General features: G+C 48.3%; 1 long non-coding RNA gene across 2 annotated transcripts; it reads left to right on the plus strand.

The window, feature by feature from the left end:
- The first annotated feature begins 22,317 nt into the window (after positions 1-22,317).
- LOC116529296 lies at positions 22,318-84,738 on the plus strand. Of its 2 annotated transcripts, XR_004259450.1 has the most exons (4): positions 22,318-22,383; positions 23,056-23,125; positions 81,261-81,371; positions 83,557-84,738. It is a non-coding gene; the product is annotated as an uncharacterized LOC116529296 (long non-coding RNA). The 2 variants fall into 2 exon arrangements; XR_004259449.1 differs by lacking the exon at positions 22,318-22,383 and having other exon boundaries at positions 22,969-23,125.
- The last annotated feature ends 59,441 nt before the right edge of the window (positions 84,739-144,179 follow it).

Consider the following 144,179-nt stretch of genomic DNA (forward strand, 5'->3'; position numbering starts at 1 on the left):
GAAAGGAGAGAAGATTATGTGACTCAAACACACACACACACCCCGGAGCCTTGGGCCTTTGTCTCCCAAGGATCGATCTCCAAGCCCAGTCCACATGATTCTGAATTGCACCAGCTGCATGGATTCAGAGACTGCTGGCGTTTTGAACGCAGCATCGGTGCACTGTGGAGCCACATTCTCCCTAACCATAAATGGGAAAATCACTCACTGAATGTCTCTTCTCTTAGAGGAGTTGGAAGGAGTGAGGATGAATGATTGAAGATAGGCAAGTACAGTAGGGAGTGTGTGTGGGAGAAGGAGTTTCTGCAGCAGCTTGGGTGGCCCAAGGACCTAGTCCACAGGAGAGGGAGGCAGAGACGGGGCAGGCGCAGGGGTTTCTTACCATGAACCAAAGCTAAGAGATACAGAAGCGCAGAGACCTATAGACAAAGGACAGAGAGAAATGGAGAAACACAGAGATGGAGAAGCAGATGGAAGATGCGGGGAGAGAAACAACCAGAAATAGGTCAGAACAGAGTGACACACACTGTATGTGCGCATACAGTGAAATGCACAGGAAGACACAGGGACACACGACTGACAGGGGACAGACTCACTCACAGAGAGAATCTGCAGAGACACAGGCCCGGGTCCACACTGACACAGAAGCCAATTCACACAAGGATACACAGACATGGGAACCCAGACTCAGAGGCAGCGCAGTGAGAAATGCAAGCAGACACACAGAGAGGCACATCCACGCAGAGAAACAAACGTGTGTGTGTGTGAACACACGTAGAGACACACACACACCCACTAGGGAGGGGAGCATGTGCAGAGACAAGGCCAAGCGGCGGTGCACCATCCCTGGGCACCGGGCTGGCTGAGCTGGGCTGGCCCATCCCAGTAAGCGGCTGCTCTTTCACACCCCCTCCAGATGGGGCTGCGTGGCGAGGGGATGGGAGCATTTCTGGGTGACGAATAGGGGCTCAGAGACCTGCTTCTATTCCTGGGCCAGCTGGCCCACACCCTGCTGTGGAAGGTTCCTGGTGCTATTGGTGGAGTTTTGTTGGGGAGAGGCTCGAAGGAGGGGAGGGTGAGGTGCAGGGTCAGTTTGGGCCTATCCATGGCTGCCAGGGGCTGCCCCCACAGCCGCATTCTTCCTCTGCCCTGTGCAAGGGCCTGACACGAATCTTGAATCTCAGTATCCGCGCCCACCCCTCTGCATTCCCGGCATAGACTCCAAGAGGCCTTCTCTCAGGCACCGCCTCCTGAGGCTCTTCAGAGGCTGCTGTACCCAGAAATGAGGCTCCCAGGTGACCCCAGGACAAGCCTCAGTGCCCATGCTTAGCAACAGTACATTGGGGGGCTGGTTTCAGGCTTAGGGTGACTCTGTAAATCAGAGCATTTTGATGCATAAAATCTGGAAACATGAGTCTATGAATTGTAATCGAGCATGACGAAATCTCATCAACAGAAGTAAATACGAAATGCGGGATGACGGGGAGAGGCACAGATGCGGTTCCTGCATCCTGACCCCACACCCCCGCTCTGGCTCACAGCTCCACCCCCAGGCTTATTCTCTGTACACATGAAATTAACTCTAAGTATTTCTGTTGGTTCGGCTCAGCTGCTGCACTCTCCCCTTCATCTGTCTGTCCCTGGAGAAGCTGAAACATTCTCCTGCTCCCCACCTTCATGGCAGGAGGCATCTTACCTTTGCTGTTTATTGAGGCGTAGACTTTTGGCTGGAAAACGGTCTGGAGATGCCAACTTCTCCACAACTGCAGACCTGGAGCTAGTAAGAGTGGGCATCTGTTTAATATGTGTGTCTGTGCTGAATGTTATTCCTGCCCCGCTTTCTTGCAGGCCTTCTCAGAGCCTTTGCTCTGCTAATCTGTGATGCAGAATTCCAAGGCGGTGGGGAGGCTGCAGCAGGCAAGGCTTCATGACTTATTTGGCCACAGGCAACTTTCTAGCTACAGTTCATCTTGGCCTCGGCATCTCCTGGGCTAATATTCCATTTGGATAATGTCGGTATGAGGCCTGTGAGCTCATTACCTGACTGCAAGGCCATCTGGGTCCCAAACAGGACCTCAGCCCGACTGGGGGGGCAGAGGTATCTCAGCCTTCTGACTTCCTTTTGGAGAGAGCAGTGACTTTGTAATCCCATGGCAGGTTGGGGTGGGGAGATGCCAGGGGGTGGCTTCTTTCAAAGAGCAGGAGTGAGATCTGTCCCTAGTCAGGCTGATCTTGCCTTGGAGTGAGTCATGCCAGTGTGTGTGTGTGTTCACATGTGTGAACACGCACATATGTGTGCATGTGAGCCAGGTACAATGATAACTGAGCACCTCTGAGATGCAGACCAGACACTGCATGTGGCACGTGACAGAGAGTACAGGACTCCATCTTGGGAAACTCCCCATCAGCAGGAGAGCTGAAATCCTGACATTAAACAGTCCTTGGTCTGATGGAGCTCTGGACTTCAGGAGCCCCAATCTTTATTTAAGGAATCTGCAATCCCATTGGGAAGAAAATAGCCCACAGAAAAGCACACTCATGGACATACACACACGCAAATATGCACCCCAATATACAACCACATATACGCATAGAGCCAGGCATACGTGTGTGTGTGTATGTCCATGACACACACACACACACACACACACACACACACACAAGCACCTCAATATACAATCACACGTATGTATACACCTGGACATATGTATGTGTGTGTGTCTCATGGACAGCGTATATCATATTGGAGTGCATATATGCACTCATGGACGCACACACACATATGCATCCCAATCTACAACCACATGTATGTATAGACCCAGACATATGTCTGTGTGTGTATAACATATAAATATATATATAATCTACACTGTGGAGGGCCGAATTCTAAGATGGTCCCCAAGTGCCCTACCTCCTTGCGCACGTGCCCTGTATAATTTCCTCCACTTAAGTGTGGGTGGCACCTGTGAAAATGATGGGATATTACTCTTGTGACTAGCTTATGCTTTGTGGCAAAGGTGAAAGAATTTTTCAGATATAATTAAAGTTTCTAATCATTTGATTTTGAGTGAATCAAGAGGGATGTTCTCCTGGGTGGGCCTTGCCTAATCAGATAAACCCTTAAAAGAGGCTCCTTAGGTCAGGGGGTGTCTTCTGCTGCCCTTGAAAAAGCTTCCATGAGGGTTATAGCTATAAAGAAACACAATCTGCCAACAACCACGAGAGCTTGGAAGAGGACCCCGGGCCTCAAATTTGATTGCAATCCTGGCCAACACCTTAACTGCAGCCTATGAGACCCTAAGCAGAAGACGGGCGAGGCTGTGTCTGGACTCTCAACCCACAGAAATTGTAAGATAATAATTGGGTGTTGCTTTAAGTTAAGTCTGTAGTGATTTGCTGTGCAGCAGTAGAAAATGAATGCATAGGCATTCTATTCAGGAAAAGTCACAGATATACCCAAAGACATCCACATATACATAGATGTATATACATGCAGACATTCACATGTACATAGGTGTATATACATGCAGATGTCCACGTGTACGTAGACGTATGTACACGCAGACTTCCATGTGTACGTAGACATATGTACATGCAGATGTCTGTACATGCAGACGTCCACATGTATGTAGACGTATATACATGCAGACGTCTATACATGCAGACGTCCACGTGTACGTAGACGTATGTACATGCAGACGTCTGTACATGCAGACGTCTATACATGCAGACATCCATGTGTACGTAGACGTATGTACATGCAGACGTCCACGTGTATGTAGACGTATGTACATGCAGACGTCTATACATGCAGACGTCCACGTGTACGTAGGCATATGTACATGCAGACGTCTATACATGCAGACATCCATGTGTACGTAGACGTATGTACATGCAGATGTCCACGTGTATGTAGACGTATATACATGCAGACATCCACGTATACATAGATGTATATACATACAGACATTCACGTATTTCCATTTACATGTCCACCACACTCACCATACTCATATTTACATACATAAACATGTACACAGACATAAGGACATATGCATGCTTAGGTACACAAGCACACACACACACACACACACACACACACACACACACACATATACGTGCATGCACCCATAAACACAGAGGCATGTAAACAATCTATACATCCACATTTACATGAATACTCAGGCACAGGTATATGCACATTTATACACAGAATCATAATGAGGACAAACATTTATTGAATGCTTTCTATGTGCCAGTCACTGGCCTAAGTTCTTCATACATATGAACTCACTTAATTGGTACTCCTATAGACATACACATGTGTGATATATGCAGCTGACCTGCATACCACTGAACTTCTGCAAAATACTACACCACCATATATACTGCAGGGGCACGAAGTGAAGAGCTCTCAACTGAGTGGGTTTCTCAGGGAGGTTTCTGGTGGAGTGTTTTTCTTTTTCCCTTCCTCTAGTGCCTGACTGGTGGGTAAGTCCAAGAAATTTCTTCCCTCTGCAAGGGGTCTGGAAGTCACCCACATGCGGACTGCAGTCTTTCCACTAGGTGGTGCTAGACTAGCATCTGTGGCTTGATGGGTGGAGTCCTGGCCGACTGGGGAGCAGAGCTTACATAGTGGGTGAAGAATAGATAAATGAAAGAAAAAATGTCTGGCCATAACATCCCCATTCCCCATCTGTTCCTTCCTGTCTAGCACGATTCAATATAGCCTTGGAGCCCTAGGACCATCGGTGTCCACCTCAACCAGGAGCCAAGCCTCAGGTGACAGGGCTGACCAGGTGCTGGCCTTGCTTGACACCCTGCTGAGGAGATCCAGACTCTATTAATTTATTTAACAAACCCTTATGCACCATACTGTGTGGCCAGCCACTGTTGTAAGTTCTTTACATATATTAATTTATGTAATCTTCATAACAACCCTATGACACAGTTGCTATTATAATTACCATTTTACAGATGAGGAAACTGAGGCACAGAAAGGTTAGGTAATTTTCCTAAGCTCACACAGCTAGGAATTGATGAGAAGGAAGGAGAGAGGGCAAGGATTCTTCATCCCATTTTAGAGATGGGGAAACTGTGTAGCCCAGTACCAATCCCAGAGCGTCAGTGGAGGAGACTGACCTCAAACTCAGAACTCAAATTTAGTGCAAGGCATTTCTCCCTGGGCCCTGAGTTGTATGGGGATAAAGGCTGAGGCTGCTGCTGAGTTGGGGGTTGTGACTGGAGCGGCAGACACCCTTCTCGGCATGCTCCAGTGACCCCTCACTAGGGTTTGGAGCTCAGGAAGCCACTTTCTGGTCAGTAGGGCTCCCTTTGGGTTTTTCACCTGGATTCTACATAAAGGCATAAAAGGTAGGGCCAGCTCCCAGCTGATGTCCAGCCACGGGTGAGTCTATAGACCCAGGTGCTGGAACGGGCATTTTACAAGATACACAACCCATTCTACACTCAATTGCGTCCTATAAATCAGGTTAACCTTTTCAATGCAGCTCGGAGAAAATTAATTACTCATATCAGAGCACATGACCTTTTTCCCGGGCAGGAGGAAACGAGTTGCTCTGAAGCACTGGTCTCCTTATTCTCCACACTGCGGCATCCTAGCCTTTAGGTACCCACCTGATGACCTACAGAATCAACCAAGGACAGCAGTTACCTGTGTGCTTCCCAGGGGCAGCCATGCCGGGCTATTCAGTGCCCCTCCCAGGGACTGGGTCCTCCTCATTGGGGCTGACGTTGGGAAAGGAGCACCTCCTTGGTCCTCAAAAGCTCTGGCTTGGCTGGGCAGAGGGAAGGAAGAAGGAAAGGGAGAAGCATTTGAAGGTGTCTTTATTCCCTGGGAGAGTTTTTTAGAAACCAAAGAGAACCCCCACTGGGTTTTACATGGTAGATTTCCCACTCAGGGAACCCCCCTAACCTCACCCCACACTCTGACAGCATCCAACTAGCTAACCGACATTTGACTAATTGGCCATCCAACCATCTAAGCAATCAATTCATCATTCATCTAACCCACCAGTAGAAAACCATGCAGAAAGTCTGTATTGAATTCTTTGTGCAGGCTTGGGGAGTGTGGGTGAAAAAGTCCACACAGGTCCTGACCTCCAGGGGATTATAGTTCAGCTGGAAACAGAAAACGTAAAGCAGGGAAGAAGATTGCGTGGAATTGTTGACTAGGTAAGGGTAGGCTCTGGATTACTCTTGGAACTTGTTTGTTCTTGTAGGGATTGGGTAGCTTTTGTCTGGTCAGTACCTATAGTTGTCAGCTGTTGGCAACAGAGGGTGGGTCATTCAGTATGCACAGTTGTCCCTAACTATTGTCTCAGCCACATATGCAGGTCCTAGTCCAGGGTTTTGCCTTTGAATTTGGACAGATTTTCTATTTGAGTCCTGGCAGGTCCTTAGACAAGTTACCTAACCTTTGATTTTGTTTTCTTATCCAAAAACGGGTTTAATAAAACCTACCCACAGGACAGCTGTGAGCATTCAATAAGACAATGCTTGCAGAGTGCTTAGCACAGTGCCTGGTACCTAGTAAGTGCTCATTAAATGTCAGCTATAATAATTATTATTATCAGTTGCCAGAATGATCCTTGGCAAACCAGTGAACCCAGTTCTTAACCCAATGTTGGAGACAGCATGTACTTTAAAGTAAGTGTTCTCAGGGATACATTGAGAGTTTTCTGTCAATCAGCTTGCTTTTAGGGATTCTGAGGCTGAGAGCTCTTCATCTGTTTTGAAGCATATATGGTGGAGGGGCCTGAACCAATGTACTTGTGCTCCTTGAGCAGGACCCTGAGTCTCTCACTGTTTTGTTTCATCTAAGGGAGGAACATTCAGTGACTGGACCTCTGAATGCGAGAAGCCTTTCTTCCCATTCTCGCCATGGTTTGGGGCTCTAGGTCCCACTAACAGGATCACCTGCCTGGGAGGGCACGTGTGCCTGTTTCAACCCAGTTATCTGTGGTCCCCGACCTGGGAGATTTCTTAGTTGGTGATATGTAGGAGGGTAGGGCTGGGGAAGGTGGCAATGAGGGGCTGAATGAAGCCAGAAGACTCTGTGGACAGCAGGTCTTCAATGGGGAAGAGATGCTGTTTCGGGCAGGCTATGGGAGTGTGGGAGCCGTATGCTAGGACAGAGGCCGCCAGGTGAGAATGGGGCTGTGTAGGCAGCATCCAAAGCTGTTCTAAGCTGTTGGGGGGACGAGTCTAATCAGAAACTAAGGGTGCTCCTGGGGATGGGGGTCATACGGTGCGGCCCCCCAGGTCCCATCCTTAGCCCTGGTGATCCCACGGTTCCTGTAGCTTTGGCATCATCTACCTTAGGATGATTCTGACACAGACTGACCCACCATCAGCTGCATTCTTGAGTTCTAGGCCTGCTTGTCTGAGTCCAGCAGGACACCACACCTGGCTGATTTGGGGTGCCTCACTCGCCAGCCCGACACTGACCTTTGTCTTTTAGACTCATTTGTCTGAGAACTGTCAGCATACCCGAAGGTGTGTTTTTGCATGACTCCAACCCCCACAGCCATTCACTGGTGATTGGATCAGGTTGGACAACTGACTCAAATGTGGTCACTCAGATTTCTCTCCCAGTCTTGGAGCTGATTGATACTGGTCAGTCTGGGGCGCTGTTTGAACGGAGACACTCTAGGCTCAGGAGTGGAGGCAGCCATCTTTGGTTAGACTGTGCATGGAGAAGCTGAAAGAGAAGGAAGGGGAGATAGAAGACAGAGGGAGAAGGTCAGGGCTCCCATCAGCTTTGCAGTCCTTTTGAGGCTGGGCTCTGGTCCTGTCCTGGGGTTTCATAAAACACCCCTACATCTGATAACACTCCGCTTTTAAAACATCCTGTGCATGCCCTTCAGGTTCTGTTTCTAGCAATCCAAAACCCTTTCATGCCGCTGTTAGGAGAGGCTCCTGCCCTTGCCAGCGCTGGGAGGGGAAGGAGGATGAAGGGGCCACGGACAGAAAGAGACAGCAACGGAGGTCCAATCAAATGTGTGTGACAGAGTATTTTATAAGGAGTGTGAGTAGGACAAAGAGATCAATAGTCTGTGGATCGTGTTTGTGTGTGAGACATGGACACACACACTGACAGAGAAAGAGCGAGTGAGAGAGATGTAAAGTTGATCAATGACACGCACCTACGTGCAGAGGCAGAGAGAACACGGGAAAGTCAAGAGAGGCGCCCCCAGCAGAGGGAGCAGCGAGGAGACCCACAGAGGACACTGCGGGGCACACAGAGAACAAAAGTACGAGGTTTTCCCCGTTGCCCACCGGCCCCAGAGGCTGCCCACCTGCTACCTGTGAGGGTCGAAGGGTCTGCAGATGGCCAGGCTACAGCAGGCGACTCAGATAGACCCAGCCCCTGTGCCTTTCTGCCTCTGTGGCCACAGGGCCCAGCTGGGCAGAGGTCCTCTTCCAGTCTGGGGAGGCTTCCTTCTCTCTGGCTGCCTCCTTCCCACCCACCTGGCTGGATGGCGTCCACTGGATGGAGCTGGATCAGGAGAAAAACCAGTGCTCAAGCCTGGACACTGATGTGCCTGCTGCTGTCAGGAGGGACATGGATGTCTGACCCCAGACATCCACACAGACGAACACACTGTCATACGCACAGACACACTCACGCAGACACAGACACACATCAGTATCCACACACGCGGACACACTGATACATACAGTGATATCGGCAGAGGTGAACACACTGACATACGCACAGACTCACCACACAGACACAGGCACACACCAACACAGACACCCGGACATACTGATACACACAGTGGCATCCACACAGGTACACTGACGCACACACAGACACACTGAGAAACACACAGACACACTCACACAGGCACAGATCCATCCCAACACACACACATACTGATACAGTGACACACACACACAGGTACATTGACACACACACATAGACATGCTGACATATGCACAGACATACACATATGCATCAACATGTGGGCAGACACACTGAGATACACACACACACTCAGGCACAGACCCACCCCAACACACACACAGACATACTGATACACAGTGACACACACACAGGTACACTGACACATACACACATACACCCAGCCATACACATGTGCATCAACACACAGGCGGACACACTGACGTACACACACACTCACACAGACACAGATGCACCCCAACACACACACACACGGACATACTGATACACACAGTGACATACACACAGGTACAGTGACATACAGACACACTGACATACACATAGCCCCATACACTGACACACTCAGATACACTGACATACACATAGCCCCATACACTGACACACACTCAGATACACTGACATACACACATATACACACTACACACTGACATACACAGCCATGCTCATACACACACACAGTGACATAGATGCAGCTGTGGTTACACACACACACACAGTGCAGATACCCAGGTGCAGACACATTAACATATGTATAAAAGCATAGAGACACACATATGCAGACATGCTCCAACATACATGGCTATGTAGATTCACACAAATGTATAAGAACACCCACAGATATGATGATCCAGAAACACACAAACACAGACACGGAAATGCACAGACACCCAAATGCAGTTAACAGATATGAATAGAGAGTCACAAATACCCAGACATTCATAGATGCATGCGGATAGGTGTGCAGACCTTCACTGAATGCCAAGGCAGACATGGGCAGCACAGATACATGAACACACACACACAGGTGCAGATGCACCTGGGCACACACACATGTACAGACACACAGCTACATTCAGACACTGCCCTGGGCCCTGACATGAGCTGAGCTTGAGGGCAGAGGGGTCCTGCTGGTGGCCCCCAGGTGTTGTTGTCTAGTGATCCTCTCATTTTATAATTGAGGAAAGAATTATGGAGGAGGAGGGAGGTGACCAGTCTCCAGCATGGTCTGTGGCGAGCAGGCTCCAGGACAGAGAGGGGCCATGGCAAGGCTCCTGGCAGGCCGGGAGCAGGAGAAACTGTGGAAGCTGGGCGCCTGCTGCAGGCTGTCAGTCAAGCCTAGCTGTCACTGGCCTGAATCTGGCACAGAGAATCTGGGCTTGCAGGAGCCTCCTTGGGGCTGTGGCCTTCCCAAGCTCCTACCCAGAACCAGGAGTCCTTCACCTGGTCCTGGTGAGGTGGCCATGTTAGTGTATGTGTGTGCAAGTGTGAGTGTCTATGTGTGTTTGTGAGTTTGTGTGTGTATATGCATGTAGGTGTGCCCCCTAGCGTACGGGCTTACATGTGTGTGAAGGTATGTGTACAAACACACGTTTATATGCATGCAGACACATATGTTTATAGGGTTGGTGTGTTTGTAGATTGCAGGAGCATCTATGTATGCATATGTATGTGCATGTGCAGATGTGCATGTGTGTGCAAAGTGTGCGTATGTTTCTGGATGTGGGTGTGCACACCAGAGGAGTGCTGTATTCTGAGCTGTCATCGCTGCCACTGTGCTCTGCGTCCCTCAGCCTGGGGCAGCTCCAGATGTTGTTCCAACATCCCTCATTTGCTGCAGAAAATCAAACAAACAAATGAAAAATTAACGCCATTGTTAGCCAGGGATGCTTCCGAGTTGAGGAAGCTGCCTCTAGCCAGCCCAGCTGCAGCAGATGGTGGAGGCTTTCTGGGCTCACCTTGGCTCTTGGCGCTGGTGTAGACAGGATCACCAGGAGGCTGGCAGAGCAGGTTGCCGCGGGTTGGGTCCTGATGTGACTGCAGAAGGCTGTCAGCGCCTCAAGGGAGTGTCTGTCTTTCCTACACATCCACATCCTAAGGGCCTCCTAAGGTGCGGCCCCAGGGCAGGAGGGCAGGGGAAAACAAGAGGAGATGCACATGTATTGGGCACCTAGCATATATTAGGTGCTCATTAAATTCTGTTGATGACTGAACTTTATGTATAACTCTATGTATACAAGTGGTATACATAAAGTTTAGTATAGACTTTATGAATAATGAACTTTATGTATACAATGCTCACAACAGCATTTGACAGATCAGGAAACTGAGGCTCAGAGAAGTTATTTAGGTTGTCCAAAGTCACATAGCTTGGGAATGGAAGCACTGGGATTCAATCTCATCTCTAACACCCTCTCAAGTCCAGGGTTTTCCCACTATACTGTCAGTGTGATACACATGATGGTAGATTAAAGATGGCTGCAAAATTTCCACCACTCTTCCTGTTGACAGGTGGAGTCCAATTCCCCTCTCCATGAATCTGGGATGCGCTTGGAGACTCCTGAGGCTGGCCGTAAGAAGCCTCGTAGCTTCCAGTCCATGAGGAAATTGTCTCTCTGAGCCACCGTGCAAAAAGTTTTCAGACTGTCCTGCTGGAGAGGCCATGCCTAGGTGTTCTAGCTGAAAGTTCTGGCTGAGTCCAGCTCTCCTCATCTCTGCCAAGGCACTGGATGAGTGAGCAAAGCCCGCTTGGACCCTCTAGACTACGCAGTTCTCCAACTGAATATTGCCACTTCTGTTGACACTCCATGGAACACAGGAGAATTTTCCAGCCGAGCCCATCTTGGAGCTCTGATCCGCAAAACCACAAGCTATGATTAAGTGATTAATGCTTTAGCGGCTTAATTTTGGAGTGGTTATGCAGCCACAGAGAACTGGAGCAGACACATACATCAGCACACACACACCACAAACACCTATGCTTAGATACACACACACCACAAACACACATGCTTAGATACACACACCACAAACACACATGCTTAGAGACACACACACGCCACAAATGCTGGTGCTTACACACACCACAAACACATGTGCTTAGTTACACACACACCACAAACACGTGTGCTTAGATACATGCACCACAAACACACATGCTTAGATACACACACCACAAACATATGCTTAGATACACACACACCACAAACACACATGCTTACATACACATACCACAAACACGCATGCTTAGAGACACACACACGCCACAAACGCTGGTGCTTACACACACCACAAACACATGTGCTTAGTTACACACACACCACAAACACGTGTGCTTAGATACACACACCACAAACACACATGCTTAGATACACATGCCACAAACACATGCTGAGGTACACACTCAGAGCAAGACCATCTCTCCCTCTCAGAGGCACTTGGGTCCCTTTCTGATTTCAGTTCTCCTTGCGCCCCCACCCCCACATCAGGCTCTGGATGTAATTACATCCATGTTTTCTGGGGTGAGAAGTGCTCACATCCAGAGAAATGACAATGGGTCCTCATTATCCATCCAGTTTAATTGTTTGTGGGGTTTTCTGATTTGAATTCATCCCGAGAATCAGAATGAGTAATTTCACATGGAAATGTATAAAAAAACAATAATTACCAGTGGGTGTGGAGTAGTAAACAGTTCTGCTGAGCGGGTCCTATCCATGCTTAGCTATGCCTTCCACGTCCTCCTGCTCCGGCCTCGAACCTAAAACCGGGAGCTGGGTGAACTGGGCTGCTGGGCAGACAGGCAAGGGAAGGGGCAGAATGTGCTGGAAGGAGGCAGAGGCTCCTGAAAGTCCCTGCAAAAAGACCCACATTTAAGAGTGGATAAAGAAAATGACCAAACACAAAAAGGGCTGAGAAGGGTTGTCTTCATCCTCAGATTTCTAGAAACTACCTCCTAGACATCGCTCGAAAGCAGCTGTCCCGGCTGTGTGCGTACAAGTGCACACGAGGATCTAGGAGAGTGACTGGGTGAGGCGTGCCGTCCTGTAAGCACATGCTGTGTCTACGGGTGTGAGATGGTGTGAGTGGCGCTGTGTGTTACAGGTGGGGCACGTGTACCAGTGTCTGCATGCGAGTGTGTGACTATGGCTGTGGGTGCATGAGCACCCTTGTAACAATATATGACTGTCGTGGGCGGCTCTCTGTGGGTGATTTCATATGTTCATGCACACGCATGCCTAGGAGTGTGAGTGTGTGGGTCTGGGAAGAACCACATGGCTCTATGTGCTGTGTATGGTCAAGTGGCTCCATAGGCCTGTGTATGGCTGTGTGTGACAGCATGTCTTGTGTGCCTGTGCAGGTATGTGTGCGCGTGTATCTGTGTGCATGTCACCAAAGTGTGCATGTCACCAGGCACCTGTGTGGGCCTGATGCTATGTATTTTGGTGAGAAGCCACACTCCTGTTGAGGCAGAGTGGCGGTGGTGGAATTGACTCCTTGTTGAAGGTCATTTCTGATGTCAGGCACTTGAGTGTTCAAGAACAGTCATTCAAACATAATTTTTTGAGCATTGATGTTGCAGATACAGCAAGGAACAAAACAGGCAAAGAATCTGCATTCCTGGAGCTGATAGTCATGTGGAAAAGACAGGGAGAAATAATAATTATAGGATAGTCTAATAATTACATTATTATAATTTGTGATAGTTTCTGTGAAGGCAAAGAAGTCAGGGTTGTATGAGACCTATGGGTTCTCATTTAGCTTGAGGGCGGGGGAAGGTTAAGAAGGGGTTCTTTGAGGAAGTGACATTTAGGCTGAGGCCTAAAGAATGAGTAGGAATCGGCTAGGCGAAGGGGTAGAGAAGATGGGTGGGGGTAGGAAGAGTGTTCAGGCAGAGGGAACGGTATGTGCAAAGACTCTGACGTGTAACAGAGCAGGTTTCTTGGAGAAAGTGCAAGAGGGCCAGGGAGGAGGCTGGAAAAGTGGCAGGCACAGATCTTTGGGGCCTCCTAGGTCATGACAAAGGCTTGGGATCCCTACAGGCAGCAGAAGGCAGGGAGAGTTCCCATGTGATCATGGCTGCTGTGCTGAGAGCTGGTTGTCAGGCTACAAAGGGTGAATGCAAAAAAATCAGAGGGGCGGCCAATGCAGTGGTCCACGCAAGGGTGGCGTTGGCTTGGCCCAGCGGTGGGAAGTGGAGAAGGTGGAGAGAAGTAAAGAGAATTCAAGGACTAATTTGAGGTTAGAATTGACGAGCACTGGTGGTGGGCAGTACCTGTGCGGGCAGGAGATGGAGGTGTCCAGGGTGACTCCAGGGTTTTGGTTCTGGCTTCAGGCTTGTTGGAAGTGCCAGTGTCTGACGCTGCAAAGCAAGAGGAGAAGCACATGCTCAGACAGAGAGAGGAGTGAAAAATTCTAATTTGGGCATGTCAAGTTTGAGATGCATTCGAGATATGGGGGTGAAAATTTCCAGGAGGCAGTTGTAGACCAAAACCTGGAGTTAGGAAGGAAGGTTTAAGCTGGAGACAGGGATCTATGAAGAGTGGAAACCAGAATTGGGAGGGAAACCAGCTCCGGTGAGTTGATCGGGGACAGAGGGGTACCTTTCTTTCACCTGATTGCAATGTACACTGTTTAGGGGCGGGTCAACATGGTAAGACTCTGAACTCTGCTTCTGGGTACATGTCTTTTGATTTGAAAGCCGGAACTGGAATAGATATTTGTGTACCCATGTTCCTGGTAGCATTATTCGCAACAGCCAGAAGTTAGAAGCAAATGTCCATTAACAAATGAATGGAAAAACAAAATGTGGTGTATACATACAATATAATGTTATGTAGCTTCAAAAAGGGAGGAAATTCTGACACATGTGGCAGCACAGATGAACCTTGAGGACATTATGCTGAGTGAAATAAGCCAGATGTAAAAGGACAAGTACTGTATGGCTCCACTTCAATGAAGTACCTAAAGTAGTCAAATTCATAGAGATGGAAAGTGGAATGGAGGTTACCAGGGGCTGAGGGGAGGGAGGAGAGGCATGTCATTGTTTAGTGAATACATGTTTGGGAGGATGGGAAAGTGCTGGAGATAAATGGTGGTGACAGCTGGACAACGTGAATCTATTTAATGCCACTGTATCAAATACCTAAAATGATAAATTTTATGTTATGTACATTTTACCACCATTAAAAAAATAAGATCCTAGACTTGGAGCAACCAGACTACTGTATTTGAATCTCAGCTGTCTCACAAACAAGCTGTGTGACGTTGGGCAAGTTGCTGAACCTCTCTGCAATGTGGTTATCTCATCTGTCAAACGGATACCTTCATAATGCCTATCTTGAGGGCTGCCGAGGGGATAAAATGAGCTCATATCCATGCCGTGTTAAGAATGTGTCACATGCTTTGTGGTTGGCTATCCTTATTAGCAGCAGGCCAGAACCTGGAGGCCTGTGAAGCAGGACCAGTGCTCTGGAGTCATCGGATGGGCTGTCCACATCCCTGGGACAGCACGGGTCGCACGTGCCTCTGCTGCTTGTGCCTTGCCCCTGTTGTTTACCATCACTAAACAGTGAATGGTGGGGAACTGCAGGAGGGCCAGGCTTGCAGGTGGAGCCCTTTGGGGCTTGTGTGGTGAAGCGGAGGGAACCCAAGAGCGAGGTTAGGAAGTGAAGGGGAACCTCATGGAAGGGCTGGACTGCTTGGTCCAACCACCCTGTGCTGCTGCCTGAGAGCTTCCAGATGAGAGTTTGAGTGAGCCTCTGTTACTGTAGTCTGTAATCCCAGCGCTTTGAGAGGCCAAGGTAGGTGGATCGCTTAAGCCCAGGAAGTCAAGACCCGCCCGGGCAACAAGAAAATACCCTGTCTCTACAAAAAATTAGCTGGCTAATAATACAGTAGCCTGGCTGGCTCCAGAGTGTAGGATATTTTTAAATTGTGGTAAAATATACATGACATAAAATTATAATTTTTAAGTGTTTAATAGAGTGGCATTAAATATATTAACATTGTTGTGCAACTCCTGCTGCTGATTCCCTCCAGACCTTGACTGGGACATGCAGAAGTGCTCAGGTCTCCTTGCATCCCCCCGGCCACTTTCTGATTTATTCCCTGCAAACAGCCACTGCAACCTCTGGAATCTGATTGTGCGACTCCTAGCTACAGGGATAGAGAGCCTGTGCTTCTCATTGCCTAGAAGGTCCTACTTGCTTCCGACCTATCCTTTCCAGCCATGTTGATCTCAAGTCTGTTCTCTGTTCCTTCTCCCCATGTGGCCTTTGAAGATGCTGGTTCTGACTTCTTAGAAGGATCTTCCACCTCTTACTCAGATCTCTTGATCCACATCCCCTGAAATCTGCCCTCACTGTCTATTCTCCATCAGGCCAGGCCCTGGGCTGGACACTGAGGACATGCAGATGGGTGAGACATGGACCTGGATAAGGAGAAGGGACACAGTGAGAGAGGAATGAACAAGGCGCAGTGGAGCAGAGAACCATGGGGGGGAGAACCGTTGGGGGAGAACATGTCTGATCCCCAACATGGCTTCCCTAAAAGGCATGCTGACTCGGTTAGACTCACACATTGTGTCCTGCTTACTGGAGGGCAGGGTTCCTGTGAATGGGAGGCCAGGCGCATGGTACAAACTCTCTTCTGGTCCTCACAGTGGAATTAAAAGCTGATCCAAGCAGTGTCAGCGTTATGGGGTGGCTGTGGGGGAATTTCAGCACCCCCCCATCAGCATTTTCCCTCTGAAGTGGCATGGAATAAAATTTGAAATCAAAACAATGTGCTTGTTATTCAAACGTGCCTTCAAAATAAGTCCTCTGGCTGCCTCTTCTGACTGAGATGTCAACCGTAAGCCCATGCAGAAATCCTGGAACCAAGACTGGGGCCAGGCATCAAGCCTCACTTTGTTTTCAAGCAATTCTCTGCAGAGTCTCCGTTGCTTTGGGCTTGACCACTGTGTTAGTTCTCTACTGCTGCATCACAAATGACCCCAAAATTGGTGGCCTTAAAACAGCAAACATGTTTTATCTTACAGTCTTCTGGGGTTCATACATTTGGGAATAGCTTAGCTCAGTTGTCCCCAACCTTTTTGGAAGCAGGGACTGGTTTTGTGGAGACAATTTTTCCATAGACGGGTTGGGGAGATGGTTTTGGGATGATTCAAGTGCATTCCATTTATTATTGTGTACTTTATTTCTGTTGTTACATTGTAATGTATAATGAAATAATGACACAACTCACCATAATGTTGGATCAGTGGGAGACCTGGGCTTGTTTTCCTGCAATAGATGGTCCCATCTGGGGGTGATGGGAGACAGTGACAGGTCATCAGGCATTAGATTCTCATAAGGAGCATACAACCTAGTTCCCTCACAAGCTCAGTTCCCAGTAGGGTTTGTGTTTCTAGCCACTGATCTGACGGGAGGCGGAGCTCAGGCAGTAATGTGAATGATGGAGAGTGGCTGTGAATACAGATGAAGCTTGGTTCACTTGCCCGCTGCTCACCTCCTGCTGTGTGGCCCAGTTCCTAACAGGCCGGGGGTATGGGGACCCCTGGCTTAGCTAGTATGGCCCTGGGCCCAGGCCCATCACGTGGTTGCAGTCAGGACATCAGCTGGGGCTGGAGGATCTATTTCTAAGACAGCACACTCACATGGCTGCAGGCAGGAGACCACAGTCCTCACTGGTTACTGAGAGGAGGCCTTAGTTCCTTGTTACACAAGCCTCTTTATACTTAAATATCCTTATGACATGTCAGTTAACTTCTCCCAGAGCAAGCCATCCAGAAGGAATGAGTGAGGAGGAAGCCACAGTGCCTTTTGTGACCTAGTGTCTGAAGTTGCTCACTGGCAATGTCACTTCATTGTATTCATTAGAAGCAAGTCACCAAATCCAGCCTACTCTCAAGGGGAAGGAAATTTGGCTCTCTCTCTCTCTTTTTCTGAGACAAGGTCTTGCTCTGTTGCCCAGGCTGGAGTCAGTGGCCCGATCACGGCTGACTGCAGCCTTGACCTCCCAGGCTCAAGCAATCCTCCCACCGCAGCCCCAAAGTACCTGAGACTATAGGTGTGTGCCACCGTGCCCAGCTTTTTTGTAGAGATGTTGTCATGTTGTCCAGGCTGGCCTCAAACTCCTGGGCTCAAGTGATCCACCCACCTCAGCCTCCCAAAGTGCTGGGATTAGAGGTGTGAGCCACTGCACCTGGCTGGCTCTGTCTCTTGAAGAAAGGAATAGCAAGGATTTCTTGGACATTTTTAAAAACCACTACAGCCACTAATGTGGTAAAGGTTTAGACTTAGGGTTGGGACATTGGATACTGACCCAGCTAAGAATGAGTGGACATTTTGCTGTTTTTCCTTGGGTATGTAGTTTAAGGAGGGATAATTAGCAGAACAAAATCCATGAATTCCTGGGCCCTCCAGTCAAAGGCCACCTACTAAATCAAAACTTCAGTTAGAATACTAGTACGAATGACTAACTCTGCCTGGGTGAGGGGGAGAGAGAGAAAACCAGGAGGGCTTTGCGTGGAAGTAACACTGTATGAAAGAGGAATAGAAGTTCTTTTTTTTTTTTTTTTTTGGTGACGGAGTCTTTCTCTGTTGCCCAGGCTGGAGTGCAGTGGTGCAATCTCTGCTCACTGCAACCTCCGCCTCCCAGGCTCAAGCAATTTCCCTGTCTCAGCCTCCCAAGTAGCTGGGACTACAGTTGTGTGCCACCATGCCTGGCTAGTTTTTTGTATGTTAGTAGAGATGGGGTTTCACCATCTTGGCCAGGCTGGTCTTGAACTCCCGACCTTGTGGTCCACCCGCCTTGGCCTCCCAAAGTGCTGGGATTCCAGGCGTGAGCCACCGCACCCAGCTACAATGGAAGTTCTTGAGGAAGACAATTCATGAGGAAAGTGTGGCAAAGTATAAAAACACAAGCTTTGAAGTAAAAAATGACATAGGTTCAAATTCTGGCTCCGTTACTAGCTGTATGAACTTTTGCAAGTCACTTCTCCTCTTTGGGGCTATTTCCTTACCTGTAAATTAGGAATTACAAAACCACTTATGCCACAGGGTTACTGTAAAGATTGGTGGCGATTATTCATGTGAGGTGCTTGGCAGGTTGTGGGTATTCAACACACAGTAAGCAAAAATCCTCGTTTGTGGGCACCATGTTCAGAAGTCTGGCACCAAAAAGGTCTGATGTGTGGGGAGCGTGGACGGCAATTCTGTAGGCTCAGTCATGTTCATGGAGCTCAAGTTCTTTCCTATCTCCTGCCTCAGCCCAGCCAAGTTCACTGCACTCATTGACTTGACCAGCCGATAATGATTAACTTATACATCAAGGAACCTGGGTTCCCACCAGGCTCAGCCTGGAGGCACGGCTGAGGGAGCAGGTGAGGAGGGGGAAGTTTGGTCTCCCTTCTCTGCCGTTCCCAGGTCAGTTCCGTGGGCAACTGACATTCATCCGAATGAATCTCAGAACCACAGAGATGGGTCTTGTCTGAGTACCCTCCTGTCAGCCCCATCGCTGCCCTGTTGGCCTCCTCTGCTGCTCCTGGTGACAGCCGCATTCTGCAGGCAGGTGTTAGGGTGGGAGAGATCAATGCATCACACGTGGTGGGCAGGGCGGGTGGTTGGAGGGTGAGTTAGGCAGTTGGAGGAGAAATTGCCTGGGTTTGCTGGGCAGGTTCTGTGCTGACTCTATCAGCCTCCCTCCCTGGCGTATGTGTGCAGCGTAACTCCACGGCCCGGCTGCAGGTTGTGGGGAGTTGGGTTTTTCCTCTGCAGTTCATCTGGGTCTTGGAGGGACAAAGTGGGAAGAGCTGGGAGCTGTGTTCCTTGGGCTTCATGCTACTCATGCCATGTTTTTTGGGGGGATGGGGCGTATTTCATCATTATACTCTTTGAACCCTCCAGAGGAATCCATTGTATGTGGTGTCTTCCTGTGAGACAGAGCAGGGAGCTCATTGGAAAGGAGAGCTAAAGAGCCCAGTGAAGATCCCAGCTCCCCTTGGGTGACCTTAGGCACATATTTTACCTCCCTCAGCCTTAGTTTCCTTATTGGTTGAAGGGGTGCCAGAGCTGTGTAGGTTCAGATGAGCTAATGGCTGTGGATGCGCTTCAGCTGCTGTGGGGATGGGCGAGAGCTGGGGGCCCTCTATACTCATTGGTCTCCTGGAAGGGTTGGAATCCTCTTTGATGGGAAGGGCCTTTTCTTATCAAGGGTAGGGTCTGCAGAGTCTTTGGTGCCAACCCCTTGTTCACGCAAACCCTGTGAACACAAGTCCCAGGTAGGCGTGTTCTTAGAGTAGGGGCTGCATTTAGAAGCCTTGAAGGCAGATGTTCTCAGAGAGGAGGACCTGGGCCAGCAGCAGCCACTGGGAGCCCTTCAGAAATGCAGAGTCTCAGGCTGCATCCCAGACCTGGTGAATCAAACTCAGGCATTAGGGCCAGCCCTCCGCTCCAGGTGATACTGATGCTGAAATTTGAGAAGTGCTATGCCTTCCACATGGTTCCCCCTCCTTCCCAGCTGGGGGGTCCTCTGAGGGAGGGGGCTGCAAGGCCCCCGGCTGCAAGGCCTACACTGAATCTCCCGGCTGCAGAGAACCCTGGGCAGGATGGGGACCTCTTCCCTCTGACTGACTTAAGACATCCCCGAACCTCGCCAGCAGGGTTGATGCCAGGATATTTGCATAGCTCATTAGCTCTACTCCATGCTTCCTCTTAATGAGTTTTGCAAAAAAAAAAAAAAAAATCATTTAAAAAACCCAAACTAATCACAGACCAAACACAGGTCCTTGCTAAGTTTGTGGTTGTGTGTGCCATGAGGGCAACTGTGTTGTGGGAGCGCAGGTGAATGCGAGGGGCTGTACTGTGCCTGTGTGTGAGTGTTGTGTTGTGTCTGTGCTCACACAGCCTCTTCATCTCCAGGGGCTCCTCTCGAGGCCGGTTACTCCTCCCTGTCTCACAAGTCACTATTTCTAATGGAGCCAACTTGCAGGGAAACATCAGCCTTCCTCTGCCTGGCATTTTGCTTGTCTGGTGCCCATTGCTCAGCCCCAGCTTGCCTAGTGTCCCCAGCTCTGGATCTTGTGGCAAGGACAGTACCCCAGCCAGCCGAGAAGCCAGGGGATAGCAGTGCCCCCACTACCCGGCCATCCTTTGGGTCCAGTCTGAGGATTTAAAGAACCTGTCAGTTGTCGCCTTACCTGTGTGCCACCTCCTCATGCTGGGAGCCTCCACCCCTCCTTGTTCCACCTGGGGCCCCTCTGCTCCACTGACTGGGCTGCAGATCCTCAGGCTGTGCCCCCACCCCTACCCCCATCCTCACTCCTACCTCCACCCTTGGGAGAATCAGCCAGCAGTAAGTCTGCCCGTGGGATTAGGGAGAAGTAGGGTTTTGCGGTGAAGGGGTTGGGGTGTCTATAGATGCTTAGGCATAGAATCTGGGAGGACTCCCCTATCACCCACTCCCCTCTCCCCTACTGCAGTCTCTGCTGGGAACAACCCTATTTGTAGCCCAGTAAATTTATGGCATAATCCCGCATGGAAATGCATGGAAATGCTGCCAATTACCATCAAGCCAAGAGAGGAGGCTGCATCCCCTGGCATGCCCTCCCCAGTTGGCTGTCTGCAGGCTCCCAGCCTTCCAGAAACCACAGGGACTAAGGAGCTCACTGGGACGGCCTAGATTGGTGGAGTGGGACCATTTGAGTAAAACTCTTTATTCATCTCACCTGGCCTTGAAGATTTGCGGCAGGAACGGCTCCTTTGCATTAAACCTGAGCAAACCAGGGAAATGTCATTCCCTGAGTCTCAGCAAAGCCGACAGCTGATGCAATTTATCTAGCTGAGATCAGTTCATCAAATTTGGGAAGAGCTGAGCCGCTGGAAAGACGGGGGAAATCTGATACAACTGCGTCTGCTTAAAATGCAAAGGCTCATGGAGATTTTGGAACACTGTAAGGGAGTCTCAGTAAAGCTGCGAGGAACGTTTAGCGGGCACTGAGATGGAGGTGGGGGGAGTGCTGAGGGCGGGGGAATTTCCTGCTCCATTGGGGAGGGCAGAGGACGTGTGCACCTGCAGTCTCTGCAGTGTGCTGACCTCTGTTGGCCTAGGTCAGATCCAGTCCAACAAAGAAGGAATGACGCCTGTGATGTGAAGATTCAAACTGGCCTCTGGGGCTATATGGGTGATGTGAAACATGGTCCCGTTCTTGAACAACTCATGTCTAATGGGGGAGGCAGACAGACATGACAGCCTGTAACATAATGAAGTCTAGGTCCAGCGTTTATAACAGAGGCTAAAGGTGCTGATAAGAGACCAAGGGCAGGAGAAGGTCGTGGTGAGGCACTCAGACGGGCCTGGCTCAAAGCCTGGTCTTTTCACCTGTGTACCAGCTGTGTGTCCTTGCCTGAGTCACTTAACCTGTCTGAGCTTCAGTTTCTCATCTGTGGAATGGGTGTAACACTTCCTGCTTCTTAGGGAGTTGGAAGGGTGGATGAGATACTGTTATATAACATGGTTAGCATCAGGCTTGGCGCACAGCAAATGCTCAGCAGTGGAGCTAGCATCCCATTGGAGGATGTGGGAAGGCCTCTGGGAGGAGGTGGGGATGCCAGCTAGGCCATGAAGGAGGCGAAGGACTTTAGTGCGTGGAGAGGGTAAGGGAATGCTCATAATTATAAAAAGAGGCATAGGAGCTGGCTGGCTGCTTGTCACTGTCCCCACCACAGTCCTGGTAGAGGAAAAGGGGGAGGCTCTGAGGACTGGGGTGATGGGGGCGCTATGTTAGTAGAGCAGGGCCTCTCCGCTCCCCATCAGCCCCATAATTGCCTGGCCCTGGGAAGAGGGTGTTGTGCCCCTCCCCGCATAAGCCCTCCCCTCGCTCCATCTTGCTCCCCTCCCCCAGTCTTGCTCCCCTCCCCATGAGGATTTATCAGTCCTACTGCGTTGACGGGCTTAGCGGGGACCAATTTCCTGCTATCAGTCAGAAGGGGTGGCATTTGTAGGGCAGTGCCGAGGCCTGGGAGGGGAAGGAGGGACCCACCGTGCCTTTCCTCTGTGGCTGCGTGTTCTGGGCTGCCCACTGTCCTTCAGATCTGTCTGCTCTTCCCTCTGGTTGGGGCTCTGCAGCCAGGAGGATGAGGAGAGATGAGTGGCTGAGGGGAGGCGGGGCTGGGCTAAATGGAGGGGTTGAGCCGGGAGCAGGGGTGGCAGGGCAGTGGGGCCATCATTCAGAAGGGCACTGAGCTTTGTGTGAGCAGGTGCTCCTGAAACGGGTCCTTAATATTCTGGATTCCTTCAACTCTGTGGCTCTGCGTCATTCACAGCAGGAACATGGGGGCTTGTGACAGACTCCAGACCAAATGGGAAACTGAGGCAGCAGCTCGGGTCCAGGAGCAGGTAAGCAGAGGCTGTGACTCAGGCCTCCTGGGATCATGGATCTCAGGGGTCCAGGCTGCGGCAGTCCAGCCCTGTCTGCCTTAACAAGGACATTATTGATGTAGAGGTCTGGGTTGGCCTCAGGATTGCAGCTGGCCATTGCCAACAGCCTCCTACAGGAAGCTGGCCTGGGTGCAACCAGGCCACAAGGCCTCCCTTTGGGCTAGGGCCTGCAGGGCCTCCACGAGTCCCTCTCTTCTTAACTAGACACGGAGCTACAGTCTGTGGAGCACTCGTTATGCGTCAGGCCCTGGGCCAGCACTTACGCTTCAGCCTTGACAGAGGTAGTCAGCGTTGCCGCAGGGAACACAGCGGCTTGTCAGGGGTTTTGTTTGTTTGTTTTTGTTTTCTGAGACAGAGTCTCGCTATGTCGCCCAGGCTGGAGTGCAGGGGGGTGATCTCAGCTCACTGCAACCTCTCCCTCCCAGGTTCAAACGATTCTCCTGCCTCGGCCTCCCGAGTAGCTGGGACTACACCCATGCGCCACCATGCCCGGCTAATTTTTGTATTTTTAGTAGGATTAAAATATTAACACACTTAATTCTCCATCAACCTGGAAAGATACACGTGATTAAAATTACCCCAGCTTTTAGGGTAGGTAGGTGACCGCTCAAGGTCTTTCAAATGTCATCTTCTCAGAGACTCCTTCCCTGACTGCCTATTTCTCTTAAGCCCTCTTCCAGTCCACCCCCTCCTTCCCCATCTCACCATTTTCTGTTTTCTCCTTGTTTATCTTCTGCCTCCCCTGCTAAAGTGTAAGCTTCATGAGGACAGCGATCTTGTCTGTCCTGTACCCTTGTGTGTCTCTGACGACAAATATTTGTTGAATGAATGAATGCCACGTAGCTAATATGGACAGAGCAAGGATTCCAACTGGGTTGTTTGGTTCAAAAAATATGACCTAGGCTGAGGCAGCTGGATCACCTGAGGTCAGGAGTTCGAGACCAGCCTGGCCATCATGGTGAAACCCCATCTCTACTAAAAGTACAAAAATTAGGCAGGCATGGTGGCGTGTGAGTGTAGTCCCAGCTACTCAGGAGGCCGAGGCAGGAGAATCGCTTGAACCCGGGAGGCTGAGGTTGCAGTGAGCCGAGATTGTGCCACTGCACTCCAGCCTGGGTGACAGAGAGAGACTGTCTCAAAAAAACAAAAACAAACAAAAAGCCCTATGACCTACTTGTGGCCCGTGCAGCAACGCTGACTGTCTCTGTGAAGGCTAAAGCCGTGTCCAGAGGAGGGGTCATCCCATGTAGAGGAAGCCTCAGGTCTGGGGTCCTAGTGAATCTGTCTCAGCCTGATTGCAGCTATGGAAAGAACAGCATTAAATCTGAGCTGCTAACAGTCCCACCCCAGCCCTCTTGTGGTCTGTGGATAGAGACAGAGAATAGTTTTGAGCAGCTGGGGTGGAGGTAGGGGGCTGGGAGAGGAATGATGACTTGCTTTGCATTCAGGTGGGCTCCTTACCTGATCCAGCCCTGCTCTGGATTTGCTATCTAGACTCAGCACAGCTGGGGTGGCTGGGGGCTCTGCACAGCTGGTGCCACTCCTTGAGCTCAGACGTTTATTAGGATTGGGGGTGGAGGGAGGGATTCTATTTGTCTGAGAATGATGGGGACGGGGGGAAGGGCTTTCCGGAGATGAGTGGCAGGAGAGATAAGCCTGATGTGTGACTTTCTGACGCTTGGTTGGTTTGAAAATGAGTCCTGGGCCCAGAAATGGGATTGACAGGGGAATCAGAGAGGGCTGGGAGTCAGGAGGCCGGGTCCCAGTGCCAGGGGAGGCGGTGGCTGGGCCCTGGGTCACCTTGGCTGGTCTGCTGGGGAAGGATGGGTTGCCAGGCTGACGTGTTTTGGAATCAGCCTCAGTGTCTCTGAGTGTTGCTTTGCTCCTGTTCTCAAAAGAAGCCTGAGTGCCTGGAGCTCACAGACCATGGGCCAGAAATTGCACCGGAGAGGGGTGGCCAGGCCTGCACATCCCCCTTGTGCCTCTCCATAAAAACAAAAAGTGCTCCCATGGGTATTCTCAAACTGGCAATCGGCATAGAGATTATGAAAACAGGTATGTTGCCCAGATTGCCAAAGGCTGCTTTCCTGCCTAGGCAGGTTGGCCCAACCTCAGGGCAAAGGGAGAGCCTCACTAACAGGGGTTAGGAGACGGAGGTGGCAGGTCCTTGGCCTTTCCCTTCTCTCTTTTCAGGATCTGTTTTCTCATCTACAAAATGGGGGTAATTAAGTGTGGTGACCACTAGGTGCCTGTGTATGCATGATCCTATTTGTCTTCCTGGAAGTCCTGTGAGATGGTTTCTCTTCACATCCCTAGCTGATGGGCAGGAAATTGAGGCTCAGAGAGGTGAATTGCCTGGCTCAAGTTCACACGGTCTGAAAGTGGTAGACTGGAATTCAAACCCACGTCTCTCTGTGCCCTACATCCCTTGGCCTTCTCTGCTCATCTTTTTGAGGCATTTGAGACAGAGGGAGGGGTCACTCCTCATTCTTTCTGATGGCTACCTATATCTCATTGGCTGCATACCCCACTATTTAAGCAATCACTTATGGATGGACATTAAGGATTTTCCCATTCAAACAATTCTTTCAGGTAATGATACTAGGAATAATTTTGCACACTCACCAATTCACACATGTTCATGCATATCTTTTTGTGTAATTCCTAGAAGTGTAATTGCTATGGCAAAGGGTATATGCATTTGTACTTTTGATAGACATTACCAAATTGCCTATCTTTCCATAGAGATTGCACAGGCAGCATTGTGAGATGCCAGCTTCCGCTCATCTTCACCAACACAGTATGTTGGCAAGCTTTTTGATCTTTGCCAGTCTGGTTGGTAAAAGGTGTACAAGGTGATTTTATTTCACGTTTTTCCTAGGGGTGAGGTTGAGTATCTTTTCAAATGTTCAAGACCTATCTATTTCCTTTGCTGAGAAGTATTTTCATATCCTTTGTTCATTTTTCTTTTGTGTTACTGGTCTTTTTCTCAATAGAATTGTAAGACTTTCTTACCCGAGTGGGAAATGAACCCTTTGCCTGTGATAAGCACCAGATATTTCTTTTGGTTTGCGGTTTGTCGTTTGACTTTGCTAATGGTGATTTCTGCCATGAGGAAATTTTCTATTTTTATATCTCTAACCTTAGCGGTGCTTTTCTTTTTTGGCTTCTGGGTGTCTTATCAAGGCCTTCTCACATGAAGATTATTTTTAAAAGCTTCCCCATGGTTTCTTCTAGGCTCCTTATTACTTCATTTAAACATACTTAAGTCCTTGAATTTTAACAAATTCATCTGGCATTTATTTTGGTATAAGGGGTGAGGAATGGACCTAATTTTAATTTTTTTCTCAATGGCTGCCCTGTTGTCCTAACGACATGATTGAATAGGTCATCTTCTCCTCCATGACCCCCCCCACAGCTGTATTGAGGTATAATTGACAAAGAAAAATTGTATTTATGGTGTATAACTTGTTTTGATATGTTTCAAAATGACTAAATCAAGCTGATAAACATATCCATCACCTCACTGGTTTTTTTTTTTTTTTTTTTTTGTGGTGAGAATTCTTAAGCTCCTAGTCTCTGAGCAATTTTTAAGTAAACAGTAGTACACAATACATTATTAAATATGTAGTTACCACGCTATACAATCTATCTCCAGAACTTATCCTATCTCACTGAAACTTTGTACTCTTTAATCAACATCTCTCCGTTCCTCCCTCTCCCTACCCAGACCCTGGCCACCAGCATTCCACAATCTGCTTCTATGAGTTAAACTTTTTTAGATTTCACATCTAGATGAGGTCATGCAGTATTGGTCTTTTGTGTTTGACTCATTTCACTTTAGCAGAATGTCCTTCAGGTATAACCACATTGCCAAAAATGTCAAGCTCCCCTTCTTTTTTTATGGCTGACTAGTATTCTATTGCATACACTTACCACATTTTCTTATTTTTTTATTTACATTTTGAGATGGAGTTTCACTCTGTTGCCCAGGCTGGAGTGCAGTGGCATGATCTCAGCTTACTGCAACCTCCGCCTGCTGGGTTCAAGTGAGTCTCCTGTCTGTTTCCCGAGGAGCTGGAATTACAGGTGTGCACCACCACACCTGGCTTATTTTTTGTATTTTTAGTTGAGAAGGGGATTCCTCATGTTGGCCAGGCTGGTCTCAAACTCCTGACCTTAAATGATCTGCCCGTCTTGACCTCTCAAAGTGCTGGGATTATAGGCATGAGCCACCACACCTGGCCCAGATACCACATTTTCTTTATTCATTTGTCTGTCGATGAACACTTAGGTGGATTCTATATCTTGGCTGTTGTAATGATGCTGTAATGAACATGTTGCTTCAAGATTCTGAGTTCAATTCCTTTGGAATTGATCCAAATTTCTTTGAAATTGCTGGATCCTATGTAATTCTATTTTTAACTTTTTGAGGAACCTCCATACTGTTTTCCATAATGAATGGCTATGCCGATTTACATTCTCACCAGTAGTGTACAGGGGTTACCTTTGCTCCACATCCTTGCCAACACTTGTTATTTTTGTCTTTTTGATAACAGTCATCCTAACAGATGTAAAGTGATATCTCATGGTTTTAATTTGCATTTCCCTGATGATTAGTGATGTTGAGAATTTTTTCATATCCCCATTGACCATTTGTATATCTTCTTTTGATCCTGAATGATTTTGAATGCTCACATTTTAAAATGTTTTGCTCCATTGACATGTTTGTCTACTCACAACTTACTACCATACTATTCAAATTAGTGCAGATCTATAATACATTTAAGTATCTGGGCTGGGTGCAGTGGCTCACACTTGTAATCCCAGCACTTTGGGAGGCTGAGGCAGGCAAATCATGAGGTCAGGAGGTTGAGACCATTCTGGCCAGCATGGTGAAACCCTGTCTGTACTAAAATGCAGAAAGTTAGCTGGGCATGGTGGCACGTGCCTGTAGTCCCAAGCTACTCAGGAGGCTGAGGCAGGTGAATCGCTTGAACCCGGGAGGTGGAGGTTGCAGTGAGCCGAGCTCACACCACTGTACTCCGGCTTGGCAACACAGTAAGATCCATCTCAAAAAAAAAAAAAAATTCTGATCAGGCAGTTAGTCTCCTGTCTCATTACTTTCCAGAATTTTCCTGGCTATTTTTGCATGCTCTTTTTAAAAATATGAACTTCAAAGTTACGTGATTACACACAACATTCTTATTGGAGACAAGCTCAGTGGCTCACATCCATAATCGCAGCACTTTATGAGCCTGAGGTGGGAGGATCACTTGAACCTAGGAATTCGAGACCAGGCTGGGCAACATAGTAAGATCCCATCTCTACAAAATAAATTAGCCAGGCATAGTGGTACAAGACTGTGGTCCCAGCTACCCAGGAGGCTGAAGTGGGAGGATTGCTTGAACCCAGAATTTTGAGGCCGAAGTGAGCCATGATCATCACTACACTCCAGCCCGGCTGACAGAGCAAGACCTTGTCTCAAAAAAAAAAAAAAAAAAAAAAAAAAAAAAAAAAAAAAAAAAAAAAAGATACCTGTCGATATTTTTATTGGAAAATGTGTCATAGATTAAGAGAATACTGATACAACTTCGTGTTGTTGATTAGTCCTATCCAAGAACATGATATGCCATTCCATTTGTTCAAGTCATCTTTTGGGTCTCTCAGCAGCTTTTTTGGGTTTTCTTTATATTTTGCACACTCCTAGGCATTTTATCTTTTTCATCATCTGTTCTTCCAACATATGCCCTAACTGGCTGCCATTGTAAAATGTGAAGGCCATTGATTTTTGCATATTAATTTTGTAGCTGGTCACATCATTGAATTACCTTATTTTTGGTAACAGTGTTTTAGTTGATTCTCTTTGGTGTACAAAGCATACAGTCCTATCTTCCGCAAATACTAATTTTACCTTCCTTTCTCAATTTTTATGTAGTTATTTTTCTTACTTTATTGCAGCAGCTGGTACCTACAGAGCAAAGCAAGGCAATAATGAAGATATTGGATGTCCCAGTCTTGCTCCTGACTTTACTGGGAATGCTTTTAATATTTCCTCATTGGGAGTTAAGATGGATGTATTTTATCATGTTAAGAAGTAGCTGTTTGTTCTTATTTCACAAGAGTTTAAAGAAATTAAGAATGATTGCTGATTTATGCAGATAATCAATGCTTAAATCCTCTAATATGGTAAATTAATAGATTTTCTGACACTAACCTCCTAGCATTTCTGTAACTGCACTTGACATGATATATTCTTCTTTTTTTCTGTGCTGCCAGATTATGCTACTCTTTGACTTGGAGTTTTTGCAGTGAAATTTATAAGTGAGATTATTATTTTTTCCCTTTCTGTGTGTGCTCTTTCAATTGGGTATTGGTATTAGTATTAACGTTACACCAGCTTCATAAAAAAATCCAGAAACTTCCCTTTTTCTATGTCCTGTAACAGTTTAAATAGCACTAGAGAGATCCATTCCTTAAAGATTTGGTTGAAGTCCAGGGTGCCATCCACCACCTGCTGCTGGTACCTGGGAAGAGGGTCTGGATGACTCGGATGATTCTGTGACCTCTGCAGTTCATCTAGCAGGACAATTTCCGGGGTGCAGACCAACCTCAGAGGTGTGGACTCCCGGGCCCTCTCTCCCACCGTCCTGGATCTCCATGCTGGGTGGGCCTACAAACATTCCAAAAGAAAAGGTCACAGTGAAGCTGGGTGTGCAGACACAACCCAGGGCAAACTGGGCTGGATTTGGAGGAGAACATTTCCTCGGGCTGGGCTTAGGTGTATGGTAGGCTGCAGGGGTTGGGCTGGGCTCCGAGCACCCTTTGCCTATCTTCCTCCTCTGGGCAGTTGAGTCTGCCCACCATGTACAATGGTAGCCTGTTGTTCTCTCTGTCTCTGGGTCTCCAGGAGGCCATGAAGCTTCTGCCTTTTCGTGGTCATTTTACCATCCGCTGTGGCACTTTGTGACCAGTGACCAGCCTCCAATCGTTTCTGTGTCTTGGCCAAGGACCCTTCTTGCCGACACCCCTTTAACACTGCGTTATAAGCTGCAGGTACTTCTCCCCACCCCCTTCCCGCCCTCCCTCCTGCTTCCACCCTCCCTCCTGCTTCCACCCCTTCAGGCCTGCTGGCATAGTTTAATTTCCAGCCCTGGTATTTCTTCCTAGCCCGTGACAACCTCAGGTGGAAGCAATTTCACCGTCTTGTAACTCACCAGGTCATTATAATTAGTATCCGGGCACCCGGGGCGAGGTGGAAGGAAGGAAAGGAAGAGTTGATCCAGCCAGGCGGAGAGCAGCCTCTCTAGGGCTGGGGGCTGGGCACCCCTTCCTCCAGCTCCAGCCTGTAACTCAGGTTTTCTCAGGGCTCTGATTCTTCCAGCATCCCCCACCCCTCTGTGTGTGTCGGGTGGGAATGGATAAGGAATCGGGACTCTCTGGCCTGAGTGAGGGACCCAAGAGCCCACACCTGAGGCTGGGGTGGGATGAGGGGCCTTGAAAGGAGAAGGCACAGTACCACCCCCTCCCCCAGCCCTAAAGGACCCAGTATTCCACCATGCCACCCCTTGCTGTCTCCGGGCCCCTCAGAACCAGAGCCTATCAGAACTGGCAATGGTGGCAGTGGGTAGACCTGGGTGCAGCTCAAGGCACAGCCAAGAGTCTGTATGACTCCTGGAGAAGCTCACAGGGTAGGGAAATGTGACTTCTCAGGCAGCAAAATTTCTCATGTTGGCGAAGGTTTTTTGGTTGCAACAGAAATGGACATAAGAAAGAAGGCTTATGATCAGGATGTTGGGCTGTTTGTCTCAAAGTTAAGGGGAGATCAACCAGCTTGGGAAGAGTCAGGACTGAGGTAGCCCCAAGGAACCCAGAAGTAGAAAGGGGAGGGTCTTCAGCTTATGCAGCTAGTGGGAGTCCGTTCCCACAGTCCCCAGTCTCTGTTTCCAAGTGAAAATTTCCAAATTCCTCACGGAGACCCGTTGATTCATTCATTTGTTCATTAATTATTCATTGAGCCCCCCTACTGCGTGGTAGTCAGAATTCTGGGCACTAAGGATACAGTAGCCATCCAAGGAGACAAAAATCCTTCTTTTGCATCCTACATTGTAGTGGGGGCGGAACCTGATTGGCTCAGTTTGGGTTAATGTGTCCACCTCTAAGTCAGTTGGCTGTGGCCAGGTGGGGTTTGTGAGCTGGCAGTGGGTTCTACTACAATGATCGAATCGCTTTTTAAGACACACCTCAGCTCTGGATTGACATTGCAGAAAGCAGGCAGTGGGCTTCCAAGAAATAAGGCGTGGTTGAATCCATTTAGTCACCGAGACAGAAAGCATTTGCTCTGGGCAGCCGGGGTGTTTCCCAGGCTGTCTGGATCCTCCGCTTCTGAGCAGGAGGAGGGGGCTGGGGATGGTTTTCCCAACCCATCAGTTTTCTCCCTACACCAGACCTGCCTCTCTAGGGCCTGGGGGAGAGGGTTGGACTTCTCCCCTCTCTGGCATCTTCTGTACCTGCCCTGGCTGGAAGCTTCCACAGGCAGGGACCAGGCTTGTTCTTTCTGCTGTCTGCCATAGCAAGAGCCAGCCCAGGGGCAGTCATGGTGAGGGCTGTGACGCATCTGTTCCCCACACTCCATCTCTGACCACCCCATGCCCCTAGGGACCCAGTCTGTTTGGTTCACTGGCCCTCCCCTGATTCTGTAGCTCAGAAAAGAGGCCTACTAGCCTCCCTCACTTCCGTTCCTCTTCTAGACCCTGGGTTTTCCTGCCTCAGCCTTGGGAGTCCCGGCTTAGCTGTGCCTGGTTTCAGCAGAAAGTGCCTAGGACGGCTGTGAGGACTCTCCAGGAAATTCCCCAATCAATCACTGGGGGCTTCCCACTTCAGACCCAATCTGTAAGGTCCAGGGCCACCACCCCTCCTGGGCTGGAGCCTTGTACGGGGGACCGCTGATAACAATACTGTTATTCTCCTTAGCCGGGTGCAGGCTGAACCCTCACAGAAGCGGGCTTGCCGTTAGAACCCTGCGGAAACAAAGTAATAGCCTGCACAGAAAGCCATTTGTAATGTTGCTGTAATTCCCATGATTCATTAAACAGGAATGGAAAATGATAACATTTCCCCTGGAAAAAAACTCCTCCTGGAGTCGCATGCTGGGTTCACTTGGCTCAACTATTTTATTGACTAAGCATCTTGTTGTGCTGATGTGAAGAACACATAGGCCCGGCGCCATTTAGTTTTACATTCCCTGAAATGAAAGCAGCAGAGGGGGTCCTGCCAGGGCCAGAAATTGACCTTGGAAATGGAACCTTTGCACCGTGTGGGTGGCCCAGTTGGGTATCCCCTGCAGGCCTGGACGTTCTGGGACTGAGGATGCATTTGACCAAGGCACCTTCAGCATCCTCTCCTCCAGGTAGGAGGGGTGGGTCTGCCTGTGTCAGAGCCCCAAGCTGGCATTGCTCAGCCCCGTGGGATGCCCGCCTTGGGAAACGTCACATGGTTTCCCAGCCAGCCTACACACGTGACCTGTGATCCCCAGTGGCTGGCTCATCTCCTCCTTTTCCTTTAAGTGATCTCAGACCACCAGGCCCTTCAGAGTCCCTGACAGAGAGGCCTCTGACACCGAGCTTGCTTCTGGCGCCTCTTCTCCCTCCACTACTGCTGCCCTAGTGGAGGCCTTACCATCTCCTGCCCACCCAGCCATGCTATGCCCGGCAGTTGCTACTCAGCTGCTGTCCCCAGCCTCCCCAGTGAGGCCTCTGTACAGTAGCCAGAGCTATGGCTCTAAAAAGCAAACATTCCCATGTTTACCATCTTGCTTAGAACCTTGGCAGGCTCCCCACTCTCCAATGGGCTCTATCCAAAATGCATTGTGTGGCATTCAGGTTCGTTTCCAAATTGGCCTCAGTTGACCTTTCCAGTGTTATCTCCAGCCACTTCCCACCCCCCCCCACCATGCTCTCCGGGCTTTAGCAAACCCTCACAGTTACACGGGGCCCCCAGCCCACATCATACGTGTTTGGGCCTTTCTATGCTCTCGCCTTTCTTCGTTTCTTGGGAAATCCTGGCTTCCTCCTGGAACGAGCTGTTCCTGCAGTCTTCCCATCACGGTTAATGGCGCTGCTCCTTCTGGTTGTTCGGCTCCAAATCTTGCTGTCGTCCTTTTCTCCTCTCTTCTCTCAGCCCCTGGATCCCTGTATGTGCCCTGTCACCAAATCCTGCTGGCTCTGACTTCTAAAAACAGCAAGACTGTGAGCGTTTCCCAGCACACCCACATCCTGGGGCATGGCTGGATTCTCGTGGCGAATACAGAGTGCCGTGCAAGCACATTGCTGCTGTGGGCACTTGGAGCTTCATTCTGCTGGACACAATGTGGAACATGTCTTGAAGTTATTCCAATCAGGGGGCGAAGAAACTGACGTTTGTATCCGTCCTTGGCTGTCAATCACTCTGAGCACTTCTACCTGGCCCTGCGTGTGGTTGGAGCATGCTTCTTCCACCAGCCAGCCAGTCACTGGGGTTGGCAGTGAGCTGGGGGAGCACAGACCGGGCCCTGGCCACAGCTGCCGTATGGCAGGGTGGGCCCCTTCTGCCTCTGGCATTTCTTCTCTGGGCACTCATGCCCTGATGTGTGCATCTCCCAGCCTCTCTGTCACCCCCATCACATCGGCCCCACTCCTGCAGCTCTGTTCCCTTCTCTCTGGACTGTTCCCCCACAGCCCGTGTTGCAGTCCCTGCTCTCTCCCATCCAGCTCCCCAGCAGTTTTCCAGCTCCTGTCTCTGCTCACTCCAGGCCATCTCTTTCTACTCACGGCTGCCAGCACGATCTTTCAAAACTCCCCTGTTGCAGCGCTTCTCACACTGCACACGTGTTGTCATGTTGACATGACCTGCCCGCCAGCTGATGTCATCTGTAGACTGAGCTCAGGAGGGTGAGATCTGAGGATCCTGCCCCAGACACTTAGTAGGTGCTCATTAAATGTGGATTGCACTGAACTGGCAATGCAAATTCAATCACGTCTCTACTCTGCTTAACAGCCTTCACTGGCTCTCCAGTGTCTTGAGTTGGGGACTCCTTAGTCTGACGTACAAGGTCCAGCATGGCCTGTCCCTGCTGACCACTCCAGATTTGGGTTCTGAAATGTTTTCTCCCAGGCCTCCATCTGCCCATGCAGGAGCCTTGAGCATTCCTTCCTCTCCTTGCCTCTAGCAGGGTAACAGACTCAGGGTCTGCAGAGTGAAGTGGGCCGGGTGGATGGCAGCAGGGAGTGATGGTGACCACAGCAAACTACTGAGAGCGCACGTCCCACCTACCAACGTTTATGTTCCAATGCTTAGAAGCCATGGTGCCTGTCAGCCTCAGCCAGGCTCTGCCCGTGCAGCCTGCTTTGTTGGCAGTACCCTCCTCCTGCCTCCCTCTTGTGAAATCTAGCTCCTCCGGCAGAGTTCAATTCTGATGTCACCACCTCCATGAAGTCTGCAAGGATTTTCCCAGCAGGAAGGACTTTGTCTTCTCTGTGTCGTCACAACCTTTGGAACATCTAGTAGACTATGTGTGTTTCTTTTTTAAAAATTGAGCACTTATTCTGTATGAAGCCTTATCCAGGGACTTCTACATACATTCTCTCATTTAATATGTAATTTTTATTTAATATTTCTGTGACTGAGAAATTTAACCCATACACAAAAAGTACCTGATATGTAAATGTACAATATAACAAATAATGATGATGCAACTCTCCATGTAAACACCACCCAGGTCAAGAAATAGAACTTGACCTGGTGTGGTGGCTCATACCTGTAATCCCAGCACTTTGGGAGGCCTAAGTGGGAGGATCGGTTGAGGTCAGGAGTTGGAGAACAGCCTGGCCAACATGGTGAAACACCACCTCTCAGAAAATAAGAAGTTAGCTGGCTGTGGTGGCGCATGCCTGTAGTCCCAGTACTTGGGAGGCTGAGGCAGGAGGATTGCTTGAATTTCAGGAGGTGGAGGTTGCAGTGAGCTGAGATCGCACTACTGCACTCCAGCCTGGGTGATAGAGTGAGACTTTCAAAATAAAATATGAAAAATAAAGAACCTATTTGACTGATGAGGAAACATTGGCCCAGACAGGTTAAGTGATTGTCCCCTGGTTACACAGACAATTAGAGGGAGAACTGGGATTTGAACTTGAGAATGTCTGACCCACGTGCATGATTTCGTCACATCACATCTATCTCACTCATGACTAGAATGCCAGATTTGGCAAATAAAAATATAGGATGCTCAGTTTAATGTGAAGCTTAGATACATAATGAATCACTTTTTTAGCATAATTATATCCCAAATACTGCACGGGGCATACTTATACCAGAAAGTTATTTGTTGTTTGTCTGAAATTCAAATTTAGCTGAGTGCCCTGTATTTTAGCTGTCAACCTTGTGGCCCGCATTGCTTGATCTTTCTTGTGTACTGGTCATTTGAGTCTGTGCCTCTCCTTTCTCTCCTAAGGCTATTACAGGGGAGACCTGTCTTGTTCATGTCTGAGTTCCGCGTGTACACCACTGGACAGGCTCAGGCCATGCTCAGTAAACGCTGCTTGTATGGATTTGACACAAATTCTTATCTCTAAGCAAGACTCTGGGGCAGTTTCTGTTGAACATGGCCCTGCCTTCTTCCTTCATGGATCTTGGATGTTTTCAAGAAAGGAGATGAGGCTGGGTGCAGTGGCTCACGCCTTTAATCTCAGCACTTTGGGAGGCTGAGGTGGGCAGATGCCTTGAGCCCAGGAGTTTGAGACCAGCCTGGACAACATGGCAAGACCTGGTCTCTACAAAAAATGTGAAAAACTAGCCGGGTGTGGTGGTGCATACCTGTAATCTCTCAGGAGGCTGAGGTGTAAGGATCGCTTGAGCTGGGGAGGTTGGGTCTGCAGTGAACTGTGATTATGCCACTGCACTCCAGCCTGAGAGACAGAGCAAGATCTTGTCTCAAAATCAAATTAAAAAAGAGAAAGGAGATGAAAAGCAGTTAGTTCCCCTGTCTCCTCCGCTTTGACCCCCGTTCTAGCCTTGGCTGTCTGCTCCTGAGGCTCAAGCTCACTCTGTTACCTGCCACGATCTTTTCCAGTCACCTCCGCAATGCAATCTCAAGAATTTTATGATAACCCTGAGAGATCCGGAGTAGGATTATTCCAACTGAATAGATGAGGGAACTGAGGCTCAAGAAGGGTCACATGACTGTCCAAGGTGTCATAGAGCCCTTATTGGAATCCAGATGGGTCAGACCCCTAACACTATGCTTTTAATACCTCACAGTCTCTTGAAAATGGGAATAAGGACCAGCTGGGGTGGTGGGATCTGGGGTTCCTGATCTGAATGTGGCCCTCCACCCCAGGAGCATGGAGGGTCTGAGAGGTGAGGAGTATTTTTCCCGTTACGTAGATGAGAAAACTGAGGCTCAGCAGGGCTAAGTGATTTGCTAGAGGTCACATGGCTGGTTTGTTTGTGTTTATTTATATTCTAATGGGACTTCCACAGCTCGGTGGAAGTGGGGTTTAGATCCAGGTCTTTCTGACTCTTGTTCTGTCTAGTTCCCTCTCCTGTCCCAGGACTGTGGATTCCCAGCCTACGGGGCTCTTCCTGGAGAGAGAAATGAGTCTTGGGCTGGTGGTTCTTGGGATAGGGAGAGCTGGAGGCTGTTCCCACAGATGTCAGTGGGAGGGTCAAGGGACACGGGGCTGCTCTCAGTCACAGATACTCCTGGGTAGGCACTGCAGGCGCCTAACTGCCCCAACCACGTGCTTTGGGGTAGGCAAGGGGGTGGGCTGGCTAGGGGTTGTCTTCTTTGCTGTTGATGTTTCAGGGCAGACCCCAGGCTCAGGGTGTCATTGCTTCAGTCTCATTTCACCTCATTAGCCAAAAAAATCAAGTCATTGATCAGCTTCCACTTCCTGTGTAGCTGGGCCGATTGCAACCAAGTGCTTGCTGTTTGGCTCTGCAGCTCTGCTGGAGCCGGCAGCCTCAGGGCCCTCTGTCTGCTCCCTAAGATACGCTCAGGGCCCTCTGTCTGCTCCCTAGGACACGCTCAGGGCCCTCTGTCTGCTCCCTAGGACACGCTCAGGGCCCTCTGTCTGCTCCCTAGGACACGCTCAGGGCCCTCTGTCTGCTCCCTAGGACACACTCAGGGCCTTGCACACACACCAGCTCCAGCCCTGACATCAATCTCAGTCCCAGCTCCAAAGTCAGCTCAACCCAGTTCCATTCCCATCTGCAGGCCCAGTCCATCTCTAGCCTGCAGGAGTCTGATGGCTCTAGGATCTCTGGCCACAGTAGCCTGAGAACCCTGGGCTCACTTTCTCTGGGTTCATCTGAGGACTCACTCTGCCTCCTCAGTCCCACCACACAGCAGCCAAGTATGCAAACAGGAGACTGCCGACTCCTGTGCCATCCCTGCGGGGGTCCGTCTGTGCACCTTGAGACCACTTCCAGGCTGCTCTGCCAGGGTGCTTTCAGATTCCTAGCCTTCTCTGCGGGCTGAGGGGCTGGAGCTGGTCTGGGCATCCTCCTGGTGTGAAGGTCACCTCTGATCGGCAGCAGCCTGCCTTCTGATATTGCCTGAGGCCCAGGGCAGCGCAGGTGCCTCGGTGTGTCGGTGTGTATGTGAAGATCTGAATGCGTCCACATCTGTGTCGTGTCTGCACATACGTCTGCACCTGCACTGCTCAGAGGACACCTGGGTTCTGGACCACTCCTGAGTCCCAGTCATAGGAGGGACACACACAGTCTCCAGTGGAGACGATCCCTTCCACCCCAAGTCACCTCTTCTCTGGTGACTTGGGGTAGGAGGGACTCATGATGGAGGGAGCAGAGAGGGAAGATTTGGGGTACTATGGAGGGCAGGCTTGGTGGTCACCAGCTCTGGGCACAGAGGGCAGTTTTCTCTACCCAGCTCAGGGGTATGGGTAGAGATGAGGTGTGTCCTGGGCTAAGACCATGGCAGCCTCCCATCTTGAGCTGTCCCCTGGCAACCAGAAGCCGTGAAATGAGGTGTTTCAGTTCCCTGAGCCAGAAATGTGCAAGCTACAGGGAGGGCGATTTGATTTTCAGATACAGCTGTTCCGGCCACAGGCTACACACCTGAGCAGCCACTGCTCCCCGCCCTACCCAAAATGCTGGCTGGCCTGACCCAGGAAGGCCTGGGCAGGCTTGGGGCACACAGCCCCCTGCTCATCCCTAAGCCCTGGGAAAAGAGAGGACAGCCACACCATCCCCTCCCCCGGCTCCCACAGACCTGAGGACCCCGTGGCCTCCCGCAGCTGGCCCGGGCAGCCCCCACCTCAGAGCATCGGCACGCCACTTCCACTCACTCAGACAATGGGTATTTATTAAGTACTTCCTTTGATTTAGGTCTTTTTCTGGGTGCTGGGGAACATAGCATATAAAAACCCTTGTACTTCTAGAGCCATCATTCTAGGAGGCAGGGGAGATGGACTACAAACATTAATAAGTAAAATAGAGAATATGTGAGATGTGACAAGTTTCATGAAGAAAAATGAAGCTGGGATGCCAGGTAGGGAGGGCTAAGGGTTGCAACTTTAATTAGCATGGCCCAGGGAAGAGATGTGAGCCAGGACTCAAAGGAAGGGCAGGAGGGAGTCGTGTAGGTTCCTAGGGGAGGAGAGGGCCAGGCAGGTGCTGGTAGACTCCCCTGGCTTGAGGGCACATGGTGAGATGAGACTCCTCTGTGGGGGCTTAGAGCTGGGGGGTTAGTGATAAAATCAAAGACCGACAGATTCATCATCCCACCACCATGTACTGAGCGCTGTTACCCACCATGATCTTTTCCTGGCATCTCCACAATGACATCTCAAGAATTTCATGATAACCCTGGGAGGTCTGGAGTAAAATTATTCCAATTGCATAGGTGAGGGAACTGAGGCTCGCTGAAGTCATTTGACTATCCGTGGTGTAACAGGCAGAGCCCCAATCCTATGCTCTTACTACCTTAGGGTCTCTTGAAAATGGGAATAAAAGTGCCACCAGTTCTTACATCTAGCCCCACTTTGAGGAGATTTGAATTCAGTCCCCTATGGCTTCCTTTGGAAGGTAACCCCTCGAGTAGAACTTTCTGGGTGCTTGCTTCTTCCTGAATTTGCTGTATCTCCACATTTAGGGGTGGTTTTCCATGGACCACGTACCCTTGGGTTGCTTGGAGTCTCTGAGGGTCCACAACAAAGTCTGTCTACCATCTTGCCTCCCCCAGGAGGTCTTTCCTGATTGAGCCTTTGATACCTGGTGGCTGCCTGTCTCTCTGTTCAGTCCTGACATCAAACAGCTCCTTGGTCCCATTTTCCTAACTGTCTCCTGTAATGGGCTGAACTGTGGCCTTTCCCCAACCAAATTCACACGCTGAAGTCCCATCTGCAGAATGTGATTGTACTTGGGGGTAGGGTCTTTAAATGAGCTCATTAGGGTGGGTCCTAATCCAGTATGACTGGAGGCCCTATAAAAAGGGAAGGTTAGGGTGCAGACACCTACAAAGGGAGGACCCTATGAAGACACAGGAAGAAGATGGCTATGTACAAGCCAGGGACAGAGGCCTCCAGAGAAACCATCCCTACCCATACCTTGATCTTGGACTTTATCTTCTGGAATTGTGAGAAAATACATGTCTATTGCTTAAGTCTGTGATACTGTGTTATGGCAGCCCTAGCAAACACTGCCTTCTCCCTTTTTCAAACCCCTGCTCTGGATGGGAGAGCAATGCCTCCTGGGCTGCCTCCTCGATGTTAGGAGCACAGCAAGCTCCTGCCTCTGTGTTACCCGCCCTGGTCCCAGGGAATAGAGGTCAAGCCTTGCTGACATCCCATCCACCGACAGCCCGTCAAAGTAGCATTTCCCCAACTGACACTCCAATATGCAGCTCTTCCACCACGCTGCCCTTCTGACACACAGGCGTTCTGCCACCCCGTCATTCTGATGTGTCAGCCGTCCGCCTCGCTAACATTTTGCCGCAGCAAAATTCCACAGAACTGACATGGAGAAACATAGACTCTGGCCATAGCCGCATCCTGCCGTGTGCGTCTTGCCTCCTGGATGCTCTCGGGGCTTGAATATACTGACCCTTCCACGTGCTGACCTTCCTATTGGAACGTCAGGCTTGGTCAACCCTTCAATTTCAATGAAATTTCATTTCTCTTTTTCTCCATGTGTCACTAACATGTTCCAGCCGCCTGCCCACCACCGCCATAATCCGGTCTGCTTGTCCTCACTAGAGCCCTCTGCACTGACCTTGCCCCATCCTGCTCCCACACCCTTGGACCATGTCCCCACTCCTTGCCCCTAAATGCTCCCACAGGCCCCAGTGCACTAGAGGGGGTTCAGGCTGCTCACAGCACCTTCTGGGGCAACACTCACCCCCATCGCCTGCTGCATGTGCAGAGGGCCATAGGAGCTGCCCCGGCTCACAACCAGCCATAAATGGGCGCTTTATGTGAGAGAGGACTTTCTATAGTTTGGTCATGACCCACTGAAGAGCTTTTACTCACAATGCTTCTTACACCAAACATGTGGTGTTTTCTAACACCAGCAACTGATTTTCCAATTCTCTGGTTACCAACTGGGTGTCTGACGATTTAATTCAATGGACATTATCTACCAGGAGCTAACGTCAGATCCCACAGGCTAAAGGACTCGGTCCTACAAGACTGCCCCACTTCAGATGACAGTTGCAAGTTCTGGGCCTCCTGGCTTGTTACTGACCTGATAGAAATTGGGGTTCCCTTGACCTCCACCTCAGGTTTCATCCCTTGCCGGAATGACGCGCAAACCTCAGAAAGTCATTTTACTTGTGTTTACCAGCTTATTATAGAGGATACAGCTTAGGGTACACCTCAGCATCTGCGTGGAAGAGAATGCATGGGGCACAGTATGGAGGAAAGGAGCGTGGAGCTTCCGTGCCCTCTCCGGCACGCCACTATCCTGGCGTTTCCCAGCAACCTGAAGTTCTCCACACTCTGTCATCTGGGGTTTCTATGGAGCTATAATTAGGTAGGCATGGTTGATTACATCAGTGGCAGTTAGTGATTGAACTCCCCTCCCCAGATTCTGGGGGTGGGGCTGAAATTTCCAAATTTCTAATTATGCCTTGGTCCTTCTGGGGACCAGCCTCATCCTGAAGTTAGCTAGGGGTCTCCAGCCACTAGTCATCTAATTAGCATACAAAAGACACTCCTTTCACTCTGGAGATTCCAAGGCTTTTAGGAGCTGTGTGCCAGGAACTGGGACAAAGACTCTAGTATTGACTTTGGTATGGTACCCACACACTTGTGTAATTTTGACAAATCCCCTTTTCCCTGAAGTAAGGAATGAGTCTGTCTGCAGCCCCTGAGAGATCCCCAGGTAGCCTCCTTTCTTATACTGACTTTTAATGTCTCTCTGAGCCTTTTCTCACTGTCCCACTCTAGCCCCTGCAACCCTGGAGTCCTGGATTTTAAACTCAGCTACTCTGTGTATTAGCTGTGTGACCTTGGGCCAGTTACATTGCCAATCTGAGTTTCAGTTTCCTCATCTGCAAAATAGAGACAGGAGTAGCAGTATTCACCCAATAGGTTGCTGTGAGATGCCAATAGGCTTAGAAGGATGGAGTCATATGGTTCAGGTCACGCAGAATGGGCAAGAGATCCACAATTCAAACCCATGCCTGTGTGACTGCAGAGTTCATGCCCCCTGAACTCTACCTTCACACTGAGCTGCCCCATTTTCAAGGTTTGGGGTTCTGTAACTACCCTTTCTGAGCAGAGCTTGTTTCTTACCCTCTCATCCCCTAGAGATGTCTCTTGGGGACCTGCCATCATTGAACGTGCCCCCTGCCCCTAATCAAGATCCATCAGGCCAGGCGTTTGTCTCAAGGTTGGCCACTTCAATGATTTTCTCTCCCACACCCTAGGACCTCTTGTCTGTTACCTTTCCGAAGATGACCGGTGGCTGGAGAACCCTAGCTAGCTTCAGGATGAGGCCGGTCCCCAGAAAGACCAAGGACCCTAGGACCTCTTGTCTGTTGCCTTTCTGAAGATGACTGGTGGCTGCAGAACCCTAGCTAGCTTCAGGATGAGGCTGGTCCCCAGAAAGACAAAGGACCTTAGGACCTCTTGTCTGTTACCATCCTCAACCTGAGGAATACCTGGAACTGGTGAATGAACACTACACTGAACTTAGAGTCAGGTTCAGACCTTGGGCAGCTTGCCTAATGTTTCTGGGCATTTGTAGGTGTGGCTGATCATGCCTCCCATGCTTTAGATGAGATGATGGGTAGAAGATGCTTTACAGAATGCAAAGTGTGTGCAGGGGCTGCGGTGTATCCCGCACTGTCATACGCTCCACTTCAAGCTGGGTTAGGGCCTGGACCCCTGAACTGCTCAGGGATCCCTCACTCATCGATGAGGAACTCCTTTTCAGAGGGGAAGTGGCTTCATGTTGCTGGATCTGGGGCTCCCAGGGGATAGGCTATGTCTGAGTATCCTGTATCCAGCCTCATTCTGCACAGGGTCTGACCCATGTGCAGAATGAGGCTGGATACAGGATAGCTGTATTTCTTCTAGAAATATAGTACTATTCTAGTACTCTGAATAGCTGGGAGTACAGGCATGTAGAATAGCGTTTGTGGGTTTGAGTTTCAGCTCTGTCACCAACTTCCCAACTTGGACAAATCATATCACCTTTCTGAACCTTTGTTGTTTTGTTTAAATGTACTCTTAGGTTGTGAAGATCTATCAAGAGAGTGTATGAACATACATGGGAGCTAAGCTGTGAGGATGCAGAGTCATAAGAATGATACCATGGGCACTGGGGACTCGGGGAAAGGGTGGGAATGGGGTGAGGAATACAAGTCTACAACTGGGTTCAGTGTGTACTGCTTGGAGACAGGTGAAATAAAATCTCACAAATCACCGCTAAAGAACTTATGCATGTAACCAAATACCACTGATTATGCCAAAAACCTATGGAGATAAAAAAAGAGAGAGAGTATGAGGGCCATTATAAATGCTGAATAGTAAAGCCCTTTGCCCCTGACCTTGCATTTGCCCCCAGGCCCTCTGACCACCTTACTGGCCTCTGGTCATCAACCACCTTCTCCTCCTCTCCTGGGCTTGGCCCAGCCCCCATGCATGTCCTGGATCCTTCTCCCTCCGTCCGTTCAGCCCCCACCCATCAGTGCATCTCCAGTCTGTTACTTTTTAAAATTTATTTTATCTATTTTTTTTTGAGACAGCGTCTTGCTCTGTCACCCAGGCTGAAGTGCAGTGGCACGATCTTGGCTCACTACAACCTCCACCTCTTGCATTCAAGCGATTCTCTTGCCACAGTCTCCCGAATAGCTGGGAGTACGGGCATGTACCACTGCACTCGGCTTATTTTTGTATTTTTAGTAGAAACAGGGTTTCACCACGTTGGCCAGGCTGGTCTCCAACTCCTGATCTCAGGTGATCTGCCCGCATCAGCCTCCCAAAGTGCTGGGATTACAGGTGTGAGCCACTGCCCCTGGCCCAGTCTGTCATTTTATATACAAACATGTTTATGTTCTTTACCTAGAAAACAATTTCCCTGAAACACAAAGTTTCTTGAACATAGCACCTCCGCCTCATACATAGCTTACCTTTCCTTCAGAATCAAATTTCTAGAAGAAATAGCCTAGAGGTAGTTAATAAAATTTTGGCTTCACTTGCAGCTGTGTGTCTTGGGCAAGCTCCTTGATATCTCTGTTCCTCAGTTCCATCATCTGTAAACTGGTCTTACTATTCTTTACCTTAACAGCATGTTGGGAAGATTAAATTACATCCCCCATTAAGCACATAGTGCAGTCTGGAAGACAGTAAGGGCTAATTAGATAATTAGAGCTAATCAAATAATTGGTTAGTATGATTATCATTGTTGTTATATCCTTCCCTTCCATGTTATCCTCAATCAGCTACGGCTTGGCTTTCTCCTGCCACACCCACCACCTGACCAAAAACCTTTCTGGTTTGAATCACCAATGACTTTCCAATGGCCATTCCCCATCTCCCTTCCCGGGTATCCTCCCAGTTCTGCAATATTTGACATTGGTTTGAATCACCAATGACTTCCCAGTGGCCACGGCCTTCCCAGGCACCCTGCCAGCTTCTCTGCAATATCTGATATGGTAGGAAATGATCAGGATGAGGCTGAAGACCTGCAGGAGTCCTGTGGGAATGTCAGCCTGTGGCCAGTGGGAAGCTCATGGGCCAGCCTCACATGAATGAAGAACCTGATACAGGGCTTGGGACATTGCTGGTGCTCAGTGTTTGCGCGTGAGTAGATAAGCCCTCCCAGGAAGAGCTCTGAAAGTCAAGGACCGGGGCTCCCATGAGCTCCAGCATGCTTGGAAGTTGGTTGTGGGTTGAAACTCGGCCATTCAAAAGATTTTCGTAAGGAATCTGGACTGGCACCCCCTTGAGGGCCAGGACCCTGTTTCCTTTGATGAGTGCAGAGTAGTCTCCATGATTCTCTGTTGAGGATTAACAGAAGGACAGGGGTGAATGCTCACGTGGAACCTGCTCTGACCTGTCTGTGCAGTTATGAGGAGGAGCAGGGGTTAATGCTCTCATGGAGTGAGCACACAGATCCATCTCTGCACTTCCAGGGTGGAATCTTTTTCCTTTTTAGCTCAGGCAGCCTGGTGCCTGCATTGCACAGAGTTGCCTGGTTTGATCTCTTATTTATTACAGAGAATATTCTCTGTTTGGTGAGTGCAGGGGATGGAGTTGCAGGGGCCTCAGTTTTTCCTGCTGACTCTGCAGCCAGCCTGTTGGGGACCTCTAGCACCTCTAGTGGCCACCCTGGTACTGCATTCATTCTCCCACTCATCAAATGCATTGAGCACCCATCACGTGCCAGACCCTGAGCCAGAAGAACAGACATGAAAATTGCCGAATAGGCTGAATAGCCCCCAAAGATATCCATGTTCTAATCCCTGGAACCTGCGAATCTTACCCTATGTGGCAAAATGGAATTTGCAAGTGTGATTAAGGCTCTTGAGAGCTGGAAATTATTCTGTATTATCCACATGGGCCTGGTGGTATCACAAGGCTCCTTAAAGGGCGGAGGCAGAAGGAGATTGGGCACAGAAGAGGAGATGTGATGTGAGCAGAGATTGAAGAATGTCTCGCTCTGTGAAGATGGAGGGAGAGGCCACAAACCAAGGGAAACAGGAAGCCACTAGGAGCTGAGACAGGTGAGGAAACAGATCCTCCTCTAGAGACTTCAGAAGGACCCAATTCTGCCAACACCTTGACTTTAGCCAGTGAAATTGATTTCAGACTTCTGACCCCCAGAACTGTAAGAGAATACATTGGTCACGTTTTAAACTATTAAGTTTGTGGCAACTTGTTACAGCAGCCGTAGCAAACTAATGTAACTGTCCTAAGGCGTTCAACAACTAGGGTAGGAGATGGACACCTTTGTGCAGGGATTGGTGTTTTAATAGGTACACAGGAGGGGGAGGGGCGTAACAGAGGATGTGATCGATGCTGCAGGGTTGGGGAGATGCTGCCAAGGCTTCCCTGAGGAGCAGCTTCTTGCTGAGCTATACTGCAAAGGATGTGCAAGGATTCCCAGATGGGCGGTGGTGCAAAGGGAAGGAGGAGAGGGCTTTAGGAACAAAGAGCGGCAGGTGCAAAGGCAAACCTGGAGTGTGAAATAACAAGGCATACTTGGGGAGCTGTGGGAAGTTAGGGAGTGGGCAGAAGTTCAGAGCAATAAGAGGGGAGGCTGGAAAAGTGGCTAGTGTAGTGTAGGGAGGGTCTTTGGGTCAGGAAGTTGAGACTTGACCTTGAGGACAATGGGAAGCTATTGTGGTGAATCGCATGAATGGCTCCAATTCTTCAGTCCTCCCCGTGTCCGGGCTTTTGCTATGTGTCTTTGCACATTCTCCCATCAAAATGAGAGGTATATTTTCCTGGCTTGCGATCTAGTTCAGCATGTGTCTTGCTTTGGACAATAGAGTGATGTGGATTGACCAGGTGCAATTCTCAGCCTCGGTCTCAAGGGACCTTGCACGTTTCTGCTGGTTCCAGGAGGAACCAGGAACAGGGGAAGGAGGAGACAGATACAAGCAGTGTTAAGGAGGCAGACCATACAACAAAGCTAAGCTACACGTTAGAGGGGTCAAAGGAGAGAGGAGATTTGGATGATGCCTGGAATGAGTGATAGTGAACTAGTGATGAGTTAGTAAACTCATCACTGTGTCCTAGAGAAGCCCAGATTAGAGACAAGCCCCCAGCTCACCCACAGATCACTAGCGACTTCAGCCAAGGTCAGCTGATGCAGCTGACCCACAAATGCATTAGCTATTATACAAAAACAAATGACAGGTCTTCGAAGCCACTGAGTTTTGGGGTGGTTTGTTATGCAGAAGTGGCAGCTGATTGACACACCCATGAGGGTTCATAGGGGAGTGAAGAGTGTGACGTGGCTGGATCTGCACTTTAGGAAAACCTCCTCAGTGTTGAAGTGCTGGAGGATGGATTGCAGGAGGTGATTCTGCAGGCAGAGATCCAGGTGAGAGGTGTTGAGGCCCTTCCCTAAGGCAGGAGCAGGGGAAGGAGGAGACGGCAGACCATACAACAAAGCTAAGTTACACGTTAGAGGGGTCAAAGGAGATTTGGATGATGCCAAAATTTCTGGTTTTGGAAATTGCATCAGAATAAGGTGCGCATGCGGATAAAGTGGTCAGGTAATGACAAGCTTTGTTGGGTTGGTTTGCAGTGCTCTGGCCAGGACAAAGTAATAACTACAAGTCTGGGACTTGAAGACACAGACTAGGGAAGCATCAGAGAATTAGTGATAGTGAACTAGTGATGAGTTAATCATAGTAGATAAGGTGTTTATAATAAGTAGAAAAGAGGGCAAGTTTTGGGCCTGGGAACCCCCACCATTTACAGAGCAGCTGGAGAAAGAAGAGTCCAAGAAGGTGATAGAAAAACAGAGAGGGGACAGGAGAACCAGGGAGGAGCTAGAGGGCAGAAACCCCAGGGAGGAAATGAATGGTCGGCAGGGTCATGGGCACAGTGCCAAGGAGGATGAAGAGCCAGGAGATTGAAGGGTGAGCCCAGGATCTAGTTTTGGGTCATCTTGCTGAGAGAGGTTTTGGAGGCGGGAGGCTGACTGGTGGGAGATTGTGAGGGGAGGGAGTAGAGAGAGTGACAATTAAGAAACACCCTGCTGTGAGGGAGGCGGATGAAGCGTTGGCCAGGGACAGTGCTTTTTCTCATGATGGAGGGACCTGAGCATGGCTTGTTGTCGAGGGTTCTGAGCAAGGAAGAGCAATGGTCTGATTTAGATTTTTAAAAAGATCATTCGGGATGTTGTGTGGCTACTAGATCCTAGGGTGGTATGTTGTGGGAAGAAGGGAGACCAGTGAGAATAGCTTAATGGTCCAGAAGAGAGATGATGGTGGCTTTGACCAGGATGCTAGCTGTGGAACATAGCCGGAAGAGGTGGCCAATTTGGGATTTTTTTTTTCTTTTCTACATTACGACCAGAAGAACTTGGCTATGGATTGGATTGTGTGCACGCGCATGTGCATATGTGTGTGTGCGTGTGTGCATGCATGCACACACATGATGAGGGAAGGTAGGATGACTTCCAGGTTTTCCCCTGAGTAACTGGGGAGAAAGGCTGAGGAAAGAGCAGAAACTGGCTTTGTGGAGGGGGAAGTTTGTGAACTCATTTTGTCTTAGGGACTATGAGTTTAAAAGGCTTTTAGAAATGTAAGTGCGGGTATTAACGAAGCAGTGGAAAGTGCACATCTGGTGTTCAGAGGAGAGATTTGGGCTGGAGATACAAATTCGGAGTCATCAGTGTACACGAACATTTAAATCTGAATGGGAGAGAGTGGGGTTTCTTTTGCTCAGTGTCATCTTCTCTGCTAGCCTCTAAGTGCTGTGAAAGCAAGGTCCTTGTCTGCCCCTCGTACATGGCTGCTTGCCAGTGCCTAGAACCATGCCCGGCATAGCAACTGCTCCATACATGCTCATTTGAGGAAGGAGGTAAATGAGTGTCATAGGAGCTGGGAAGTTCAAGCTGCTGAGACATCTGAGTATATCAGCCTGCGAGCAGGAAGCTGCCTTGTTACGACTCAGGAGGGAATGATCAGGAAGTATTTCTGTTTCCCACTTGCCACGCCTTTGCTCCTGCCATTTCCTCTGCCTGGAATTCCCTGTGACCCCCTGCGCCCCAGAACCACAGGGATAAATCCTGCTGACCCTGCCCACCGAGCCATTATGAATGCCCTGAGCAGCTCCGCCATCCAACTCCCCCTTATTGTCTGATCCATAGGGAGTTTGGGAGACTTCTCCAAACCTCTGGAGTTTCACTAGGTTGGTGGTCCCTTGAAAGAACAGGAAAGGAGGTGGGTCTGGCAGGTCTCCCTTCAAGACTTGCCTTCCCTGTGCACACAAACCGACGTCCTAGACTCTTGCAGGATGACGGTCAAGTTAGGAAAATGCTCCTTTTCTACATTTGCCAGAATGAAGACATTTTGCTCCTTTGGAGTTTTTTTGTCTTCTGTCCTTCAGGATTTCTTGGCTTTCTCATCTCTCAGATAGGAATTTTTCTGGGGTTTGGAGATGCATCTTAAGCACCTGCCTGTTACAGTTCAGTCTCCTTGGAGCTTCTGGAAGCCTTGGGGCTGGTTTCCTGCGGTCTGTGTAGCTCTCAGCTTGGCCAGCGCTCTCCTGCTGTCTGTGCAGAAACCCTTTACATCTGGGCTTACCAGGGATCTGCTTCCTGAGACCCCTTCAGACCTGCCTGCCCTTCCCTACCAGGACACCTCTAGGTCCTGGTTGACTGCAATATTTCTGTCCCCGTTCTGGTGCCGTCTTCCCATTTGAAGATCCAGACAGGGACTTGCATCTCTTTCTGAGGAAGATGCTTTCAAGTCTGCCTTTTTCTAGAGGAGGTGCATTTATCAGACTAAGTTCTGCTTTTCTTCTCTCTGGACCCACGGGGGCCGGCACAGCTAAGCCCCTTTATTCCACTCACTTTTGTTTCCCCAGGGGTGAGTTATTGGCCAGTCTCTCCAGAAAACAGGTTTTTCTTGTCAGTTCTTTAATTGATCTGAGCCTGGGCTTCTTCACTTGATTATACAATGGAAATGATAGCACCTACCTGCTAGGATTGTTGCGAGGATTAGATGAGATGATATATTTTAATGTTCTTCACTTCCATATACAATGAAAATGATAGCACCTGCCTGCTAGAGTTGTTTCAAGGAACAAGTTAACCTAATTTGAACAGCCTTTTATCTCTCTCTCTCTCTCTATCTATCTCTTAGAGATGGGGTCTTGCTATGCTGCCCAGGCTAGACTCGAACTCCTGGACCCAATGGATTGTCCCCAGCTCCAACACAGCCTTTTAAATGTGGACCAATCACATCCTAGCTTCACTAGAGCATTGGAGGTGGGGCCCAAGGGGTTTGGCTGGCTCAGTCTTGGAAGGGAAGAGAGGCCTCTTTTCACACCTTCACCTCTTCCTTTTGCCTAAATGTGGGTGGCAGACTGGCCTCCAGGCAGGGCGTGGCTTCAGGGCAGCTTGCTCTTGCTGTCTTGCCGTCCTCGCCCTGCCTGGTGGCATTGATTTACTGGAAAGTTTTTAATGGGTTATAATTGGAAAAGGCCTGGGCGAAATTTGCATATTGATTTGACATTTAAGTATATGATTAAATAAAAGCTGACTGAGGTCATCACTTGACTAAATTGGCTTAATGAGTGTTGATTACCCTGTGCATGTTAATTTCATTTACCCTGATTACTCCATCTATCTTTCTCAGGGATCTATTAGCACCTTTGACTCAATTGTACTCGATAGGACAAGAAGCAGGGCAGGGGTCAGTGGGGGGTGGCCTTGGTCCATCTGCTTGTCCATCTGGCTGTCCACTGAGCCCCAGAGGTTCTGACCCCCTATAGCATTTTGTTTTTCTCTCTCTCTGGCTCCCACACTAACCTCCTAATCACAGAATCTGATCACTACCTCTTTCTAAACAGGAGTGCTTCCACTTCAGAAATCAGGTGCTGGGGAGGGCAGGGAGAGGGGACAGATTGTGATACTGAAGAGAAGATGAGCAGCCTCTCCTCGCCCCCTCACTCCACCCTCCCCTCCTGACACACACAAAAACATACCTTCCTCCTTTGAGCCCTCTGGGGCCCCAAGGACTAGTCAGTTCCCTCTTGCACAGGTAGGACAGTGGCTCTGAAGGCATGGATCCCTACAGCCGGGTTTGATTGGTGCCTTCTATTTGTCCTTCTGGACCCACTCTCTGCCCACCACACACCTCTGGTCCCTCCACCCTGCTCTGGTCCCTCCATCCTGCTAACCCCTCTGGCCCTGACAATGAGCTCCTTTGCTCTTGGGTTTTCTGTGGGGTTCAGCCAATAGGGAGCCTAGCAGGAGATTGGAGGGAGGGAGGAGAGGGGATTGGGGTAGTTGTTTCCTGGCTCCACCCTGCTGGCTGACCAAAGGTCTTGGCTTCTTTGGCCAGCGTCCTTCACGAGGCTCTCTCTGGGTCCCTTGGCCATCCCTCCCCTTGCTCCTTCAGCCCCAGGGTGGCAGCAGAGTCATGGTCCCCTCTCCCCATACAAGCCTGAGGCAGCTGCACTAACCCATGGCTCCCCCACACTCTGCCCACACCTTTGTAAATAGACCCTTCATAAACTCTCCTTAAATTACCCAGTTTGAGCGTGCCATCTGTTTCCTGCTGAGACCCTAACTGATACAGCAGGCAACAGATTTTCCCACTCAAAAATCAGGACACACATCCCGACAGGCCCAAATGTGGTTGTAGGACACAGGACCGAGCCCAGATCAATCTAGCAACGCCTCCTCGACCCTGTACCCCGGGTGACTGGGCACTGGTGGGGAATTCACTCACTCAGGACCTCCACCATCAGGGCCCCCTGCCTCCTCCTGGTAGCCCATTCTTCTCACTGGCTGCACCAACCACCTTGACCTTCCTGGGGTCCCTCGTCCCTGCTTATCCCCTGAGTCTCAGAAGACACACCCCCCTCCAGCTTCCTTAGACAAAGAGGCTGGTAGTTGGGAATGTGCCTTAATGCTGTGCTCTTTCTCACCCAGACACAGTTCATCTCTTTGTTCATATATTTTTTGTTTCCTTCAGTCCAAGACAAATATCGCTTCTTCTGCCTTGTATCCCTTCCCATCCGTTTCCCCAGAAACTCCCCTGAGGTGCCACGAGTCCTTTCCTCTCTATTGTTTCTTTCCCTTTAGCCTAAAAATGCATGTAAGTTTCTCCCTCATCCTCTCCATCCTCTCTTCTTTACAGGCAAACTGCTCTCATTTTCACGGTATCTTCCGCCCTTTTGTCCCTGCTCTCCATGTTGAGCTGCTCCTGGTGCCTCACCAGTAACCTCCACGATAACATCTCAGACCCAGTTCCCAGGTTGAGGGTTGGCAAAAGCAAAACCCCTCTCTCCTTTCTTGCGTCAGCATGGAGATTATGTCCCCAAATTGCCCAGCCTGGAAGCCAGGAAGGTGATGAGAGGCGATGTTCTGACACACCTGCATGAGCCAAATCAAGGGCCCATCTGGACACAGCTGAGCCTGGAGCCCCCCTTCATCCCACCAGTCTCCTGGACATGATGCCATGAGCTCTGCCCTGTTATCTAGACCTCTTCCCCTTCCCATTCATTCCCTCCAGTGTCTAACAAGCCACTCCTTCAGCTGAACCCGTCCCAGACAACATACCCTCCTGGTTCTGGCCTCATCATTTCTTACTTGGGTTGTTACTGCAGACCCTTGGTGGTTCCCTTCAAACCATCCCACACTCACAGCGGCCAGAAAGATGGCTCTGAAGTGCAAATCTAGTCCTGCTGTGACTCCTCTGCCTGAAGCCCTTGGTAGATCCCCATCTCCTTCCGGTACAGGGCCAACCATTTTTTGCATGGCAAATGCTGTGGGAAACCACACTGGGTCCAGGGAGCTTCTATGTATCCTTTAAGGCCCATTCACTGGTCTTCTCCTTAATAAAGCTGTCTTGACCCCGTCCCAGCAGAGCCCCCCTCTGCTGAGCCCCATACCAGCTCATTCTTTTCTCTGCCAGAACATGCATGATAGGGTGTCATCATGATCAGTGTCTTTGTCAGCTTCTCCCACAGTTTGGGAGCTCAAGACCATGTCTAACGTGTCCCTGTAGCCCTGACAAGGCCTGGAGTGTAATTCATTTGCTTAACAAATATTTATTTAGGCTTCCTGTATGCAAACTGTGGTTTGAGGATAAGATACTGAGGTACAGCAGTAAACAAAAGCAGACAAAGATCCCTGTCCACATGAGCTTACATTCTAGTGGTGGGTGGAGGGAGAGACACAATGAAAAAACAAGATGATTTTAAGGAGATGAAAATGCTGTGAGGAAAACATTACAGGGCGATGCATTGGAAACTGGATAGGAGCAGAGTGGTGGCTAATTTAGGGTGAGTGGTCAGAGAGTGCATTACTAGGGAGGCAGTGGTTGAATTAGACAAAGAGCCAGCCACAGAGATCCGAAGGCCCCGAGGCGGAAGTGAACTAGGAGCAGAGAAAAGATCAGCACACGTGCAGCAGTGGCTTGGTGAGGTAGGGCAGCCGTGGAGCAATCTACTCTGGAGGGAGATATATTTTATCACTGACATTTTTAGATTGGTCTCTATGCATGATAATAAAATGCAGATTAATTTTTAGTTGGTTTTGTTACCATGGTAAGAAAATTGGCACCTTGGTGAGTGAGTCTCCAACCACTTAGTGAGCAGGTGAGTGTGTGGAAGATTCTTTGCAAGATCTGAGATGGGAGTGTTCAGCTAGAGGTCTGGCAGGGAGACGTAGCCACATTCTCATGTTGTGTCCTTGGACAAGTTGCTTGACTCCTTTGAGCTTTATCACCCAACCTCCTGCTTCTTGCATGGATAAGTTGGGGTTTGGGGCTTCTCCTATAATCCAGGCTGGAGTACAGGCGTAAGATCATGGCTCACTGCAGAGTCAATCTCCCAGGCTCAAGTACTCTTCCCACCTCAGCCTCCCGAGTAGCTGGAACTATAAGTGTGCACCACCACGCCAGGCTAATTTTTGTAGTTTTTGTAGAGCTGGGGTTTTGCCATGTTGCCCAGGCTGGTCTCGAACTGAGCTGAAGCGATCCATTTGCCTTGGCCTCCCAAAGTGCTGGGATTATAGGCATGAGCCATCACCCCCAGCCAGCTTTTTAGGCCTATGCACAGAAGTCCCTGCATGCCTCTCTTTCTCTAGACTGGTTAATGGGGAAAGTCTGATGGGCACACCCATTTCACAGACCTCTTCCCCACCCACTGGTCCACCTGTATCTTTCTCTGTATATGTTAGGTGGAGAGGCAGAACCCCCAGGCTAAGGGCAGTGGATCCTGGGGCTTCCAGTCTTTATCTGGTGTAATCTTAGGGTAGAAGAGATGGAGGCGATTTAATCTAAGTTTCAATGCCCCAAGAAGGGATGTGGCTTTCTTTCCATCATAGCAAATCAGCAGAAAGAGCAGAACTTAAACTCAGTTCTTCTGATTCAAATCTATTGCTCATCTCATCTCCCCCAGGGTGATTGGTGGACCTGGATTGAAGCCTTCTCTGGAGGAAGTGCCCAGCCTCCCAGCCTCTGTTTGTCCACCAGCAATGGAGGGAAGTCATGCTTGCCTGCTTTCCTTGAGGGTTAGCTGGTGTGTTAGTTTCCTAGGGCTGCTGTAACAAATGACTAAAAACCAGGTGGCTGAAACACACACACACACGCACACACACACATATACACACACACAGACACATACACTCTCTCTGTCTCTCACACACACAGTCCTGGAGGCTGGGGGTCTGCAATCAGGATCATCAAGGTCATGTTCCCTTGAAGGGATGTAGGGAGGGATCCCTTCCTTGCCTCTTCCTGATTGGTCACTCCCAGCAGCCCTTGTCATTCCTTGGCTTGTAGCTGCATCAGTCGTCTCTGCCTCCGTCTTCTCCTAGCCTTCCTCCCTGTGTGTGTGCACTCCTCTCTCTCTCTCAATCTTCTTTTCCTTATAAGGATACAGTCTTTGGATTTAAGGTCCACCCTAATCCAGTATGACATCATCTTAACTTGATTACATCGGTAAAAACTTACTTCCAAATAGAGCCATGTTTACAGGTGCTGGGGATGAAGACTTCAGCATATCTTCCTGGGGACTCATTCACCCAACTACAATTGATGTGAGAAGCCACAGTGACGGAAAAGGCTTAGAATTGAAGACTGGGAGGGAAGACCGGGGCCTGCCTGGGGCAGGAGCCAGGCAAAATTTGGCTTCTTTTTTGAGGCCCTGACCTGGGGGTGAGGGGACTAGGGCTTCTAGCTCAACCCTACACAGCTCAGCAATGGGTAGAATGACTCAGAGATGGGGCTGCCAAGCTTGAGGGTGTCCTAGAAATGCAATCCTGTGCTCCTGGCATAGTTTCCTCACCTTATGGGGCTGAGAAATACAACATTTTTGGGAACTTGAAAAGCTCGGGTTAAAAAAAAATAACCCAAACCTTTTATTTTTCTTTATGGGGAAAAATAGAAATTTTGGGAAAATTTGAAACATATGCAATACTTATTTTTGTAGCACCCTTTTCCTATCTAAAGTCACTCTCTTAATTTAGGATTGCAAATGCAACCTTATGTAATTTGGTTTGCTCAATAAAATTATCATGTTTGGCAAATTCAATCATTTTTGGCTTGCTCAGACAATAATGATAAATTTGCTAATTGAATGAAGTTTTCAGTGTTTTAGGCTTTGTGATAAATGAAACTCTGTGCAGCTGCACTTTAAGTATGAGCTCCACTGAGATGGGCAGAAAACAATATCAGTGAACCAGGAAGAATGATGAACACACAGCGCACATGTGCATGTATGTTATAGACAATAAAGCAGCATATTTAATATTAGCAATACTTCTAAACAACACATCTATGACTGATTAGGTGCTGCTATACTCCCTTTTCACTTAGTCCTTAAAATAGGCAGGAAACTGAAGACCAGAGCAGTTAAGCCACATGCACAAGGTCCTACAACCAGTATCTGGTTGCTTTCAGATGCATTAAGAGTTGAACCTCAGTTCACCTATCAATAGCGATCCACTTCTGTCATCAGCACCGTCCAGGCCAGAGAAGTTTCTCTTCCTTGGATTTTGTGTTGTTTACTGTGTGAGGCAGCTATGATTTCCTTTAGTATTGAGAAGTAAGCTGAGAACATGAGGGCACCTTGGGACCCTACAGGAACTAGGGGAGGGACAAGGCATGGGTCTTGAGCCCTGGAGGCAGTTTGAGGATGCAAGACTGGGAAAGCCAGGCCTCAGGTAGTAGGTAGGGCCCTGGGGGCAGATACCCATGGGGAGGGCAGCTGGAAGGGAGGGACACAGGAGGCGCAGAATCCCTGGGCCAGGGGCTGTCCGTATTGGTCTACAAAAGGCCAAAGATGATGCAGGATGTGTGCCAGGGGTGAGCTGGGTAGGCTCTTTTTTTTTTTTTTTTTTTGAGATGGAGTCTCACTCTGTCACCCAGGCTGGAGGACAGGGTCATGATCTTGGCTCACCACAACCTCCACCTCCTGCGTTCAAGCGATTCTCCCACCTCAGCCTCCTGAGTAGCTGGGACTACAGGTGTGTGCCACCACACCCGACTAATTTTTTCTATTTTTAGTAGAGACGAGGTTTCACCGTGTAGACCAGGATGGTCTCAATCCTCCTGACCTCGTGATCTGCCTGCCTCAGCCTCCTAAAGTGCTGGGATTACAGGCGTGAGTCACCATGCCTGGCCAGCATGTATTCTTGAAAATATACTCTAAGCTTAAGAGATGACTCGGCTCCCCACAGGGCTAGAGCCCAGCGCGAGGTAAAGGGAAGAGCCGACTCCAGGGGGAGGCCGGACACAAGGCATCGAAGTAAGTTAAGGCCAAACAGACTGACGGCCCTGAGCACACCTTTGTCCCTGGATGTGTCACCCAAACCAGCCTCACTGCTGAGCCCTCACTGTCCTCAGCCCCTGCGTCTGTACCTTTATTATTTCATTTTGTAGCATCTCTGGTAGCTTTGAGGAGGGAGGGTCCCCAGCATCTCTGCCTCTTCCTTACCTAGGCTTTCCTGCCTTGTCGCCTGGCAGCGTCAGCAGAACTGACTTTCTCACCACTGGGATCTGCCTGGCGGGTTGGGGGGCACGACTCCCCTTCCATTTCCCCCTCCATTGCCCAGTTCTCTGACCCCAGGTGGCCTTTCCTTCGTGAGGAGGTAGCTAGTTTCCTGGGCGACGACAGGAGAGGGGAGCGAGGAGAGGGAGGGAGCTGGCATTCCTGCTGCTGAGGGCTTAGAGGAAGCATATGCCATCCCGGCTGCCCTGTGAATTATTCAGCGGCCGTGAGAACCAACTTGCTCCCCACTCTGCTGTCTTCTCCCGAAAACTTCCTGCTGTTTCCTCCTTGGCAAACCCACCTCTGCCTCAGTCTTGTGGGCTTAAATTGCTGTCTGGGGTCTCTGTCCTCAGGATGCTCGTTTCTGGGTATCTTTGAATCTCTCTCCCCTTCCGGCTTCTCCCCATCGCCTTTGAGCCACTATGATAGGCGACTTCCTCTCTACCAACGACTGTGCTGAGTGCACAGATGTGGAAACTGATAGTGGCCAGGTGTAATAACCTGCTCAAGATAACACAGTTACGAAGTGACAGAGTCACTGAATTTCAAAAATGAGCCACCATGTGCGTGACTAAGGTTCAGGCTGGTTAGTAGTGTCTACCCAGGAAGCCAGGTGCCCCCAAAACTTTGCACTTTGGTGGCTTCGGCTGTGGCTGGGATGAGATCCGCTGTTGGATGCAGACACTGTGGGAGGTTGGGTGCCTTGAGCGAGGGCCTCGCTGGGTCAGGTATGTTATCCACTCTCTTTCATCTGATGACTAAGGGCCCTCCTGTCTCTCCACACCAAGTCTGGGAACACGTTTTGACTGATGAAGTCAGCAGAAACTTGGCTGCCTCCAACTCCTGCCTCCCCGTGGCCTGGCATAGGCCACTTTCCCACCCCTCCCAGGAGGACTCTCCGTACCTCTCCTCACTCTGGCTCCTCAGAGTCCTCCTGGAGATGCAGTTTCCCTATGCTGGGCCTGGGCTCTGGGATCTCACCATTTCCCTCTTCCCTGCTGCTCAGCCAGGGCCCCCACTCTGGTCCCTGGGCCCAGGAAAACGAAGGCTGTTTTGGTTCCGGTGGCTTCTTTGATCCCTCATAGTCACTGGAAACTCTTTGGCCTCTAAGAACCCTCCACAAGCAGCCATGAAGCATCACCCCTGATGACCGCTGCATGCTCCCCTCCGGCCCGGGGACAGCGCCTTTCCCTCTTCCTCTGTCTTTTCACACCCGCCTCCCCCATTAGAGGCTGCTCTAGTCTTTCAGGACATCATGCCTGCAATGTGGATAGCTGCCATGAGGTGGACTGTAGTGTCTGGGCTAGAGTCACCTTGAACAAAGAGCCTCTCCATGGTGTGGATAATTGCGGACCTTTAATGTTTTCTCAGATACATGCATTGCAAACACAGAAAACAAAAGCCAAAATATATGTATGTAATACATATTACACATATAACCTATAGACATATGGAGTGTGTGTGTTGTAGAATTTATTCAATAACAAAGCATAACAACTAGCTAATCTAATTAATAACTACATATAAAATGCGATAGCTAATTTAGAGCAAGATGTAGAAATAGCCCAACATTTAGGTAAATCGGGCGTCCTCATTAGCCCTTAACTGCTAATAATTAAGCTTGATTTTCCATTGACTCTTAACTTCTCTCATTCTCAGAGTCATTTAACGTTGGCTCTCGGAGGCTTCTCTGGACCCCCTGAGACCTCTGGTCAGCTAGATGCGGTATTAAACACTGGTGCCTTTCCTTTCTGCGGCTTTAACTGCCCCAGTGAAAGAACCTTATCTGTGATTGCTTTCTGCAAATCCCCTGGTCCCCTTTGTCTGTGCTGGCAACCCCTACACCTTCTCCTTTTCACAGAGAAACTCAATAGAGAGAAAGAGATCATGCTACATGTGTGCTGTATTTTCCTAGGGCAGTCTTTTTTTCCAATTAAGAAAAACATTTTCTCACCCTGACCCCTCCTTCTGGCCAAACTCGTCCACCTTTGGAGCTGTATCTTGTCTAAAATATGTTTGCTTCTAATTCTCGAGGTCATCCACTGACCTTGTGTCTCTGTAATGCTTTGGCTCATGTGACCTCTTCTCTGTGGAACATTGCTCTCTGTTATCAGGGTTTAGAGTTAGGGCGATGCCAAATTATCTCAGACTTAGCTTTTTAAAGTATCATGAGAACTGCGTAATGACATTGAAAAAGGAAAACGTACGGCTTCCTCATAGGGAGCTGTGACTGTGAGGTATCTCTGATCTGGTGAGGAATGCCATCTCATTGAGGGGGCCTTGGGACTAGCAAGTACACAGGCCTCAGGCTCCTGCTCCTTCCTGCTCCAGGGGAAAAACAGAGGAGCTGCTCTTGTTGCTGTTTGCAACCTTTAAGACCCAGGTCAGGAGAGAAGCAGGGAAGGAGCTAGGAGCAAGAGAGGAGAGAGGGAGGGACAGAGGCTCAAATCTCACTTCAATTCAATTCAGTTGCATCCAGGTGCCAGGCTTGGTATAAAGCACTAGAAATTCAGAGGATGACCAGTCATGTCATTTGTGGGCTGCAATGCAAAATGAAAATATGGGGCCCCTTGTTCAAAATTTATTAAACATTTCAAGATGATGACAACAGAACATTAAATCAGATGCAGGTGAGAGAGGGGTAGACACATCCTAAGATGCCCTGGGGTTCCGAGGAATACAGGGAATACAGCGTGAAAAACACTGAAAGTAGAGCCTGAGGCAAGGACCTGGGTGCAGGTGGTTTACCTGACCCCAGGAAGCAGGAGTGAGAGAGCAGGGAGGGGAGACAGGGGTGGAGGAGAAGCCAATATAAGAGTAAGTTTTCAGGGTTGTTTCTGGGGATTATGGGATCATGATCCCACCAAACCTCCTGGGAATGCTCCAGAATCTCTGCCCAAAACACTGAGAGCTGAGGCATTTCTTTACCAACCCCCAACTCCATCGGTTGAAGGATGCCCTTGGGGGTTCCAGCTTTCTTGCATTTCTTTCTTCTTTTTTTTTCTTTTTGAAACAGGGTCTGGCTCTGTCACCCAGTTTTGAGACAGGGTCTGGCTCTGTCGCTAATTTACTGGCATGATCATGGCTCAAGTGATCTTCCTGCCTCAGCCTCCCAAGTAGCTGAGACCACAGATGGATGCCACCATACCGGCTAATTTTTTTTGATTTTTTTTTTTTTTTTGGTAGAGACAGGATCTCACTTTGTTGCCCAGACTGGTCTCAAACTCCTGGGTTCAAGTGAGGCTTTCATCTTGGCCTCCCAAAGTGCTGGGATTACAGGTGTGAGCCATTACATCTGGTTCTTTCTTACATTTCTAAATTGAACTTTCCCTACAATGAAGCTATTTTCCAGGCTCCTGGAAGGTTCGGAAGGTTCTAGGGCAGACTTAGAAAGATACCCAGAATGGCTCTTCGAGGTGGGACTCTTCAGTGCAAGATGAATCGGAGCTCGCAGACAGCTGCGCTTCACAGCCATCAGAGTTGGATTTAGATGAGGTGACGCTGGGCCTAGAGGTGTCTGCTATCAAGACTTGAACAGAAAGGAACACAGCCTCTACATATTAGAGATTTTTTTTTTTTTCTGGTAACTAGTGAGGTCTGAGTGGGGGAGTGAGTGGTGGAGCTGAGGTCATTGCTACAGCCCCAGGAAGAGGGAGCAGGAAATGCCTTGTCCGAACCCCCAAGCCCCTTGAAGGCCAATACCTCCCTTCCCCTGCTCTGATAATTAGTTCCAGGTTCTTGTCCTCCTGGGGCCTAGTTACTTCCCTGCTGCAGTAGTGAGGTGGGTGGGGGCAGTGGGGGCCAGAACTGAGCTGATTAGACCTCCTGGGCCAGAAGCAGTTGGGCTGTCTGAAGCAGTCGCTGCCTAAGCAGTAAGGGTGACTTCCCATTTGTCACCAGCCTTAGTGCTCACAGGGTGACCTGTCAGCTGCATTCTCATGCCCGGAATTCAGGAGAACAGGTCCTGCATGGCTGATGCGGATTTCCAGTTTAGAATTTCTGTCCATTTATCGGAGAATCACCCCTAAAGAACACCATTTATGGAGCTGACAAGGGCCAAATTAGATTTTGGATTCCGTCGCTGTGCGTTGGTGACAGGACGAGGGGAATGAAACAGCCAGGAGGAAGCTGCAGATGTGCGTTTGTGCGAGGAAGCGCTGGCTCGTCCTCTCTCTGACAGCCCCTTGAGTCTTATTTCTCTGACTGCAAAGGCCTCTGCCACTTGCTCTTCGACCCTTTCTTGGTCGCTGTCTCTTTCTGGGCCTCCCTTGGCCTGTGTCTGTCACTCTACATTCTGAGCGTCCTCCCATTGTCCCCGTACCTCCTCTCCTTGCCTTTGTTTCTCACGTCTGTGTTTCTTGGTCTCTAACTTCCAGACTTCTTTCTTGGGGGCTCTGCCTCATCCTCTGTCCATTTTTGGTGGCTGTTTTTTACTCAGCAGACGGAGGCCCCTGTTGTGTATAATCAGAGGGCTGTGGCAGAGACAATGGGATACGCTCACCAAATCCTGTTTCATTCCCTCCTTGGGCAAATTGGAAGACTACATTTCCCAGCTTGTTAAAAGGGCTAATGTTTAAGTTGAGGCTCAAAAGATGAAAAGACACCAGCCAAATGTTGAGTGGGAGGAGGTGGGCGGGGGCATTCCAGGCAGAGGGAGCAGCTTGGGTCAAAGCTCTAAAGAGGCAACAGCTGGATCTGGGCACGGGCTGAGACACAGATGACTGGATTTCTTTGGTGGAATTGTTGATGCCAACTCATCACTCCCCTGTAATTGCACTGCACACCCACAGACTAGCCGTGGCCTCACGGTGGCAGGAGCACACTTCTTGACGGCTTTGATCAATGAGATGCTTGGAGACATCTTGAATTGTAGAAACTTGGATTGTTCCTGTGTGGTGGGGTCTGTGGTCCTGTGCTCTATTATTGTTCAGAGAAGGATATGTCCCAGGATGCCCCAGTGGCACATTGGTCCCTGAAGAATGAGAGACATGCATAGGAGACCTGAACTCAACTGGTGGCTGGGAGCCAAGATCAGCCAAGCCCAGACTAGATGAGCAAAACCTCAGCGAAGCCACAGAGTACTTGCTGTAAGTCACTGAGTTTGGGGCATGACTGTGACACTAACTAAACTGATACATGGAAGCTGAGGGAGCCATGGGGCCAGGGGACTGGGATGAGGCTGGACAGGTGGGCAGGGCCAGTTTCTACAGCAGCTGTCAAGGCATGGTCAGGAGTTTGGATGGGAAGCTTTTGACGGGTTCTACTTTCCAGGTAAAGGATATGGTAGGGGTTACTGATTCTATAGTGTACATAGGAGAAAATATTTTAAATTTCCAGAGAAGTTAAGCAAGTTGGCCAATATTACAGAGACAGGAAGGTGACAGAGTGGTATCAGACCCCAGATCTGTCTGAGCCATGAAATGGTTGTCTGAATTCCTCCCCTTGGGTCAAGTGTGTTGGCCTCAGTTTTACAGTGTGACATGCTCTGATCCTGTCTCCAAGGTTTTTGGTGCTGATTGCTTCTCCCCACTTCCCTCCCATCCTTTGCACAACTGTCCATGTGGCCAAAGGCCCTTCTGCTCACCCCTGCTTTCATAGTCTCTTGCAATCCGGCAGCACATCCCTGAATTGTAGGAACCCACATGTCCTTCTCTGAGCAATAGCAGAGCACAAGACCGCAGACCCACCACACAGGAACAACCCACTGGCCCAGACCCCTGGGCAGTCGTCCTCTCCTGATCTCATGGCTCCTCCGGTTTCCTGGCCCCATGACATCACTGGCCAACACAGTCCCCAGCCCTAAGCAGACTCTACACCTGTTGCTTCCCCTTACACTCTGGGGCTGCTAAGTGGTGCTGAGGATAATTACGGAGTTTGGTTCCCAGGTCAGTGGAAAGAGCATGGGGTTTGGCATCGACAGGCTCATGTTCAAATCCCAGCTCCTTAGCAGCTGCGTGATCTTGGACAAGTTACTCAATTTCTTTGAATCTCAGTATCTTTGTCTGTACATAAGGGAAAATGAGGCCTCTGTTACTGGACTCTAGTGAAGTAACTTATAGGCAAGACCTCAACAGATGGGAGCTGTGGCAGTTGTTGTGGGTAAAAAGAATGGTTTCCAACATCACCTGGGCCCTCACTGCTCCTGGGCCATCATTATACCCAGCTCTGTCAGCATATCACATTCCCCCAGTTGCCCCCACCAAATCTTTCCACCCTCCCCCACCTCCACCCTCCTTATACCAGTCATGCTCTGCAGAAAACCTTGACTTTCCCTCTACTGGATAGATCAGGGTCATCAGATGTGTGTTCCCTTGATTTCCGTTCATCTCTCTCAGTGTCCTCCCCTGTCCTACCTCAGAGGGAGGGGCTCCCTCCTCTTGTCCCATCCCACTTCCTCTCCAGATTGCCCTAGATCATGTTGCCTCCAACTGGCTCCAAGACCCTCCTCCAACAATTAGCTTCCTACGTCTTAATTTCTTTGTTCATTTGCTCATTCATTCAACATCCCCTACTCCTTCTCCAACTCTGCATTAAGCCCTCAGTCTGCTCACACTTTTCCCAACTGGAAAGCCCTTTAAATACTTCTTAAGCGATTGCCCCATTTTCTTTCCTTCCCTTCCCAGCAACGCTCCTTTCCTGCTTCCTCACCAGGCTTGCTGTCCTCACCAGCTCCATTCCGGCTTCCGTCTCCACTAAGCCACTCTTGTCAAGGATTCCAGCTACCCACTTACCAAATCCAATGACATGTCTCGGCCCTTATCTTATGAGATCTCTTGGCAGCAGCTGACACTGTCAAATGTCTTGTTCTGCGCCTCTCTGTTCCCCTGCTTTGAAATGTCTTCTTTGCCTGGATCTCCCCCACCTCTCTTGTTAGTCCCTTTCTCTGCTTCCAGAAGCTCCCCTCAGGGATTGGTCTTAGCCTCCTTTTAACTTCCTCTTTGGAAATGACATCTAACCGCACAACACTAACTCCTGTGTGACCTCTGCCTTGTCTTCCAGATCTGCGTCTTCAGCCCAAACCTAGCTCCTGTGCCCCATCTAGACAACTGCCCACTGGGCACTTTGTGGGGTGCCCAGGCCATTCGTCCTTTCTTCTCCAAGCCTGCTCTGCTGTTTGTGCTCTGTACGCAGGCTAGTGGGGCAGTTCATCCTGCTTCTGGGGTCAGAAATCTCATCTTCGCCTCTGATGTATCATCAGTTGTCAACTCCTGTCAAGCTGACCTTCCTAAGATACCTGGCTGAGACCTCACCTCTCTCCTACATCTCCCAGAACCTTCTCTGAGCTCTAGAGCAGCAGGACCCCCGGCCCTTAAGCATTTGCAGCTCGCTGTGCTTCTCCTGGGCAGCACTTAATCACAACTTGCAATCAAATAACTCATCATACATATATTTATTTAATGTCTATCTTCCTGCCAGACTGTGGGCTTCGTGAAGGCAGGGGTTGTCTCTGTCCTGGTTGTTTCTGTGTCCCCAGTATCTGGCATGGTGACTGGTATATGTTAGGGACTCAACAAATACTTGTGGAGTACCCGGGCATCAGTAGGGAGGAATTCTCGATTGGGAAGAGGTGGGATGAATCCCCTGGCATTAGGTGCCCATGAGGGAAAGCACAAAGTAAAGCAAGGTGCACCCCTGAACCCTATTGCCTGTGCTCCCCTCCCTGCAAAGCCTCTGAAAAAAGCGGCTGCAGAGGCTTTTGTTCTATTGACAGGAGCTACAAGCTCCTTAATCACCTCTTCACAAACATGGGGAAGCCTCATTAATCCCAGTGAACGGATGATCTATTGTTCCCAGCTCAGGTCTCTGGAAAAGCGGCCTTTCTCTGCAGATGCAGAACCCACCCCAGTCCACTGGGCAGGAGCATTCTGTCCCCTTCTCTCGTGTAGATAAACCATTAAGCCTTGGGACTTGTACCCTGGTGGGGGCTCTTTGCCCAGGTGAGCCCACGGTCTTCACTGAGCCCAGGACCAGTCTTCCACAGATGGCCACTTCTCACCTACCACATAGATGAAAAATGGAAAAGAGTTGGTCATAGCAATGCTGCGGGAAAAAGGAGCTCTCATGTGGTTGTTGGGGTGTGTGTGTGTGTGTGTGTGTGTGTGTTCGTGCATGCAATTTGGTAGTACGAGTGGCTACATTCATCAGCTCTGAAGCCAGACTCAGTTAAAATTCCAACACTGGCACTTGCCAGCTGTGTGGGCTTGGGCAAGCCATTCGTTTCTCCATATCAGTTTTTTTTTTTTCATTTGTAAAGTAGAGATAATAATAGTATCTACTCACAGGGTTATGATGAGGACAGGTATGTTAATATATGTAAAGGCCTCATTTCGTTCATCCTTTACCTGAACTGGAACACTTTAGAAGCTATATTCCCTCTCCTCACCCTGAACTAGGAGACCAGAGGCTTGCTGTGGAAAGCATGGGGTAGAAAGCTCTCGTTGGCTGCTCTTTGACCGGCAGTTTGGGGGCTCCTTAGAAGTAAGACTCAAGGAGTTCAAGACCATCCTGGCCAAAATGGTGAAACCCTATCTCTACTAAAAATACAAAAATTAGCTGGGCGTGGTGTCACGTGCCTGTAATTCCAGCTACCCTGGAGGCTGAGTCAGGAGAATTGCTTGAATCCAGGAGACAAAAGTTGCAGTGAGCCAAGATCACGCCATTGCACTCCAGCCAGGGTGACAGAGCTAAGACTCCATCTAAAAAAAGAGAGAGAGAAAAAAAAAAGAGTGAAACTCAAATGTCCCCAGCTCTGCCCAGCTGTGTAGCTGCATGTCCTGTGTAAATGGCTGTGATTAGAGGCTGGGAACTCTGGGCTCTCATCCTGATTTTGCATCTGACTTGTGTAAACCTGGGTAATTTGCTTTCCTTCTGGATCTCAGTTTCTCGACATGCACAGTGAAGGAGTTGGCCTAGAAGGGAAATGGATTTTATTCCATATGCCATTTCAGATCAGCTGGTGGTAGCTGGAGATGTACATGGAGACGGATTCTGAGGCTGTGTCCAGGCTCTGTAGGGCAGAGTGTCTGTGATTGATGAGTGATATCTGCAACAGATACAGGATGGAGGAGTGATGTGCAGCATTTTTTGTATTTGCCATCCTTAAGCTAGACATTTGATTTTTAAGGGGTCCACTTTGATCTAAAGTTGTTTAGTGCTGTGCACGTTCAGAATGAGACTCATTAACAATACAGACATGATCTTGGCATTGGTCCCAGGAAGCCCTACTCATTGAGTTTCAGTGTTACCTGGGTTTGAGGGGGAGAGGGGTCTTCCATAGCTCTGTCCCAGACACCTGTAAATATAGCTTCTGGTCACCATGAGGGGGTAACAGATGTTGTTCTAGAGAGTGGAACCTAGAAGGGGCCTGGGAAGCATGTGAGGGGTGATGCCTAGCCGGGGAGGTGGAGAGGGCGGCAAGCATGATGAGATGACGTGGAGCAGCCAGGCATGGGAGGATTATCTGTGAGTTTTAAGGCTGAGGGGTGGGGGAGTAGTCAATGAGGCCAAGGGAGAAAGTCTTATAAGTGTGCCTGGGGCAGGCTCTGCCCAGAGGAGGACCAGTGCTGGGGCCGGGACACAGGAAGCCTCTTTCCTAGGAGCTACTTCTTCCTGTAGACTCCAGCAGAAGGCCCTGGCCGTATTGGCCTCACTTCTAACAGGTTGCACATAGAACTGGATGTAGAAAACAGGCAGGAAGCAAAGGCTAAGAGGAATTGCTGGGGTCAGAAGCATTGGAAGCTCTGAAAGTGGAAGGGGTTTTTGGAGTCTCCTTGGAAACCTGAGTCCATATAGTGTTCAAGGTGGGGAGGAGGTGAGTAGCCGGGTATGAGTAAGGGGCTCCATTGCTGCTGGTGGTGGTTTTGTTGGAGAGCATTCATAGGACTGAGGGTTTCCCAACCTGCAGGCAGTTTTAGAATCGATAAAGTTCATAAGCACAGAGCTCATCAACAATTAAGCTCATGTAACCATCTCTCTCTTTGTCAATTCATTGAAATTTAGGAGAATGAATTTTATTCTTCTTTAAATGTATTGTCTGCTAACTCAGTCAAGGTTCTTTTAGCAAACTAATTGTTTCTGTATTACTCCTAACTCAACAAAAATGTCAGAAAATGAAGTTGATAGTTTAAAAACCCTTATTTTACGTCCAGCAAGTACCATTCCTATCGTTAACAATGAGTCATTTTCTGTACTTGGCCCCTAAACACAGAACAGTCTATAGAGTTACACAGCTGCTGTCACAAATAGCTAGTCAGATAGACCTGGGTTTGAAGTCATTCCCCTGCCCTCCACTGCTGCATGCTGGTGATATCACTTTGGGCAGGCAACTTAGCCGACTTTCACCTGAGTTTCCTGACTTGTAAAATGGGTATAAGAATATAGACCTGCACAATATCATATTGCATGATTAATAAGGCAATTATATGTAAAGCATGCAGCAGAAGAGGGTCCAACACCTAGAATGTGCTTAAGGAATGGTAGCTACTGCAGTTTTATTATTGGAGTAAATGCATATTCACAGCCACATTTAGTTGCAGTAAAACATGACTTCAGTGTTAAATGCTGTAACATCTGATACAATAACATAAATATGGTAACACATAGTTAGGTAATACGTTCGAGTCCTACACACAAAACGGAATGGTTGCATGGAAATGGTAACATACAAATGTAGTAGTGTAATTGCAATAATGTATAGCCACAGTTGCATATGCATATAATAACTTTTAGCTGCACTAAGGATGATAAATAACAAAGTAACAGCTATAGCATCAATATACAGTATCACACAACTATAGTAATATATATATGTTACAGTAATATGTAGATACATCAACTTAGAGTAAAAATAGATATGGTTAGTCACAGGTAGAGTGACATTCCTTATAAAAGATAGATAGCTACAGAAATACATAGATCCTATAATATGGTTACATTTTCTTATAGGAATTATAATGTGTAGGTCCAATAACATATGGATAGAGTAATGCGCAGAGGCAGACCTGTAGGAACACTGATATAGAGCAGGTAGTGTTGCTTCCAGCATACTCTCTACAGTTGGAGTTCTTGCTTTTTCAGGTTACAGTTTTTCTGACAATCTTATGAAAGCTATGGATGCTCTTCTTAGCAAAAAAAACAAAAACAAAAACCGAAAAATGAAAAAACAACCTTCCTAAATGCATTTATAAGGGGAAAAATTCTGCATCCATGTAGCCCTAGCTCTGGTCTGATATTTAGTGTTCAGATGTCCCAGATTCAAATACTTGAGAATCAGGGAAAGGAGAAATAATCTCTTAAGGGATCAGACTTCCATTCACAGCCAGGCATAATCCAGGCTGGCGCCCCAGTCCTATTCCTGCTTACTGGACTCTGATTTGATTTTTTAGGTGACCTAGTCGTCCTTACTGTTGGAGCAAACAGGGCAACTCTTTTTGATCATGGTTTTGAGGTCCAGCTGCTCCTGTTGGCTAATCTGACTTCTGCTGAGGAGATCACCTTTGAGCAAAAATCCTTTTGACCAATATCCCACAAAGCCCCCAAAAGTCGGTTTCAAACAGGCTATGTATAGGCTGGCTTTTCTTTTTGTATGGAGATGTTGGTTGCATTTGCAACCTGGCTGGCGCTGGGGCTGCAGTGGGAGATGAGTAACTATGTAGGTGCAGCTGGTGTCCACTAAAGCCAAACTGACAGATCACCTTCTTCATAGTTACATTTCCCTGGACTTGCTATATCAGTTAGCTATTGCCGTGTAACAAAATATCCCAAAGCTTAAGGAATACACATTTATTGTTGCTCATAAGTTAATAGGTCGAGTGGATGGTTCTGATCTGGAATAGGCTTGGCTGGCTTTGGCTGGACATATTCATACCTCAACAGGCAACTGGCTGGTCTAGGATGGCCCTGGAAGGGAGAACTGGCTCAAATAGGTGTTCTGTCCATTTATCTCTCATATCCCTCTAGCAGGCTTGTTTCCAAGGCAGCATCAGGATTCTGAGAGAGAGAGAAAGAGGGAGGTAGCAAGCTGCATGTGCAAGCCTACCGAGGCCACAGCTTCAACCGGGGCACTGTCACTCCTGTTGCATTCTATTGATCCAAACAAGTCACGAAGTCGGCCCAGACTCAGTGAGTGAGAAAACAGACCCCACTTCCTGATGGAGGGGGCTGGAAAGTCAAATTGCAAAGGTTTTTGTTCAGAGAAGAGTGGAGGATTGGGGAAAAACCACACTTCCTTTTCAGGGAGAGTTGCTGGGGCCTCTGCCTCCTTTGGATCCTTTAGCAGAGCCAAAGCTGTATCCTGGGCTGATTTCTAACCCTGCACACCTGAGACCTAGCTCCGCATGGGCAGCGGGGCCCATTTTCTGGTCTCAAATCCTCATAAATGCCTCTTTCCCTTGGATAATTGGCCCAGAGGTGAACACCTGACCCAAAGGGGCTTATCCACTGGCTTCTAGTGATCTGCGCCTTGTAGGATTTTGCCAGACAATGAGCTGGGCCACCACATTTTTCTACTGGGAATTTGAAATCTGGGCCCAGAGGTGATAGAATAGTCAGTGGTGAGTGGGAACCAAGAGATCATGATTGGAGAGCAGAGCAGACTCTCAGAGAGAAATAGAGAATAGAGAGACTGTGTAAGTACAGAAAGGAGGCAAAGAGAGATGTGGACTGGCTCCAGGTGCTTTCCTGTTTCCGTAAAACTTGCCTGAACTTTGTTTTCTGTCCTTGAATTCAATGAAACCTCTGTTTCCTTATAATATGCCCCTCGCTTTTGCTTGAGAAAGTCTGATGGTGGTCCTATTCTTTGCAACCAAACACTGTTGATTAAGGATCCCCTTTGGGGGAGAAGGCCAGACAAAACTTCCGTGGGGGACCCCAGCTTGTTGGCATCCATCCTATACATCCCAGAGCATTTGCCTTCTTGGGTCTTGCTGACAGCTCAGCCTCAAAATAATTAGCTTTCGATGTCTAGTCTCTGTCCCAAATCAGACAGACACTTGATGTCTGCAAAAGAAAGTCATCGACATTCATTCCCGAATGTCCCCGAAGCTCCACCTTAGGGAGAGGGCCACATAGCTCACCCGCCACAGAGTTGATTTCCCTAAACTAGGGGTGAATGTTCTGCCCTTTACTTTTATATAGAGCTGGTTGAGAAACAAACACCTGAAAAGAATTTCTATACTTTCTTTTACACTCTTGTTGAAAACATTGTCCCCTACACGGGATCCTATTTGATAAGTTTTTTTTTAAGAATTCAGTGCTAGGTAAAAGTTATGAAGGACATTTTATGAGAGAGAGAGACCCCTGAAACTTAATCCTTTCTTTTTTGTTTTTCATGGTTACCGGGAAGCTCACACCCACATTTACCATTCAATCACATGCTGATAGGTTCCAAACATGCCGATATTGATTTCATATATATATATGCTGCCATTGTTGTAACAAACAATCACAAACAATGGTTTAAAACACACAATTATTATTTTACAATTCTGGAGGTCAGAAGTCTAAAGTTGATCTTAAGGGCTAAAATTAAGGGGTTAATAGAGCTGCATTCCTTCTGGGGTCTCCTTGGGAAAAATCTGCTCTCTTGACTTTTCTAGAAGATACCTGCTTTCCTTGGCTTGTGTTTCCTTCTCGCACCTTCAAAACCAACAGTATAGTATCCCCCAATCTCTCTCTCTATCTGACTCTGACCCTCCTGTCACCCTCTTATAAGAGCAGTTATGATTATATTGAACCTACTGAGGTAATCCAAGATATTCTTTATAAATAAAATCAACTTAATTCCATCTGCAAAGTCCCTTTTGCTATCTAAGGTTAACCTATTAACAGATTCTGGATATTAGGATGTGGACACCATTGGGAGGGGCTGTTATGCAGCCTGCCACTATATATGTCTCAGCTCCCCTGTCCCATTTATAGGGCAATTCTGAGGTTTGTTCTACAGCCTCACAGCAGATCCCCAGCAGGATTGAATCCCAGCTGCTCAGGGCATAACCCACTCATGAACACATCTTCATTGGTTCTCTTCCTTCCTTGTGTTCCTACTTCCTCACACTCTCCTTGGGATCACCTCTGATAAATTACTTGTACCCAAAGTGTTGTTTCAGAGTCTGTTTGGGAGGAAACATGAACTGAAACAAGAACCATATTAGCGTAGATTTATCAGTATATTTTCCTTTCCTTCTTTCTCTGGAGTCCTCTGAATTTTCTATCTTTAACTTATGTAAAAAAAAAACAGCATAATATAGAAAAGAACATGAGCTTTGGAGCCAGAAAGACATGGATTCAGCCGCAAACTTAATTTCTTATGAATTGTGTGTTTTAAAGCACTACAAGTTTCCGAAATATCTTCTGCATCGTCCAAAACATTTTTTCCCTGACTAGTGTGGTATTAAAGTGCATTTCATGTTGCTCTTTAAAACTGATCGATAATCCATGCATATACATTCTAGCGTGCAGAATATGTGCTTCACCAGAACATATATTTCATGATCTTCTGAGATACCAGAGGTTTCCCAGTGCATGGTGCTTAGTGAGGACCTCTAGTTTCGCATTATTGAAGCCCATGTTTCCCATATACTTAAAAATTATCAGAGTATCTGTTCACAGGTTTCTGATTCTTGTTGGGCAGCATGGGACCCCTATGACATGCTGACTGGGGAAGGTCCTACATTGATTCTCATCCCCTGCGTCTGTGGACCCTGTCCGTGGTCCTGATGTGGACTCAAGACCTATAGGATCCACCCTCTTCAGTGTGGGGTTCTCAAGATTTTCACCCTTTGGAAGTGAAAAGAAAATATAAAAATGGTGATTTACAGTGATTTATCTATTTAAAAAGGTCCACATTCAGCTTTACTAGTATTTAATATGTGGATTGATATTGATGTCCTCTTATATATTGGGTAGTCAGGGTATATGGGAGGCCAAGATGTGCTGAGGGAGGATGGCGTTCCACAGAGCAATGGGGTTAATGGTGGTATCTACCCTCATATGCCACTCCTGGCCATATAATTCCAGTTTACATGTAACTAACTAAGGGATTCATGGATTATGAAATTTAGTTTGACATTAAGCAAAGTTTTAATCGCAGGATAATTTATATACAAAAAGGTATACAAAATAAAGCTACCAGTCATAGGATTTTCACAAAGTAAACACATCCCTTATAACCATGTAATCCAGATTAGTAACAAAGTTTCCAGCACCCCCGAAGCTACTCCTATGACATCTTCCCATCACTACCTACCCCTGGGTAACCCTTATCCTGATTTCTAGAACCACATATAAGTTTTACATGCGATTGAACTTTGTATAAATGAAATAATATGTTTGAATGACTATTTCAATTCAACATTACGCTTGTGAGGCTCATCCAATCACACTGTTTTGTAGTTTGTTCATTCTCATTGCTGCACAACATTGCATTGGATGCATGCATTCATTCTCCTGTTAATGGACATTTGGGTGCATTCGGGTCCTGGATATTATAAGTAGTGCCACTAAGAACATTCTTATACATGTCCTTCTATGAGATAATTTACTTTTAACTAAAATCATCCTCACAAGATGGGCAGATGGCTTACAAATTTCCTGCAAAGATACCATGAGTTGAAGATAATACTAATAAATGCAAGCCCATCAAACGGCAAGAACATGGAAAGGATGACACTTCTTCTCCAAATAGGAAGCTTTAGACCAATGATGACTACTTAATCATACCCAGTAAGAAATTAGCCAAAAAAGGAGAAAAAATTTAAGAAGATTTTGCTATGTACATGTGACCATTCATGATAAACCTTGAGAAACTAGCTAATGAGAATATGAAGTATCTGCAATTAGCATGTGTGGATGTCATCAGTGAATGCACCAGATATTTTTGATTCTTTTTTTAAAGATTGTTTCATTTTATTTTATTTCAATAGGTTTTTGAGGAACAGGTGGTGTCCGGTACGTGAATACACTTAAGTTCTTTAGTATGATTTCTGAGATTTTGGTGTGCCCATCACTGAAGCAGAGTACACTGTACCCAGTGTGTAGTCTTTTATCCCTCACCACTCTTCCACTCTTGCCCCCGAGTCCCCAGGGTCCATTGTATTATTCTTATGCCTTTGTATCCTCACAGCTTAGCTCCCGGTTATAAGTGAGAACATACGATGTTTGGTTTTCCATTCCTGAGTTACTTCACTTAGAATAATGGTCTCAAATTCTGTCCAGTTTGCTACAAATGTTATTATTTCCTTCCTTTTTATGGCTGAGTAGTATTCCAGGATATATACATCATGGACTATATATACCACATTTTCTCTGATTCTTTTTGATTGATTGACTTCCTGGTCTGCTTGGAGTTAAGAGTGGCCATATGACTTGTGTTGGTCATTGAAATATGAGAAGGAGTGACAGGTGTCACTTCCAGGCAGAAGCATTAACAGCCAATGTGTTGTTTATCATCCTCTCTTTGTCCTTTGCCACAAGGACTGGCAATCTTCTAGAAAGAAGCTCAGTCAGTCTGGGTTCCAGAGTGAGGCTGAGCCAGAGCTCACCTGTGTTGTGCACACAGCAGGCAACAAACTTCTGTTGTTTTATGGCACGGCTTGTGGGAATATTTGTTATCACAGCAAAACCAAGTCCCTTCTGACCAATATAATAATATCTTTTAAAATGAAGCATCCAGCACACAAAGACAAACCCCTAATTTTTTTCCAGTGATATCTAAAGTTATGTGTTGCTCCTGCTGATTCTTTACATAAGTTCCGATACTTTGTGACAAATGTTTAGATGCCTCTTTTGAGATTTTTGTTTTTAACAGTGAAAGATAAAAAGCCACATATCATCAAGAAATGCTTGTTCTTCCTGCTTCAGAAAAAATGGATGAAATAATCCACAGAACACAATCCACAGACAAACTAAAATGCATTCCCTTGTCAGCAAATGCAGTTGGAAGATGCAAAGCGAGTACTGTTAAACACGTGAAGAAACAAGAACTAGAACAAATTATGCAGTGTAGGAGATCTGCTCCACAATCGAATGAAAGTACAGATATTTCCCGCATGTCTCAGCTTATGGTATGCACGAGATTTGGGTTTCAATAATGAAATACACAAAGAATTACTTTTTTATGAGATGTACTGAAGAAGATATAGTTTTAATAACCAATGACTTACTTAATAAAAACATTTTTTATGAAACACAATATAAATATAGCCATTGAGAGAGTGGATGCTTAACTGCAATCCATGAAGTAGCTTGGATTAAAGTTATCGAGATTATTCCAAATGTGAAATTCATCAGAAAACTAGCTGTTGAAGTAAAGAAACTGAGGCCAGAAGTGTATAAAATAATGCAGGATGTTATTGATGAGATTATGTTATGAAAATAAGACCTTAAATAGATAGTAGAATCCTTACAATATTTTATAATGAGGGTATAAAGGTTTGATTATTTTTAATGATATAAAGAAGTTTGATGGTTATCTTACGGCAAAATACTGAAATGTGGAATTTTAAGATGTTATACATTTTTCTTTTACAAAAAAAGAAGTGTTGTAAACTTGCTGACCATTTAAATAAATGGCTGTCAAAAGTATGCTATACAACCAAACATTAAATAAATAAATATATATATTTGAGATGGAGTTCCCCTCTGTCGCCCAGGCTGGAGTGCACTGGCTCAATCTTGGCTTACTGCAACCTCTGCCTCCTGGGTTCAAGTGATTCTCCTGCCTCAGCCTCCTGAGTAGCCAGGATTACAGGCATGCGCCATGACAGCCATCTAATTTTTGTGCTTTTAGTGGAGACAGGGTTTCACTAGTTGGTCAAGTTGGTCTTGAACTCCTGACCTCAAGTGATCCACCTGCCTCGGCCTCCCAAAGTGCTAGGATTACAGGTGTGAGCCATCACGCCCGATCTAAATACACACACACACACACACACACACACACACACACACACACACACACACATTTAAAGACAGGGTCTTGCTTTGTTGCTCAGGCTGCTCTTGAACTCCTGGGCTCAAGTGATCCTCCTGCCTCGGCCTCCCAAAGTGCTGGGATTTACAGGTGGGAGCCACCACACCTGGCCCAAACATTTTTAAAGTGAACTTTAAAAATTTGAAATAATATTATATTACAGAAGAGTTGAAGATATAGTACAGAGAGTAACTGTGTGCTGTGCCCAGTTTCCCATAATGTAACTTCTTACATAATCATGATACATTTGCGAAAACTAAGAATGTGCACTGTACATTACTATTAACAAAGCTCCAGACTCTGGATTTCACCAGTTTTGCCACAAACGCCCTTTTTCTGTTCCAGGATCCACATTGCATTTAGGTGATAGAGATTTTGAAAGAAAAGAAAAAAAGCACACACATTTTCTCTGTCTCTTCATGGTACATTTGACATGTGAACAGTGACTGAAAGAGAAATTTTTTCTGAAAGCAACTAGTGCTATGGAGAAAGCATTTTTTTTTTAAACAAACATTTGGAAATGCTGTCATTATTTGGTGATTTTTGTGATGGAAGATATTGTATACATATCACCCATCACGACCCCTATATATGCAAACTTTAAAAACTTGGAAACAATATTTTAACCTATTTTAAAAAAAATCTTCCAAAGTGTTTCAGAACTGATTGGCTAAAAATACAAAAATATAACACCTTTTGATTAGTTTGCAAGAGTCACTGACTGACGTCAGGGAAGATGGAAATTTGCTTACTGAATTTCCAAAAAATAACAAAAAACTTAGCATAATTGGTGGATGAGAATGAAAAATAACTATTTAGGTAAGCACAGCCAGCATTGCTGTTTTTCCGTTTAGAACAATGCATCTTTGCAAGTTATCTTTCCCTGCACCCTAAGCCATAACAGCAAGTAAAACCAAGTATCAAAACAATCTGAATTAAGAACCAGGACTTTGACCTGCTGGAGTTTTGCTCTTGTCACCCAGGCTGGAGTGCAGTGGTGCAATCTCGGCTCACTGCAACCTCCGCCTCTCGGGTTCAAGCGATTCTCCTGCCTCAGCCTCCCAAGTAGCTTGGATTACAGGTGCCCACCACCACGTATGGCTAATTTTTATATTTTTAGTACAGACGGGATTTCATCATGTTGGCCAGGCTGGTCTTGAACTCCCGACCTCAGGTGATCCGCCTGCCTCCCAAAGTACTGAGATTACAGGCGTGAGTCAGTGCGCCTTGCCTTCATTTATTCTTTTAGTGAGAGCAAAAATGCTTTGAACCATTAATATTAATAACAATGTGCAATAAAACGATTTAAAAGATTTTATCTTCATCCTATCAATTTGTCTAAATAATTTTAATTATGTTTTAGAATACATGTAAAATATTGGTGCAGTGATACAGAAATATACTTTATAAACAAACATGCCAAATGCAAGCATGTACCCATTTTAAAAGAACTGGCAGGGGTGGCTGGAAAAAACTGTTTGGGATGTGGATGCCTGTGGAGCTGGTGCCTGGTAGATGGTAAGGAGGGGAGAGCTCTGTGGATGCTTGGAGGGCTGCCTGGGACAGAGCGGGTCAGAGTCACCAGGCTTTCATGGTATTACAGTTAGACATCAATGCTCAGTGCCAGGGAGACAGTCAGGACTGTCACGAAAGCAGAGGTCCAATCCCATTCCAGGTGTTGGGGAAGGAGAAGAGTCTAGAATTAAACTGGCAACCTTAGTGTCCAAAGCCATCCTCTGGGCACTCATGAGCCCACCAAGCTGCAGCCCTCCCCAGTGTCTACCTCTCATAACTGGTCTGGTCTGGGGTTCCCTGCAGACTTTGGTGCCAACACCCAGTGTCTTCTCTGAGTCTTGACACTTCAGGTTGCTTGCCTCTATGTTGCCTGTCTGCCCAGGCCTGGCAAGCTCCTCTCTGCCCAGCATCCCCTCTCACATAGCCCTTCTCACTGCTGGGGGTTTGTTTGAAATAGATGCTTGGTGCCACAAAGAGAAATTAGTACTGAGACAAAGGATCTTTCAATGCAAATTTTACTTCCTGGACTGCAGGAAGGGTACCCTCGCTAGCTATCATGCCACAAGAATACAATGAACAAAGGAAAACACACAAATTTATCCCTTATGCATTTGAGGTCGTCCTTACTGCTGTGTCTGATCTCTGTTGGCTGGAGCCAGACCTCACAATCTAAACTAAAATCCGATTGGCTAACAACTTAAAACTTTACTAAATAGGTAAACGCAATGGAGAGCTGGGACATGCCTGTGAGCACGTCCAGCACAGATGTCTTGGTTAGAATACAAGGACATAGAGTGTACTATGTGCCTGTAAGCATGGCATGTTTAACAGCTACATAGGACAGGGCTTAACAAAGTTATTAGCACAGTTATAATTTATTCTTTAATAAGAAAAGAAACTTTAAAAAGGAACTTTTCTACTTCCCACAGGGTTCTATCATGGAGGCCCACATCTTGCTTCTCTTTGCCTGGCCCACCCCCACCATGGTGGGTTGAATGATGCTCTCTAAAAAGAAATGTCCATATCCTGCTCACCCTCACCCCCCCGCAGAACTTGTGAACGTGACCTTATTTAGAAAAAAGGTATTTGCACATGTCATCAAGTTACAGATCTTAAGATGAGATTGATCATACTGGATTGCCCTGGGCAAACTCAATCTGATAAATGTCTTAATAAGAGACAGAAGAAGACACAGACGCACAGCGTAGGGAGAAGGCCACGTGAAGACCAAAGTGGAGATTGGGGTGATACAATCATAAGGAAGACCATCAGCCACCAGAGGCCAGGAGAGGCCTCTTACCTCCTCAGGCTTTCAGAGGGAGCACAGTCCTGCTGACATCTTGACTTAAGATTTCTGGTCTCCAGAGTGGTGATGGACTAAATATCTCTTATAAGCCACCCAGTTTGGGGCAGTTTATTAAGACAGCCCCAGGAAATTAAGTACCTACTAGCTTTTTAGTCCCAGCTTGGACCCCTGGGAAGCCTCCTCTGGCCTCTCTAGTCTGGGGTATAGCCCCTCCTATGGGCTTCTGACATCTCCATGGCAGGTGAAGAAGGCGTAAGTTTTCCTATTAGAATATATTCATATGTGTTAGAAATACATCTATCTGATTAACTGCTACTTTCCTGGGGCAGAGGTCACGCTGTTCTTGTTAACCATTGCTGCTCTGGTGCATAGAAAAAAGCCCAGCACATGTTAAAAATAGTGACAATCACTCACATTTGTTTTACCTTTACAAGTAGAAGTTGCTATCCTGGGGCCAGGCGTGGTGGCTCACACCTGTAATCCCAGCACTTTGGGAAGCTGAGGTGGGCAGATCATGAGGTCAAGAGTTTGAGACCAGCCTGGTCAACATGGTGAAACCCTGTCTACTAAGAACACAAAAATTAGCCAGGTGTGGTGGTGGGCACATGTAATCCCAGCTACTTGGGAGGCTGAGGCAGGAGAATCGCTTGAATCCGGGGAGCGGAGGTTGCAGTGAGTCGAGATCGCACTGTACTCCAGCCTGGGCGACAGAGCAAGACTCTGTCTCAAAAAAAAAAAAAGCCGCTGTTCTAAGGGCATTAGGCATAGTAACTTATTTATTCCTTGCCTCATTCCTATGTGGAAGGGTTATTTTTAGTTCCATTATATGTATGAGAGTAACTGTGGCTTGGGGAGGGGATGTAACTTGCCTGGGTTCACACTGCTTGCAAACAACAGGACTGGGATTTACACTCAGGTCTTTGGCTCATAGACTCTACTGTCTCAATTAATAAGTGCTCAGTAATGATTTGTTGAGTGGGCGAATGATCTCTTCTTTGGGGTGAAGCCTGGCCTTCCTCACCTGGGTATCTTAGGGCAGTTCCTTGGTCAGAGCTTGCTGCAAGAATCCATTTTGGATACAAGTCTAGCAAGCATGGTGGTCTGGCTTTACAGCTCAGAACTGAGAAATCTGTCCAAGCTGGGGAGAGTTCTAAGAGGCAGTCATTCTGTGACGGCAGCTTGATGGGACATGGCTGGAAGGGGTGATGACTCTGGAAATCAGAGCAAGACTGTGCAACCCCACCCCACCCCCACCCCCACCCCCACCTCTGCAGGCTCCAGGGCAATTGCTAGGTTCATCTCACTTTGGTGACGTGCATTTGTTGGTGAGCCCTGTGTCCAGGCCAAGTTAAATGAATTCTCACCAGCATGCTGTGCATGGGTGTGAGCACAGGAGGAGGCGGGAGGTAAAGAGAGAGGGGAGAGATAGATGGGGCTGTGATACATTTCAGCTTTTAAAAAATCGGAATCAGTTAAAATCAAAATAATACTTGGTGCCTAAAGGAGATAAACTTCAGTTATCTTGAAACTTTCCTTCTGAGCAAAGCCCATTGCTGATAATGCTAAATAAATGAGGTGTTGCCCTATTAATGTTGTCAAGAATAACAAACATTTGCATAGCATTGTTCAAGCTACACGACATTTATTCCTTCCTTCGCTGTATCACACAGGAATGCTTACAGCTGCAAGCGTCTGTGTAGGAACTAGAAATGGCTCAAACTTAGTGGACATTTATTGTTAATTAACTAAAAATTTCATGGTAGGCAGTCATGGGGCTGATTTGGCAGCCCAGTGTATTGTAATATCATTGAGGATCCATGCTCTTTTCCTTCTCTTCTGCCATCCTCAGATGATGGTAGCGTTTCCACTAGTGGTTGCCAGTTCGTTACTTCGTCACCAAGCCTCTCACTCTCCTTAACAATCTTGACAGCAGGAAGGAAGCTTCAAGAGCAAGCGTGCTCTCCTCACACACCTCCTTTCTTTGATCAGGGATGGAAATCTGTCCCAGAACTCCCAGCAGACATTCCCTTATATCCCATTGGCTAGAACTGGGTCACATACCACCCCTGCCCATACCAGTCTCCACAAAGGGACACACAGGGTTGCCATGACTTGTTCAAAGCCGTCAGGCACAATTGTCTTCTGGCCTGAAGCGGGATGCTGCTAGCAAGAATGAAGGCAGGATGGCCATCAGGTTGGTTGCATCCACTCATTCCACAGCATCTTTCCCATGCCCTATTCTAAGTGTAAAAGATATGCAAATGATTAAGATGGAGTTCCAGTGACATCTGTGCTATATTATCTCTGTCTTATGGATAAAGAAACTGGCTCAGATCGCTGGACCGGCTTGCCTGAAGTCCCCTCCAATGAAGGATACCATTCCAAAGCACTTGCTCCTTCCACTATATGAGTTGCCTTTCTGATTGCCTGGAGTAACCCTGTGTGGCATGGCCTGTGTCCTCCCTGGAAGGAGGCTAACAGGACTGTTCCATGTCCTGGCCCTTTGCTGGCAGGTGCTGTTCTGCCCAACCTGAGATTTATGGAGTCCTAGGATGCTCCCACAGGATGCAGATGGAAGATGCCCCCTCTCTAACAAGCAGGCAGGCTCCCTGCAGATGGGCCCCAGATGGTGGCATTATCTGAGCAGTGGGATGGAGCCAGGAGAGGGGTGCTGGGAGAGGTGGGCCAGGCTTGGTCAGCCAAGTGTTCAGTGGACAGCGTGGCTCAGGCTGGAGGGTTGGTGCCTGGTAGGTTCAGAGCTGCTGGCCTGTGACAGGTTTGGCTGAGGTTGGCACTGTTGCCCAGTCCTGGAACTTGTCACTTCCCATGGATCAGTGCCTAGTAGGGAGTGGTGTGGACTCTGAGCTCGATGGAGCCTCTGAGAGATGCTGAGCCCAGAGTCAGGAATATGAGGGCTCCTGGCTGGGTTATCACATCTACAACATAGGTCACCTTTGTGCTGTGACCACACCTGCAGACCTGAGATGAGGCAGGCTCAAGGGGCACTCTCCTGCAAGCCCAGTGTGGCTCTCTCCCATTGGTCCCCTCAAGAAGTAATAGGAGTAGTGGCTAAAAATACGGATTCTGGAGCTGGACTTCCTGTTTCTGCCTCCTAGCCTTGCCAGTGGTTAGCTGTATAACCTCAGGTTGGCTGCCTAACCTCTTTGGATTCAGCCCGTAAAACAAGACTAATAATGATGCCAACCTCACAGGATTGTTTCGAAGCTTAAGAAAGATCAAGTGTGTAAAATGCTTTGAATACTGCAGGCATGTAGCGAGTATCAGCTGAGGTGATTATTACGCCAACGGCTTGACACTGTACAAACCTCACTAGCTTGTGTAACCCAAATGCCAGCTGGGTGCTTCCATGTTCTTGCATATGACTTGGAGGAACTTTCCAGTCTCTATGACTTGGAGAAGTCCCACTCCCTCCCTGGGATGGCTATGACATCTTGGAGACTTGAGGTCTCTGGTTCAAATCCCTTTGCTCTGAGTCCACCTGGGTTGAAGAATTCAACTGCTACTTCATTGGTTTTTACAACAAATCTGGTCTCACCAAGCATTCAGGATGTGCCCACACTTGAGTGGTGGCGGTGGGGGTGTCGTTAGGGAGGGTCCGTCATCACAGGTGCTCTCTCACTGCTCCTTTCCCCATCCTCTCCCCTCCTGCTTTGCAACTCTTCCCCAACTGTCCCCCTCCTCCCTGGGCTAAGCAGAGAAGCATCTCTCTGAGGCACACCAGTAGCTGACATTTATCACGCACTTGTTGTGGGTCAGAAGCTGTTCTAGGTACTTTATAGAATCACCGCATTTAAACCTCATGAGACATCTGCAAGAACGAGCTTTTGCTATTCCCATTTTGGGGACCAGGGAAGAGGCCACACAGCCAGGAAGCAGCAGATACAGGAGACAGTCCAGACAGTATGGTCTCAGAGCCTGGAATTCTACCGCTGCACTCCTTGGCTTCTTCTGAAACCTTAGCTCCAGGCGCTGAGGCTAAACTTACATCTACATGAGTTTATGGAAAATCTTTTCCCAACAAACATGTGATCTCTGCTTAAGGGCAATTTCTGCTCTAATTTGTTCCTTTTTTTGTTTGTCTCTCTTTGCACACAGGGAGACAGAGAAGTGTGGAGGAAAGAAGGTGGACTTTGATGCTGCTCAGGTTGGAATTTCAGGCCTGGCTCTTCACCTCTCTGAGGCTCAGTTTTCCCTCCAGTAAAATGGGTTAGTAACACTACACAAGGCATTGTGAGGGCCAAAAGAGATATGACAGGCGAGCCTAGGTCAGTGGGTGGTCAGTAATGGGTGGCCGTTATCATTAGTGTCTCTGCCCCCATCTCCCAGCATGAGGCCTAGCACAAGTAACATTGGAAAGACCTTTTTAGTTTGCATTTCTAAGTCTTCTGGGCTGGCTTCTGGTGCAGTTTCTCTGTGGTCCACCCTGTTCATCTTCCTGCCTCTAGGTGGGTTCTCTCCCGCCGTAGAGCCCCCCTTCCCTTCTGTACCATCTCTAGGGGTAGAGGAGCCTCTTTTCCCAGTATCTCAAAACCCCCCTAAAGCTGGTCCGAGAGCAGAATCCATCCAGACTGGTGGGGGACAAGGCTGGGTACATGGCTGTGCCTCCCACTCGCCTGCCCTGCTGGCAGTGACAGCCTCACCCAGCCCAGAGAGCACCGGGCTTGAGAAAGGCCAAGAGAGGGCCAGGCTGCACCCTTCTTAGGGTGCAGTGGGTTGGGGCTCCACTTGGCTGGGACCTTTGTGCTGGGATGTGGAAAAGAAGTTTCTCCTGGAGCGGGGTGTGAGTAGCAGGAGGCCTCCTGTGCCCACAGCCTGCCAGTTCCCACTGCAATCCCTGAAGCTGCAGAGCCAGATGAGGTTAAGGGTCAGGTGCCCAGGCTCCAGGGCCAGCCCGGTGCAGCTGGGCTGAGGGATCCTGGACAGGTCCCTTCCCTATCTGGGCCTCCTTATCCTCTGCACAAAAGGGCTTGGGGACAGCTCCGTCATGATGGGTGCTTGGATTCGGATTGGTGTGAAACTGTTTCACTGGGCGTACACTGCATCCTGCGTGGACACACCCTCTAAAGGGAGGGGGGAACCTGGGTTGACCTGGCCTCTGTGACCTCTTCGGCGGAGAAGAGATCCCTCATTCTGGGCTACAGACAGGTTTGAGCCTCCCCAGAGTGGGGCCACTGACCCACTCAGTCCCTGAAGAACCTGTGTGACTATGTTGATGCGTGTGTCTGTGTTTGCATGTGTTGATGTATATGAGTGTCTGTGCTGTATGCATGTGTATGTGTGTCTAAGTTTGCATGTGTATCTCTAACAAGATCTCTGTGTGTGTGTCTGTGTTTGCATGCATGTTTGTATGTGTGCCTCTGTGTGTATATGTATATCTTTCTCTGTGTGTGTGCATATGTGTGTATATGTATATCTTTCTCTGGTGCATGTGTGTGTGTATGTATATCTTTCTCTGGGTGTGATTGTGTGTGTATATGTATATCTTTCTCTGTGGGCATGCATGTGTATATGTATATCTCTGTGTGTGCATATGTGTGTATATGTATATCTCTGTGTGGGTGCATGTGTGTGTATATGTATATCTTTTTCTCTCTGTGTATGAATGTATATATGTATATCTGTGTGTGTGCATGTGTGTATATCTGTGTGTGCATGTGTGTATATGTATATATATCTCTGTGTGCATACATGTATATCTCTGTGTGTGTGTGTATCTCTCTGTGCATGTGTGTGTATATGTATATCTTTTTCACTCCGTGTGTAATGCATGTGTATATGTATAGCTGTGTGTGTGCATGTGTGTATATGTATATATATCTCTGTGTGTGTGTTCATGTGTGTATATGTATATATCTGTGTGTTCATGCATGTGTATATGTATATGTATCTCTATGTGTGTGCATGTGTGTGTATATGTATATCTCTGTGTGTGCATGCATGTGTATATGTATATATATCTCTGTGTGTGTGTGCGTGTGCATGGGTGTGTATTTGTGCTACTCGTGTGCTAAACTCTAAGTGTTCTTCTTGCTCCCCCACCTCCCTGGAAACCCAGCCCCTCTTCTGGTGCACTGCAGGTCATGTCTTCCCTGTCTTCTCTGCACAGAGTATAAAAGCCAGGGTTTTTGTGTCTCAGTCACTTCTAATGGCAGGAAGTGCAGATGAGTCGCCTTCAGGGTTGCCGCCTTCTTCTGTTCCAGCCTTTCCCTTTCTCTCTGTCTCTCCCTCACCTGTCTTATCCTCTCCACTTCCCCTTCACGGGGCCTCTGGCTCTCTCTCTGGCCCTTCTTTCCCAGCCTCTGCCTCTGCCTTCCTCCTTCTGTCTCTCCGCTCTTCGTCTCTGCCTTCCTTGCACTGCATCTCTCACTGTCTCTGTCTCCTCCATCTCCAGCACCAGCCAACAGCTGATCCTCTGGGAGGCATGAAGACAGAGTTGGCAGCCGAGGAGCTGTGAGGGTGCCTAGCCAGGCACTGAGTGGAGCTGCTCCGCATTCAGGTTGGGCAATGGCGGCTTCTGGGACGGCAGAGGAGCCCCTCAGGGGGCAGGAAGAGGAAGAGGAGGCAGAGCTGCCGGGAAGAGCTGTGGGGTCAGGGTCAGTTACCCCCAGGAGGGGACCAAGGTCTTCAGGGAGGTGGAGACGGGGTGGATGGGGGATGAGGTTCTCAGGCTGGCACGTGTATGTGTTTATGAAGCCTGGAAGCTCCCAGACAGGAGAAGCCTGCTCTTCTGAGTCTTGTCCCTGACTCCCCCAATCCAGCATGTGCCTGGGCACTAACACACAAAACCCTAGCCGATGCTATGGGAGCCCATTTTCTGGGAGCTCTGGTGGCAGCAAACTGGGAGAGAGCTGCTAGTCTGGGAGCAGAAGGTACCCAGCATGCATCACTGTACCGTCAAGTATGCTGAGGGCTCTGGAGGGGAACCGGGAGGCAGGGAGCAGGAGTGAGATCTGTGGGCTCCTTGCTCTCCAGGGCTCTGACCATGCTGCACAGCAATGACAGTGGCCTGAAGGACAGTGACTCAGAGTCACCTTGGTTCTTTAGAGAGCTAACAGCTCACAGAAGCAGGCTGTTCTGTTTTCAGAAAGCAGGTCTCCTAGAAAGAACACACAAACAAAGTGACAAACTCCTATTCATCCTTCAAAGCCCAGCTCAGATGTTACCTTGTCACAGGAAGCCCTTCATGACTCTCCACCTACAGGGACTGTCTTCTGCAGCACATCTCTACCTTGCACCTGTTTATGTCATGACACCGAGCCCACCACTTGGTAATATTTATATATCTGTGTGTCTTCCTCATGAGACTAGGAGCTCCTTGAGAGTGGGGCAAATATCTGATTTATTTCTCTAATGTCTAACATGAGGTGAACCTGGAGTGGGTTTCTGAGTCAGACACACAGATCCTCAGCTGATGGACTGGGCTAGAGAAAGAGGATTGGGCAGGAAAAGATGCTTCAGGTCCAGGGACCTATTTTGAATGTCCAGGGAGGGGCAGGGTGGTGGGGTAAGCGTAGCTGCCCCTCCTGAGAATCATGACACCAAATCTTAATGGGTCAGCTGGTGAGCACTATGGACTGAGGCCCCACTCTTGCTGCTTTCCCTGAGACCCTGGGGCAGAGCACAATATGGAGGTGAGGGGAGGTGGTGGAAACTCCACTCTACCTGTTTTTTGAGATGGAATTTCGCTCTTGTTGCCCAGGCTGCAGTGCAATAGTATGATCTCGGCTCACTGCAACTTCTGCCTCCTGGGTTCAACCGATTCTCCTGCCTCAGCCTCCTGAGTAGCTGGGATTACATGGATGCGCCACCATGCCTGGCTAATTTTTTGTATTTTTAGTAGAGACAGGGTTTCTCCATGTTGGTCAGGCTAGTCTCAAACTCCTGACCTCAGGTGATCTGCCCACCTCAGCCTCCCAATGTGCTGGGATTACAGGTATGAGCCACTGCACCTGGCCAGAAACTCCACTCTGAAGGAGAGACGTGGCCCTGACCCAGAGACCTTCAGTGTGAGGAGGATGAGCATGGCTCTGTCCCTCGAATGGAGGGAGGATGTGCCTGTAGAGGGGCTGTCTCCTCACCGTACAGGCTGTTCTATCACAATCCAGGTAACGTCTGTCTGTCTGTCTGTCCTCTCTCTCATTCAGTTTTACAATTCCTCCATTTTAGCAATTCCTCCACCCCCCATCCTGTGTCTAATGAACCTGACATTCAGAGAAAATGTCTTTCGTAAAGGTCATGAGAGGGAGGTGGCATTCTTGCTGACAGCACCTGTCCTTCCTGCGCCAGCCTCCCTCCTTCAAGACAAAGTGCCAGGACTACATCCTGCAGAACCCACATCTGTGCCACCGGTCACCACCTCTACGCCTCCCGGTCTTCATAAACCCTCTCACCTAGAAAGACACAATGCAGGTTATTCATTCTCTCTGCTGGCCGGGGAAGATGCAAGGATGACTCAGATCTGGCCCTACCTGGCAGGGTGTAGGGTATGCGTATCCTGGAGCTAAGTCCTGGCTCCAGGGTGTATCTGTACGGGGAGGTAAGAGATAAGGCCAGCAACAGAGGCAGAACCTAGGTGATGAAAATCACGCATTCCAGCCTCAGAAGCTTGGCCTTGATCCTGAGGACACGGGTGAGTCGTGAAAGGGTGTGAGCTGGGAGATGCTGTTCACATTTGTGTTTTGGGAAGATCACTCTGGCTGCAGGATGAAGGATGGATGCAGATGGAGGCAAGAGATGACAGTGGCCTGGTCTAAGGCAGTGGATGGATTGGAGAGAGTTTCTTGGCTAAGGGAGAGGAAGTGGTGGAAGATGGAGTGCAGTTTTAGCCCTGGTGGCTAAGCGGGAGGTGATGCTGTTTATTGAGTTGGGATGAGCAGGTTGGAAAAAAGAAAAAAGATGACAAGTTAGTTTTTTTTTTTTGGACCTCACCATTTAAAATAGAGAGGTGGCAAGGATAAGTAATGAATTTTTTTTTTTTTTTTTTGAGACAGAGTTTCACTCTTGTTGCCCAGGCGGGAGTGCGATGGCGCAATCTCAGCTCACCGCAAACTCCGCCTCCTGGGTTCAAGCGATTCTCCTGCTTCAGCCTCCCGAGTAGCTCGGATTACAGGCACGCGCCACCACACCTGGCTAATTTTGTATTTTTAATAGAGAGGAGGTTTCTCCATGTTGGTCAGGCTGCTCTTGGAACTCCCATCCTCAGGTGATCTGCCTGCCTCGGCCTCCCAAAGTGCTGGGATTACAGGCCTGAGCCACTGCATCTGGCTGATGAGTTGGTTTTGAATATGTTGAGTTTGCTTGGGAGATGATGTCCGGTGGGCAGTTGGAAGAAGGATCTGGAGTTCGGGATAGATGGACGTCTGTGCAGGGAAGGTGCACTTGGAAGGACCGGTGCTGCAGTTGGTGACTGAAGCCGTGGTGCGGACGTGATTTCAGAGGGATGGTATGAGACCGAGAAGCGGGGAGGGCCCAGGACAGCGCTGTCAGGGATGCCGTATTGAGAGGCAGGGCATGAAGAGGAGGCCATGCTGGAGTCTGGAAGGGAGCAGTCAGAGGAGAGGACTTCAAGGGGAGAGTGGCCACCAGGACCGCCTACTGGTCAACCCTCAGAGGAAGCATTTGCTGTTCTTGTTTCACAGGTGTAACAGCAAAATAACTTGTGGTAGAGCTGGGAGTCAGATCTGGCTCTAGCAGATTCCAAAGGCCAGACTCTTGGCTATGCTTACACTTCAACATACAGAGGCTGGTCACCCACAGGACATCCATGTTCAGTCCTCAATCCAGGGGCGCCCCTGGGGAGGGAGGGCTTGAGGAGGCCTGTCTCACTAGGCATGAGATCTGTGTCAGTTACGCTGCTCTTAACCAGGTGCCTGGGTAGGTCCCAGCCATTCTCCTCTCAACCTTTGTCTCAAGTTAACTCCATATGACTTGTCTTCTGCCTCAGATTCCCTGCTTAGCTCTCACGATTCCCAAAGAGACTGGAGTCTACCCTGAATACCAATTTAATAGTTGCTGATATTTCCATGGCACACCCTGCATTCTAGCCTCTCTCGATACATAGTCTCCCAGCAACCCTTGAGACAGATGGCATTATCTGTTTTATAGATGGGGAAACTGAGGCATTGAGCACTTAAGTACTTTGCCCAAGCTCACACAGCTGGCAGATGTCAGAGCTGGGATTCAGACCTAGGCAGCTTGTGCTCTTCACCTCTCTAAGCCCCTCCTCTTGGCTCATGGCCATCTCTTCTTCAGATCCGATTTCCTTCTGTGAATCTACTGATTACTCAACAACAGAAGGCTGGGCGGTGCCTGCCACTCGTGGATGATGGGAATGATGGTGGTGATGATGGGGACACTTAGGGTATCACCCTGCCTGTTGCCTCAGAGGATCACGCCTCTCTCTGGTTCCCCCTCTGGTGCAGCTGCAGCCTTTGATGTTGGGGATGGATTCGCCTGGAGCCATCAGCACTTGGAGCCTTGCATTTCAAGGATGTTAAAGGGGGTGGTTTCAACAACTTACTGTCAGACAGACATGGTTCGAGTCTATGGGAACTTGGACACATGACTTAAATCTGTCCATGCCTCTGGTTCCTCTTCAGTAAAATGGCCACAACAAGAGCAGTGCCCCCCCCCCCACACCCAGCACACAGGATCGGGAAGAAGGATGTGATTATAAATGGCAAAGCTTTGTGCATTCATACACTTAACCCAAGCCCTGCTCCCAGGCCCTACAGAGCAGTTGGGAGTGCGTGTGGTTATTCCATTAGGAAGACCAGAATTTGCATCTTGGCTTTTGTTACTCCCTCACTGCCTCCCTCCGCCTCAGTTACTTAATTTATGAAGTGGGGGTAATAACAGGATCTACCTCATGGTATACAGAAGCAACTGCTTTGTTCAAACCACTGCTGTGTGCAGACCCTTTGTCTTTTGGGAAAGAGGCGTAATTTTTCTCCAGGTTGGGTTGTCCTTTGTTTAGCAACATGCCTTGATGGCTGCCTTTCGAGGGAAAAATGCCTCCCCTCCTCCAAGGGCATGGGCTCAGCAGGCCGTGGCAAGGCAGAGCAGCCCTGCCCGCTCCACTGGAGCGGGTGCTGCTGCTGCCCTTGTGCCCCAGCCCTCCAAGCTCAGCCTCTGCGGGGTTCCGAAGCCCTCCAAATGAGGGCTTTCGCAGGGCCTGCCCAAGAGGCAGGTTGGACCTGCCAGGGAGTCACTGCCGCTGGGAGCAGCCTTCAGCCAATGGTGGATGGAAGTTGGAGGCTAAACACAGCTTCTTTGACCCTTGGGTGGGCTGACTCTGAGATGTGTTCCACACCGTCTCACAGAGGTTCCAGTGAAATGGAGCCCCTGTTGCCCACAGTGATGGCTCATCAGTACTCTGTATTGGCTCACTTCCCCTTCCCCTTCCCATACCCCTTCCTTTTCTCCCTTTCTCTCCCCTCCCCTTTCTTCCACTTCCCTTCTTCTCCCCCTCTCCTTCCTTTTCTGTCTCCCTTCCCCTCACCTCTCCCTTCCCCTCTCTTCCCCTCCCTTCCCCTCCACTCTCTTCCCCTCCTTTATTCTCCCCTCTCTTCCCCCCCTTCCTCTCCCCTCTTCCCCTCTCTTCCCCTCCCCTTCCCTCTTCCCTCTCTTCCGCCCTCCTTCCCCTCCCCTACCATTTTCTTCCTTTCCCTTTCCCTTTTTCTTCCCTCCCTCCCCCTCTTCTCCCCTCTTTTTCTCTTCCCTTCCCTCCCTTTTCCTTCTGTCTTCCCTGTTCCCCTACCCATGCTTTCTGGGAACGCCTCCAAAAAAATGACTTGCACTCACATCCTTACCTCAGGTCTCCTTCTTGGTGAATTCAGCTGAAGACATCCAAGATGATGGGTGTCTCCCCAAGATATAGGAGAAGAGATGTAAGAAGGGCTTTGAGAGACCAGGAGTCTGGGCAACGTAGTGGGAACTGATAGGCTTGAATATGAGACATGGCCAATGAACCTTACCAGGAATGGCTGAGGTTCAAGAGCGTGGGTTTGATTTTCAGTCATGTGCTGGGCTGTCTGACCACTCTCATTGTCCTCAAACCTCCAGTGAAACTCACTCATATGGGACGGCGTTGCACTCCAGGGAGCTTTGGGGAATCGAAGGAGAGGCTGCAGAGTTCTTTGGGTTAGCTCAGGGGAGAGAGAAGGTTCTGCTGACAGGAGGCGAGACCCCAGTGAGGCAGAGACTCAGCCAAAGGAGAAACTGCATGGGAATGATATTGAGGAGAAACATAAGTGTCTTCAGCGCTTGTCGGGGCTGCAGGATTTCCTACCACTATGGGATGCGTGTGGGGACCGTTTTGCTCACATATTATGTGAAGGGTGAACCTTAAGACCGGACCCTGTAGGGACATCCTGTGCCTGGAAACTTCAATTTATGTGTGGGAGACACCTAGCACAGTGCTTCGCTCACCCTCCTGGCTCAAGAGATGGGCGAGAAAGCCCCTTCTGAGAAAGGAAGTTTTCTGTGCAAAGCCAGGCACTCACAAGAGGATGGAAGCGTAGCCTCAGAGAGTTGAATTTGAAGCCCTTGAGCTAATCTGCCAGGCCTCTGGGAGCCCTCTCCACTCCTCATTGAATGCTCTAGAAAGAACATCAAGAAGCTAACCAGAGGAACAGCAGCCTGCACTGGCATTACATGACCAAGGGTCGCATGGGATGTATGTTTGGAAAATCAGAAGGTAAACTCCCTCCCTCCCTTCCTCCCTCTCGTCCTTCCCTTCTTCCTGCCTTCCTACTTTCCTTTTTTCCTTCCTTCCTCTCCTTCCTCTCCTCTCTTTCTCTCCCTTCCCTTCCCTTCTCCTGCCCTTTGCTTCCCTTCTCCCTTCCTTTCTTTTCTTTTCTTTCTTTTTCCTCTGTAGTGTTTGTCTGGCCTTTTAAATGCTAATGGACACAGAGCATCTCCAGGAGGAAGGGTCTCCTCTGCAGTAGGCCCCGTGTGTTTGACCCTGGGATTTATTGATTTTTGCAGAGCAAACTTGGGATTCATGGTTAGATGCAATTCTTGGGGAAATGTTGGCCTACAAAGTCCAAGTTTTTTAGCCGCATGCTTCCGGTTCCTAAAGACTTGGGTCCTGAGCCCCTCAATGCCCTTTACCTTCACTCTTTGCTCCAACTGCCCAAGGAAGGGCAGTTTCCCAATCACTGTGCTCTCTCGTGCCTCCATTCCCTCTGTCAGGGCAAAGGGAATCCTGTTACTCGCTGGCTGAACTCCTATTCATCCCTCAAGGCCAAGACCAAGTATCACCTCCTCTGTGAAGCTCTCCCTGGCCTTTCTCTGTGTTCCCAGAATCGCCAGGATGTTTTTCTACCGGAACATGACCAGAATCTACTGTAAGGAACTGCCCACATATCTGTTCTCCCTTTAAAGTTCCCAGCATCAAGTCAAGGCCACATCTTATGGCCATGTCCTCAGTGACCGACATAGGACCTGCATGTTTATTTGCATAATGTTTATTTGCTGAATCATGACATGAAAGAGAGTTAAAGTGGAAATGTCTTTTCAGTCTTAAAAACAGTAGCAAGAGGGACGGCCTAGCCTTAAAGAGTACATAAAAGATCAGAGAAGGGGTAAAGATGGGGATTGGGTGAGGTCAGGGGGTATCTGCGCTGATGAAGGTCATAGGCCAGACTCCACTGGCCACTTCCAGGTCCTCCTCTCACACAGCCTCTAATGGACTTCCAGGATGCCACATTCCAGCTCACTGGTACCCCCACCACCTTGGATCGCCAAATGTTGGGGGGCCCAGGGGCTCAGTCCTGGACCTGTTCTCTGTATTCATTCTCTCCCGAGTGAGCTCGTGGAATCCGCCAGCTTCAAGTGTCATCTCTAGGCTAATATCTCCTGTCCTGCCCTCACCAGGTTAAGTGCATCCTGAGATCCAGATGCACTTACCCAGCTATCTATCCAAAGGCTCTACGTGGGTGACTAATAGGCACCCAAACTTAACAAGAGAAAAGCAGGATCCTTGATTGTCCTCTCTGTGAAATGCGTTTCTCCTCTGGTCTTTCCATTTCAGAAAATAGCATCCTTACTCAGCCCCTCAAGCCAAAAACCCTTCAGCAGGCCGATCCATCAGTCAGGCTTGCAAGCTGTATCCCTAAACATACCCTCAGTCTCCCCCTTTCTGACCATCTCCTCTGTCATCACGCCGCCGTCATCCCTCACCTAGACCATCACAGCAGCAGCCGAACTGGTCCCTGTTTCCTCGCCTACCTCCGCAATCCTTCCCGTAGCTACAGACCACAGGGACTTGGAAAGAATGGGGGCTTCAAAGTCAAACCTGGGTTCATATCCTGGTTCTACCATGTATTATCGGTGTGACCTCGAAGGAATGACTTACCTTCTCTGAGCTTCAGATCCCCATTTGTAGAATAGGGATTAGGGCAACCAACTTGCTTTGAAGATGAGGCATCCATGGGGTCTTCTCTCCCGCAGCTGAAATAACAAAATGGGCTGAATTTGAACTTACTAGGAAAACACAAAACCAGACTAAACATGATGGGAAATTGAACTGGGAAACATGCATGTGGTAAGTTTTGTGACCATCATAATTGTACCTACTGCATGTTATGCCCTGCTTCATGTTTGCTTTTTAAAACAACCCTGTGAGACACACCCATGTGGAGACACACTGTGGGAGACTCAGAGTAGTTAAGTAACTTGTCCAAAGGCACACAGCTTGTAATAGGAGGGCCACATTTTGCGCCCTGGTTCCCTGATTCAGGAGAAGCCTGTGCTTTTACTTTGTATGGCTAGAGCAGATGAGCTGAAGCACGTTCAGGGCGGTGTGACTGTAGCCTGCGTGGCTAGATCATTGTGCAATACAGCCTTACTCACGTGCAGGCAGAGAGAGCCCCGGAGTTGGAGTTGGACTTGGCTTTGAGTTTAGGCTCTGTTGTTTGTAAAAATAAGCCTCAGCCAAGCCACTAAATCTCCCAGAATCTCTGTTTGAGAAAAAAAGTGTCAACAGTATTACCATATTAGAAGGTGTGTTTGTCCATTTTGTGTCACTATAAAGGAATATCCAAGACTGGGTGATTTTTTTTTTTTTTTTTTTTTGGGATGGAGTCTTTCTCTGTTGCCCAGGCTGGAGTGCAATGGCACAATCTCGGCTCACTGCAACCTCCACCTCCTGGGTTCAAGCCAATTCCCTGCCTCAGCCTCCCAGGTAGCTGGGACTACAGGCATGCACCACCACACCCAGCTAATTTATTTTTATTTTTAGTAGAGACTAAAATGCTGTGATGGTCTAGGTGAGGGATGACGGCGGCGTGATGACAGAGGAGATGGTCAGAAAGGGGGAGACTGAGGGTATGTTTAGGGATACAGCTTGCATGGTTTCACCATGCTGGCCAGGCTAGTCTCGAACTCCTGACCTCAAGTGATCTGCCCGCCTTGGCCTCTCAAAGTGTTGGGATTACAGTGGCCAGCTGAGACTGGATAATTTATAGAGCAAAGAGGTTTATTCTGCCCATGGTTCTGCCCTCTGCACAAGCAGGGCACCCTCACCTTCTTCTGGTGAGGCCTCAGGAAGCTTTTACTCATAGCAGAAGGTGAAGGGCGAGCAGATGTGTCGCATGGGCAGGGAGGGAGCAAGAGAAAGAGGAGGAGGTGCCGGGCTCTTCTTATCAGATCTCTCGATGGCTAACAGAGTGAGAACTCAATGGTTAGTGTGGGCAGGGCGCCAGGCCACTTATGAGGAATCCACCCCTGTGATTCAAACATCTCCCACGAGTCCTCACCTCCAGCACTGGGGATCACATTTTGACATGAGATTTGAAGGGAACACACATCCCGACTATCTCAGGTGGCGTGAAAGCAAATGCAATATTATGTGCTAAAGTATCCTGGAAACTGTAAGCACATAAACGGTTCTTTCCTCCCGTAGCATTTGTGGAAAATATAAGCCCAGAGAGGCTGCGCTGCTCTTTGGGGCTCAATCCTGCTTCTTCGTGGGCTCTTTTACATCCAGCATCACGACGCGGTCCCCATAGTCCCTCTTGTTTATTGACTTAGTTTGCCTATCAGACTCTCCAGGCTCCCTCCCCCGGACTCCATCTTTCTCTCCCACTGCCCCGGCCTCCTGGGAACCCTGCCTAGAGTCCACACTTGGAAGAAAATACCTGCGGCAACAACTCCCATCGTACGTTACGAGTATTCTCACCCCAAGGGAAGACAAGAGTGTTTTTAGCCCACATGTAATAGTAAAGATTTTCTCGAGTTCCCATTTCCGGAGACACATTTTTTACTTGGGATTGGAGTTGGGAGAGGCTGCTTGCTTCCCTTTGGACCTGCGGCCTCTCCTGCTTCCTGATTCCAGTCCCTGTGATAAAGGCCCCAGTCCATGCTGGGCCTGAGGAGTTGAGCGCAGTGATGCCTGTGGCCAGTGGGGGGCAGCAGAGGGCAGCCAGAAGCACAAGGGACTGGCAGAGAGGGCGGGTGGGGGGTGCCGCAGCGGAGAGGGGCCCTGGGCGAAGCCCTTGGCCACTGGGTCTGCTCTGCTCCAGATCTCCAGGCCACACTTTCTGGGCAGGCCTGGATTAGACAGCAAAGATGTGGGAACTGTTTCCAGAAGGCCGGTGGAGAGGACATGTCAGTAACAGTGTGACAACATGGTGGTTCCAAGTGACGGAGACTCAGTTTGAACCAGGCAAGGCAAAAAGAAGACTCTGTCTCAGGAGCCTGGGTTCCAGGGACAACCGCAACCGGGAGCTCCAATGCTGTCAGGATCATCTCCCTCCTCTGTCTGGGTGGGATGGATCCTTTCTGCCTGCAGATTGGTTCCTTCCGGGGACTGGAACCACCGCCACCAGCAACTCTTGGCTCAGATGTTCCATGATTTGTTGTTTTCCGTGAGTTCTGATGGGACCAACCTCAGGGGCGGGACTTCCATTGTCCCAGCGGAGTGCAGTTGTGCTCCCCCTCTGTGGCTGGGGTGGCGTCCTCTGACAGGGAGCTCGGGCTGCCTCCGGAGTGCTCTCCAAGTGAAGGGCCCTTTCTGTGGAGGAATAGATGGGCGCTGAACAGACAGCCATTCACATCAGCACAGCCTGCCGTGGGGTCCAACACCTTCCATTCGGCACAATGGCACCAGCCCATGTCTCAGATTTGTGAACTGACTTTCAGAAATCAGGGTGGCAACTTCGCCCACCTCCACTTCCTGAAATGAAGGGACAGTGTCCTAGGAGGACTGCAGCGTGTCTCTCCATCTTTTTTTTTTTTTTTTCCCTTGAGAGGGAGTCTTACTCTGTCATCCAGGCTGGAGTGCAGTGGTGCCATCTCGGCTCACTGCAACTTCTCCCTCCTGGGTTCAAGCGATTCTCCTGCTTCAGCCTCCAGAGTAGCTGGGATGACAGGCACCCACCACCACACCCGGCTAATTTTTGTATTTTTAGTGGAGATGGGTTTTACCATGTTGGCCAGGCTGGTCTTGAACTCCTGACCTCAGGTGATCTGCTTGCCTCGGCCTCCCAAAGTGCTGGGATTACAGACATGAGCCATCGCTCCTAGCTGTGCCTCTCTGTCTTAAATTCATCTCTCTGCCTTGGTGAAAGTGGGCTGGAGGAAGGGGTCATCATGAGAGAGTGCCTGAGCTGAAGGGCAGGAGAGGAGACAAGGGGTCTGAGTACCTCAGTGAGGCCTCAGTTAGGATTAGCAAATTAGAGATTGTTGCAAATGTTCTTCAAGATGCATTGTATAGAGTGACTCACTCTGTGCCTGACATTTCCTGATAGCCCTGAAAGCTAAGCAGGGGCTGCCTAGCGTTGCAATAAATGTCATCACCTGAACATTATTTCTGGTGTCTTCTGACCTGCTGGGTTATCTGGTGAGTCAAAGATGATAGGGGGTCTGTGGAGATTTTAGGAGACCCGAGCAGTGTCCTGGAGCCCCCGGAGGAGGAGGCAACAAAAGATGGGGAGAGTGGTGCCACACACATCTGGCGCACGATCTGCCACGAGCCTGGTGGTTGGGGAAAGGCATCTTCCCCAAATCATTCAAGTCAGAAACCTGAGCATCGCCCTCAAGTTTCACTCCTCCCCGCCCCAAATCCAATCAGTCATCAAGTCTCCTGGATTCCTCTTCCTTAATATCACTCAAATACACCCTGGCACAGGACTGAGGGACCTGGCCAGACCTGGCCGACTTTTGGGCAGTTTTTACCCAATTCCTTACTTGTGTAAAGCATTCAAATGCACCACGTTGCTTCACGCTACCAGCCTTTGGTTCCATTTTGCAGGTGAAGAAACAGAGAGAGGAGACACTGACTTGTTTAGAAATCAAAAGTCAGTCAGCAGAGTTGAGATTGGGACTCAGGTTTCCTGATGCCCAAACCAGGCCACTCTCTGTTCTCTGGAGGGTGGAACAGAGACATCTGGAACAGGAAAAAAAGAAGCCAGCTGCTGGGACACAGGCCTAGACACCTGGGGATAGAGGCCCATCCGGCAGGCAGCACTGAGGTCCAGGCTTGGCAGCACCCTGAGTGCAGGGCAGCTCTGTAAAGTGAGTCCTCCAGGCTGCCGCACTGAGGGTTCCCTATTGCTGAATGCCCTTGGAGCAAATGGGTGCATGCTGACTTTTCCTGAGGACGATTGCATCCCACCTTTTGGGACTTCTGCACACCCAGGCCTATCTCTTGAGCTCCAATCTGCATCTGCATCTGGAACATCCCCTTAGAAAGCCCACAGGCAGCTCAGACTCCCTAGCTCTCAACCTGTCAGCTCTTTCTCCATTCCCTAGACTGCTCCTTCACGGGGGTCTGCCCTCTCCGTGGAAGGCATCTCTCCCAAATCATTCCAGTCAGAAATCTGAGCATCGCCCTCAAGTTCCACTCCCCCTCTGCCCCAAATCCAATCAATCACCAAGTCTCTTAGGTTCCTCTTCCTTAATGTCATTCAAAGACACCCCGACACAGGTCCCATCCTGTGCCAGGTAAGCCAGACCATGGAAGCTGGAAGGGCTTCTCCAAGCAAGCTTCTTCCCAGGAGATGGTGGGGGTCTCCACTTACCAGTGCTGAGGTTGAGGCATGAGGAGAGGTGCACCCATTGGGGAGGGGGCAGCAGACTTGGCATCCTTTGGGGAGGGAAAGTGGGCATGGAACAGAACTGTTGACAGACTCCGGGCTGCTATATTGGGAAGATTTGACAACACACACAAGGAGAGAGTGAGGGCGCGTTGATGGCTGGTGAGAGGCGCGGGGGCTGGCTGGGGACGTGCCGCCACCGCCCACACAGGAGGAAGTTGGGAACAGATTGCTTGGGACCCGTGCCAGCCTCCTGAAGAGCCATTTGCTTCCTTCCCTCTCTCCTGGCTCTGGCACCTGCCGAGCAATCGGGAAAGGGGCTGTCTGGTTGTAGCCAGTCTGGCCAGCGCCACGGGCTGTGAGGGTGTGTGCTGAGGTGAGAATCTAGCTTTACATGGAGGAGCCTCTGCCACTTGGCCTGATTCCCCACCCCGTCTCTTCCCATCCAACAACAGCCTGCACCTTTCTAGTCCCATCCTGTCTCTCTCCCTTCCCTATTTCCCACCCGTATTTATAAGTATAGGACCTGTCTTCAAGTTTTGTTTGTTACTGTCTCACCTTGAGTGGAGGAGGAAACAAGAGAGTGAATTTAATTTTAGTTATTTGGGTGATAATTAATCAGACTCTGCCTCCCTCCCCCTCCTCCAGCTGGTTTGGGACAAGCTAAATAATTACACAGGAATGAGGCAGATGGAGATCAAAGTATCACCTTTACCATGAATATTACCAGTACCAGTTAGCACTATCTAAAACCGTCTGGGCAGTGAGAGGGGATTCCCGGCTACAGTCATAGAGAATGTGGCTTGGAAGTGTGGTCATAACTGGGCCTCCAGGACCTCCTTCTCCACACTCACCCTCTAGGCACAAGCAGAACTGGACCAAGTCAGGCCTCTCCCCAGGGGGTAGCCTCAGGGGCCCATCCCCTTCCCCCGTTTCTTCTCCCTAGTCTCCCATCAGAGGACTCATTCCCTATGGCGTCAATAGGGGTACTTCTAGTTCAGCACCCCAGGCACTTGGTAGGGTTGCATTTCCTGACCCCACAAGGTTGAGCAAGACCTGGCTGTAAAGTAAGTATGTAAATGATTTCTAAGTGTTAGTACCCTCTCCACTGCCCAGGTGATACAGAGAAATTGAGAACAGTGATGAGACTTGCACATCACTGACTGGGAAATAAAAAAGTGAGAAATCGCCTCCTTTGAAATCCCAGAAGTGAGAGGTCAATTCATTGAACATTTGTTGGTGGCTTGGGGAGAATTGAAACTGGCCATCTTTCATTCCCCTAATTTTAATTTCTTTATTTTAGGGGCTGTCCTGCAACACCGCTGCATTTTTTCTTACCGCATCTCCTGGGGTTCTCTGAAATGGGATCTCTATTCTCGCCGGGTCTGCTGTCTCTCCTAGGGCAGGGCGTGTAGGGAAGAGAATAGATTCTAAGAGGCTGGCAAGTTTCTGCCCTGCCCCATCTTCTCTTCCTCTCTGTGAAGAGCATAGGGATGCATCTATGAGGAACCCAGCATTTGAGATGGGCTGAACTTGTGCTGTTGGCCCCCCCATCTTCCTTCCTGGGCCCCCTTTGCCTCTCCCTGCCTCAGCTCTCTCGTTCTTGTCTGGCCTCCTCAGCTCTCCACATCACATGCTCAGCCGGCTTCCTGACCTGGCTGGGATCCGGGCATGTTCACAATGGCTTATTCTCTGGAAAACTGCTGGTGCTGATGAGGCCGGTGATCATCTGCTTCGTAAGCCAGGCACTTTTCATTCTGTCGCCCAGGATGGAGTGCAGTGGCGTGATCTCAGCTCACTGCAACCTCAGCCTCCTGGGTTCAAGCAATTCTCTTGCCTCAGCCTCCTGAGTAGCTGGGATTACAGGCGTGCACCACCATGCCTGGCTAATTTTTGTATTTTTAGTAGAGACGGGTTTCATCATGTTGGCCAGGCTGGTCTTAAACTCCTGACCTCAAATGATCCACCTGCCTCGTTCTCCCAAAGCGCTAGATTACAGGTGTGAGCCAGGCACTTTTCTCCCCCATGCCTCTCAGTGACCAGGGGTCTTAGCTGCCATTCAGAGACCTGGGACAAAGTCCGGGGATGAATGAGTTCTTGGGAGGAAGGACTTGGCCAGAACTTGTTGATGGCATGTGTGTTGGGGCGGGGCTGCAATCTGTGAAGACTCCTAAGCTGACCAGTCAATACTATCTGGAACCACCTGGGCAGTGAGAGGCGATTTCTGGATTTAGGGTATTGGAGTTGGATGTCTGACCGTGTTTTAACTCTGATAGTTAATAACTTCATGACCTTGGGCAAGTCCGTTCGCCTTGTGGGGCATCATTGTCCCACTGTGTCATGGGTGCCTGTGGCCCAGGCGACTTCCTGCTCGGGCCACTGACGATAGCATGGCTGAGCCCTGAAGCACTGGATGCTCTGCAACTGCCATTGACACTGGCGACCGGCAGTTCTCACCTGTCATCACCTCCGACATTCTGGAAGACAGCCAAGTCAGGTACCCAGGGCAAGGACAGGGCTTCTAGCTGGGGTACCCTGGAGGACTTTGTGGGAGAAACTCGCCCACTGGCTGGGCCTGGAGGAGGTTCAGGATTTCAACAAGCAGAGATGGAGCCTTTTCACACCAGTGGTAAGGCTTGCGTGGAGGTTGGTGGGCTGAGGGGGCACCACCTAGAGGTGGGTGTTCAGGCGTGTGGGTTGACACATGAGGTTCCTTGGGAGAGCAGATTTGCAGAAATTCTGGCATCTCAGCCCACTGGGGAGGCTGGAGAGCTCAAAGTGGTCAACTCATTGTTTTCACAGATGAGCAAACTAAGACTCAGAGAGGGGCAGGGCCGTTAGTGCTCCACAGCGAATTGCACAGCTCAGAGCTGGGGTCCATGGCTTCTGATTCCTCCAGTTCCAGAGGCCTCAAATGTGCAGCGAAAGCACTGGATTTGATCTTGCTGTTCCTGGGAAGGGTTTGATGTCTTATGAGTGGGGAGGCGTTGCTGAGTGACAATGGGACAACAGCGGACAGGTTGGGTTGTCTTTGCCTCGTGTCTTGTTGCTCCTGGGTGAGCACGGGCCCTTTCAGCTCATGACACAGGCATCCTGGAGTCTGCTCGGTGTTGTGGCCCCCTTCAAGTCTGGATACTGAGCTGAAGCATGGGCCTACCTCTAGATTGAAGGCTCTCAGTCCTGGCTGCATGTTGGAGTCGCCGGGAGAGCGGAACAAAGGAAAGGAGCCCAGCCCAGCTCAGGGCTGTGAAACCCACTCTCTACAGGTGACTCCCGCCCGGCCAGCCTGGTCCTCAGGGTTCCACAGGGAGATCACAAAGTCCCCCCGGAGGAGGAGTCTGTGGAACGGCTCTTCCTGAGAAGAACGTGCTGGAAGTGTGACTTGTTCTAGCTGTATTTGCAGAAGCACATGATGAGGGCAGGGATGGGCCATGTGTGTCAAACACCTCAGTCCCGTCCCGCTGAGCTGCATATTTCCAATCCCATCCCGTGCCCTGTCGGAGGCTCCTTACCCTTCGGCGGATTCTAATGATACAGCGGGCCCTGCCATCTCCATCTGCCATGAATTGCTAACTATTGCTGCCTCTGCTACAGTCATTAGCAACTCAACATTAATATCCCCCATGTCCATCACTGCGGTGATTAGGCTCCTGGACTTGCGGGGCGCCTCACTGGCAAGGGGGTGTGAGGTGGATCTCCGGGGCCTGGCTGCCCTGCCCCGAGTGGGTGGGGAAGGAAGGGGACAGGCCAGCTTGTTAAATCTAATTACCTGGCTCCAGACAGCAGGCTTGAGCTCTTTTGAGGGCTGGCTCTGCCCACCGTGTAATCCTCTGCCTGCCTCTCCGCCATAACGAGCCGGCCCGCCAGCAGCTGCCACGCGGCTAGATGGGGCTGAGTTTAATTGCTACCCCAAATGTCAGCCCTTTCAAACCCACAGTATTTCATCACTTACCTTTAAAGAAGAGGGGAAAAAAATCAATTTGGACTGTGAGTTTCGGCAGCAAAGCCTGCAGAAAAGGGCTGCCCAGTTCTTCAGGGGAGCGGTTCTTTTCATTAAAATAGCTATTTTTAAAACTCTCTCTCTCCCTCTCTCTCTCTCTTTAACACGAGATGAAAAATCCCAGCTACAAGAAGAAACCCTTTCATGAGGGAATAATAATATAAAAAAAGAGTTTAAAAAAGCCCACTTCTAAAATGGGTCCTTTTTTTTTTTAACCTCTCAAAGGTTAAAAAAAGAAAAGAAATGGTTTATTCTCAAAGGGCTTTCACACGTGTGATCTCGCCTCAACCTCACAGAAGCTTGGGGTGCTGGGGGAGGGCAGGTGTCATTGTCCCCATTTTACAGATGAAGGAATGAGGCCCCAAGAGGCTAAAGTCTCTGTTGTGGGGAGGGGGTCACATAGCTATTTAGGGGGCAGGAAAAAGAATCCCCATTTTCTGCTCCCCAGACTGGACTCTTCTTATGGGACCACGTGTCCTGTCCTCAGATACACCCACATGCCAAAATCAAGCTATTTACCTACTAGTCAGAAAGTAGAAAAAGGGGACATTAAAAAAAAAACCCACAGAGACTCTTTGGAGTTTAACACTTATTTAACTCTCTGTGAGATCACAACCATCCTTTCTTCCCTAGGGAGAAGTTTTTCCCCATTCCTTTAGAAGAAAGGAATGTAATTCTTTTGGAGATTACATTCCCTGGAAACTGGTTTCTTAAGCTCCCGCCTGAAGAAGTGTTCCAAAGTCTGCAGACTAATTAACCTCATTGTTCAGAATTAATCACCTCAGGAATATTTGGAGTCAACAAGAAATGTATCAATTGGGCTCTTAATAAACTAATGAAACGACTGAACATAAAGGCATATGAAATAGACTTTTAAAACATTAGCATAAACCACCAACCTCCCAGAGCTCTCCGCAGCACAATCAATCTTAATTGACACTTTATTAGCACCAAGAATTGCTCTCAACTTGGCAGGTCCCCCCACATTGCTTGCTGAAATGATAGACAAAGTGTTTTTTCTTTCTTTCTGTTTTATTCAAAGAAAGAAAGAAAAAAGAGGAAAGTGGCTTGCAGGTTTTGGTGAATGAAGACAGAGGAGAAAGTGAATCAATCAGAGTCAAAGGATAGAATGGAAGTGACCAGGTCTACAGCGTCTCCCTGCTCACTGGGAGTCCAGTGGAAGCAGGGGTTTCAGCCACCATACCCTGCAGGGTCCAGGAATTGTCATTGACACACAGCAGGAAGCCGCCCCAATTGTCTGATTGACTGTGTTTACCAGGACAGGCAAAGCTGGAGTATTTGGGGGCAGAGTAGGGCAGGGAGGGGGGACGGCGGCTGTGGTGGGGGGAGGAGAGAGGGGAGGGGGGAGTCTGGGCCCAGATGAAAATGAGAGAAATAGCTGTGAGAAGGAGCTTGGAATCATTCTTGCATTTTTGCCTCTACTGAGATGAAACACTTGCTCCCAAAGATTGGGGACTATTTCTAATCCTGTATTCTTGAGTCCTTCTTAATTTCTAATACTTCTGTCCTAAATTTGGAATAAATGTCAGAGGATCCCAAATTCTCTCTAGCAATCTCAAGGCAACCGTGAGTCAGGAGATAAAATCCCCTGGGGTTTTATTTCAAGGGACTTCACACCATTTGGTTGTCTGTCCTGGGTGTCTGTGACTACTCTGACATGGCCATCTTCTCCCTCCCCTTCCTCTTCTTTCTTCTTCTCCTTCTTCCCTTCCTCTGTCTGTGATTCTTAGGGACATAATTTTAGGGCTTAGCTCAGCTGGGCAAGGTGGCCCTATAGTTTATGGAGTGGGTCCTGCTTGCTTGGAGCAGCTTGGGGGGAAGAAGCCTTAGGAAAAACACGGTGCTGTCCCAGAGCAGACACTGGCTGCCACTGGCTGCCACAGAACATCCAGCCCAGGCACAGAGAGTCTGGGAAGTGTAGAGGAGGCAGCTCATGCTTGATTTGAGGCTGACAGGACAGGCTGGCAGGTCCTGTCTCATGCCCCAACTTGGATTAGAGTCCTGCCTGTGCAGATATTATGAATATAACACAGGTCCTGGGGACAGCCTATACAGATTTGAATCCTGGTTCTGCTGCTTCTTAGCTGTGTGACTTTGTATGCCTCAGTAACGTCATCTGTAAAATGGGATGATAATAGGGTTAGCTTCTAAAAGCATTGTTATAAAGATTAAGTAAATACTGTAAAGTTCGGAGAACCATGCCTGGCATAGAATAAGCACTATATCAGTACTTTCTTCTTGATATGTATAAAAGAAACTAGAAGAAAGTAATAATTAAAATTTATTGAACATTTATTCACTATATGGTGTGATGAAAAGCTTAGGGTAGAAAGAGTTGTGAGATGGGAGAGTGAACAGGGTCAAATGCCCCAGATTGATAAGATACTGCACATGAGATATTGGTGAGCAATGGATTCAGACTTGTTGGGATCTGAGGCCGGGTGATCTTAAGGCCAGAGATGATTACAAGCATGTTTCACGTGCACTCTTTCATTTTGTTCTCACAGAATCTTATGAGGCAGGTACAATATTTACCATCATTTTAGACACAAGGAAACTGAAATACAGAGTAATACGTATTTAGCTCAAGATCATATAGATAATAAGTAATAGAACTAGGATTCAAACCCTGGCAGTCTTGATCCAGCATCTGTAACCTTGATCAGTTAGCCATACATTGGTTGGGACTTGAAGCTTCAATTGTGAAAGACAAATTCAAATCCAACATCAAACAACATAACCCCAACCGTTTCTCTAAAAATCCTGCCAGAGCGCAAGTCTGAGAGAAGAGGACTCTGCGTGTTTCTCTGAAGGTGATCTAGTTTGTTGTTCTAGCATAAGGGACAAACTGAACCTAAAACTTCTATGGAAATGTAAGAGACCCCAGGGAGCCAAAAACTATCTTGAGAAAGAGCAAAGTTGGAGACCTCACTGTTCCTGATTTTAAAACTTACTACAAAGTCACCATAATCAAAACGATGTGGTACGGGCACAAGGACAGACACACAGAACAACAGAAAAGGATTGAGAGTCCAGAAGCAATCTCATACATCTGTGATTTTTGACAAGGGTGAAAACATCATTCAATGGCAGAAAGAATGGTCTTTTAATAAATAGTGCTGGGACAATTGATCATCCATGTGCAAAAGAACAAATTTGGACCCTTAGCTCCCACCATATAAAAAAAGTGAACTTAAAATGCAAAGACCTAACTATAAGAGCTAAAACTATCAAAACTCTTAGAAGGAAACAAAAGCATAAATCTTAGTGATCTTGGAATAGGCAACAGTTTCTTACTTATAACACCAAAAGCACAAGCAGCAAAAGAAAAGGTAGATAAACTGACTTCAACAAATTAAAAATGTTTGTGCATCAAAGGATACTATCAAGAGAGTGAATAAACAAACTACAGAATGGGAGAAGATATTTGCAAATTATATATCTGATAAGAGTCTAGTATCCAGAATATGTAAAGAACTCTTACAACTCAACAACAAAAAGACAAACAACCCAATTTAAAAATGGGGGAAGGATTTGAATAGACATCTTTCCAGAAAAGATTTGCAAATGGGCAATACGCATGTGAGAAAATGCTCAACATCATTAGTCATTAGAGAAACGAAAATCAACACCACATGAGATACCAGTTTACGCCCACTAGGATGGCTTTATAAAAAACGAAGTGGAGAATAACAAGTTCTGGCAAGGATGTGGAGAAATTGGAACCCTCATACATTGCTGGTGGGAATGCAAAATGGTGTAGTCATTGTGGAAAACAGTTTGGCAGTTCTTCAAAAAGTTAAGCATATAGAGGTACCATATGATCCAACAGTTCCACTCCAAGGTATACATCCAAGAAAATGGAAAACATATGTTTCCACAAAAACTTGTACACAAATGTTCATAGCAGCAATACTGATAATAGTCAAAAAGTAGAAACAATCCAAATGTCCATCAAATGATGAATGGATAAGCAGAATGTAGTCTATCCACAGAATGGGATAGTAATCAGCCGTAAAAAGGAACGAAGTACGGATACGTGCTGCAACTTGGATGAACCTTGGAAACATTGTGCTAAGTGAGAGAAGCCAGACATAAAAGACCGCCTACTATATGCTTCCATTTATATTAAATGCCCAGAACTGGCAAGTCCATAGAGACAGAAAGCAGATTGGTGGTTGCCAGGGGCCGGAGGGATTGAAGAGTTGGAAGAGGTTGCTAACAGGTATGGGGTTTCTTTTGGGAGTGGTAGAAAGGCTCTGGAATGAGAAAGTGAGGATGGTTACACAACATTGTGAATATACAACCTCCTCCCCCCTACAGAATTATACACTTAATAATGGTTAAATTGACAACCCAGCACTTTTTGGGGCCGAGGTGGGAGGATCCCTTGAGGCCAGGAGTTTGAGACCAGCCTGGGCAACATAGTGAGACCCCCTATCTCTACACAAAATTAAAAAACAAATTATCTGGGTGTGGTGGTGTGTGCCTATAGTCCCAGCCATTTGGGAGGCTGAAGCAGGAGGATCACTTAAGCCCGGGAGTTTGAGGCTGCAGTGAGCTGTGACTGTGCACTCCAGCCTGAGTGACAGAGCAAGATCCTGTCACCAAACCATTCCCAAAAAACAGTTAAAATGGTAAATTTTAGGCTATGTGAATTTTAACTCAATTTTAAAAATGGCAAAAGATAAGTACAAGAAAAATGACCTGACCATGTAATCTCCTGCCTAAAACCCTGACACTGGCTTCCTGTCCCTTCTGAGGCCTGCCTGTGCCCTGCCACCTCCCAGCCTCATTGCAGCCCACTGGCCCCTGCCCTTTGGATTCCAGCCTTCTTTCCTTCAATACAAAGGGAATGCGCCAGGCTTCCCACCCTGCTCTGTGCCTTTGCACTGGCTGTTCCCTCTGCCGGAAACACGCTTGTTCCACCCTCTGCATCTCTTAAAGAACCTTCCATGCCCTTCCGAACCATGCCAACACTCACCTCACCCCTTGTTCTTTCCTTCTGAACATTTGTGCCTATTTGCGTGTTTGTGTGAGCACGCACACACACAGAGACAGATTTGACGAATGTCTTAATTTCTTACCTGACCCTAAGCCTTACTCACCATGTTATCCCTGGGCCTTCACACGGTGGCCAGCAACACCGGTTAACAACTAACTTAATCCTCTGTTGGTCCCACCTGCTGGGGATTCAGGGACCAACTTCACCAGCCCCTTGTTCTTCCTGGCAGCTCCATTCCTTCCTCTAGCACAGGGGTTCTCAATTCTGGCTGCTCACTTGGATTACCCAGGGGAGTTTAAAAAAGTTCCCATGGATGGGCTCCAACCAGACAATTGAGTTTCTGGGGGTGGGACCTGCGCAAGGGTAATGTAAAGACTGCTCAGGTGTCTGATGTGCCGCCGGGGTTGAGAACTGCAGTCTCATTTCCGTCCTCTCCAAACCACTGCAGAGTGGGAGGGATCATCCCAGCTTCCCCTCTCATCTTGCTCAGCTCAGTCCATCCTCGTTTCTCCTGAGCACCTACAATGTGTCGAGTCCCGTGCAAGTCCCCGAGAGCACAAAGACTTAAGACACCATTCCCAGAGACAGTGTCTCCCTCTTTGGTGTTTTCTTAAGGGCACTTAAATACCAGCTACTGCCAAGAAACGAAGTCAAGCAAAGAAAACAGCAGCACATTTCTGAGCTAGCAGAAGGAGTGGAAGTTTCCAGCTCACAGTCATTGCTGGGGATGCCTCTGAATGTCGCTATGGCATCTCTTGGCCTGAGCCTTCTCCAGCACCTTCCCCCTGCCTTACTTTTGCCCACAGCGAGGGACTTCTCCAATGTCCTTTTTGTATCAGTCCCGTTTGGGTAAGACAAAACCCTAGGGGGTGGCATCAGATGTTCAGAAGGCTAGGGTAATACACATTTGCGACACTAGTCTGGGTCTGCCCCAGGAGGCTTCCATCGTGTGCAGAAAACCCATAGGGTGGCTCCAAGTTTCTTCATGGAAGGGACTGGGGTAAAAATTTGTTTGGAAGCAGTTTGGGATGGGGCTAGGAAAGCACACAATTTTAACTTAGGTTGTATTAAAGATGACTTTATAATTCACACAATGCAGAAAGCAACACTTATCCCTGTTGGAGAATATTTCTATTATTATATTCTATAGTAGCTTTGGGGATGAGATGCTGGTGAAGGCGTTGGTGGGTCAAAGCCATCCCCTGACACTGTCTCCAAAGAGAGTTCTCCAGTCTTCCTGGGAAATCCTCTGCTTAACTGTTCTGTGAGCTTAAAATGAGAGCAAAGCTCACACCCTTTAAATTGTGGGCATAGCATCGGCAGGTGGAGCAAGGAGACAAGAGATTTGACCTCAGTTTCCACTTGATTTGCTGTGAGACCTATGAAAAGTAAGCACCTCAGTTTCTTCTATCAAATGGGGATAGTAACTAGAACCTACCTCTTTGGGTTTTGGGAGACCCAGTGAGATGATACATGTACACACATACCTCAGAGATACTGTGAGGTCAGCTCCAGACTACTGCAATAAAGCAGATATTGCAATAAAACAATTCACATGAATTTTCTAGTTTCTCAGTGCACATAAAACTTATGTTTACACTATACTGTAGTCTATTAAGGGTGCAGTAGCATTATATCTGAAAAACAATGGATATGCCTTAATTTTAAACGTTCATTGCTAAAAAATGCTACCAATCACCTGAGCCTTCAGCGAGTTGTCATTTTTTTGCTGGTGGAGTGGAGGGTCTTGGCTTGATGTTGATGGCTGCTGACGCATCAGGGTGGTGGTTGCTGAAGGCTGTGGTGTCTGTGACAATTTCTTAAAGTAAGACAACAGGAAAGTGTGCTGCATCTGGTGACCCTTCCTTTCGTGAAAGATTTCTCTGTCACATACGATGCTGTTTGATAGCATTTCACCCACAGTAGAACTTGTTTCAAAATTAGACTCAGTCCTCTCAAACCCTGCTGCTGCTTTATCAACTAAGTTTATGTGATATTCTAAATCCGCTGTCGTCATTTCAACAATGTTCACAGCATCTTCACCAGGAGTAGATTCTATCTTAAGAAACCACTTTATTTGCTCATCCATAAGAAGCAACTCCTCATCCGTTAAAGTTTTATCATGAGATTGCAGTAATTCAGTCACATCTTCAGGCTCCACTTCTAATTCTAGCTCTCTTGCTATTTCCACCATGTCTGCAGTTACTTCCTGTGCACAAGTCTTGAACCCCTCAAAGTCATCCCTGAGGACTGGAACACTTCTTCCAAACTTCTGGACATGTTGATATGTTGACCTCCTCCCATGAATCATGAACGTTCTTAGTGGCATCTAGAATGGTGAATCCTTTGCAGAAGGTTTTCAATTTTCTTTGCCCAGATCCACCAGAAGAATCATTATCTATGGCAGTTCTAGCCTTACAAAATGTGCGTCTTAAATTATAAGACTTGAAAGTCAAAATTATTCCTCGATCCATAGGCTGCAGATTGGATGTTGTGTTAGCAGGCATAAAAACATTAATCTTCTTGTACATCTCCATCAGAGCTTTTGAGTGACCAGGTGCACAGTCAATAAGCAGTAATATGTTCAAAGGAATCTTTTTTTTTTTTTTTTTTTGAGCAGTAGTTTTTAACAGTGGCCTTAAAATAGCTAGTAAACCATGCTGTAAGCAGATATGCTGTCATTCAGGCTTTGTTGTTCCCTTTATAGAGCACAGGCAGAAGAGATTTAGCACAAGTCTTAAGAATCCTAGGATTTTCAGAATGGTAAATGAGCATTGGCTTTAACTTAAAGTCACTAGCTGCACTGGCCCCTAACCAGCTTGTCCTTGGAAGCTTGGAAGCCAGGCATGGGCTTCTCCTCTCTAGCTATGAAGGCTAGATGGCATCTTCTTCCAACAGAAGGCTGTTTCAACTGCACTGAAAATCTGGTAGCCACCTTCGTCAGTGACCTTAGCCAGAGCTCCTGGATAACTTGCTGCAGCTTCTTCATCAGCACCTGTTGCTTCGCCTCACGCTTTTATATATGGGTATGGCTTATTTCGTTAAGCTTCACGAACCAACCTCTCCTAGCTTCAGACTTTTCTTCTGCAGCTGCCTCACCTCTCTCAGCCTTCACAGAATTGAAAAGAGTTAGGGACCAAGGAGAGGGAGAGAGATGGGAGAATATCTGGTCAGTGGAGCACTCAAAACGCACACAACATTTATTGATTAGGTATGCCATCTTTTATGGGTGCGGTTTCTGGCACCCCAAAACAATGACTGTATCAACATTAAAGATCACTAATCCCAGATCACCATAACACATATAATAATAATGAAAACATTTGAAATATTTAGAGGGCACAAACCCATCATGAAGGCAGAATTGCAGAGGGACTCCAGAGCCAGACTATCACTTGCTTAGTTCTTAAACTCTCTGGGCCTCAGTTTCCTCATCTGTAATATGGGGATAATTGTAGTACCTTAACCTACAAGGTTGTTGTAAGGCTTAAAATGATGCCTGGCATGTACTAAGTTCTTAATATATGTTAGTTACAGTTATTGCCAAGCCTGGGCCCTTATGGGAGCAGTGCAGAACTTCCTGTCCCCTCCCCCACTTTCCCCACAAGATACTGGGCACTCTAGAGGAAAGGGACTATGGCTTGTTCATGTTTGCATTCCAGTGCCCATCACAGGGACTGCCACACAGCAGGTGCCCAGAAAATACCACTAAATCTCTAGACAGTCTCATGGGATTGGGATTGTGAGTTCTACTTTACAGAGAAGGAACCTGAGGCTCACAGAGGAGCAGAGACTTGTTCTAAACGACGTGGGGTTGCCAGTGAAGGATCTGGGTTTGACTCCAAGTACCTGGCTCTTTCTTCTCTACCAGGGGGGTGATACAGGCCTTCCTAGTTTGGTGGCCTGTCCCACTCAGCCCTGAAGCACCTACCCAGTATGACAGCTCCCTGCTCCCCCTGTTGGGAAATGGGCTTAGCAGAGCTACTCCTATTTGGGGGCACAGCATGGCAGTTCCACAGCAACCTGAGAATGCAACAGTGGGGTGGGGAGCTGACCCCAGGGGAGAGGGAGAAGATGGGGGAGCTCCACAGACAGGATCTAGAACAACTCCCACACCCTGAAGAGTTCCCTCATGCTGGGACTTTGTAGTCAACCTCTCCACATCCTCAACCCTTGATCTGCTCTTCGATCCTGCAGTTTTGCCCTTCGCAGAATGTTGTACAAATAGAACGAAGAACTTAGCATCTTTTGAGGCTGGCTTCTTTCACTCAACATAATGCACTTGAAAGTTACCCATGGTGTTGTGTGTATCCATAGTTCATTCCTTTTTGTGGCTGAGTAATATTCCATTGTATGGCTGGACCATGTTTTGATTATCCATTCACTTGTTTAAAGGACATTTGGTTATGGAAGAAGAAAATAAAAAAAATAAAGGACATTTGGGTTGTTTCCAGTTTTTTGTAATTATGAAAATTTATGTAATGTATGTAATTATGTGCTGCTATCAACATCTGTGCACAGGTTTTTGTGTGAATGTAAGTTTTCATTTCTCTGGGAAATAAATACCTGGGAGGGAGATTGTTGGGTCATATCACAAGCATTTTGAGAAACCAGCAGGCTGTTTTCTAGGATAACTGTACCATTTTGCATTTCTACCAGCAATGTATGAAAATTCTAGTTGTTCCACATCCTGTCTAGCACTCGGTAATTGGCAGTATTTCTTACCTTTGCCATTCTAAATAAGATGTGCAACCCAAATATGGAATCGTGACCAAAAATCTTAATAAATGGTGTCAGTGGCTACAGAAATCAGAACCAGGCTTGCTGGAGTGAGCTGGAGCAGACAATTGCATCTTAGACACTAGAATGGTGGTGGAGGTGTGGGAGGAGGATGCCCTGGAGTGATGGAGGGAACTGGATTAAGACAAATTCAAGGGGGACCTGGGATTGTGGAGTGACTCTCCAGTGTCAGAGCTGCAAAGCCTTCAGAGTATCAAACGGCATCATCCCTCCATTGCACCAAGGCGGAGACTGAAGTCTGAGTGTCAGGGAAGGGTCTGCTTAGCCACAGGAAGTACAGTGTTTTCTTAATAAATTTGTGAATGACAAAGCGGGGCTTGTCTTCAGGCTTCCCCTGGGGCTGGGGTATGGTGTGATCGCTTGGAGGTAGGGGGTGCACTGATTGACCTCTCCTGGGGCATTTGGACAGAGGGCTTCTTCTTGAGGGACACAGCTCAGAAACAGTTCCAAGGGGCATTGTCTGGCCCAGAGGGATTGCCTGTGCTCACTCTGTAAGAAGGAGGACAGGCTGTGGGACTGGGAGGGTGATAACTGGGGAGTGTCACAGGGTTGTCTGCTCTGGAGGTTTTAATTGTTCCCGTTGCATGAAAAGTTGGTCATTTCCCTGCTTCTGTGTCATGGGCTAGCTGCCTAGCCCTCGCCCCACTCACCCTTCCTGCCTCTGATGTTCAACAGGGAAAGGTCCCAGGGAGGCAGGGTTGAGTGGATGGACTATGGTCCTGGATTCTGGGGGCGAAGGAGGAGGGAGGGACTGATGACTACCTAATGTGTCTGAGCCAGGATGTGACTTGGCCCCAACCTCAGCTCCTGCAGTGGGTAGGGGAGCTGTCTGACTTTTGTATCTTACATGAGGATGAAGGGGAAGCAGAGAAACTCTTATTCAAGAAGCTCATGGCCATATACATTGCTCAAGGGGGTGGCCTGTGCCCATGATTGTAGCGGCAATGGCCATCTGCCCGTCTCTAAATCTCACTCCACTGCCCTGCCACTGTATCTGAAATTCTACCATTGGGGTCACACTTTTGATGAAAGCTGTGACTCTGGAAGAGCCCTGTGAAAATGTATCTGCGTTTGATTAAATTAACTGCTGCCACTTAGACAGTGCCTACTGCAGGGCTCCGAGGGGCTGGGGCAGGAGAGGGGTAACTTGTGATGAGTTAGTGGGGGAGTGGAAGAGGAGAGACTGGTGTAAGCAAAAGGCATGGCCTGATCATGGTGGGCAGGATGTGCTGGGGGCACAGGTGGCCCAAATTGGGGGGAATAAGTGGGGAGGCTACGGGGAAGGCAGACTGACCACAGGGCATTGAAGGACAGGGTACGGCACAGAGGAGGGTGGGCGGGATGGCTCTGAAGCCTCCTCTTTGTCTAGTGTTTTCTTTTTTTTTTAAATATATATATATATATTTTACTGTGTTTTAGGTTTTGGGATACATGTGAAGAACATGCAAGATTGTTGAATGGGTCCACACATGGCAATGTGGTTTGCTGCCTTCCTTCCCATCACCTGTATCTGTCATTTCTCCCCATGTTATCTCTCCCCAACTCCCCACTCCCTGCTGTCCCTCCCCTATTTCCCCCTAACAGACCCCAGTGTGTGATGCTCCCCTCTCTGTGTCCATGTGTTCTCATTGTTCAACACCCGCCTATGAGTGAGAACATGTGGTGTTTGATTTTCTGTTCTTGTGTCAGTTTGCTGAGAATGATGGTTTCCAGGTTCATCCATGTCCCTACAAAGGACACGGACTTATCATTTTTTATGGCTGCCTAGTATTCCGTGGTGTATATGTGCCACATTTTCCCTGTCCAGTCTATCATCGATGGGCATTTGGGTTGGTTCCAGGTCTTTGCTATTGTAAACAGTGCTGCAATGAACATTCATGTCTGGTGCTTTCTGAATGACTCACACACTTTGAGAAGACTGTGCTCCTGAGACCTTCAACTGCTGCCACGGAGCTGCCCTTTGGGGGATACGGGAGGGTCCTCTAGGACTGTGGCTCTTCCACCAATACCTTCTGTCAAAGCAGGCCCTGGCTTCAGGAGCTTGTGACCAAGCAAGAGGGCTCCTACCTTTTCCTGCACTGGCAACATCCAAGGTGACTGTCACCTCCTCCCAGTTAGTGCATCTGGGGCTGGGGAGATACACTGTAGTACAGACAGCAACCTTGGTGATGACAATGACAATATCTTGACAATGTCTTCATCAAATGCCATTGTTGAGTGTTTGCTTCCTAGCAGGCACTGTGTAAGCACTTCACACGTTTCATGCAAAGCTCACAAGGACCCTATTGTCACCCCATTTTATGGAGCAGGAGATGGAGGTACAACTTGCCCAGGGGCATGTGGTGAGTACAGAGAACAGCTGGAATCCAGATGCGGACCTGACTGCAAAGTGGATGCCTTTGACCGCCACTCAAGGTCAAATGGAACAGAAATGGTCACCCATACTTTCCCCGTATGACATGAGGAGTTCCTAGAATTCTAGGTCTACACTGGATGAGGGATAGGGGACCTGGGACCAGACCCTGCCCCAGATAATCCCAGTCCATATGGGGAGATGGGATGGGATGGCACTCTAGGGGTATGGTGACAATACTCTCTGCTGGGCAGCACCTACCCTCAGCTGGGCACTCACAATGGTATTTCTCTGTCTTGTCCCCATTGAAGTTTATCCAAGGAGTACATGACTGTAAATTTTTTCAACTCCGCAGCCACCTGGCCCTGGCCCCAGCCTCGGCCGGGTGGCTGCTGCTGAGCAGACAACAGATTCGTCACGGGGCAAGTCCCTGAGCCAGCACAGCTGTCAATGGGGAGGGGTGGCTCTGCACGGTGGCCGTGGCAAGTTTACCCTTGAGTGTGACAAGTGCAGACAGAGACCTCTGAATTTGTGGCTCTTCCCTCTGATGGATGGATCTAGCTCCTTGAGCCTTGGCCCCACCACTTGCTTTCAGAGATGAGTTCCGCTCAGGGGGGTGGGGAGTGGAGCAGAGGGCAGGGTGCGCCTCTGAATACCATTGAGACTACTTTCTTGGTGGGCAGGGCTGGGCGTGAGGGCAGTGACCTTGGCCAGGCTGGAGGCAGGGAGCTTGAAGGTTGTGAGCTTGGTGTCTGCTGCCCCCCGCTGCCCCCTGACACTTTGCACCCTGTCCCTGCGCAGCAAACGGCAGGGCATGACTCTTGCTTCCCTTCTTGCTTCCCTTCTCTCTTGCTCTTTTGCTTACTTCCAACGATCCATCCAGCTGACAAATTCTTATGGAACACGCACCCTTTGCAGGCACGGTGCTGGGTTCTGGGAAAAGAGCATTGAGCAAATCACCCAGTCTCCCTTTCCTTAGAGCCACGTGGGGCAGAAGCCAACAAACACCTTAAGAGACGAGTCATCTCAGGGAATTGCGAGGCCTATGCAAAGAATCCGGAGTGGTGAGAGTGACCAAACAGCCACTTTATGTGACCAGGAAGGTGTCTCTTAGGAAGTGACACTGAAAGATAACCCAGTGTGGCCATGTGTGGTTTCGGGGAGAAGCCCAGTAGTCGGGGGGAACAGCTGATGTAAAGTGCTGAAGGCAGGAATGAGCTCAGAGGGTTCCAATTTGAGAGCAAAGGCATTTTGGCTGGCATGGAGCATGTGTGGGGACATGGCACAGGACAGAAGGACAGGGCTAACTTATTCACAGGGCCTAAGTCATCACAAGCAGTTTGGGTTTTATCCTAATACTGGGTGACGGGAAGCTATTGGGAATCTAAAGTTGGGGGAGGCATGATGTCGTTTATGTTTTGAAATGATCACTCTGGTTTCATTAGAGCAGACGCCAGTAGCAAAATTCAAACTTGCTGGAGTTCTCCAGCTGCCAACACACATGGCCTGCCCAGAATACCCAATGCTCTTTGTCCTGGTACCATTCTGGTCATATAGAATGCACTGTGTTTAAAATGATTTTAAATATGTAAAGTCTTGTATTAATGTCATTAATACACAGACACATATCTCATGAGTATTTCTTTATGAGACATGTGGACAAGGACCAATCTTATCCAAGGAAGATACAGAGCCTTGAGTGAAACCATCCTGAGTCCATCAGTTACAAAAGCTGCTCCTAATAAATTGAGTAAAGTAGGGAAGGTAAACGCAGGAGCCTTAGGAGCGTGGGCCCAATGGCTCAAAGGGATATAACAGATTGGCATTTGAGTGTTGATGTTTGTCGAGCTTTGGGCAGCATCGTAATTCAACACATGGTTTGGTGTGACAACGCTTAGTGGATATGTTGAATTTGAGATGAGCATGTCATATAGAAAAGAGAGAAGAGCTAGCCCAGAGCTTAGAAAGGAAAAGGAGAATAAAAATTGAGAAACGTGTATTAGAGCACGATAGGAAGGAATTTCAGTGTCCTGGAATTGGATTGGAAAGAACAGCATGAATTTAGGATGTTAGCATTCTGCTTAATCCCTCAAATAACCCAGGCTGCCCCTAGGATGATGCATGGGGTCCAGCACTACTGTCCGTGACATATGTTATGACATAACTGTGTAGGCCCACTGACCATGGATTAGTCCTTTAAGTCATTTCGTATTACAAGGAAGCAAGGGCTTCCTGAAGGATAAGGTGTGTTGGATCTTGGAGAGATGGCTTGGTGTTGGAAGGCAGTGATGCTTTTAAAAATGTTTACAGGAAAATTGGAATAGCACAGTGGCCAGCCCAAAGAGACTCCTTCTTACCCCCTGTTAGTATGCCCACACAGGGCCAATCTGAACATAAAAGTCAGTAATTATGGGCAAAAGGCACAAACCAAGTCTATAAATGAGTCTGAGTCCATAAGCCTATTGAAAAATGAAAGTTAACGTGAAGTGTGCCAGAAGAAGTTGGAAGGCACACCATCGGTTTTCCATATGGTTTACCGAGAGGTATTGATTAAGTCATGCGGCTAGAGGCTCACACCTAAATTGTGGCCAGCATCTGGGTCTCTGATCCAAATTTTTGTCGACTTGTTCCAATAATTGCCTAAGAGATCAAAGTGCAGAATTGTGCTGTTCCTTGCAATGTTTATTTGGTTGTGCCCAGTGTTGGATGTTTGTAAAAAGCCAGGGTGGAATGCAGTGATCTGCAAGGCTTATTTCAAACCCTTAGCAAGCACCAGTATACACAGACCCTCAAGACCCAGATTTTGTCATCATAAACGTTTGCATGGCACATCCACATTGCCCTTTGCCCTAGTGACTTTACCACCAGGGAACAGGTATATAGCACACCCAAAAGAAATCAAGAGGTTTTGAGAAAAGCTGAAGAGGATGGTCTTATTGTCCCAAAGCCAGGACAGCTGACACTCCAGGGTCATATTTAGCCAACAGCTACACAAGTACACATTTTTTTTTTTTTGACCTTTATAGGTTAAAAAAGTGAATGATTGTAAAATTTAAAATGAGAAAAGTTCATGGCCCAATATAACTGACAGGGCTTCAGCCATTATGTCAGCATTCCAGGCATGAGGAATGAGGACAAGAGGGGAAAGAATATGTGGGAAAGAGAAATCCTGATTTTTTTCATTTCTTTTGAAAAATTGAAAGATCTTCATAGGAGGCTGGAGGTGGGTAGGGACCTCCGTGTCTAGACAAAGGGTGCTACTCCAGTTAACCCCAGTCACCACCACTCCCAACTGTCTCTTATGTAGATTATCTTCTTGAGCTCCATAGACATTTGAGTGTTTGACTCCCGCTGGTGATACCAATGAAGGACAGAAACAGTGAAGGGTCCATTATTGCTGCTTCACAGCTAAGGAAACTGAGGCCTTAGAGGGCTCAACTAAATTGCCTGAGGTCACAGGCTCTGGGAGGAACTGCCAGTTGGCTACCCTATCATGCATCCTTCCCTTCCTCATCAATAACAGAACTCTATTAACTTTTTGAGATATAGCCTCTTTTCCTATGTTCCCCAGGCTGGCCGTGAGCTCCTGGGTTCAAGCGATCCTCCTGCCTCAGTCTCCTGAGTAGCTGAGACTACAGGTTCACATCACAGTGCCCAGGTCACAACCCAGTGTGGCCTGGTGATTAAGTTCTGGCCAATGACATGTAGGCAGTGTTATAAGGACCATTTTAAAAAAGCATCCTGGCTGAGTGTGGTGGCTCATGCCTGTAATCCCAGCACTTTGGGAGGCTGAGGTGGCAGATCACTTGAGGTCAGGAGTTCAAGACCAGCCTGGACAACATGGTGAAACCCCATCTCTACTAGAAATACAAAAAAATTAGTCAGGCATGGTGGCAGTGCCTGTAATCCCAGCTACTCAGGAGGCTGAGGTGCCAGAATCACTTGAATCTGGGAGGCAGAGGTTGCAGTGAGCTGAGATCATGCCACTGTACTCCAGCCTCGGTGACAGAGAGAGACTCCATCTCAAAAAAAACAAGCACCTTAAGTTGGAGGGACACGTGTTCTTTCCCCTCTTGTCCCTATTCCTCATGCCTGGAATGCTGATATAATGGCTGGAGCCCTGTCAGCTGTATGGGGCCATGAAGAGACTCTGAGAACAGAAGCTGTGAATTTCAGAGTAGAAAGACAGAAACTGGATTTTCTGATGAATGCGTGGATCCACCACACCAGTCCTGACCTATGTGTTTCATGATGGCTAATAAACCATGTGTGTTTAAGTCAAGTCTCACTTACTGTGACTGATACAGTGGTAAGGCCAGGCATTCACACTGTCTGCCGGACACCAGTGCCTGGGCTCTTAGGTGCTCCCGTCATAGCCAGTCACAGACATTCCCAATTGCCTGAAGATGGCCTATCCACCCCCAGCCCCTTGCCTCCTGGCTTTGGAGAAGCAATTGAACCATATGCTTGGTCTGGGTAATGACAAGTATTGGTTCTACAAAAATTACAAAAGTGACCCAAACAAGGGCAATTTGGGAGTTCCTTGGTTGGGGACTGCAGTTCCATATGTCATCTCACTATAAGAACAGCAGCCTGTGAGCTTCCGTTCTGGGCTGCCTTCCAAGGTCAAATGACAGATAAACAATGCCTGCAACAATGACCCAAAGGGAGCGGGTTCTTCAGGGAGACCCCAACAGTCTGTCGAGGCTGTCACCAGCTGCTACCCTATTTTTACTAATGTGTAGTGTGTTCCTGTAGTGATAAGTGTCCTTTTAGTTCAAAGTAATGGATCTCTCTTGCTTAAGTGGTTGGGATTATTAATTTTGCTTTTGGCACAAGAAAAACCCACGTGAGACCAGGTGCGGTGGCTCACGCCTGTAATCCCAGCACTTTGGGAGGCCAAAGTGGTGGATCATGAAGTCAAGAGTTCAAGACCAGCGTGGCCAACATGCCATCTCTACTAAAAATACAAGAATTAGCTGGGTGCGATGGTGGGTGCCTGTAATCCCAGCTACTCAGGAGGCTGAGGCAGGAGAATTGCTTGAACCTGGGTGGCAGAGGTTGGAGTGAGCTGAGATCATGCAACTGCACTCCAGCCTGGGTGACAGGACAAGACTCCAACTCAAAAAAAGAAAAGAAAAGAAAAGCCCACATGATTCACGTATTGAGATGTCTCTGGGGGCAGTGAATGAAGACGGCCTTCTGGTTGGAAAATTTGCAAGGTTTGTGCTCGAGTCTTTCCAGTCTTAAAAAACGATAATAATACTAACATCACTTCCAGCCACGACACCGTCTTCCTTCTTGCCTTCTCTTCTCCCAAGAATGATCTCAGCCGCTTCTCCCCGTCACCTCTCCTCCCTAGGGCTGCTCACCCAAGCTGCTCACCACCCACCTCTGGGTGCTAACCCGACAACAGTCTAATCGACTGCCAGCACGGCCAGAATAAAAGTGGGCAGAGGAATGTGGGAGGACTAGACTGGCTGAGTCTTCTGGCCTCCATCTTCCTCCCATGCTGGATGCTTCCCGCCCTTGAACATCAGACTCCAATTTCTTCAGCTCTGGGACTCTTGGACCTTTGACCACAGACCGAAGGCTGCACTGTCGGCTTCCCTAGTTTTGGGGTTTTGGGGCTTGGACTGGCTTCCTTACTCCTCCACTTGCAGACGGCCTATTTTGGGACGTCACCTTGTGATCATGGGAGCCAATACCCCTTAATAAACTGTACTTTATATACATACATCTATTAGTTATGTCCCTCTAGAGAACACTGACTAATACAGATTTTTTTTTTTTTTTTTTTTTTTTTTTTTTTTTTTTTTTAGTTTTTTAATTTGATTGGACCTCTCTGTGGAGTTTGGTGCTGTTGTCACTCCCTCCTGAGGTGCTGTTGTCACTCCCTCCTGAAACATCCTGCTCTTCTGACTTCCTGACAGTAGGATCTTTTGGTTTTTCCCTCTGTACCTCAGGGCAGCCCTTTGTTCTCAAGCTGATCCGCCCTTGCTCCTCATCTTGGTCCCCTCCCTGCCTCCCTCTGCTCCTTTCTCCTTCTCTTCATTTCTCAGCTCACTGTGCACACAGTCCCTAGGCTCTCTCTCCAGTTCCCTACATTTATCTTACGTGCATGCAGTGGTGATGCCTGTCTTGGGTCAGCTTCCTCAGAAACAGACTCTGAGATGGAGATTTGCTGGCAGAAAGCTAAGTGGGGAGCATTTGTGGGAATGACACCCGTGAGGGATGAAGGACCAGGACAGCAAGGGCGGGATTGCACTGAGATGTAATTTAACCAAAGGCCTCAGCCAATCGCTGGGGGTGGGGGACCCTGGGTCTCCGGGGGCCCTTCAGGGATCTCCTGAATTGAGGCCAGGGAGCTTAGCTCTTGTGTCTCTGCAGCAGCAGGTCACTGGATGTGAGCTGCCCCTAGGGAGGGGGCATCACCTTGGGTGCAGCACCTTCCTTGTACCAAAGGGAATTCCTAAGACAGGCCCAGCTACAGCTGACAGCAGCCGATGTCGCCTGCAGCTGGGGAAATGAGTGTTTCCCTCCTGACGGGGGATCTGGTCAGCACCGCAGGGTCCGCAACACAATCCCAAGTCTAAATTTATAGTCCTGACCTTTTTCTGAGCAAGCACCAGGCTTGTCTATCCACCGCTCCTGAATGTAATCTCCATGCTGCTATGGCTCTCCAGTGCAGCATGCTGCTCACACCGCGGCTCCCTTGTAGTCCCTCCTCTCTGCCTGGGACGTGCACTCACATTCTGTATGTATCGATTCTACATGTGTTTAGGGAGTGTGTCCCATGCCAGGCACTGTGCTAGGACCTGGGGCGCTTGGTCCTAGCAAGGGGCTGGCTGACTGGAAGTCAGCTCTCAGGCTGGAGTCAACCTGTCCTATCCAGGGAGACTGAGTAGGCAGCTCTTGGTTGATGGAAGGCAGGGTGGGTGGCGCAGAGTCCACCAAGACCTGGGCAGGGCCAGTCTCATTGGCTCTGAAAGTTCTTTGTATCCAAGCAGTGGGATGAGGGGAAAAGCAAGGTCCAGGGGGGTGGTAGCAGGAGCGAATCTGCGGGCCTGGGGCAGGGGCTTGGATGACAGGTCAGATGTGTGCAGGGCTTGGGGAAAGTGGAGCAGGGCGCCTCCAACCCCAGGCAACCCCTGCCTGGCTCCCTGGAGAACCAGCAGTTCTCTGCTGCAGCCAGCTCCCCAGCTGCAGAAATTGGCCTGCAGTCCCCAATGGCTCAGTAGGGCCAGGATCATGCAGCCTGTGCACAAATACATGGTGATACCTCTGATCCTCCCAGAGGCGTGCACCTGAGCACATCCATGTTCCCCACATACATACGCATGGATGGACTTACATGCATCTCCTGTACGTACCTGTGGCCCTGTGTCCACACTTGTGACCCCACCTGCCCTGGCCCACACAGGTGAGGCCCATCTTCTCACTGGCACACGCACATGTGCAAGGACACTCACGGGCATTCTCATGTGCTAGTGCGGGCACACACCTCCGCATGCTAGTTTGGAAAGCCTGAGTGACAGCTGTCACAATGCAGCTTTGTGGGCACCTTCCGGAGTGGCTGCTGCAGGGCAGGAAGAATTGTGGCTCTGCTTGCGTCAGCCTCCAGAGGGGAGAGGTGAGTCTTTTCTCTTTTCTCTTTTTGGGGCCAGCCTTCTGAAGTGCCATGAATAAGAATTCAGTTGCCTTTCCTCCCCAGAGACCAGGTTGCTCTCTAAATACCAAGGCAGGAAAGTGGAGACTTTAAAAGGTCATTACCAAACATTGAGAGGATGGTATTTAGCTGGTGAAGCGGCTCCTGGAGAAGAGACCTCAGATCCCAGCAGGAAGCCTTTGTTTTCACCTTCATTTGCTTCTCTGGATCCCAGAGGTGGGGAGGAGCAGAAAGCTCCAACCTCCAAGGTTGAGCTGCCCCTTGAACTGGGGGGAAACCCCTTCAAGGGCAGGAGTGGAGCTATTTGAAATCACAGAAGGCTCTAGATGGGTAGCAATGGTAGCCTCTACAAGGTGCTGATCCTGGGGGTGGGGAGCTTAAGGGAACTCCCCAGTTTTTCTGGGGAGCAGGTGGGAGGAGGCGAGGCAGGGCTTCAGTTGCCACCTAGGACTACAGAGGCCTGGCAGGGGCCACAGAGGCCCATCCCTTGGCTTCCAGACCTAAGCAGAGAGGTTTCTGGGACAGGAGAGTCATCCCTTCCTACGGGAACACCTCCCTCTCTCCATTCTTTTGTAGCTAAAGTGGAAAAAAACAGATTATTGAACAGCTTGACAGCACAGTTCCTTTTAGGGTCTTTGTTTAGGGAAATACCTTGCTAAGTTGCCTTGGATAGAAGGTGAGGTCCCGAGGGCAGCCTGTTGACAGGAACCAAGGTGATAAGAACAACAAATTTGGCTCAACTGTTCTGCATGAGAAGGTGAGAGAAACTGGTTTTTCTCCAGAGAAAACGGGAGAGGAAAGAAAGCCTGGGGGTAGGGGTGGGGAGGTCAGGGGAGAGCCGAGGAGGGAGTAGGAGACTGGGGTGCTGGGTCTTCTTCATTCATCCTTCCAGGCCCTGTGCCCATCCTTGGCCACCCTGCTCTGGACCCCAGGCCTGACCTCTGTGAACATCTCTGACCTCAGGGCGCTCCTCCTCTCTGGCCTTCAGTTGGGTTTGGCCAGTAGGCAGCACTGACAGGAGATCAGAGGGTGGGAGGAGAGACAGGTGGGGCATTCACTGCTTGGCTCTTCCTGCCTGGCTGCAGGCCACAGATCCCCCAACGGCGGCCCCCTTGACTATGGTTATACACATAGGCCTGCCTCCTTCCTCCTGGCTCAGCCAGGCCTGTTTACTGAAATGCTGGGGTGACATCACTAAAGATGGGGCAAGCCTTGGGGACACAATCCTACTGTCTGTTCTAGCTTGGGATGCCCATGAAGAGGGGAAGGGCTGGCACAGGTGGATTGCTTTGAGGCATGTATTGGGGGAGGCGTCATAAAAAGGAGATGTATGACCCTGATGTGGGGTCTTTTGTGTGACAAAAGCCTCAAGTTGCCAGGCTCTACTGCCTGCGACTGGTGAACTGTCCTCTTGCTGCTCAGGACCAGATGGCACCTGCTCCTGGTCTACTTGTGGCCACCAGGAGAGAGGAGGTGGGATGCAGGTGGGAGAGAAGATCTCCGGGAACCGTGACTTGAGGATGGGTTTATTTTTCTGGTTCCTACAAGACAGTGGGGGTGGGGGGCAGACAGGCAGAGGAGGGGCTTTCAGGACCCATTTCTTTTCCCCTGACTCATGATGCATAATGCAATCAGATGACATTTAAATATTCATGTCATAAAAGAGGATGCAGATGCTAGTGTGAGACTGGTGGGCTGGGGCGGAGGGGAGGGAGAGAGGGGTGAGATCCACACTGGTGTTTTGTGGAACCACAGGATCTCCACGTGAAAAAGGGCATTTGAGATCATTTAGTTTGACTCTTAACTGTGTCAAGAATCTCTTTACGGCATTCCTGATGGGTGGGCACCCTCCTCACCAGACTCACTCCTTCCTAAAATGAGATTTTCCATCATGGGGCAGCAATCCTTGCTCCAGGGAATCCTTCCTTAGACTGAGCTAAAATCTCTCTACCGCTACCCTCATTGGTCTCCTCCAGCGGTCCCAGCTCTGGGCCTCAGGAGCCATCTACGATGTGGCCACTCCAGTGTCCCCTGGCAGGCCTCAGAGATCCCCAGCAAGTGAATCTGTCTTCCCAGATCCAAACCAAGCAACCTAGGCCCTTCTCCTCTTGCCCAGAGCTTTCTTAAGGTGCTGCTCAAGAGACCCCAAGAGGAAAGCGAGGAGAGAGTGTGCGTCTGCAGATGAATGCTCATCCTGAACAGGGGCTGAGCGCCTGGGACCGTCCCCATGTCTGGACATTTGCCACCTAACTAGAGAGTGGATAATGTCTGGCTTTCTGGGGAGCTGGTGAGGGAGTGCAGTGGAAGGGAACCAAAACAAATTTGGTAATTACGAGACTTGGGGTCTTGATCTAACCTGGATACTTCTGGCTTTGCGAAGTCACTTCACCTCTCTGAGCCTCAGTTTCTTCATCTGTAAGGTAGGGGCACTTCCCTTATGAGGTTTCATGAGGATTATTGGGAGCTGGGAAGAGCAGTGTCCCTTGGCTGAAAGGGCCAGGACACTCCACTGGGTTTGGGGTTCTCTGGCTCAATTCTTGCGGCAGAAGGAGAAGAAAGCAGAGACTTGAGGTACTTGGGCATCCAGGTCCATCCCGGCAGGCTCCAGATGGCAGCTACTCAATGATGCGGCTGGAGTATTGATGTACCTGCTCAGGGCTGGGCTGACTTCTTCACAGTAGGAGCAGTGACCCCCGCTGTGGAGCAGAATAGATGGGACAAAGGCCAGAGCCATAGGGTTTAGTTTTGCTACCCCACTGGCTTTGTGATTTTGGGGAAAAGTTCTAACTTCACTGACCTTAGTTTCTCTATTTGAAGATAATAGGAAAAAAATGGCCAGATCCTTCTGATGGATGTTCTAAAGATAAAGGAGGCATGAACTGATTGAGTTTAACAGGAAATGAACCAGAGTGGGCAGGGCTTCTCAGAATACCAGGATGGGAAGGGTCATCGGTGCTCCCAAGAGCCATGGGGAGCCGTGGGAGATGGAGGAAGGTGTCAACGGGACGCTGGCCTGGCCAGATCCAGCATTATCCCTCCCGGCCTGGGGGCAGCAGAAATAGGCCCTGTCTCACCCCGTCGCATGCCTTTAGAACACAGGGCAGGACAGGACATTGAGAGAAATAGTCCAATGGCCCATCAAAGGTGGGAATCCCCACTACAGACCCCAGCTGAGATTTTTTTTTTTTTTTTTTTTGGAGACAGGATCTTGCATTGTTGCCCTGGAGCACAGTGGCCTGATGATAGCTCACTGCAGCATCTCCCAGGCTCAAGCAATCCTCCTGCCTCAGCCTCCCAAGTAGCTGGGACTGCAGTTGTGTGTCACCATACCCAGCTAATTGTTTTTTCTTAATTTTTAGTACAGACAAGGTTTTGCTATGTTGCCCAGGCTGGTCTCCAACTCCGGAGTTCACTCTGCCTCAAAGTGCTGGGATTACAGACACGAGCCATGATGCCTGGCCCCAGCTGAGATTCTTGCCTTCAATTTTCTGACTGAGGCTGAACTCACCTTTCCCACAGTAAGCCACGGCATTGCTAGAGGGGCTGATAGGAATTCTCCCTTGTGCTAGAGTGAGTTTTCCTTTCCCCACTGACCCCTCAGCTTCCGTGGCCCCAGACAGCCTTGGGAAGGTTTAAGAAGCTTCTGCCCTTGAGGCTGCAGGAAGAGGATATCACAAAATAGAGCAGCGAACAGCTGCAATGAAGGAAGGGTCCGAGCTCCCTCCTGTCCCTGCTCAGACACCTTTCCTGTTCTCAGAGATGGCTGAAAGCCCTCGCTACTGTCCCATGCTCCCTCCTGTCCTGGTCTCTCTGGGAAGAGGCCCAGCCTCTCACTTTGCTTTTGTTGAGGTCTTCCTGGGACGCAGGCTCCCTCAGCTCCCTGTCCCGCCGCACTGCTCTATGTCTGTCTCGGTCGGGTCCTCGCACCGTTTCTCAGACGAGCTGCTCTTCCTGTCACTATGCAGTCAACCTTTTCTGCACCCTTGAGTTCTCCCCCAGCCCCTGAGCTCTTGACCGCATCCCTCTACATTCTCTCACAGGCCTTTCTCCAAGAGGCACTCCCCTCTCCTATGTCACAACCTCTCTCTCCTTCCCCGCTTTAGCCTAGAAACCTCCGGAAAGCTCTTCCACGGTAGAAAGAAGCCAGCAAACAGACAAACAACAACCTCCCTCCCAAGACCTGGTGGCTCCTTTGGCTCTGACCCTCTCTCTCCCTTGCTGTGAAGCCAGGCTTCTTGAGCAGCAGCCTCCACTCACTGTCCACACTTCTCTTCTCCCATGCCTGGGCAATTGGTCTTCTGCTCCCACCAAGACCTTTCCAAGGCCACCAGGTGACATCCTTGATGCTAGGCCTGATTGGACACCCTCTGATCCTTATGTTGCCTGACTTCCTTGCAGCCTTTGGGACCGGCAATGACGCCACTTTCTCTGGACATGTCTTTGGCTTTGAAGACACCACGGTCGCCTGGATTTCGGCTCAACATCTGGCCCTAGCTTCTCAGCTCTTCTTTCTCATAGCTGAGTATCTTAAATATGGATGCAGTTGGTCTTCTCTTTCCATTCCTCACACTCGCTGTGGAGGAGGCCATCCTGTGGGTGACCGTGATTGCATCTGTATGCCAAGGACTCTTGTATCTCCATCTCTAGCCAGGACCTCTCTCCTGAGCACCAGACCTCATAGCCAACTGCCCACTGGACGTCTCTATTTGGATGCCCTTCAAGGTCACCAGGTCCAATATGAAGTTCATCGTCTTCCTCCCCAGGACTCTCTGTGGCAGGGATGTCACTCCTGTCATCCATCACCCAAGCCTATGGTCCCCCATCAACTCCTTCATTTCTCTTGCTCTTCTATTTCCTTCCAATGAGTAGGTGCTTCTGGGTCTATTTTCAAATATCTCTTGACCTGGCCCTTTCCTTTCTGTTTGTGAATACTATTGCCCTGGTCCAGGCCAGCAGTGTCCCTTGCCTGGATATTGACACAGCTCCCTACCGGTGCCTTGGCTTTCATCTACTCTCTGATCCCAGCAACCCTAGGAGTGCCCTGCCCTAGGGAGGAGGTGAGTGTCTGCAGAGGTCATTGGGACAGGCGTTCTGCTTCCTTGTGAACTAGGACCTGCTCTGGGGGTAAGGGGTATGACTGTGTATGCATGTGTGTTCTTGCAGTGTGTGGGTAGTGCGTGTGTGTTTGTATGCACAGAAGAAAAGGGATGATCAAGGAGGAACTCCTGGGTGGGCACTATGGCTCATGCCAGTAATCCTAGCATTTTAAAAGGCTGAAGCAGGTGGATCACCTGAGGTCAGGTGTTTGAGGCCAGCCTGGCCAACATGGTGAAACCCCATCTCTACTAAAAATATGAAAATTAGCTGGGCATGGTGGCATCCTAGTAATCCCAGCTACTTGGAAGGCTGAGACAGAAGAATCAGTTGAACCCGGGAGGCGGAGGTTGCAGTGAGCTGAGATAGCGCCATTGCATTCCAGCCTGGGTGACAAGAGTGAAACTATCTCCAAAAAAAAAAAAAAAAAAAAGGTGGGGGGAAACTCCTATCTTCACAGTCCCCAAAGATGTTTCCCCAGAGCCTGTCTTCTGCCCGCCTCCCGCCCACATGGGAGGACAAAGCTCTTTCCAGCTGACTGCCGCCCGTGTTAGCTGAGACAAAAGGTGTACATCTCAATTTTTATCACATGAAAATGAAATAAGGAACGCTAGAATAGATCCTGAAGAGACAAGACTTAAGAGATGACTACTTCTTTGCTGTAGAGACCCCTCGTCCCCTCCGCACCTCCCAGTAGAGCTGTTCCTGTTGAGATACCATCACTCCCTCTCCTTGGGGCTTTCAAAGAGGGTGTCATGGCTCTTACATTTTAAAACACAGGAGGAGTTAAACGCACGACAGCGGCAAGGAAAGCAGCTCTGAAATGCAAGAGTGTGTGCTGCTCGCCGGCACGCCGCCGGTCTCACAGCCCTGCCTTGATGTTGCTGCCTTGACTAGACAGAAGATGTTTTCCTTCTCAGTTGGGAAAAATCCACAGCTTCACGCCTGCATGGGAGGTGGCAGCGCTCGAATTAGCGCTGGAGGAGGGGAGGGGAGGGGACAAGGTGACAAACATCTCCCTTGCCTTGCTTTCAGCCTTGGCCTGGTCCAGATGAACATTTGGCTTCCTTCCTTTGGGTCTTTCTTCCCTCCCTCCCTTCACTTATTCCCCCAAGCAACATGAACTGGAGCTGCTTCCTTCTCTGTGCCAGGCCTTGTGGAAGATCTGAGGTCAGAGAGGAATAAAACGTGGTCCCTGCCGTGGGGGAGCTCAGAGCTAGTCCCAGAGACTGATGGTAAAATAGATAAACCCAGGTGCCAGTTAGGCTCTTCCTGCCCTTAAGAGCCAGGTTAGCGTGATTCAAACCCTCATTCAACAGACCATGCACCAAAAATCTCCCGAGGGTCCTGTGCACGCCTGGAGGGCTTCTCACAGATGGTGTTAAGAGCACAGACCCCAGTCAGGCTGCCTGGGTTCAAATCTTCACTCCATCTCTTGCTAGAGCAACTGATGCTACTCAATTGCTCTGTTTCCACATCTGTAGAAGGCAGATAATAATAGTACTGATTTCATCGGGTTGTTATGAGAATTAAATGAGTTAGTTCCTGTGCAAATGCTCAGAGTGGAGCTTGCTGCATGGTAAGCATTATGAAAGATTAGCTCTTATGCTCAGTCATTTCTAGCGCTGAGCTCCTGTTTGCATTGAATTAATGCAGTTTAGGCGTCTTCTCACCTCCTGCTGGTGCTGTCGGTTTCACCCTGAGTCAGCCCACACACGGACCTCTATCCTTTCCTCTATGTTTCATTAAAAAAATCAGCCTCACCCCTAAAACAAAGCATGGCTGCGCACACAAAGTCTCTGTGGGTAGCAGACATTTCCAAAGGATGGGGAGAAGGGATTTACAGACTGCAAAACCGCCAGCAGTGTGAAAGTCCATCTTTGATATTTCCATTCTTAAAAGCCCGTCAGCTTCCACCACCTGAGCTTCCACCCCCTGTTACATTGTTTTATTACTTTCTCCTTTGCTCTTTCCCTTCTCCCCTACCTCCCAGTTCTCGCTTGTTTCCCAGGCAGAGCATTTTAGCTACCTCTTTCAGTTCCTTGTCTCTTGTCAAATCATACACTTAGGATGTTACCTCCCCCCAACTGCCTTATCAAGGTATTTTCTTATACAAAGACATTTGCTTCCCTAAGAGGAAATCTGGCTTTGGATGTTATATCAGCCAGGATCCAGCCAGGAAAAGAGAAACCTCTAAACGTTTAGGACAGAAGGGATTGAATGCAGGCGTTGGTTACCGATGGCAGAAGAGTGGAGGGGCTGAACAGTGTGGCTGCTCTGGTGGGTGATCTATTGAAACGTTCCTGCTGGTGAAGAGCTGCTGTCCCCTCTGTGCTTCCTCAGTCATCCTCCCCAGGATCCAGTCACTGGAGGTTTCACCCTGTCACAGCGGGGAGCCTCTGGGATCTGCTCCAGGGCGTCTGTCTCTGATTGTTAAATATTTGGAATGTCACTGTCAGTCTGGATGAATGGGGCCAGGGTGATTGGCAGCAAAGGAGTCGCAAAACCTGATGTGGAGACTGCAGGGGCTGAAGCAGGTGGGATGACACTGGAGGCGGGGGAGCAGTTAGGAGGCTCCGTGGTCAACAGCCAGGGGACATCTCACTGCAGTTTGTTTCTCGGGAGCACACCCTCCTCACCAGGGATGAGGTCTAGGTGGGACATCAGCCTCATATTTTTACAGATAGGGAAACAGAGGCCAAGGAGACTGAAGTTTGCCATGTCACAGAGCAAACAAGGGCCAGAGCTGGGGCTCCTGGAGTCCAACTGAGGGCCCTCCCCACCATGTGCATCCCCAGAGCTGAGTTGTTACACAGCATATCTGGGCCAGGAGGAGGAGAGGAGAAGCAAGGAGGACCGAAGGTGAGCAGAACCCGCTGCAGGGAGATGGTGGGGACCATTGAGTTCTCTGCAGGACACAGCAAATCTGGAGAGGCCTTTGAGTGACTGTGAAGGGAAGCCACGACAGAGAAGTCAAGGACACACATGGCCCCACTTCTGTGAAAGGAGGAGACGAGTTGTCATTGGGGGTGGTGAGAAGTGTTTCCAGGGTGGCAGCAGGGGAAGCAGACCAATGTTCTTAAAACAAACCTAGCACCAGGGCCCTGATCTCTGTGTGTTGACTTCTACTCATCTCATCAATGCACAGACTGTTGGAATGAAATAACGTCAAATGGAGATGGACGGTCTGGTCCTTGGGTGAGTCTGGGTCAACCTGGTTCTTGCTTGAAAGTCACAGAAATGAACTGTGGTCGATTTAAGCAAAAGGGTATCGATTGGAAGTCTTTGAAGTTATCCCAGACCCAGGAAGAGGCATGAGGACTGGCCTTAGGCACCTGCAGGAACTAAGGATGGTGATGGTGGGCCTGGGGAGCAGAGGTGCTCTTGAGGCTGGCCTAGCCTAGGGTATGCAGCTGTGGCCAAGGCTGACCTCCAGCCACCTTCTCTGCCAGCATCCCTCAAGAGTCATCTGGGAGGGGTGCCGAGGTCCCATGTCCACTCCGTGGTTGTGCTAGGGTCAGGAGAAAGAAAAGCTCAGTTTTCAGACTGGAAAGTAGTCACTTGGAATCTTCTTCCTGCTGAGACAATACTCAAGGTGGGAGAGGCCACTCCCTGCCCCCACCCCTCAAATCAGGGTAATGTTAGAAAACGGACTTTGAGGAATCAACACCCAACCAATACTGGCTGGCTGGGGCTCTTTGGGCCTTCCCTGTTCCCTGGGGGTCCCATCCTCCCTGTACTCCCAAGCCCAGTCCCTGAGCTCTCTCCTCCCTCCCTCAAGCTCTCCCAGGGACAATTTTTCATTTCAGCTGCTGCAGTATCTGCTCAAACAATCATCTCTCCCTCTCCACTTTCCTTTGGCAGCTCCTTGCTCTCCACCCTGCAGCCAGGACATATTTAAAAGAGAGAAACTTTAAATTAAGTCTGGGAAAGTCTAAATGAAAGAAAACAAACCCTCACCATTATCACAGGTAAGAAAAGGGCTTCTGGCTCCTGGTGGAGAATTGTAGACTTTCCTTCATTTTAAAACCAGGAAGAAAATCAGGAGGATTTTTTTCCTCTTTCTCACCTCCCCCGACACCCTACCAGCCTCCTGCCAGCCTCGCGCCAGGTTAATGGAATCCGAAGCATTAGCCCTGCTCTCTGAGTACACGATTGCTTGCCCCTTGGACTCAGACGGGGCTTGCTTATGGGCTCTGTAGGCTGAGAGGAAGGGGGCTCCTGACTCAATAATTTCATTCTCCCTTCAGCATCCTGAATCTCTCTTTTGGGGGAGGGGCAGTGTACTTGGAAGGAAGGAAGGAGGGAAGGAAGGAAGAAAGGAAGGATGGAAGGAAGGAAGGAGGGAAACAGGCAAACTCTGGGCCCTGGGCAGCTTGCTTAACCTGGGAGGTCTCAGGAGGAAGTGCCTGTCCTGTCCTGGCCCTGAGGATCTCCTGGGGTGAACTCTCTCAGGCAGGCCTCTCCTGCGCTGTCCTTGGTGCTGCGGGGTGGCGGGGTGGGGTGGGGAGGTGAGGGTGGGGCTGGAAGAAGACCCATGTGGTATGGCTCACTCATTGCTTCCTCTGCCCACTGTTCCCAGGGTGGGCTGGCATCTAGGGCAATGACACTTACCGGCCACTGTGCTTCACCCTGCCAGAGACAGAGCTTCAAGTCTTCCACTCAAGTCCTCTCTCTCTCTCTCTTCTCCCCTCTCTCCTCTGGCTTTAGGATCTTGGGAGGATAAAGCTATTGGGTTCATCTCAAGTGAGCATTTCCAGGGCATCCAATGTATTGGGGCAGGTCTGGGGCTACCTCTTGCTCAGGGGCTGCCCCTCTCCTGGAGAGCAAGAGGTGGCTGGTTAGGCTGCTTCTGCACCAGGCGTTGGGACAAACATTCTTTTCCACTTCTTTGTCTCCTGTTCTTGCCTGAGCAAGAGTCATTGAACTTTGCGATTAATATTGGTGGGCACTCAAACAATTGGTAACTTACTAACAGATGTGCCTGCATTTTTACTCCCACCTGCTGAGCTGGGTCCTTGCTAGGAATAGGCATGTGTCGTGCATCCTGTCTAGGAAACGAAGACGGTGCATCGTGTCCAGAGAAAGAAGACGGGAAAACATGAGGAAATTTTAACCGTACTTGTTGCTAGCTGGCGGTACTTTGAGGGCTTAGCACACAAAATGTATACAATGAATAAAAGTGGTTATAAGTCTGTAGGGCCAGATGGGAAACATGAAGCTGAGCATATAGTGAGAATTGTAACTCAGATTTTCCCATGGACCTGACCTATGAATTCCTATGTATGTCCTTGGGGAGATGGAGGGGAATTAAGCAAAAGTGAAAAGAAGACTTTGACTAAAAGCACTGTAAGTCCTTGGGGACATCAACAGAACTCTTGGCATACCCCCTTCTCCAAGAGAAGAATAGAATAGCCTGCCTGCACCTGTTCCCTATTTCTGGGAGCTGCTCCATCTCCTATCCCATGCACCCTGTGGTTTGAGTGGGAGCTACCAATCACGGTATTCACCCTTATAGTCACGTAAGTGAGCATATGACTCAGGTCCAGCCAATCAGGAACTTTCCCTCATAAGTTTTATTTGAAGCCAACAGAGAAAAGCCAATCCTCTGAAGGCAATGCTGTGAGCTGTCATGCTTCAAGTTATTGTTGGGTTGGTGGACCGCCCCCATTCTGTGGGAGAGAGCAATCTGAGTAGCAGGAGGCAGAGCTAACCCGTCAAAAGAAGTGGAGGTGAGAAATGGAGCAGTGGGGGTTATTAGAGGGCATTCAAATCCTGGCTCTGGTCATTCCTGTACTCCAAGTACACCCCTTTACTTTCCGTGGTTTGGACATGCCATCCAAGATGTTCTTCTTTTCATCTGGCTACCTCAAGTTGGGATTCCAGAACTTGAAGGTCCTGTAGTATTAGAGGATTCCACATGTGTTGATGCTGGTTTGGCTGAACAGGTTGGAAGCCTGGTTGGGAGTGATGGCATCTGCTGAGAAGGGCCATGCCCAGCAAATGTGGTGTTATCCCACAGGAGTGGCAGAGATGCCCAGGAGAGAAGGCAGTACTGGGGAAGATGCAGTACCCAGCAGAAGCAGCAGAAAGTTGGGGGTGGGTGGAAGTGGGCATAGAATTGAGCAGGCTTATTGGTAAAATCTATCATACATACATATAATCGATGCAGTCTAGTATTCATTTTATTTCCACTTGCTTTTACACCTAGGGCATTTTCCCTTAAAATTAAATATGATTTGAAAACATGATTTTTAATAACCACATAGCATTCCATCATATGAATCTAACATAATCTATTTAACAAATCCCCTAGTGTCAGAGAGTATAAATCAAAACTGTCTTCATGTTTTTTGGTTGTTTTAATTTTTTTGTTACTGTATACTATGCTGCTAGGAACCTCCTTGGAAATAAATCTTTGTGTACATTTCTAATGATTTCCCTAGGAGAAATTGTTATAAATGGAATTGCCTTATCAAAGAGTATGGACATTTTAAAGCCTTTGATCCATATAAATAAATTGCCTCACAGAATAATTGTGACAATTCATACTCCCACCATCAGGTAGAACAGTTTCCTTTCTTCTGAACCTCTGCCAGCCCTAAGTACTATGATTTTTTAAAAGGTTGGTTAAGATGACAGGCAAAATATATGTCTCATTGTTTTAATTTTGATTTCTTTCATTACTAGTGATACTGAAATTTTTCATATTTTTTTTGGCTGTTTGTAGTTTTCTATTGTAAATTTCTTATTTATGTCCTTTGCTCCTCTTTCTAATGGGGTTTCCAGGTTTTCTTATTGATTTGTAAGAGTTACTCACCTTGTCTGTGATGTATGTTACAAATATTATTTCCTAGTATTCTAGTGTGTTGTTTGATTTTTAATTTTGTTTATGATATTTTGATATATGTAATGGTTTGATTTTTATGTTTTTAGATTATTCTTTTCCTTTATGCTTTCTCCTTTCTAAAAAGAAAGAGTGTTTAGAAATACCTTTCTCAAAGAGAGATGTCCCAGTTTTGAGGCAGTCAGACAGAAGAGCTTCTCTCTTCTTCAGCCTTTTTGTTCTGTGCAGTCTTCAACTGATTGGATGAGGCCCACACACAGTTGGGAGGGTGATCTGCTTTACTCACTCTACTAATTCGAATGTTAATCTCACCCACAAACATCCTTACATACACACTAAAAAGAATGTTTGGCCAAATGTCTGGGCACCCTAAAGCCCAGTCAAGTTGACACATAAAATTAACCATCACAGCATCCATGAAGAGTATAGAAACATGTAAATTACAGTTGAATTTCCATGCATATATATGGGTATTACTTAAGGGATATGATCATGTTTTTATAGCTCAGTGAAAAATAAGGCATCAGGAAATTGCAATAAATAATAAAATTATTTATTTTGGGTGCTCAAATAAAGAAATACCTTCCTCACTCCAAAGTCAAATAGATGAAATTTCCTTATCCATCTAGAATTTATTTTTTGGAGGTGAGGTAAGGATTGGATTATATCCCCCTCCAAACAGTAAATCATTTGTCCCAACACCATGTGTTAAAAAAAATCTGTTCTTGGCCATAATTAAAAAGTAAAACAAAACAAAACAAAAACAAAAACAAAAAAAGACACTGGCCGGGATGTGGTGAAAGGGACTTTATGTTGCTGGTGGGAATGTAAATTAATACAACCACTGTAGAAAGAAGTATGGATATTCTTTACAGAACTAAAAGTAAATCTACCATTTGATCCAGCAACCCCACTACTGGGTATCTACCCAAAGGATAAGAAGAAAAAGACACATGCACATGCATATTTATAGCAGGACAATTTGTAATTGCAAAGGTATGGAACCAACCTAAGTGCTCATCGGCCAATGAGTGGATAAAGAAAATGTGGTATAAATGCACTGTGGAATGCTACTTGGTCATTAAAAGATATAAAATAACACATTTTGCAGCAACTTGGATGGAGCTGGACACTATTATTCTAAGTGAAGTAACTCGGGAATAGAAAACCAAATGTCACATGTTCTCGCTTATAAGTGGGAGCTAAATTATGAAGATGCAAAATTATCAGAGTGATATAATCAACTGCGGGGGCCGGGCACAGTGGCTCACGTCTATAATCCCAGCACTTTGGGAGGCCAAGGCAAGCGGATCACTTGAGGTCAGGAGTTCAAGACCATCCTGGCCAACATGGTGAAACCCCATCTCTACTAAAAATAAAAAAAAAATAAAAAATTAGTCAGGCATGGTGGTGTGTGCCTGTAATCCCAACTACTTGTGAAATTGAGGCAGGAGAATCGCTTGAACCAGGGAGGCAGAGTTTGCAGTATACACTGCTTGGGTGACAGGTGCACTAAATCTCAGAAATCACCGCTAAAGAACCTATTCATGTAGCCAAAACTACCTGTACCCCAAAATCTATTGAAATAAAAAAATCCATTCTTTTACCATTCATTTGGAAGAGTACCTTATCACCTACTGAAGTTTTTAAAATGCTAGGATCTGTTTCTAAGCTTTCTGTTAGGTTCCTTTGGTCTGCTTGACTATTCTTGAACAATAATATAATTAAATTAAAAACCCAAACCATGAGTCCTTCTTTTTACATGGGGAAATTTAATTCAGTTGTATTTATTGTCAAAATTGATTATAAAATTTTGCATTCTCATTGAGTTTAATGCTTTTCTCTTTTTAATGCTTTTTTGTGTGTGTCTGTCTTGTTCACTGCTGTGTCTCCATTGCCTTGCCTAAAATAATGCCTGTCAAAGAGTGGGAACTCAATAAATGTTTATTAAGTTAGGGGTATGTGAATTTAGTATAAGATTAAAGTGGCCATTTTAGTGAAGATGGATAAGTAATAATTCTGGCTAGTTATCCAGAAAATAAATAAATGTAGAGTCTTACTTTATATCATGCGCAAAACAAATTTCAGATAAATTAAACATTCAGTCTTCGAGATAAACTAAACAAATATTAGAAAATGTTGGAGGATATGTTTACTAACAGTGGAGTAGATAAGAATCTCTTAAGATAAAAATGCAAAAGCCACAAAAATAGGTGGATTATTCTGTCTACCTCCAAGTTTAAAACTTCCCTAAGACAAAGATGTCATAAACCAAGCCAGGTAAAGCAATCGACTGGGAGAAAATACTTGGAATATGTATAACAGACAATAATCAGAATAAATGAGATTCCACACGTCAGAAGAAAAATAAAACAAAATTAGTAAAAATAGGGCAAAAGATATGAACTGGCAATTCACAGAGGGGAAAATGGCCAAAAAATATATTTAAAATATTTTGATAATCAGAGTCATAAAAACTAAAATGACAGTGAGATAATCTTGACTCATTTGGTTAGAAAATACCAGGTGGTGGGTTGGTTAGGATATAGGGATGTGGTGTAGTCATACACAGCAAACATGAGTGTAATTGGCATTGTAGAAGGCAGCTGGGCAGAATCCATTAAAATAAAAAATCCACAGGCTCTTTGAAGTAGCAATTCCACTCCTTAGAATTTACCCTCCCTAAAAATTACTCTCACATGTGCAAAAAAGGCAGATATAACATGTTCCTCCATCTCTGTGAGGTCAAACAATTGTAAAAGTCTTCATTCATTGTCTTTTTATGGAGGAATGATGGAATAAACCAAGGAATATTCATAGTAAGAGCTTTTCACATATTTGTGCCACGAACTCCACTGGTAGTCTGGTAAAGCCCCCGGATTCCTTCTCAGAATAATGTTTTTAGTGCATAAAATAAGATACATAAGATTACAAAGGAAGCTAATTATACTGAATGCAATTATCAAACTATTATAAAAATCAGACATGGTGATACGCGTATTCTTTTAAAATTGAGATTTGGCAGCAGGTCTATTAACTACTATACATTTCAAGTTAAGATGAATGTAAATAATATTTTGAGATACTTGCAGTAACTGTAAACTGATATAAAAATATCTGTGATTTCTGTTGGTGACAAGGTGCTAATTCCACTGTTGTTTGTTGCCAACTGTATTCATTTCCCATTGCTGCTTAATTTATTACCACAAACTTACTTTATTACATTACTTTTCTACTGATTAGAAGTCTGAAGTTAGTATCACTGGGCTAAAAGCAAGGTGTTTGTGGGACTGTGTTTTTTTTGGAGGACTGAGGGGAGACTCCCTTTCCTTGTCTTTTCCTGCTTCTGGAAGCTTCTTAGAGCCCTTGGCTCATGGACCTGCATCATTCCGACCTCTGCTTCTGCCATCACGTCTCCTTCTTGGACTCTTTGACTCTCCAGCCTCCCTCTTATAAAGACCCATGAGATTACATTGGAGCCACTAAAATAATCCAGCATAATTTTCCCATCTCAAGCTCCTTGATTTAATCCCATCTGCAAAGACCTTTGTGCCTTGTTAGGTTCCATAGTCACAAATTCCAGGAATTAGGACATGGATATCTTTGGGGATCATTTTCTGCAAACCACTCCTACACTCATAACTAAAAGAAATGTTAATTCAGTTAGGGTTTAGAAGAAATAAATATGCAAAAATTTCCTGCTCAGGTTCATAGACTGCCCCTGATTTCCACCCATGAACCCTAGATCTGTCATTGAGACCTATTAACAAACTGCCATCTAGAAAGATAGTACTGATTTATACTCTCTCAACAGGCTATAAAAGTGCCCATTTCCAGGCCGGGTGCAGTGGCTCACGCCTGTAATCCCAGCACTTTGGGAGGCTGAGGTGGGCGGATCACAAAGTCAAGAGATTGAGATCATCCTGGCCTGCATGGTGAAACCCGTCTCTACTAAAAATACAAAAATTAGCTGGGCATGGTGGTGTGCGCCTGTAATCCCAGCTGCTCAGGAGGCTGAGGCAGGAGAATTGCTTGAACCCGGGAGGCGGAGGTTGCATTGAGCAAAGATCGCTCCACTGTACTCCAGCCTGGCAACAGAGTAAGACTCCGTCTAAAAAAAAAAAAAAAAAAAAAAATGTGTTAATTTCCCTCAGGTTGTTACCTGTATCAGGTTTTACCATTTTAAAAAGAGGGAAAGGGAAGTTAGAAAGAAAGAAGATAGGAAGGAAAGAAATCTCTGCCAATTTGAAAGGGGGGAAACGTATATAACTGAGAATTTAGCTTTACCTAGATATTATGCTACCTTTTAATCTCAAACCTTGCTTGAAATTTTAACACCATCTTATGACTCTAGAGCAAAGGTTGGCAGACTGGCTAAAAATGATAACAGGTTTTATGCTTTTTATGCTGTGGTTTGCGCTGTGCTGGACACTTGATTCTGCCATTGTGGTATGGAAGAGCCATAGACATATGTAAACAAATGGGCATGGCTGTGTCCCAGTAGAACTTTATTTACAAAGCAGGCGGTGGGCCTGAATTGGCCTGTAGGCTACCGTTTGCCAACCCCTATTTACAGCAGCACTTTATATTAAAAAATAATGCCAGCCACATATGTAATATAAAAATTTCCAATATCCACATTAAAAAAGTAAAAACAAACAGATGAAATGAATATATTTTATTGGATTCGACATATCCAAAACATTATCATTTCAACATATAATCAACATAGAAATTACTGAGATATTTTACAATTTTAACTTTGCAATGTGTATTCACAAGCTGGTATGTGTTTTCACTGTCAACGTTTCCGTTCGGACTAGCCACACCGCAGGTACCGAATAATCCTGTGTGAATGCTGGTCGCTGCAGCGGACAGTGTAGTTCTAGAGTGTAAGTCTAAGGCCAATTTTGTTTTTTCTTTGCAGGCATCAAGTCTTTTTTTTTCTGTTAAAAAATTAAATTTAACTAGTATATGTTTAAGTAGAACATGTTTAGTTTTTGTCAATATTTTTGTCTGCTATTTAGAGATTGCTTTCAAACTGTGGACTCAGTTTTTTAACACAGAAGATACTACTTCTGTTATATCCTTGATTGTTGCTTTGGTTCTCTTTTGATATGCATTTTTTTTTTTTTTGAGACGGAGTTTCACTCATGTTACCCAGGCTAGAGTGCAATGGCGCGATCTCGGCTCACCGCAACCTCTGCCTCCTGAGTTCAGGCAATTCTCCTGCCTCAGCCTCCTGAGTAGCTGGGATTACAGGCACGCACCACCATGCCCAGCTAATTTTTTGTATTTTTTTTTTTTTTTTTAGTAGAGACGGGGTTTCACCATGTTGACCAGGATGGTCTCGATCTCTTGACCTCGTGATCCACCCGCCTCAGCCTCCCAAAGTGCTGGGATTACAGGCTTGAGCCACCGCGCCCGGCTTTTATATGTATTTTAACAGCACTAATTATTTGTATATTGGTTCTCAATTATTTCTCTTACCTGTTTTTTAATCTCTTTTTCTTTGATAGTATGGAGAAACCTTTAAAGGTTATTCTTCACATTACTAATTCCATTTTTTATACTGTGTTTTTAAAATCTTTATAGGTTTCTAATGAAGATATGGTATTATTTACAATATTTCCTTATGAACTCCCTTTTTATTTCTGCCACGCAGCCAATGAGCTTTTTTCATATAAACCTTTTGATTTATCAATTCCTTTCCTCCCATTTTAAATTCAATTTATTAACATAAAAATAAGTTTATTCACTTAATCCTCTGTTAAAGACCTTAAAACATTATCTTTAAACTGCCTAGTGTGTTTGTCAGCTACTGCCACGATAATGCTGTATAACAAGCCTCCCAAAACACCATGAGAAACAATTATAAATAGATTTTGAGTGTTGGTTGGGGTGTTCGGCCTGAGGCTGTGGCCTGCATGTTGACTGGGCTGGCTGTACTCCGAGTCTCGCTCTGGGCCAGTCCACCTGAGACATTATTTTCATGATGGAATTCAAAGCTTCCTGAGAGCCAAAGAAGAAACACTGTATGATGCTTAATTGTGAGGCTCTAAACTCACACAGGATCACTTCCATCCACATAGCATTGGCCAGAGCTATCATCTGACCAAACTCAAAATCAGTTGGGTGGAGCTTTGTCACTTCACCCTTTACCACCTGTTTTAAAGAGTCAATTTGGCCGGGCGCAGTGGCACATGCCTGTAATCTCAGCACTTTGGGAGGCCAAGGTGAGTGGATCACGAGGTCAGGAGATCGAGACCATCCTGGCTAACATGGTGAAACGCCATCTTTACTAAAAATACAAAAAATTAGCCATGTGTGGTGGCACGCGCCTGTAGTCCCAGCTACTCGGGAGGCTGAGGTAGGAGAATCACTTGAATCCGGGAGGTGGAGGTTGCAGTGAGCCGAGATCACACCACTGCATTCCAGCCTGGGTGACAGAGTGAGACTCCATCTCAAAAAAAAAGTCAATTTCTAAAATCATGATGATATACCACTACATACTTACTAGGATGGCTAAAATAATAAACTGACCACACTGCAGGGGAGGATGCAGAGAAAATGGAACTCTCCTGTAATGCAAAATTGAAGTGCAAAATAGGATGGGCTCTTTGGCAAACGGTGAAGCAGATTTTATAGTTAAATATACATCCACTATGTGACCCAGCAATTCCACCTCTAGGCGTTTACTGAAAAGAGATGAAAACTTATACTAAGTGAAAGAAGTCAGATCCAAAAGGCTGCATACTGTGTTACTCTGTTTATCTGACATTCTAGCAAAGGAAAGACTGTATAGTATCAGAGAACAGATGAGTCAGTTCAAACAATGATTGTAAACAAAACTGAAGCCTTTCTAAAAATGCCTTTTGTTTCTTTTAGTAAATTGTTTTCATAAGAAGGCTCTTCTCCTTGGCACAGAGTGCTATGACCTCTGTTTTATGTTGAAGCGTATTTCACACCCTGTGTTGTTTGGATTTTCCTTCTCTAGTTATTTTGTTTGTTTGTTTTGAGACAGGGTCTCTCTCTGTCGCCTAGGCTGGAGGGCAGTGGCATGAGTCTAAACCTCTCAGGCTCAGGTGATCCTCCCACATCAGCCTCCCAGGTACCTGGGACTACAGGTGAGTATTACCACACCTGGCTAATTTTCTTTCTTTTTGGTAGAGACAGGGTTTCACCATGTTGCCCAGGCTTGTCCCAAATTCTTGGGCTCAAGTGATCTGTCTGCCTTGGCTTCCCAAAGTGCTGGGATTATAGGCTACTGTGCCTGGCCCTCTGTTTAGTTTTGAAGAAGAAAATTTCTACCTGCATCTAGTGTTTAATCCTAATTGAAGAAGGTGAGTCCTCCTTGGTTCTTCTCATTCTCCCTCATTGTAATTTTTCTACGTGATTTCAAACAAGAAGGTCAGTTTCCACACTGTTTTCTTCTGTCACTCATGGCTGGGCCTGGCCCAGCTAGCATCTCTGCAGGCTATGCTGGCACCAGGAACAGTGTCCAAGGGGACATGTCTTAGACTTAGGGAATCCAGGTTTAGGAGATGATGTGTGATGCCTTTAGTGAGGCTTGAAAGAGAAGGCTGCCCAGGAAAGGGGCCCCAGGCCAAAGAAGACCCAGGCCTCTAGCTTGCTAGGCTAGGTGACAGCTGAGCCTAAAGAAGTTACAGGGACTTATTCCATTCCCTGGCCTTGCCCCAAAGAGAGGCCAGGAGTGTGAAGGTAGAGGAACCAGGTATTATCTAGGCTTGCTAGCCCTTGGGCTCCTCAGTCTGCCTCATTTCTTCTCTAACTGAAATCCTCCTTGCCCTCCGCCATCAGCCCCAGCTCAGCCCCTCACCAGGCAGAGTGCACATTAATAACTAGTAGCTTTATGGCTAAGAAGCCTGCATAATTCTGCAGAGATGCGCTCCCAAAGGAAGCTGGTAGTTTGGCTGGAGTTTTGTCACTGGCCACCTCTTCTTGCTTCTGGAATCACTCTGGGCAATCAATGACTTCCTTCCACTCCAGGGTCTCCTCTGAGCATGCAGGCAGCTCACTGGTCTCCTTGGGCTGATCCTTGGCCTAGGGGATGCCAAGAGGCAGTGGCAGCCTGAGGGCCAAGCCAGGGCAAGAGCAGGGCATGCTGCCACCTCACACCATGCTGCAGGGCTTCCCTTCAGGGCAGTTTTGACTCTTTCACCCCTGAACTCCACTCACTTTCCTGGACCAAGCTTCCAGCTTGGGCTGGCTGGTGTGTGATCTTGTGAGAGGCCTTTGTCCTAGGTCTCAAGCTTCCCTTCTCAATCATTCAGGGAAGTGACCCCTCCTGGGAGGAGAAGGAAGCAATGGGGTGATGGGTGGTGGGTCTTGGACTGAGGGAGGGAGAGTCAACTTTTGCTACTGGGCTTGCATCAGTTGGGCCTGGACTGAGCTGAGCTGGCCTCTGTGAGGCAGGACAATGCCCCCCAAGGGACCTCACATATGTACCAGTCCTGTAGGTTCAGAGAGAAGCCACAGCCAGTTGTGGCTGTAGGTTACTCCATGTTGAGCTTTTCTTCTGTTATTCCTGAACCTTCAGCAACCTTGTTAAATGTCACAGCCTAGACTCAGATGAACTGGGGGACTTGTGAAAGGCTGTGCTCCCTGTGTGGGACAGAGTGATAAAGGAGCGACGGGCCCTGCTTTTGCTGAGGCCCCCTTCGGATATCAGCAAAGGCCTAAAAGGAGGCTGGTGCCCCACGGCGGTGGGGGAAGATGAGGCGGCATGGCCACATGTGGAAGGGGCCCGAGGGGAAGGTTTACAGCTTTGACTCCCTCACCCCTGAACTCCACTCACTTTCCTGGATCAAGCTTCCAGCTCGTCCTGGCTTGTGTGTGATCTTGGGAAAGTCCCTTCTCCTAGGTCTCAAAATGTCCCCAGCATGCTTTCTGACATTTACTCAGGTGGCCTCCGTTGAGGGTAGATGGTGATGGACAGTCCAATGTACTCTAAAAACTTCCTGGGAGTAGGGCTTCCTTTTGCAGTATCCACCCTAGAAGCTGGGGAGATTCTGGTGACGGGTTATTCCCGTTCTCCGTGAGCTCTAGGGAGGAGACATGAGCGAGGCGCCACGGAAGCGCCTTGGAAGGGAGGAGTGTGTCCTTCGGTTTGGGTGGGGAGGAAGCTTTCCAGTGTGGCTGTTGGAGTGGCACTCAGAGGGCACAACAGCAATCATCTTAGTCCATGTGCCTTCCTCTGCTTCTCAGGCTATTTCATTAGGACACATTTCTAGGAGTGAAATTTCTATGCCCAATGATAGAGCATCCATCAGGATGTAGTGACCAAAAGCCCCCAAGCTGGCTTCCCTAAACTAGACACATGTGGACAGGGGTTGTATTAGCTCACCTGGAATGGGCAAGCCCTAGGGAGAGACATGGCTTCTGTCAAGTGGGACCCAAGTGGGACCTGGGACTCAATCCATCACCCTGGGGCTCGTCCCCTCTCCCTCATCTCTCTACTTGGCTTTCTTCTGAAAGGAATTAATTTCCTTATTCTGAGGCAGGCTCTTCTCCCTGCTGGAACCCCTGGATGCTCCAGACTTATCTCCTGCCAGCTTAGCCATCTGTGCAAAAACAGAAACTTTCTCTTTGATTCAATCCACACAAGATCTGGGCTGAGTCTCACTGGACTAGCTTGGGTCCCTGCATCACACAAGGCTGGGAAAGGCAGTGCCTCTGTTAGTGAGTCCTGAATCCTGCACACACTCCAGGAACCTGGAGGGAGTGCCCCTCCAAATCCGTGGATGGGCTTCCCAAGGGAAGACCAGGATCCTGCTACCAAGAGATGATGCCCAGCAAACTCCACAGACTTCCACTACCAACGTCATCAGATTTTATCTTCAGCAGTCACTCAGTGGCAGGAAAAACCTGTTGGAGCAGAGGATCAAGGAAGGCTAGAAATCCTTGAGAGAGTCATTTATTTGCTGGATTTATCTATTTTATGGATTGAAAACTGTTTATGTCAGGAGCTGCTTGGAGCTCTGGAGGAAGAGTGACTAATGGTCAGGCACTGTTCTGGGCCCAGGGGGTTAAACAGTGAACCCCCTGGTTACTGTCTCAGAGAGCCTTCATTCAGGGTGGAAGAATGTGTGTGCAGAGATAATGGATGAGCAGAGTTCGCAGGTCACAGGGTACTCCAAAAAGCTGGGCACCTAGGCCGATGGGAGTGGAGGTGAGCCTGGGCATGGGGGTGCCTGGAGGTGAGGCTAGACTCTGAGACTGGAAGGATGACTGGGGGTGGGATGTTCTAGAGAGAGGAGACAGTCCACTGAAGGTTAGAGACCCAAGAGAGGAGAGGGCATTCAGCAAATTCTGATGGACACCTGAGGCTGGAGGGTCCACGTGGGGATGGGCCTTGGGAAGGGATGCCATCTGCTGAGGCCCAAGGGGTTGGTAAAGAAAACTAATGGGGAAAGAGGTCTTTTCCAAGGGCTTGGGCTTGATCCTGGGCAATGGGAAGCCAGGCAATGTTTCTGAGCGCAAGAGTGGCTCATGCAGGTGTGTATGGTCTGGGGCAGTGGGGCTGGCTCATGTGGGGACCTGCACCTAGGCAGCTGGGGGGCCAGGTGACCTGTGGAAGATGAAGAGTAGCACAGGACCATACCTGTCTCACTTGCTCTCCCTCCTCCTTCTCCTTTCTCGGGCCTGTCTTCCTTCTCCTCTCCCTCCCCTTTATTCCCTCATCCCTTTTGTCTCCTTGGAGGGTGGAGAGCTGCCTTTCCAGAAATAGGAGTTTATGGCGAAGTTTATCCTTGGCACGAGAGACATCCGCCTCACTCCAGAAAACCCAGGATAAAATAAATCTAATTAAATCTGTTACTGTTCACAGAGACTAGTTTTGTGGGCAATTGACCTGTTTTATTTATTATGTAAACCATCATGAAACCCAAGCTCCATATTATTTATGCTAATGGAAGGGAATAGGTAATAAATCCCGCATGAGGATGTGGGCAGACCAGATGGTGCTGGTGGCACTTTGATAGCTCGTGCTGGAGGAGCTGGTGCCAGACGTCACTCCCAACCCCAGGAGAAGGGCTGGGAGGGGCTGGGAGAGGGTGGGATTGAATCTTGGGGGCAGCTTCACTGTCAGCAAATTGAAACGTGCTAATGCGAAGATGAGGGCTTTCTGGGTCATCTCCTTCTCCTCTTGGAGGAAACGCCAATCTGTGATACATCCCTTAGAGAAATCGGAATAAAATTAGATGGCACATCTCCCATTTGCCCCATGCTAGGGCAAGCCTGTCACCTGCATGCTCACATCAGATTCCATAGCGACCCTGAGACATAGGCCTCATTCACCCCCGTTTTACAGGTGAGAAAACTGAAGCAGCATCAGAGCTGGGGTTTGAACTCAGGGGTGTTTGAACTTGACATGTAAGCCTCAAGTCTTCTCAGGGTGCTGTGGCCTTTGGTAATACAGATCTGGGAAGGAAGGGTGGAGACCAGGGAGGAGAGAGGAAGAGAAGAGGAAAGAGGGAAGGGCAAGGAGGGGTGGCAGCAGTGACGGGGGTAGGGAAGATTGAACTGGGTGGAGAGGAGGGGAGGAGAGGGAAAGGGGAGAAAGGAGGAAGGTAGAGTGACGCAAGGGCAAGGGGGAGGGGTGGAGAAGGGGGAAGAGGAGAGGGAGAGGTACTTCTCTCTCCCCTGAGAGCAGCTGGCCTTAGATCTTCAGAGGAAATGAGAGTCAGACAAAGGTGGTAACTCTTTCTAGCTGTGAGGGCAGCTGCCCCTTAGAGAAATGGAAAAGCAGGGAGTGTATTCCCTGCCAAAGGCTGAGAACATCATCTTCCCTTCAAAGAAAGGAAGAAAGAAATGCAAGTCAGGAGGCCATGGAGAAGAATTTGAGTTTGCTGCAGCCTTGCAAGTAAGCAGCATTGGCTACCAGCCTGCACTGCCTTCCCCAGCCAGCCCCGCCCCCTGCAAGCAACACCGAGCACATGCCATTGCTCTTGTTTGTATGCCAGGTGCAGACTCTTGCTTTGCTTGCTGGTCTTGGGCCAAAGGGCGTAAAGAGAGAATTTAGTCCCAAGGCAGTGTGATCTCTTTTCAAAGATTCCAAAGGCGTTGGGGCTGCTGTGGCAATGGAAAGGTTTGAACTTGCCGTGTGAACTTGAACAAGTAACTTAGCATCTCTCAGCCTCAGTTTTCTCAAGGGAATAGCAATG

Source organism: Sapajus apella, unplaced genomic scaffold, assembly GCF_009761245.1.
Source record: "Sapajus apella isolate SASKATOON/1434 unplaced genomic scaffold, GSC_monkey_1.0 scaffold62, whole genome shotgun sequence".
In the NCBI taxonomy this organism is placed as follows: domain Eukaryota; kingdom Metazoa; phylum Chordata; class Mammalia; order Primates; family Cebidae; genus Sapajus; species Sapajus apella.